General features: G+C 42.8%; 4 protein-coding genes and 1 long non-coding RNA gene across 8 annotated transcripts; 3 read left to right on the top strand and 2 right to left on the bottom strand.

Annotated features, from left to right (window-relative positions):
- The first annotated feature begins 2,824 nt into the window (after nt 1-2,824).
- sars1 (seryl-tRNA synthetase 1) lies at nt 2,825-10,212 on the top strand. Its single transcript, XM_082519199.1, has 11 exons — nt 2,825-3,034; nt 3,993-4,063; nt 4,184-4,264; nt 4,366-4,524; nt 5,460-5,603; nt 5,729-5,884; nt 6,209-6,430; nt 6,600-6,729; nt 8,131-8,288; nt 8,486-8,615; nt 9,315-10,212. Exons 1-11 carry the CDS (start codon nt 2,899-2,901, stop codon nt 9,479-9,481), a joined length of 1,554 nt encoding a protein of 517 aa, XP_082375325.1. The 5' UTR covers nt 2,825-2,898; the 3' UTR covers nt 9,482-10,212.
- Nucleotides 10,213-11,112: 900 nt separating this feature from the next.
- On the top strand, nt 11,113-13,913 carry LOC309697168 (PTB domain-containing engulfment adapter protein 1). The gene is made up of 7 exons (XM_082518861.1): nt 11,113-11,180; nt 11,281-11,356; nt 11,580-11,651; nt 12,626-12,724; nt 12,830-12,967; nt 13,107-13,211; nt 13,349-13,913. Exons 2-7 carry the CDS (start codon nt 11,312-11,314, stop codon nt 13,412-13,414), a joined length of 525 nt encoding a protein of 174 aa, XP_082374987.1. The 5' UTR covers nt 11,113-11,180; nt 11,281-11,311; the 3' UTR covers nt 13,415-13,913.
- Nucleotides 13,914-14,414: 501 nt separating this feature from the next.
- Nucleotides 14,415-25,768, top strand: LOC309697167 (transmembrane protein 106C-like). The gene is made up of 7 exons (XM_082518860.1): nt 14,415-14,629; nt 16,291-16,354; nt 16,486-16,645; nt 19,426-19,566; nt 20,924-20,973; nt 21,077-21,130; nt 23,842-25,768. Exons 1-7 carry the CDS (start codon nt 14,416-14,418, stop codon nt 24,005-24,007), a joined length of 849 nt encoding a protein of 282 aa, XP_082374986.1. The 5' UTR covers nt 14,415; the 3' UTR covers nt 24,008-25,768.
- A 1,283-nt stretch (nt 25,769-27,051) lies between these two features.
- tns2a (tensin 2a) lies at nt 27,052-90,593 on the bottom strand. 4 transcript variants are annotated; one of them, XM_082519666.1, is made up of 28 exons: nt 89,806-90,593; nt 71,071-71,176; nt 70,887-70,924; nt 51,079-51,117; nt 50,629-50,670; nt 49,150-49,199; nt 48,656-48,839; nt 48,307-48,357; nt 48,098-48,220; nt 45,915-45,979; nt 44,377-44,460; nt 42,638-42,750; nt 41,850-41,910; nt 41,417-41,492; nt 40,963-41,092; nt 38,696-38,761; nt 38,337-38,453; nt 36,588-38,159; nt 36,199-36,364; nt 34,313-35,433; nt 34,095-34,226; nt 33,895-33,990; nt 33,722-33,799; nt 33,535-33,612; nt 31,632-31,800; nt 31,478-31,546; nt 31,156-31,185; nt 27,052-30,845 (listed from the first exon to the last, which is right to left on the bottom strand). In XM_082519666.1, the coding sequence occupies exons 1-28, from the start codon at nt 89,929-89,931 to the stop codon at nt 30,707-30,709; spliced, it is 5,121 nt and encodes a 1,706-aa protein (XP_082375792.1). In that variant the 5' UTR covers nt 89,932-90,593; the 3' UTR covers nt 27,052-30,706. The 4 variants fall into 4 exon arrangements, with proteins under 4 accessions (XP_082375792.1, XP_082375795.1, XP_082375793.1 ...); XM_082519669.1 differs by lacking the exon at nt 89,806-90,593 and adding an exon at nt 81,160-81,313; XM_082519667.1 differs by lacking the exon at nt 31,156-31,185.
- Nucleotides 90,594-116,880: 26,287 nt separating this feature from the next.
- LOC309697619 lies at nt 116,881-118,777 on the bottom strand. Its single transcript, XR_014273868.1, has 3 exons — nt 118,469-118,777; nt 117,703-118,088; nt 116,881-117,614 (listed from the first exon to the last, which is right to left on the bottom strand). It is a non-coding gene; the product is annotated as an uncharacterized lncRNA (long non-coding RNA).
- Between the last annotated feature and the right edge of the window lie 3,119 nt (nt 118,778-121,896).

The raw sequence follows: 121,896 nt of genomic DNA, 5'->3' as shown, positions 1-121,896 counted from the left end.
TGTACCAGTGTACCTGCACATGTGATGTGACAATAAAAGTGATTTGATTTGATTTGTTTCTGTATGTATCAGCATCTATGATTAAACAAAGTTTTTCCTCCACGTGGTTAAGAAGAGTATTCTAGGATTCTCAAAATGCCTCCATAACACCAGTAGGTGTTTTTAAAAGGACAAATTATTTTATGGGAAGTTGAACTTCCTTTTACTGTTAATATATCAACAAATAACTAACAAAGAAAACTTGAAAAAGGGTCTATTGTAAATATTCACATTACACCCTCTGCTACGCTGGAAATTACTTTCTTTGTTGGGGTTTATGAAAGAAGTCTGTCCATGTTTGAGTGTATTCTTTTTGGCAAAAGAACAAGAATAAAAGAATCATCTATATTTAGCATTTCAATCTCCTTCATGCTTTCTGGTAGAGAGCCAGAGCCATCAATTATGGCCAGGGGTCCAGGTCCTGACCTTAGCCATCTAAGGTGGTACGCTTAGACGACAGCTCAGTGGCAAAAACAGCAATGAGGCTTGAGCCCGGTGGCCAGTAACCGCGTTGCTGACATGAAGATCGTCAATGTCGCCCCAGAAGACGCCTTCGATCGTGCCAAATGGAGACGGATTTTTCGCAAAGCTGACCCTGCCACATGGGACAAACGCCAGGAAGAAGGTCCAGGTCCTGAAGCAACAAGCAGCCCTGTTTGAAAAAGCAATCCCATTTACATTTACCAATAAAACAAAGGTGTATGTGTGTCTGTGTTGAAGATGTTAAGATGCTAACTTTTTCATTGAAAGTAACCAGGATGGACACACAACATGTCACACAAAATGGAGAAGGATGCTTGGGATAGACTGAGATAAAGGCAGAAGACGCACTGTGGCGACCCCTAAAGGGAGCAGCAGAAAGATAGCGACTCTCCTCAATGGTTAGTACATTTCCATCTTGATCCTTAATCACTCTACTCTCTTGCAAGTCCAGGCTCTGCTTGTCTTTCTGTAAAAGTCACCTCTCTTTTTTTTGTTGTAATCCTAGCCTCTCAGGACCCCTGTCCACTTTCTTCATCTCTCTGACTATCCTACTTCAGCCGTACATCTGCAGTCATCTAGTAGTTCTATCTCACCTCCTTTCTGAACTCTCTGCAACATCCTTCTTTCTTCAATGTTCACCATTTAATCTTTGACTGCCTTAACTTGTTTTCTCTTCTTAATGACTAAATTCATCCTACATACTACCACCTGATGCTGCCTTGTCACATTCTCCCCAGAGGAAAAATGTGACTTCGATTTTTGCCTAGCTTTCTTCTCAGGAGAGAAGGAAGCCAGGCAGCACATTCTCAGCTCACCTGTGTGCACAGAATAGTTCACCTGTGTGCACCTTCCTCCACTCTTATATGTATTTTTGTCCTTCTACACTTTACCTACGCAACACCTTCTCATCACCTCTGTTCCCTTCAGGTACATGTCCTCTGAAGTCTTCTCCAACCACCAGTCTCTCACCCCCGAGAACACACCATCTAATTCCAAATGTAGGATATATAAATGGTCAGTTATGATTATAATTACTGCTAATATAATTGCAATATACGGTATTTCCTATTTTTAACGGAACGTGTTTCAAAGAAGGGGTCGCTCAGGTGCTGCAGATTTTGAGAGCCATATTATCTGAGCTAAAGGAGTCCATCTCCAGGTTGTATATTACTCACATTTTAGGCTTTTGCTTCAGGGATCAAGTGTGAGTCACTGAGCTTAGGTTTCCAGATACTTTTCCAATTCTTTTGTACATCTGGACACACAGTAGGTGCTTACCAGTTGTGACAGCCCCTGTTCCCATGTTTTACACATACTGTTTTTATGGTGTCCCAACTGAGATGTTTATTCCCCATGAGGAAGAAGAAGCTGATGTTTTCTTATTTATGCTATTTTTCTGTGTGCCAATCTCAATTGGCTAATTAGTTAGTTAGTTAGTTTTTTTTTTTTGGTCACTCACTTCTTCTGCATTTGCAAATGCAAGAGTGACTCTTATGTAGAGCTGCACCACAGCAGTTTTACAGAGCTTTTTTGAATGGTTCTACCAGAAAAACTTAATGATCAGGGCCCAATTATTTTGATCAAATTTGAGATCACAGTCATTTATCACGATTATGCATTGAGTTAAATGCTCCCCGAGTTTGTCCTCGAATTCTAGAATACCCTGGTTTTTCAAAGCATTTTAACAATGCATCAGGATCTGCTTCCATCGACAAGGTCTTCACCTTCTGCTCTGCCAGACATTTAAACTGTGTTTTGAAGGTCTGTTTTTGAAGAGTATTTGAGAAACTTCATTCTGCTTGGTGCAGGGAACAGCTGTGATGGGAGGCAGATCGTCAGGCGATGAATTAGAAATTCCCTGATCTGGTTTTGCTTTGTGATCTACTGGTGGAGCATGCATTTTGATATTGTTCAACACCTCCAGGGATAAGCAGACTAACCAGGCAGCCCCCCACAGCACTTGAAATCTCACACAAGGTAGCCTCAAGTAGACATAAGAGGAAATGCAGTTTGTGGCACTTCATTGTTGAATAACATATTAGCCAGCAGAGATAATTTCTGTATAAATGTTTTTTAACAATTAATTTCATAAATTAAATGTATTTAAAAACTGACAATACACCCTAGTTAACATGAGCATTTGGGTCTATTGTATTTATCATGAACAAAATATTGATCTCATTCAAGTTAAAATACTTGTTTGCATTGGAGTAACAAAAGAACTCAATGGACGTCGGGGACTCCGTACAACTAGGATTACGTGGTTAGGGTTTTTTTTTGTTTTTTTTTACGTGAACAACAGAATCTGGCAACTCGGTGGGAGGCGGCGTCGGCAAGAGCTCTATCGGTTTCTTCTCTGACAGCCAGCGTGGAAAGATGGTGCTCGACTTGGACCTGTTTCGAACCGACAAAGGCGGCGACCCCGAAGTCGTCCGTGAGACTCAAAGAAAGAGGTTTAAAGATGTTACCCTGGTTGACAAGCTAGTGGCCGCAGACACAGAGTGGAGAAAATGTAAGTCACTCTGCAGCTAACGTCAACGCGGTGGCTAACGATGCTAATGTTAGCGTAGCCGTCAATGAATCTTATAATGGAGAAGAGTTCACGCCAGACTCCATTTAACAAAATGTCTTTTTTAAACTGTTACAGTTTAATTGTGGTTAACTGTTTGATCCGAAATGGGACCGAACAAGGTTTTTGACTTATTCAGGGTCCACCTGTTTATTCGGCTCATTGTAATACTAAATATAAAATCTTCAGAATAAATTTAGGGAATACTTTTGGTTGTTAGCTTCACTGTGTTGCTGCGAAAGCTAAAAGCTCACTGCACTGCAGTGGTCTGATCTCACTTATGAAAGTCAGTAATTTAAATGGTAAACGTGCTGGTTGGTGTGTTATATTTGCGCCGTATTGATTAGTGGATAGATGTTGTACACTGTTTCTTAAGCAATTCATTGAAGTTTGTCTGTCATTTTATTTAGTATAACCAGATGTGAATAGCACGCTAATCTTAGCGCAGCTAGCATAATTCAGCAAATCTAGAAAAGCCATTGTGGTTGTTATTTAATAAGTACCTAGTTATTTAAGACCAAATTTTCACAAGACGAGTCACTAGTTAACCTCCTGTTCCCATTATTCCGTTGACTTAGCTTAATGGGAAACGCTGGCTAACGCCGGGTTAGCTAAACGATGCCGGGTAGTCAATCTGATGCAATCCCAGCCAGCAACATGTCAAGTCAACGTCGCCCTGTAGTGTGACTACTGAGATAGTCAACATGATCCAGTTTTAATAATTTCTTCTGTACATTATTACAGGTATGAAAGTTGCCAAGATAGTGTTATGTTTATATTATTATTTTGGGCTGTTTAATACTTAGTTACTGTAAATCATGTCACCAGGTTATTAGACCAGCTGCTGTGGCACACACACAATCTCATAATGCACTGAGTCACTGATTTTACCCCCTGACAGGCCGCTTCACTGCAGACAACCTGAACAAAGCAAAGAACCTTTGCAGCAAAAGCATCGGGGAAAAAATGAAGGTATTTCAACATAACACTAAATGGGGACTGTTGAGCATTGTATTTGTTTTCCAGTCCCTTCAGAAATAAACAAGGTTTAGCATTGTCTGTCTTTAACCCTCTGCTTTGTTGCTCATGCAGAAGAAGGAACCAGTTGGAGAGGATGAGGCTGTTCCTGAAGAAGCGCAGAACCTGGAGTCTCTTACGGCTGAAGTTCTGTCGGTATGACTGACTGCACTCTTTTCTGTCTACACAGCATAACTGTTTGTAAGATGGCAAACAGATCTAACAAGCTTGTTTGCATTTTTTTTGTCCTGTGCCAGGCCCTGACAGTAACCCAGATTAAAAAGGTGCGTTTGTTGGTGGATGAAGCGATAGAGAAGATGGACAGTGAGAGAGTAAAGCTGGAGGCGGAACGTTTCGAGTACCTGAGAGAGATCGGCAACCTTTTGCACCCCTCTGTACCCATCAGCAATGATGAGGTGTGTGGTTTGGTTTGAGGGGGGGTTAATACTAGAGCCCAACATTGATCTTGAATGTCTGAAAAGAAGACCGCTAGACTTTTTTTTTTTTTGGTTTGGGCATCAATCGTACTACATGGTCAGTGCTAGAAGCAGCTTTTTCTTTGTAAATAACATCCACATGTCTGTAATGAATGTGGTTATTGATTTATCATCCATTAAATGGACACAGCCCACGCACAGATCAAAACACCATCATATCATGATGATTTTTCTGTCCTAATTTTCTGCCTTGTTCATTTACCACATCCATAGCAAGGGAAATAGAGCCACCATGAGGGGTCCTGTAAGCCAGCAGTGAGCTGGTGTTGTACACTGAAAAGTTGCAGGCAGGGGAAGAAAAGTATAATCATTTATTTAGCTAACCCTTCCTGTTATCAGCTGCACCTTCTAATGCTGATCACCCATAAAGTGAAAAGTAAAACTCGATGACACAAGACTGGATCACCAGCAAATAGCAGGGTGTCTCGCTGTCAAGTCCTGATAATTGATTTAATGTATTGTGCTGTGGGGAGTATTTGCTGGCTTAATCTGGGTCCACATCACCCAAAAGTGAAAGGTCACTCACCATTCGTGTGAAAGTTATTCATATGCTATAGTCTTCCCAGATAAACAGTGCTCTCCTCACAAACAACATAAAAACACTGATATAATTCCAATAGTTTTTCAGAGTTCCAGAGGTTTGTAGAGTGTGGCTTTCAGGCAATTCTGGCAGCATAATACAGCTTTAACACCTCATTAAAACCTTCAAATAAACTTTGAGCTTTTTGTGAATCTGAAAATAAAAACACATGTTTTCCTTATTAGTAATTCACAGAATCTGGTAGTATGATAAATGTCTTGTCAGTTCAAGATTTTCTGATCATACAATCAAATTGTTTATTGTTTGCTGTCAGGATGCAGACAATAAGGTGGAGCGTACCTGGGGTGACTGCACTGCCCAGAAGAAGTACTCCCATGTTGACCTGGTGGTCATGATCGATGGTTTTGATGGCGAGAGGGGAGCAGTTGTAGCTGGCAGCAGAGGTTATTTTCTCAAGGTATGTTTTCATATGAAGAAAAGTAAGTAGAGAAACAAAGTAACACATAGTAGCATGACCAGGTTTCCCTTTCCTCTTCCTTTCCTTTACTGACCAGCTGTTTATCTCCTCTCTGCTGTGTTCAGGGTCCCCTGGTGTTCCTGGAGCAGGCTCTGATCAATTTTGCCTTAAGGATCCTCTACAGCAAGAACTACACCATGCTGTACACACCTTTCTTCATGAGGAAGGAGGTCATGCAGGAAGTCGCCCAGCTCAGCCAGTTTGATGAAGAGCTTTACAAGGTATGGAGACTGTCTCTGAATTGGAGCATGCAGTATACTTGTTCCAAAGTGGTAAAAATATAAAACCTGTGCATTAGAGATGCAGCAGTTGCATTTTTGTAGATATTGTGTGAATAGTTCTCGTTATTAGATTTACAGTCCCAACCGTGTCAAACTGGTATCCTGATGATGATGACAGTGAGTTGAGTGGACTTGGGCAGCCTGCCTGCTCTGAATCCAGTAGAAGATAATTGGAGTGTGGCAGAAAAGAAGATTGGCAACCAACAAATATGTCTATACATGGATTTAGGTTCCCTCTTCAACCTCTCTACGTGTTTCTGTCAGGTCATCGGAAAGGGAAGTGAGAAATCAGATGACAGTTCCATAGATGAGAAATACCTCATCGCCACCTCAGAGCAGCCCATCGCTGCCTTCCTGAGGGAAGAATGGCTCAAACCAGAGGACCTGCCCATCCGCTACGCTGGCTTCTCCACCTGCTTCAGACAGGAAGTGGGTTCCCATGGCCGAGACACCCGTGGGATCTTCAGAGTGCACCAGTTTGAGAAGGTCAGTTTTGTTGAAATTGTGATATTTTTTTGTATAATTACATTTTTAAATTTATTTTTATTCAAAAACAATATGTCAGATTAACACTAATATAGTTTCAAAAACATTAATAACAAAAGTACTTTTTGCTTTTAATTTTAAACATTGTTTCTTCTACGTCTGCTTGTAGATTGAGCAGTTTGTCTATGCCTCACCGCATGACGGCAAATCATGGGAGATGTTCGATGAGATGATAGGAACAGCAGAAGAGTTCTACCAGTCACTAGGAATTCCTTATCGTATCGTCAACATTGTCTCTGGTAGGTCAAATACACGCACTCTCACTCCTCATACCACACTGAGCATTTTTAGTTGCTGGACACACACAGACAACACAATACAAGGAATAAATATTTAATTCAGGTCTTTTTATTTTTTAGGGATATTTTTTCTTCTCCATCATTTACTCAGATCTTATATTTTGTAGATGGTCTCACATTGTGAATATCACAGAATCACTGTATTGCAATACAGTAATATTATACCATGAGACTACAGCTAACCATACCACAATTGAAAGTGACAACTTTAAATATATTATAAATATTACATATCCAAGTGTTTTGGTAGGAAGGAAGAAACACAACTGTTGGGCCATCCTGTGTACTACATATTACTGATTTCTTATATCCACACACATTCAGTCTCACCCTAAAGTGAGACGGAATAAATATCAGACGTGAATGTGGCCCATTCTTGAAGGTACAGCATCAAGTCTGTTTGTGTTGGAAACTAAAAGAAATCCAATACAAACAGACAGTTTGTTTTGTTTTTTTAAATTGTGCATGAAGAAGAAAAGAAAGACACATGGACTGACCTTCACCAAACCAATCATCATGCATGTTTGTACATAAATACCATCCCTCAGTTGGACAGTCATTCATGACTTGAACTATCCACTTCAGTAATTACTTTCAGCACAGTGGACAGACATTGAAAAATGAATGATTGTTTTGCACATGTAGGCCTACAAAATCTAGAACGCATTACAAACAGGATAAATGTGTTCTTCATTTAGTCAATAATTAGATTTTTACACTATCTGAACTATCAGTCCAGTATAACTCTGTATAACATCCACTAGGGGTGAATTGTTTGAAGCAGCATGAACAGAGTTGAGTTAAACATGCACAGCAGACAGTTGAAGATGACACAACCAGGCTGCGTCTGGGTCACCTGCATTTGTATGTGGAAAAATGAAGACAGTATGAAAATGCTTCATGAATTTCTTTGTGGTTTATCTGATGGAACTGAAACATTACAAACTGAATTCCTTCTGTAGATAAATTAGATAAATGTAATATCCAGCACTACCTGCTAGGCATTCACCTAACTGTGCTTCAAACAAGCAGAAAGAGTTTTAGATGATTTCTTTATAACTCAACCATGACATAAACCAGGGCTGCCCAATCCCAGTCCTCGAGAGCTACTATCCTGCAGCTTTTAGATGCATCCCTACTCCAACACAGCTGAATCAAATGGTTTGATTACCTCTTCAGCATGCCATCGTGTTTGGCAAAGGCCTGATAACAAGCCATTCATTTGATTCGGGTGTGTGGGAACAAGGATGCATCTAAAAGCTGCAGGACGGTAGCTCTCGAGGACCGGGATTGGGCACCCCTGACATAAACTAACTGCTCTCTCCTTCATGTGTACTGTAGGTGCCCTGAACCATGCAGCCAGTAAGAAGCTGGATCTGGAGGCCTGGTTCCCCGGCTCAGGGGCCTTCAGAGAGCTGGTCTCCTGCTCAAACTGCACAGACTACCAGGCCAGGCGGCTGCGCATCCGTTACGGACAGACCAAAAAAATGATGGACAAGGTGAGTGCTCAGTTCCAACACAGCGTACAAGAACTAATGCAGTTTGTGTGTCTTGTCTGCTATTTCGTAAGGGATCAAAGATAAAGCGAATTACTGGGAAGCAGAAAAATCTTAACTTGCTTCCCCCTGCACATGCGTTTCACTTTTCTGTAGCCACACTCTAAATTCATATCTCTCGTTGTCTGTGTGTTTTGTAGGCGGAGTTTGTGCACATGTTGAATGCAACCATGTGCGCCACCACACGTGTAATGTGTGCCATCCTAGAGAACTACCAAACTGAAGAAGGAATCATTGTTCCAGAGAAGCTCAGGGAGTTCATGCCTCCTGGTAAGCTGTGCTGGCTTTCTTACCTGTTTACTGCACCTAGAGACTTTTGATGTTAATGTACACTATCATCTCAACTGCGTTTGTCTCCATATAATACTTAGCATTTGGAACAAATTTCAAATGCTTTGCAGCTTTCTTAGAGGAAAAAAAATTGACATTTTTGGAAGTGCTGTCCAGCTGAGAGGTACATGTTAACATCCATATCCGTCAATCGTATGTGTATCCAACACTTGAAGCTGATCACAGGGACTGACTGCTACCCTGCCTCTGTCCCAAGTTAAACTAAGATGACTCCTAACATCTCTACATATCATATTTGACACAGTGTCATGACAGTGATTGTTTATATTAGAGATGGTTAGTTTAAAGGCTCAAGGCTTCCCCCTGCTGGCCATTTAAAAAAAATTAAAGTTTAAGAAACGTGACCACAGACTTCACTTCTCATACCCAGAAGCTGCATCCATGCTTTATATATTTATTATTTATTATTATTATTTATATTATTTACTTTATATGTAGTCTGTGCACCATTAACATTCTTGTTCAGTGACTGTCAGCAAACAGCTTGCAGGAGCGTAGCTGTCACCCTCTGGTGCATTCTACCAGATGGTTGGAAAAACAAGGGAAAATATGTTTTTAAGACAAGAAATGTAAAATATTGGATATATTAAATGTTTTTGTTGTTTTTCCCATCTTCAGGTTTGACAGAGATCATTAAGTTTGTCAAGCCAGCTCCCATTGATCAGGAAATGTCCAAGAAATCAAAGAAACAGCAGGAAGGAGGGAAGAAGAAGAAGCAGGGAGGAGGCGGCGGAGACCAGAACCTGCCCGATGCCATAGAGAACATGTCCGTGAACGATTCGTAGACCCCGGCACACAGCAGCAGTGTCGCCTCACCAGCCTCACAGATGCACACTAATAGAACAGACTGTTGCTTGAATTGTAATGATCAGGGATTAGTTTGTCACGTCTCACAAACTAAACCTGAAATTGGCACTTAACGGTAATGTGAACGCTCGGCTCTGTTCCATCTGTGTCCGTCTGAGTGGGTGGTGTTATGTCATCTCATCATTCACATAAAGCTTGCCACAAAAAGGGATCCTTTAGTCAGCCATCCCCAGGTCACTTCACCCCTCTATCACTGTATGACATCACGAACACGAAGCCTAAAGCACAGCTGCCGACACCTCATGGAGCGTGTCGGCAGCTGTGCTGAGAGTCAGGCTTCTTTTCTGTCTATTTCTGTCATTGATTTGATACAAGCAGTCTTTTGGGAACAAGCAGTCTTTTGGGAATATGTTATAAAAAGTATGTTTGCAGGATGTTGGGCATTGTTGATAATGTGTTCAAAAACTGTCTGAACTCACCGTTTGTTGACTGTGAGAAGTGAATGGTTGGGTATTTTAACTGTCTGGTTTAGGCTTCTCTTTGCGTTGTCTGACCACAATCATCATTTTCATCCACTGTTTAACACGATGCTCTTCTCCACCTCGAGACGTTGATGTTTCCTGTATGTACTTGCTAAGACAAATATATATATAATTGCGCATTGATGAAGTGGCACGCACTGTAAACAATAAATACAGTTGAACTGGAAGTTCTTGTGTTTGTTTGTTTGTTTGTTTGTTTGTTTGTTTGTTTGTTTTTAAGTATATGCACAAAGCAGACTAGATCAGTGGTGATGGTAATGTGACTAACCACACAGCAAGCCAGGCTGTTTATTAACCAATTACATTCAAAATGCTTTAATAGGCACCCAGTTCACAAAGTAGAGAGATCTGGTTTAGGAAGGCAAATTAGATGGTAGCAGTTGTTTGCCTGTATATATGTGTGTCCAAGCAGCCGTGCCCCTAATGACTTCAAGCCTGACTGCATTAAAGTTATCAAAGCATCTGAATGTGGTGTAATGAGCTGTGACCGCAGTAAAGAAGGCTAAATCAAATCTCTAGTTAAGGTGTCAATATGAGATCACCAGTAACCATATGAAAACAAATTCTGAGCTTTTTCTAACACAAACTTCAGTATTCTATAATATTATGGCTGTAAATAGATATGTTAAAGATGCTCTCAGTGTCAAAAGGTTCAGGGTTTTCCTTTGACTTGTCACCGGTCTGGATTTTCTAATACTGCAGAGGTGTTAGGGTGTGTACTACCACATGCCACATCCCCAGTTTCACTCTCAACCAGCGGCACCTTTGTTACCTGTGTTTACTCGTTTACTGTCTGTTTCTACAGCAACTATTCAATTACATCCCAAAAATAAAATATCTTAAAGAAAAAGCTTAGCTAAGCAAAGAGAAGAGTTAGTCTACCTCTACTTTAGAACAGTCCACACATATGTATGTATTTATATTTATATTTAATTATTTTTGTCCTGATCTTCGTGTCACGAAAGAGCTTTTAAACACAATAAAACATCTTGCTTAGATGTCTGGCTGGCTGGTTATCAGATAGATGTGCAATAAGCAATAAGGAAGACAAATCAGTTATTCATTAACTCTGACAGACTTTACACTCCCTGCAGTTGGAAGCCAATTCACTCCGTTTGCGGTATATTTACAAAAGGTAAGAAGAAATCTCCAGCACTTCTTTTCTTTATATAGTTAATTAGATCATTTGTATAATATATATTTATTTAAACCTAATTTATGTCTGTCTTTGACAGATCCAGGCTTTAGTTTGGTACGAGTGTTGAGATGAATGACGTGGAAGACGACGTTGAGATCTCCTTTCCAGTAAAGGTAAATGCTGATCTTTAACAGCCACAGTTTTGTTGCAGAGTGTTGAAAAATATTCTCAGCTCTGAGATTACTTATTTTTTATTCAACTTTATTTGTATACTTGATAGGTAGCAACCAAATATATATATAAAAAAAACATACTGTGTAAAGTAAAATGCTAAGTAAAGTTCTTATTATTACTATTATTAAAAACAAAAACAACACTTGTTTCTGTAAACTGTAGTTTCTCGGTCGAGTAGAGGTGGTCCGCCCCGATGGAATACAGATCCTGGAAGAAGCCGCTCAGAACCTCAAGGTGAGCCACCGACATATTTAATACATTTACAATGTTATTTTTAGTCGTGCTGGTGTCATAGATCATGCATTCATGTAGTCAGCGACCATCGGCTCCACACTGACAACATGAAGTGTTGAAAAGAGCGCCCAACACCTCTGCCACGCCACATATGAGAAACTGTTATTGAAATCATTTACACTGCTCTGTGGATGTTTTACACAACTTTGAGATCATTTTTCACAACTTTGTAGTTGTTTTGTGTCTTTGTGGCTATTGTTGTCGCTTTTAAGTTGTTTAGTGCTTTGTTGTACGTTTTCATTGTTTGTAGTTGTTTTTCAGCACTTTGTATTTGTTTTGTGGCACTCTGTAGTCATTTTGCGTCTCTTTGTGGTTATTCTTCCGTGTGTGGTTGGTTTGTACCCCTTTGATGTCCCATTTTAGCCTTTTTATGGTTGCTGTGTATTTATTTGTAGTGCCCCATGCCTCTTTGTTGCTTTGCGTCTCTGTGATTATTTTGTGTGAGTGGTTGTCTTGTTCCTCTTTGTACTTGTTTTGCTCACTTTTATGATTTGTTCTCTGTGTTTGTGGTTGTTTTGTATCCCTATTTTGTTATGTCCTGTCTCTTTATACTCATATCAAGTCTCATAAACCCTTTTACTGCTCATAATAATAGAGCAGCGTCAATGTATCCAGTGCATTGACTCATGACCAAATATGTAAATACCACCTGCCTCTGCTCCACCTAATTGGGCAGCTGGTAAGTGCTAGCTTGCAGACATGCATATATTGGTTTAATTATGCTTGAGCTATTAGAGCCACCGCTTCAGCTCCTACAGGGCTGCTAACATGGCTGCAGACTCTCATTATTGTCTATAATGTACCCCTTTAAAATAGTCTTGTATTCTAGTAGGGAAAGGCCAACTTTGTGTGCATCTGCAGGATTATTTATACTGTTTAAATGAAACAATTTTGTGTGTTTTTGTCATTCCTAGACTTCAGATGAATTCTCCTCTGAGAAAGCTGCAAAGAAGAGCAAAGTCCATCTGTTCCTGTCTCTGAGTGGGATAGACATTTTGGAAAACAAAACCAAGGTGTGTGACAAAAGTGTCCTAATTACAAAACTGCTCATTCTCATTTTGTATTCAGCTTTCATGATGTTTTAAAATGTTAATTCTCATCATCTTCCCTTCCCTCAGTTCCTATTGTACTCGTGCAACCTCTCTACTATTTCCTTCTGTGCTGTCCATCCTTCTTCACCCAAAGTTTTTGGGTTTGTGGCCAAGCACCCTGCAGCGGACACGTACCACTGTTATCTGTTTCAGAGCGCAAAGTTTGTGAGTATTCCCAAGGCTGAAACTAAAGACCAACTTTGAAGTTTGATGTTGGTAGAGCAGAAGACTACAAATCCACAGCTGAATGACATATTCTGGCTTCTAGTGTCCCAGATGTGATTTTTTCTGAATTACTTTTTAGTCTCACGTGCTGGTCTCAGTTATTGGGGACGCCTTTCGGGTTTCAAAGAAGGAGGAGACACACAGAGTAGGACGAGACATAAAAGTGGAGGCGCTCCAACATAAGGTCAGTCCTGAGTTGTCATGGCTGTTTTTTTTTTCTATTTCTGTTAAAGAACTTACAGAGCTTATGAAATTAAATATTTCCAATATTCACGAAAGCTTTAAATGAGTCTCTCAGTCTTTTTAATACTTCTTTTTCAGAATAAAATGCTGCAAAGAGAGAATGATAAGCTGAAGAGGAGGCTTGCAGGAGAAACTGATGACTGATGATTGCATACAATGTTGCTGTTGTGGGTACATATAAGTACACAACGAGCGTGAGAGACTGCTTCCTATTAAATTTTACATGATGCTGAAATAAATGTCTGTAATTTTCTTTTCTTTTTTTTTCTTATTCAGCGTAGAATCCATTTTAGCTGCTTTACCCAAATCCTTTCTACTAGATGGCAGCAGCGAGTTGTCATTCTCACTATGTTGGCAAGTCTCTGGATGCGTTCAAGTGTTTTAAAAACATAATAAATATTGCACTTAATTGTTTCACTTACAGTTAAAAATAAAAAAACAAACAAACAAATGCTTTAACATCACTCAGAACACTGAGATGTTTGATGAAGTCTGTAATTTTAAAGAGCTGTCTTGTAAGAAATAAAAATGTGTTTCATTTAAACGGCCATTTGTAGTGTAGATGTTTCAAACTGTGCTGTGTGTCAATAATAGATTAAGTTCAATTTTCCAAAATAATTTATGGCTAAATGTCATAATGCTTGACTTGTAAAACACGACATAACTGAATTGAAAATTCGTTTCGTTACCATTGGTAGCAGTAGCATTTGTTATGCATTTGCTGTGTATTGGATCGGACACTTAGGTTACGTGAAGGCAACAATATGTAAACTTTATTGAGAAAGTAACAGGGAGCGGCGGGAGTCCGAGGCTGTTTTGTTGGAAGATGTGACTTTATGCTAACGACAGCTAGTTTTGTCTAAAGGGTATTTAAAGTTTACTCAGTCATGCTTACGGACGTCTCCCATAACTCACCACAGGTGCTAACCGAGAAATTGTGCGTTAGCAGATTAGCTAGCCGAGAGACGTCACTCTGAGGCACGGCGTAAACTTTGCGCGTTCAGCGACATTTGGTGTGTTTTCGTTTACCGAACACAATTATCTGTAAATCACCGAGTCTTCACTTTTCTGGGGGTGCTCCTTATTATCCACCTCCGAACGGGAGACTCTGGCTCTGCTGTCTTTACCACCCACAAACACCCGCCATGGGGACGCGGTGGTCTCGTAGCAGCAGCAGCCAGTCTCTCCTCCCGGAGGAGCAGAGGGTAACGCGGTACACTGAACGCAGAGACTCCGATAACGACTCTTTGGATGGACTAGTCCGGCGGGAGGACATAGCCCAGTTCCCGTACGTGGAGTTCACCGGCAGAGACAGCGTAACTTGTCCGACCTGCCAAGGCACTGGACGCATACCTTCAGGTGAGTAGAAAGAGTTGATAAATCAGTAAGCGTTAGTGTCGGACAGTCAGTCTGTGTTGATATGAGGACAGTTTCTGCTCATTTAACGCCAGAGATGAGGCGCAGAATTCCTAAAAGGTGTTTTCAAGTGTTTGGCACGGAAAAAAACACGGTCAACATTTTAAGTGTCGTAAAAGGCTTGTTGGTCTCTAATCTGTGACGTTTAAATGTCCTAAAGTTTGACCAAGAAGGACTGGATTGTGTATAATGTAGGTACAGTAAAGCAGAGCCATATAGAGAAAACAAATAATTTCTTTATTTTACTTTTAACCCCTTCATAAATCCTGTTGACTACAGTCTAGTTACTAATATAAGAAAATATATTAGACATAAAAGATGCAGATATCAGCCAGCATGGTCAGTGTTGGCTCATACTGACATTTAGCTAAAGTTGTGCTGGTAATTCTGAACGAGACACATTGAGTTTGTTTTGCAAGGTTTTGAAGCTCTGTGAACAAATGGAAAAATCAAGAAATTACTAGATTGTCCAGAAAACTGGTCTGCACTTATCCACTAAGAAAACACTTAAAGTAATGTTTTTAATGGAGTTTATGACCCACCGTGCATAACGCAGAACTTTGACCTCACATGAGGCCATGTGACACCAGCAATAAGAAACGTGGGCGCAAACACTAGTTTAGAAGATGCTGAAAATGTACATTCGTACAGATATGAAGGGGCACAGCTGTACAATTATGAGCCTGTCAGACATCAGAGAGGCCAGGGGGTGATGTCGGCATTTAAGTGCCATTTATTGAGTTTTTGTTTTCTCTCACCATCCCTGATCCTCCCGTATGGAAAAACTGCTCTAGAAGGTGAAAGTGAAAGAGCTGCATGTACAGAAACAACCGCATGAGTTGTTGTAATCACACATTCCTGACTTCTAAATTCCAAATCTGGAATATCTTCAGAAGCATAATCACCTTGTCCATCACAGAGGCAGGAGTCCCATTGTTTGCTTGGCTAATGTCTGAGGATGATGGTCTATGAGATGTACCTCATACATCTGGTACTTTTTTGTCCATAGTACTCCCAGAGCAGATTAATGTAAGTAATGACATATAGCTATGCATGGTTCCCTGTGCTCAACATAAAATAACTTGGTACTATGCTGTATGTTTTATACAATTTTGTGTCTCACCTAAGAAAATGTGTTAGAGTAATGATTAGATTCATGAAGAGCTGCACCAGTGAATCTGTTAAACAGAAGCTATTATTTTAAGTTGGGGGTTCGTTTGCTTAGCTGTAAAAGGCTGACGGGGTATTGTCATCACCCTGCCAAGTGGGCGGGCAGGCAGGATGTATGGACAAGTTTGTGAATGCAATAACGCACAAATGAGGGGAAGTAGGAGCTTCAAATTCAAATACCATTTGTGTTTCTACTAAGATGTCAGATGAGTTTGAATCTCAGTGACCTCAACATTAGGGTCAGAGTAAGTTTTCTGTATGTAAACAAGGTGACACAGGATCTTGAACTTGATACCACAGGTGTGTTACCTGGGAGGCGGAGGGGTAGCACTTTTAGCTGATGTCCTGTGTTTAATTTCTCCGTCTTTGTCGTGTTTCCAAAAAAACAGTTTTAATGGGAAATGCTAAACATCATTTTTCTTCTTGCTCTGCAGAACAAGTGAATGAACTGGTTGCACTGATCCCGTACAATGACCAAAGACTGCAACCCCAAAGAACGTGAGTAACTGCAGCACACTGATGTGTTCCTGTGTCTGTTCCCTCTGGACGTGTGGGTCTCTCACTCTGTCTGAGGTGATGTAGGAGGTGAGTGCATTGTCTGGAGAGAACCTTCCCTCTCTGTGTCGTAGGAAGCTCTACGTGGTCCTGTCAGTTGTGCTCTGCCTGCTGGCCTCTTCGCTTGTTGCCTTCTTCCTTTTCCCACGTCCAGTGGTTGTGGTGGACGGAGGGATCCGCTCGGTGACGGTGACGTTCGACCGCAACAACACAAAGGTCCTGATGAACATGACGGTAGGTTTCATATCACAGCTTCTAATAATCTACACAAACAGCATGACAAAGCATAACTCTCAGCCTCTGCAGGCTCAGGTCTCACTTCACTAAGAACTCCTCTGTGGGAGCAGCACCGATGTGTTTCCATACAAATGTGTCTGAAGTGACTAATGAGTGGAAGGACGGGTTTGCAAGCTAGCAACAATCTTCAGCTTCTGTAACGCTCTTCTTTATCACATGTGGTCAGTGGGTAAATACTTAGACAGTTTCATTATTTCAGTTCAACTTTGGGAAAGTACAGCCAGTTAAGCAACACAACGACCACAGTGAATTTGAAATGGTAATAGCGTGATTCAAGTGTTGAGTCTTGGCTTGAATTCAGCTGCTACAACTAAAACATCACATTAACACCTTAGGAGTCATTTTTTGTCTGTTTTCACTTGCTCAGCATTAACCAGACAAATGAGTCTGGCAGTTTCATGGCTAGAAGAGCCCTGCTTTCTTATTATTCCACAACAAGTTAATGTAAACAGTGGTCAGGAGATGAATCCGAGTGTTGAATTAGCATTTGTTTGCTGTTCAGAGCCTGATATCTCGCAGTCTGAAGTCCAAGGAGGTGTGGCAGGAAATGATGATGCTGATAGAAAACAGACTGTATCAGGAAGATGACAGATGTTCTTTTAAAAAGCAAACAAAACACAATGAAGTGGTGAAATGTATTATGTTACCCTGCCTGGTTGCTTTAGAGTCTGTGGAAATAGAGGAATTGTCTAACAAGCACTTGGTACTTTGATTGCATGTTGATCGGAGCCTTTCAGATTCACTGTGGTGCTGTACAGAGGCAAAGCTTGAATAAGTGTCCAAAAACATCTGGACATTTATCTTTTGTAAATATAGACACACAAACAAGATAAAAAAAAAAAAAACCTCCCCAAAAAACCCAAAACTGTAACAAAAAACATCAAACGTCACAGATGACAGCTAAACACATTTTAGTGCTTTCTCGTGTTGTTTTGTAAAGAAGGGAAAAGATTCCATTCTTTTTTTGACCTGGAGGAGCTCCACTTTATAAAACCAAATAAATATTTAGTGTGCAAAAATGACTTTGACAAGAAGGGTTTGATTTCATCTACTAAATGTGTATGCTCCCTTGTGCTGCCAAAACAGCCCTGAGCACTTGAGGCATGAACTCCATTTGACCCCTGAAGGTGTGCTGTGGTATCTGACACCAAGATGTTAGCATCAGACCCTCTAAGTCCTGTAAGCTGTAAGGTGGGGCCTCCTTGTTTATCCAGCACATCCCACAGGTGCTCTATTGGAATGAGATCTGGGGAATTTGGAGGCCCAGTCAACACCCCAGGTTCATCGCTGTGCTCCTGGAATGAGTCTTGTGGTGCATTATCCTGCTGAAAGAGGCCAAAGCCATCAGGGAACATGGTTTCCATGAGAGGAAGCACATGATGTGCAACAATGATTAGGTAGTTGGTATGTGTCAAAGTAACATCCACATGGATTCAGGACCAAAGGATTCCCAGCAGAACATGGCCCATGGCTGCCTCTCCTGGCTTGTCTTCTTCCCATAATGCATCCTTGTAGCAGGTGTTACCGAGTTTAAGCGATAGAAACGCAGTACCAACCGTTAGTGTGATTCATCAGACCAGCCTCCTTCTTCCATTGCTCCATGGTCCAGTTCTTATATTTGCATATGCATTGTTGTGCTTTTGCTGGTGGTTATGGGCAACCTGACTGCTCTGCAGCTGTTCAGCCTCATTCACAACAAACTGTGATGAACCTTATATTTTCACAACTTTTCTTTCAGAACAAACAGTAACTTATGTTTTTTTTTGTTTTTTGGGGGAAATTTAAGCTACAGTAGCTCATCTGTTGGGTCAGACCACAAAGACCAGCCATGGATCTGTGCCCATGATTCCTGGTTCTCTATTGTTTCCTCCCTTGAACCACTTTTGATAGATACTGACCGCTGCAGACTCAGAACAGCTCACAAGAGCTGCTTTTGTTTTGGGGATGCTCTGACCGGGTCATCTAGCGATCACAGCTTGATCCCTGTTAAACTCGCTCAAATCCTTACACTTGTCATTTTTCCTGCTTCTAACTCATCAACTTTGAGGACAAAATGTTCACTTGCTCCCTAATATATCACACCCACTAACAGGTGCCACGATGAAGAGATAATCAGTGCTATTCACTCCACCTGAGAGTGGTCATAATATTATACCTGATCAGTATACACATTTGCTTTCCTTGTTTTTGACAGAAGAGCAAATCCTGCGCTCTTGAATACATACGAGATCTTAGAATGAATGGTTGAGGTTAATTCAGAGTCGTACTTTGCTATGTGACTATCTTCATGTAAAAGTTGAGCGTGTGAATGACAAAATGTTGTCTCCCTCATCACGATAGTGGTTCTAAACCATCTGAGGATGTGAAACAATCGTCAGGTTTCATTTAAGCTGTGCACTGTGTAAGAGCTGCTTCACTAGTCTAGTTCAGATCTGCACTTTAGTGCACTGAAGCACTCTGCAGGCCACGCTTCCTTTATGAAACCGCAAAACGTGGCAACAGCGTTGACATTTTTTAGGATTTAGTTTAGAAAACATGTTGATGTTGCTGCTTTTGCCACTTTCTGCTTGTGTAGTAAATGGATGTTGATAATAATAATAGCTTCTGCCATCTGAGTGTCTTTTGATGAAACTTAACTAGAAGTGTCAAAAGCAGGCTGTGTTGTAGGTGCTGTCTTTTTATTCCTCTGTGTGTCTTTTGTTCTTTATTTTACTCAGAGCACGCTCAACTTCAGCAACCCCAACTTCTTCTCGGTGCATGTGCAGAGCATCAGCTCCCAGGTCCTCTACATGAAGTCGGTGATCGGGACTGAGCTGCTCCACAACGTCACCACAGTGCTGCCACTCAGCGCGTGTCAGGTACAGGATTTCAGCCACTCAAAGTACAATCAATCAAGATGCTTGTCTCCTTTGCTGTTTTACACAATTTTAATGTTTCCGCTCCATCGATGCCGATACATTATCACTACTGCTGTCAGTGTTCCTTTCCATATAAGCCATATCACTCTTATGGCTATTTTTAAGCAATTTGCAAGCTCCCCTATTAGTGTTGTTGGTTTTTTGTGTGGGTGTGTGGCAGCTGGTGCCAACAGCTGTGCTAATCTCCCCACAGCTGAAAATAGTAACCATAAACATGACAGAACTAATAATCAGTGGTTGTCAGGACCGCTCACTCTAACTTCATAGCAGGTAAGGTGAAGTTAACTAAGTTAGAGGGGGATACATACAAACGCCCCTGCACGCTTGTGTCAGGCTTACAAACAAGTGGCACACTGAATATCGACAGCAGATCAGAGCACAGCAGCCGCAGCATGATTCATTCATCACACTTCTGTGGTTGTGTACAGCTACAACAGGATGCTGGATGGCAGCTTATTTAAGCATTCAATCACACAAGCAGTTTGATAATTAGGACTGTTTTTTGGCCTTTGATTTACAGTGAGATCAATAAGAACATTTCTAACTCCACCCTTGGCTGTCTTCATGGCATCGTGGCCTGGGCCTGTTCACCGTATGTTGTTGTGTGTCAGCTCGAGTGGAGCGGCCGCAGCTGCACATATCCACCTCACGCTGAAGTGCTTCTCACAGTACACTTGTTAGTAGCCCAGAATTTTTCTTGTATCATTTCCCCACATGTGATCGAGAACAGGTCTGCCTCAGTAAACCAGGCGCTGTACCAAAGCAGTCAAACTCCTTGTGCTAAAGAACTGAATGATTAAAATCTGAAGAGATGACTGATACTATTCCTCTAACACACAGCCTGAGGATGGCTTCAACCAGCATTTGTCACACTGGATGTGCTGGTCACTGAATAAGCCATTTGGCACTGGCAGAGAAGATTTGGCCAGTTTTTCACACAGCCCACATACTCAGCTCTGCTGCTTCAGTACAGCGCTGTGGCTCAATGAAGCAGCAGATCTTTAGCTAAAAGTAAACGCCAGATAAAATCACCATTTCCTCTTTTTTTTTGAGTAATGTTTGTTGTTATCTACCCAGCATTTACAGGAAATCAGTGTTTTTGTTTTGTTTTCCCCTCTTGTTTTAACAACCTTCTGTCTGCAGATCACCTCAGCTGAAGCAGTAAACAAAGCTCAAAGAGTTGCTGTGGTTGCTTCATTCTGTAGTTTCACTGCTGATAATGGCCTGAATTGTCTTCCTGTGCTGCTCTTGAAATACTTCTGTTGTTGGTGTGACGTATTGTGTCAATCTTCTGCAGGTGAACTACACTGTCAGCGTGGAGATCGGCAGTAACGCTCCGTACGTCTAGTAAGTGTCTGCGCCTGAGCTTGTAGAGGAAATTAAGCTTCTTTGCAAACCTACACATGAATTCCAGTTCAGTAATCTGAGCCTTTGTGTTTTGTTTTTTCAGTACGTTATGCACCATGTCCAGCATCAAGGTTCACAACATTCTCGTACTCATGCAGTAAGTGTCCTTACCCCGACAGATATCTTTATCTTCATTTTACTTTGTTACTTCTGTCTTTTATCTTAACACTTGCAGCAGAAAAATCACTGTGATGTCTAATAGACTATGTGCACGTTAGCATATGCTACTTCCGGTGCGGAAACTCCTGTGGGGAGCTTTGTTTCCGGTGTCCTATTCGCGCCTTGTTTACAGTCCAAAACAAGTTAAGCAAATGAATGAATCAAGCGGCGATTTACATTTCTATAGATGTCTTTGGCATTTACCCAATATATCTGTAAATGATGTTCATCGACTTGTCTATATTTTTTCCCCGCGCCTCAGGGCAAAAGAGAAAAGGGATTCAACTGTTATATTTCTCAGCTGTCCCTTGTTTATCGCGGGTGTTATGTTCTAAAAATAACCAGCGATAGGTGAAATCAAGTAGCCAATTTTATTTTTTGACGGTGCAAAATGTTTCGTCGACATACAGCACTGCACTTCAGAGTCACACTGCTAGCGATCGATGCAGCGATTCTGTACTGTACAGGAGAGACGTCACGGAGGAGATCGACTGCAGCGATCAGGACGCAGGACACAATGTGACGTAAAAAAAAATAAGAAAAAAAAATAAGCATGCAAACTTGCACTAAAAAAATCTGCGAAACAGCGAGGTGAAAGGTGAACCGAGTTATAGCGAGGGACCACTGTAATTTTGAAGGTAAGTCACAACATACCCTTCGTAAATACTAATGTATAGAAACCGTTACCAGCAATCATTCATTTTTTGTGTGCCTTTTTTTCACGGTTTGTTAACATGCTGTGTAGGTGTGTACTTGAATAGCTGATATTGACATAACGGGGGAAACATCTGGTTTGACTATTCTTCACCTGTAGTTTGAATGCTGAACATTTTGCCTGTTTAAATCATAATAACTATACAGAGATGTGCTTCTGAATGTGGACGATGTGTCTTCTGCTGCAGTAATGCAGTTCTGCTTGTGTTGAGTGATGTAAACAACTGATCGATCTAAACTCTTTAAACGTCAAAATCGATCATTAGATTTTTTTATGACACAACAGTGGTGAGTGTTCCCACCTTCTCCTCTTTGTAACTTAACATGATCTTTCCGTTTTTGAGTTTTGGACATGATTTTGGAGTATATCCTCGCAGTAGCGATTGATCGCAAAGTGAAGCTACCGGAAATGTACACCCCTACATCTGGTCTCAAACCAGGAAGTTAGCATTTTCTCGTGCACAGGGTCTATATGGTCATATGAAGCAGCATGCGGGGGCAGCCAATCAGAATAAGTTGGTCTAAAAGGGGGAGGAGCTAAAATGGCTTGTTTCAGAGAGTGGATGATCTGATGAGCTGTGCCAAAGGCCCACATAAATAAGGACGTTTTAATGAATCAAGAGTGAAGGAGAAAGAGTGCATCATGGGAAGCCCCCAGCAGCCTAGGGAGGGTTCAGGGTCACCTGATCCATCAGGAACTATATATTTAGAGGATTCAGGATTTATACATCGGGGAAACCAAACAACCTCTGGCGAAGCAGATGGCACAACACAGAAGAGCTACCTCGTCAGGCCATGACTCTGCAGTCTATTTACACCTACAGGGCAGTGGACACTCTTTCAATGATGAGGATGTGCACATCCTGGACAGGGAGGAACGCTGGTTTGAGTGCGGAGTCAAGGAGGCCATTTACGTGAAAAGGGAAAGACCATCTCTAAATTGAGGAGGGGGCCTAAGGGTACATCTTTCACCATCTTACAATGCTGTGATTGCAGCCATTCCCCAACTCTCTGTGAATGGTACTCATGGCCACTGATCAGTGGTTATTGATCAATGGTCATGAGAATTTGCATAATTAAGATTAAGGAACTGACCTCCCAGCCCATTGTTCCTTCAGTGGGCTGGTTTCAGTCATTATGCAAATGTGCTGTTTATAAGAGTGGGGAAACCTGCAGTCAGCTGAGACTGAAGAAGTCACTTGGATGAGTGATCAAACGTTTCTCCCACTGAAAGTGCGACGTCCAGATGAATCAACTTTTGGAGATTTACTTACCTGGATGATTGAGCATGCATCAAGACGTTTTAAGCCTAGTCTTACAAGTACAGAGGGCGTCTGCCTCGTGAATCAAAAATGGGAGTTGGTTTCATAGAAGAGGGGCTTGAAAGAAATCACTGAGCTGAACCAGATTTACAGGATTTAAAATCAGGGACAGCACCTATTGCTGTCTGCATGCGCTAGCACATGTGATCAAACTTTTGTCGTGCCGTGCAGTTTGTCAGGGCGAGAACGGCGAGCATAATGGCCCCATAACAGTTATTAAGGGTCAGTTTGAAGCTTCCTGTCTTCAGCTCTCACTGGTTCTGTCTTGTAGCCAGTGGCTTCTGCACGAGTAGTGTAAACACAGCCTTAGATAAGAGATGCTGTTAACATATAAACCACATTGTCAGGGTGAGGTACTTTGGGGAAACTGGGTAACCCACTGCTTTTTCTTTCTTTTCCCAAACCCTTTAATTCTTGTTTTGCAGTCTAGAGAGAAGTCATTTGTGCAGGTGCAGTTTCGTGCTCTGTGGTTCTCGATATCACACTTACAGAGCTGTGAGAAATCATTACTGTGGCAACGTGCTTTTCTTCTGTGAGCAATTAACTGGTTGAGATGTGACAGCAACATGGTAAACAGCCTGATTCTTACATCTCTGTCCTCTCCTGTTTTCAGAACCTCAGTGAAAACCTCGTACATGGTGCGAACGTCCCAGAACAGCCTGGAGGCCTATCGCTACATCGACTGCGGCTCCAACACCACGTACCAGCAGCCGGAGAATTACAAGATCCACTCCTCTGGTGACACAACGGCCCTATCCCTCCGTCACTCACTTCCGTGAGGGGCGCAGATCTGGGACTACAAGGACTGTGTTAGTGTACACTGCAGGATGGACTAACAGCTCGGCAGCAGGGAAATGCTTAATATCGTCTCATTTTCTACACTTGCTAAAAAGAGCCGACATTGACCCGCTGTTATCTCGTGCTCATCCAGGATTTGGCTGTATCTCGGAAAACAAGGGCTCTGACAAGGGAATGTTGTTCTAGCCATCAACAGATAAAGGGTCTTTGATGGACTTGTGAAATGTGGAATTATGGCCTGTAATGTCAAGCTCAGCACTGTGTTTGTGAAATGTTCTTGCCTGACTTCCTGTCCAAGTCCAGAGAGCAGTTTTGCTGTTTCAGAGCAACACGAGTCTGAGTGGAGAACTGAATGAGTCACTAGCAGCGAGCACTCCTTGTGTTGTAAGCAGGACAAAGGTCACAGAAAGCTCTTTCTTTAAGGGAACATTCTCAGCCAGGATGCTATTCGTGTTAATTATGGCTGCAGAGCTCCCTCTCTGTGCTGCTGCTGCAATGTCATTAGAATTCAATCAAAATTCCTTAGTGTGGCTTGAATGACTGTTACACTGTGATCACTACTGACTGTTGTTGGGTTTTTTTGTTTATTTGTTTTTGGCAGCTTGAAACTGGTGTGGATTGTAGATATTTTTTAATGGTTCGATAAGTTATTGCTTGCTAAGTCTCATTTGAGCACATCTATAAGGAGAGAGGGATAACATCACATGTTTTCTTCCATTTAACTGCTTTTACTATTCACTTAGTAGAAATCTACTCACAGAATCCTTAATACAGATCCAGTTAAGCTACAAAAAGAAGTCCCACCACCATACCACATGAGTGCAATTTAAAAATGAAAAACAATGCCTTTAGATAGTGAGAGAGCTGATTATTTGCAGTGAGACATTATTTCCAGCTGAACCCACCAAGCTTTACACATGCAGATAAATCTCAGGCAGGCTCAGAGAAGACTGTTATAGAGGATTTAGAAAGTGGCCGTACCAATGCTAATAATTATAAAGGTAGTATATCCTGCTGTATACGGTTCCCTGTGATTCCCACCTCTTTGTGCAGAATAATATGCAGCGTCCCAACCAGAAGACGGCACGTCCTCTACAATCACAGCCAGGGTTGTGCAGGGAGTGACCGTCTGTGAGACCTGCAGTAATGTTCTGAGACGTCTGAGGGGCGTTTCATTCAAACATCTTCAACTGTAGTGCACACAGTAGATTTAAAAAGGCTGCAGGTATTTGGGCATCAACAAAATCTTCAGCCGCCTTAATATAAAACTGATGTTAGGATTCGAGTTACAGGTGTTCTTTAATGGGTTAATTGGTCAAACTTTGCAATAGAATCTTGCTGTGTGAAATTAGTGTTTTGTTGAAAATTGGTCTTAACAATTAGGATTTGCAGCTGCACTCAGCGTTTACCCTGCTTCTGCCAGACTGACTGTAATAGCGTCACATGCATTTCCTTCTGGTTCGCAGCTTTTCTAACTCCTTGTGTGATGGATTTCAGCACATTCTCACGCTGCCTGGAGGCTGACTGTAACTTTGCCTTTAGACCAGCTTCAGTGTGGAAGCAGTTTGATAGGAGATTGATTTTTACTTTAAAGGGACAAATGCTGTAAATTTCTGAAACATTTTTACCTATTTTGTTTGTGGGTTTTTTTTTTTTTTATTGCACCAATTAACCTTTTGGTTTAAGTTATCAAAAAAAAAAGAAAAGACATTAAAGGGATTTGTGAATTAATAAAATGAATAATGAATACCAATAATTGTTTTGTTCTTGCCCACCACTTACAGTGGACAGAGTACACCACGTATGAGCTACATTGCCCAACGTATTCACTCAACCATCCAAATCATTGAATTCAGGTGTTCCGGTCACTTTCTTGGGCAAAGGTATATAAAATCAAGCAGCAAGCATGCAGACTGCTTCTGCAAACACTTGTGCAGGAATGGGTCTCTCTCAGGAGCTCAGTGAATTCCAGCGTGGTACCGTGATGGGATGCCACCTGTGCAACAAGTCCAATTATGAAATTTACTCACTACTAAATATTCTACAGTCAGCTGTTAGTGGTATTATAATAAAGTGGAGGCAACTGGGAACAACAGCACCTCGGGCACAAAGTGGTAGGCCACGTAAAATGACAGCAGGGTCAGCTGATGCTGAGGCACATACTGGGCAGGGGCCACCTGCTTTCTGCAGACTCAATCACTACAGACCTCCAAATTTCATGTGGCCTTCAGAATAGCTCAGGAATAGTGTACAGATAGCTTCATGGAGTGGGTTTCCATGGCCAAGCAGCAAGGCAAAGCGTCGGATGCAGTGATGTAAAGCACTCCGCCACTGGACTCCAGAACAGTGGAATTGTTTTCTCTGAAGAGATGACTCACACTTCTCCGTCTGGCAATCTGATGGACTGGTCTGGGTTTGGTTGCCAGGGGAACAGTACTGGTCTGACTGCACCGTGCCGGGTGTAAAGTCTGGTGTTGTGGGGTTGTATTTTAGGAGCTGCGCTTGAGCCCCTTATTCCAGTGAAAGGAACTCTTATTGGTCAGCATACCAAGACATTTTGGACAATGCCACATGGGAACAGTTTGGGGAGTCCCCTGCCTGTTCCAACATGACTGCACACCAGTGCAGTGCAGTAAGCACAAAAAAACCCCAAAAAAACCCACAGATGAGTGAGTTGGTGTGGAGGAACGTGACTGGCCTGCACAGAGTCCTGACCTCAATCTGAGTGAATCCCTTTGGGATGAATTAGAGTGGAAACTGCAAACCACATCAACAGTGTCTGACTCACAAATGGACTTCTGGAAGAATGGTCAGAAATTCCTAAATGTTGTGGAAAGCCTTCCCAGAAGTGTTGAAGCCCAGATCTAAGCGCTGCCTGTTGGTCCCACAGATCAACACTGGGTGTCCAACGTGATTGGGCCCCTGAAATCCTGGAAATGTTGGGCCAATATCATATTACATCTGCTCATGGGAATAATCTTGAGTACAGCAGTCATGACTGAAATAACGAGTGACACAAGGAGAGTTCGGGTACCACATCACTTCAGTTTAATTCTATTCTTCATCTTCTTCCATATAAAAAGAGCGTAATAACCTTTCCAGACAAACATGTTTCTGTTTTATATCTTATACACTGTCCTATAGCTGCATGTGAAAATATATTACTACATAATAGATCAACAGACCACAATATATTATCGCTGTAATACAAGTAGTGTTTTTTTCCTCTACCAAACAAGGCAACACACTAAATAAATGCATAGTAAAAATAAAAGAAGCAATAAGTACAAAAATATAACTGATAAAAAGCTTATTAATACAGGAGTGCTTCATCTTTGGTTAAGTACATCTTTCTTTAGGTCACTGTCTTATGTGTGTGTGTCTTCTCTTTGTTACATATTTGTGTGAATAACTTTTATACTGCCTTTGGTCATGACATGAAGCAGTTGGAGGGGTGGGGGACAACCCCCCCCCCAAAAAAAACCTAAAAGTAAAAAACCCAGCAAGCATTTCACGGCAATGGTGTGCTTATATCCTATACGTCCTCCCACAACTAGCTTTTTCCCCTTTTCACATACAAGTCTTTAACAGTGGACGTAACAATACCTGCCCGCATATTTACCTGAACACTCTCAACGCACACACACACGCCTCTCCCTAACACATACACTTGTTAAAAGGTAAAAAACCTCACATTCCTTTTCCCTTTCATTAGTTATTCCTCTGTCTGCTTTACTAGAAGTGTATGAGTGGAAAACAAAATGAAAAACAAAAACCCACGATTGTCAATTTCTGATTACACTGATAAACGAGCTACTGAAGGCAGGCGTGACTGTAAATGTGCTGTACATACATGTGAACACCTGAACATCTCAAAGATACAGAGAGTAAATTACATCATCAGGGCTTTGGTCATGGTTTAACAAAGAAAAAAATACATGCTTTTGTATCAGTACAAAATATGAACACCAGTCATTTTTAAAGGAAATCATTATATTTGAATGGTGACCTTCCTTAAGCTTTTACAGCCTATACTGGTGCAAGCACGCATCGTCTTTGTAACTGCTACCACAAAGCCGTTTGCAGCACTTCAGCGCTGTCACTGGTTTACTGGAAACTGGCAGGACTGAGGTCATAAAAGCTCTGCTTAACCATTAAAACGGGCCTGGACCAACAAAGACATTCTGACAGGGTTCAGTGAGCCTGGATACCCACAGTCATGAAGCTCATTATCAGCCAGCTCAGCTAAATCTGGTTTCCCGTCTATTCATCATAGAGCAGGAAAGGAGAGGCCAATTACAAGCCAGTTATAAAATGGTTTGTATCCATGTGTATTTCTGCAATTATCAAGGCTAAATGGCAAAAAAAAGTCTTTAGATGGTATTCAACCATGGAGGACTTCATGGCAACATAAAGGAAACAGTGAGACCTCCCCTAACATAAAACAAATAATTTGATTAGTACAATGGAATAAGATGCTCTTATGAAAGCCTTGAGAACCTATTAATGCTCCTTAATGAAACCGAGGTACCATAGATTGTATTAAAAAAAAGAGGACTTGGACAATCCAGATGGACTTTAAACTTGTATTCTCTCTCATGGCCAGTAGGGGGCGAACATCAGATTCAAATATACAACTCTTAGAGAAACCGACCCTTCCTCTGCCTTGATTCAAGAGCTCAGTGAACGTTCAACAGAGTTTCTTTTGTCCTATCACCCCCAACTGGTCGCAGCAGACGGCTGCCCCTCTCTGAGCCTGGTTCTGCCGGAGGTTTCTTCCTGTTAAAAGTGAATTTTTCCTTCCCACTGTTGCCAAGTTGCTGCCTCACAGGGTTGGTTTGATTGTTGGGTTTCCTCTGAATTATTGTAGGCTCTTTACCATATAACGCGCCTTGAGGTGACTGCTGTTGTGATTTGGTACAGAATTGAAATTCCCTTACAGGTTTGTGATATCAGTTGGAAATTTTAGCTCTCCTGCAATAATTTTCATTTTGTAAATTACGGTACTATTTAGAGTGAAACAGGTGATAAAGCAGGGCATACTTTTCTGGGCTCAGTCTTATGACTGAGAAGTAATAAGCCTATGGACGTGGAGTATCCTCTGTCCTCTTATCCAAGTATTGTCTAAATGAGGCTTCACAACACTAGTCCTCTCACCTCAAGGTCCATATATGGGACACAAAAGACAAATGTGACCCAGGGCCTCTGGACTCTGGAGCTCTGTTTCGGCTGCTTCTGTGTAGGTCAAATAGGCCACTTGTAGCTACAAAAAACCTAAGACAGGTAAAAGTGAGCCGACTTTGTGATAGTGCAAACCTAAAGGTAGCTTGCTTCGTGATAGCAGCCCTTGGTAGATGCTTGTTTGCTTTGTTGGAAAGCCATTTCCTCTGAAGCCTCCTCAAACTTGGAGTTGTGACACTGTACATCATGGCTTGTAAAAGAAACAAATAAACAACCAGAAGGGATCTCACACTGATTTTAAGTTGGCTTTAAACACTCAACAACATTCCTCATCACAAAGGCACAGAGTCATAAATAGGGATGGGTATCGTAACCCGGTTCTTGTTGAGAACCGGTTCCCACTGTTTCAATTCCTTGGAATCGTTTGCCATTTTTGCAAACGATTCCTTTATCGATTCCAGTCATCCCGAAGGACGTCACCACGTTGCGGAGCGTCATTTAGCTGGCAGGAAACACGGCGGCTCAAACGCTCAAAAGTTTGATTATACTTTACAAGAACGGATGACAACAGGGCAACTTGCAATACTTGCAAAGTAGATATTTCATTTAAGGGAGGAAACACTACGAATATGCAAAAGCATTTGCTCACAAAACACGCGATGACCTTAAATGAATGTCGTGTTTTTAATTCCACTCCGGACTCGTGAATCTCAACCCAGCAGCAGCGGTAACGTTTGCACGTCCTCTCCCGTTAATGCGGCAGGTAAATAATCAACTAACAGTGCATATTATGTTAGCGCGATCTGCCTTATTACAAAACCTGCCATTACTGTGCGTTTAGTGACCATGATGAGACAGACAGACAGAGTCTGGCTCAGATGCTGGCAGTTCTCGCTGCAGTCTACCGGTAGCGTCTCCTTTCAGGCCAGGATAGTCACTGCTCGGTGACATTCGTCTAAGTTTGTGGTAAAAGGCTTGAACCCATTTGCCACAGCAGATGCCCCGATTTTCGGTAAGTGAATGTGTTTAATTGTAGGCAGGGACATTACTGGATATTCTTGTGTAATTGCTACAGAATAATTTATGTTACACTTTGTTATTGCTACAGAAGAATATTTATTTTATTATTTTACATTTACATTTTTTTTCCTGGGGACCCTGTGACACCCCATTGAAGAGCTGTAGGCTGTGGATCTCTTAAGATCTCACTGTTGGGTTTGTAAGGCCACGTTACTCCTAAATTTCTACCTTGTTCAAAGAGAAGATATAAAACAAAGTTCTAAGCTAATCGACCTTAGTGTTCTCCTTTTTTAAAAAGAATCGATAAGAGAATTGATAAAGAATCGAATCGTTAAACAGAATCGAAAATGGAATCGGAGTCGTGAAAATCTTATCAATACCCATCCCTAGTCATAAATGAACAGTAACGGCCTTGGCAGGGTGACTGTATATGTTGCCCATGCCTCTTTCTCAGAGTGTTTTCCTCTCTTTGTCTCCCTCTATCGGCGCTGAGACAGCATGACCTTGTTGATGAAGTTGACGATGGCAGAAGCAGGTTGGTCGGGGTCCAACTCAGCAAATAAGTGGCAGACGTTCTCTGCCGTGCTGCCGGGCTTCTTAGCGACAAAACCAAACACCCTGAGATGGGAAGGGTGGAGAAAAAAAGAGAGGATGTGAAAAAAGGAAGAGACAACAAAAAGAGAAGCAAAGGCAATCACACAAAGACTCTTGAGTTTGTCCAGTCTGTGACAGCCTACTGCGTAAAACTACCATGAAACAATTAGTGTAACGTATGGCGTGATCATGTAGGACTTATAATTTACTAATTAAATCATCAAAAGTTTTCAGGATAAATTTTGCCAAGATGCACACACAGTTTGATGCCATGCAGCGGCATACACACGTCTATACTTCCTGTCAGCCTTTAAAACACAAACAGAGCACTTACTTAACAGTTGTGTTGTCTGAGTTAGTCCACCTAAATCCAAGAGACAGACAAAGAGAGAGAGACAGAAGACTCAGGCGTGCACATTCACACAGGCAGAGCTGCCAAACAAGCTGATGCATCCGCAGCCTCGGCCGCAGTCCGCATGCTCGCGTCTCTCGTGGACGCTCACGCACATCCATTAGCCCCACACGGGTACAGACTCACGCGAGGACTCAAGGCAACGAATGCAATGAATGATCATGATGCAGTGATCTGTTCATTAGCGACAGTACTAACTAAGGCTACAAGACACAAAGATGTCTTTTTCTTCTGAGTTTCCCACCTCCTGTCCTTTGGATCGATGCTGCTGAAGGTCACACTGTTCACTGCGTAATGTCTCCTGAAGAAAACTCTGGAAGAAGACAGACGTGTAAAGAAGTGCCAAAATTAATGTAAATAGTTTTCTAAAAATAAGAATCCAGGGGGGAATCTCTTACCTGCGCTGGTTGTCGGTCAGCGTGATACCCTGTGATGTCACTTTGAACTGGACGACTGTGGCAGCAGGACGCGGGCTACGACCCAATGTGGCATCTGTTGCCTTGGCAATGGCCTGGGGGCCCGTCAGGGACTCTGTTTCCACAGAGTTCAGATAGAGGACGTTACAGGCTGAGGGAAGAAGGACAGAGAGGTCAGCGTGTTGACCACAGACTGTATACGAACAATGGACGTATAGAAGACATCGTGACATCACTGGTTTATGGAAATGCATTTTGAAACCTGTCCCTTAGCTTCACAGCCATCACCGCCTGCTCGTTTCTGGAGTAAAGTCGGGCATTTTAACATGGCAGACTTTTGGAAGCACACTCAAGTGTCCATTCAAGGAACAGCAATTAAATCCAGGAATAATATGATTGTAAAACATACATGATTATAGCCAATATGCTAATGAGAAAACGAAGGTTTTGTTGTGAATCAGTTCCAAAGATGAGGCGCAGCACAGTTAAAGGCTCTGACACCCGTGGTCTTAAATCTGAAGCGAGGAGCAGTGAGAAGAGCAGCTGAAGCTGAGCAGAAGGAGTGTAAGGATGAAGGAGGTCTGAAAGGTATGGCAGTGCCAAGTCACTGAGACATTTGAAAACGAGAAGCAAAATCTTCTTTTGGATCCATTGAGGAATGGGGACCCAACGCTGGATGAAAATGGGTGGTAATGTCACTTTTATTGCCACTGAATTTGAACCATCATCCTAGTGGTGATGCCCTGTAGGCAGGAGGTGAGGATAGTAAGGGGAAAACAAGTTCTGGGTTTTATAGACCAATACAGTTGTGTGTCATCTGCATAAAAATGAAACTGTAAACCAAAGTGATGTAAGATATTTCTGAGAGGATGAGTTATAAATAGCAGGGGTCCCAGCACTGATCCCTGTGTGACTCAGGCTGATGGAGAGTGAACAGTCTAGCCTTGAACAAACTGTAAACCACTGAAGGGCTGCGTCACTAAATCCAGTGTTAGCCAGTCGTTCTAACAGAAGACGACACGATGTGGTGTCAAAAGCATCTCTGAGGTAAAGGAGGATGCTGAGAAGGCCAGCATCAGATATGAGGAGGTCGTTTAAGAGCTGTTTCAGTACTCAGCTCAGAGGCTGTTATTAACTAAGCAGGGCTGGAGTTGAGATGTTACAGTGGGTTCGAGAAGAATTCAGCTGAAAATGGATGTTGGAAATATTACTGGAGAATAAATTCTGGAATACTGCACGCTGTGTCATGGAGGCGAGATGAGAAGTAGTTTCTGTGGGCTTGAATAGCTTGTGTACAGTTTGAGTAATATGATGATTCGGCAGCATGCAGAGCATTCTTATTGAGGAACAATGATCAAGGCGAATTTTCTTCGACAGCCGTTAGTTACTGGTCGACTGTTTGGCACTTCCTCTTTGGCTTCCTCTTTTTTTAAACCGGACAGAAGTGCTTGCATTTTCTCTGGTGCATCTATTCCTTGCATGTTACATCATTTCTCAGCCAGGCTTTATGTCCAGTATTGCATCAGTTTCCTATTATTTGACCTGTGCAAAGGTTTTAGAAACTGAAAACTAAAAAATGTGACGTTATAGGAAAGAAAAAAAGTACCAATTTGGTACTTATTTTGTAATGGTAAATGGCCTGCATTTGTATAGCGCTTTTCTAGTCCCTAAGGACCCCAAAGCGCTTCACACTACATTCAGTCATTCACCCATTCACACACACACATTCACACACTGGCGATGGCAAGCTACATTGTAGCCACAGCTGCCCTGGGGCGCACTGAAAAATAAGATTTAAACTTTAAGAGTCTTCCTTTGCACTTAACTGTTCATACATGAATACATAACACAGTGTGTTTCAGGAATAGAGAAAGAGAGAACTTACCGGCTCCCTGCTTCAGCAGGTCAGCAGCTGTGCTGATGTTACTGACTGGTTGAACCTCCTGCACCTCTCCTATGAGATCTGACAACAGACAGATAAACCATGAATTATATCTGATAGATTACAAAATACCTTGAAACACATGATTTATTTATTTGAAGGCCTGTGTGGCCTTCAAATATTCCATTACCCTTCTCAAGGATTTTAAGAGCACAGGGCAAAGAGATGGGTGTGATGGAGTGCTGGTAAACGAGTGCAGACAGACTCCCTGTGAAAAAACAGAGGAAATCATTAATAGATCTGAGACAGCAAGGTGCACAGGAATGCCCATTTCTAACTGGAAATAGATGGAATGAAACGTACCAAAGTAGGGCTCGTTCTGACAGCCTTTAATCTTCACTCCTCGAGGACTAGTTTCAATCAGAAAATGTCTCACCAGCTGCTCCAGAGGGTCGCTCACTGTAAAACCAGATTCATAAAAAGTTATAAAGGAACAAAAACAGAGCAGAGGGACAAATCTGTCAAAATGAGACATCTATGTGATGGAGGCAATCATTTTTCACCTTTGTTGCTGTGGTTGCTGACATTGGGAGGAGGTGTAACCACCTTCAGAGCCAGCCCATAGGCTCCCTGGAACGAGTTACTATCCCTGATTAGGAAAGTGCCAGGCTCCCTCTCCTTCAGTGCTGCGATTGCTGTGCCCAAGCACAGTGATAATTTAGGAAATTTACTTATGTAGGCTTTTGAAGAAAAAGAAACAAGTATGAACTAAAGAGCTTACCTTGCTCTCTAGAGATGCTGGGCTTATACCAAAACTTGGAACTATCCTGGACAAACTTCACACTGACCCTGTTTGCAGTTTCTGCCTCTACTTGGTCATTTTGGTCAGCAGGGGGTGCAATTTCCCCCACCGTGGGAGAAAACGTGACGTGGTGCTGATGCTGAGGAGCAGTGGAGGCAGGCACGTGACCCACAGCTGGCTTTACCCCATTGCTAGGTGAACCCGAATGTCCGGGCAAATGCCGCTTCTCTGGCAAGGGGGGTTGAGGGTGAGGAAGAGGGATGGAGATTGTGGTGTAGCTCGAATAGGATTGTGGGGTGTGAGGAGAGTAGCAGGGCCTCTTGTTGGTGTCCACAGCTGCACTGTGCTCCGTGCTGGCTTGGTAGTTGTGATGTGGGGGCCCGTGCGTGTGGTTTAGGTGGTTGTGGGGGTCGGACCCACTCAGCATCAACCTTCTACCCAAGGTGGCGAATCCGGGAACTGGTGCATCAGACACAGGGGAGCCGTCCATGCTGCTGGGCCCAGGCTGTGGGGATGATGGTGCAGGAGAAGATGTTGGGTTGGTGGTGCTGGTGTGTTTAGGAACCTCTGCGTGAGACTCCCTGGTCGGAGAGGATCCATTAACCAGTGCTACAGATGGTCCCACAGAGCTGGTAGCTTGGGTGTGGCTCTGAGGCTGTGACATTTCAGATGGTGGACCACCAGCTCCTGCAGGAGAAAAGGTCTGCAGTGGGCCAGTGGGATGAGGGTGTGCATCTGATATAGGCGAGGTATGGACAGGGGAAGAAGGTGTCTGGCAGTGTGCTTGGTTTGTGGTGGTTGGTGTCACAGAATCACGAGCTGAGGACATATCTGAGCTACAGTGCTGCTGTTGAGGAGCAGCTGGCGACAGGTTTGTTGGTGCAGGGCACTGATTGGTGGATTCTGTTTGTTTCGGTGAGGCTGTGTGTGACTGTGCTTCTTTGGTGTGTGGCTCCAGGCGCTCTGTGCTGCTTCTTTGCCTGTCTGGTGATTCCTGGATGACGTTAGTGTGACAGTGGGCCTCGTGAGTCTGGGGAGCCTCGTAGTCACTGATGATGTCTGTGGTTCGAATATCATACTCTCTCCTTCCTGGACTGGGGCTAAAATGGACACATGTGAGTATTATTATTATTAAAGACTAGCAATTTCTTCACTGTAATATCAGAGTGAACTCTCATATATTAAAAACACCTGAGCGATATACTGTATATGTAAATTAATCAAGAACAAATACAAACCCAAAGCCCCCAACATGGGCACCCTGCGTGAAATGCTTGAACAGAAGAAAATCCCCTTTTCTTTCAACAACAGTCTGTAAATTAGAGTTGGGCAGATCGATACACTGGTATTGGTAATAAATTGATACTAGGGCGTCAGGGTGATTACTTTGTTTCCATCCAGTTCAGTATGTAGGACACTGAAATGTGTTTTTTCTTTTTGGAGCATGACAAAGTAAACCTCAAACATCCACTATGAGAACTATCTGAACCTTTGTGTGTTGACTGTCACGTTTACTGTTATTTTTACCCCACATTTAACCTCCTAGGACCTGGTGTCCCCATATGTGAACATCACATCACCAGGATATTAACGAGTGATCCCAAAAACAAGCTGCATGTTAGCTGGCACCCCCGCTCCTTCATGGCGTCTGACCGCTCTGTTCTGTGCTGTGTCTTCATCATACTTTCCCCATGAGCCATGCCACCAAATATAAATTCCAATAGAAAGAAATAAGCTTTTGACTATGGTGTTCTAATTAGACTAACATTATTTATGATTCACTGTCATAGCTACATATTTATTTCCACTACGGTTGTGAGAAACAGCTCATCCGACACTACCAAGGTTGGGTAGCAGTGGAATACCTTTCCTGTGTGCGTAGAGGACTGCTGGTGTGAACGGGAGTGGGCGATCCAGACATGTCGGATGGTGTGGAACACGCGGCATGGCCGTTTCTGTGCACCCTCTTAAAAGAACCATGGGTAATGTGATCCCTCCAGCCCACGCTTTCACCAGAACTACGGAGGCCATCTGACAGAGGATGGAAACAATGAAGCATTTTTACTAAAAATGACCTCAGTAAACAGCATCAGCTGTTACTTAGTTAATATGTTCCCAGCTGATTCTTATGCAAGTTCCCTGTAAAAACCCAGTCTGTGCTTAAGGCATGTATCAAGTTAAAACCAAATTTTCAGTGCATGCTGTTCCTCATTATTCCTACATTACTGAGTGTTTTTTTTTTAATGTGACTCACCAGTGTGTGAGTCAGAGCTGTATGACTGCTGTGAGTCTGGATGGTGATGATGGTGGTTGTGGTTATGCTCTGCTGGTCCGCTGCTATGGCCGCAGTGGCCCATCACAGCGGAAGCAGGAGGCAGCGGGGATGTGGACTCGGACTGGTAGCCTGAAGCGTAGCCCCTGCTCTCAGATGGCGAGGGTTGGTAAGGTGAGCAGGGGCACACCTGACGTGGTGTCTGGTAACCGCTGCTGCTGCTGCTGTACTTCATGTCCAGGTGGGAATGAGCGTGGGACCTCGATGCCTCTGGATAAGCTGGGTGACCTGATGGCAAGGGGTCAAAGGTAAAGGCTAGAAGATCTTGGCCCTGTGGGCCATAGGAGGCTACGGTGGCTCTCCTGTGCCAATATTCAGCCTGTCTGTCCCTCTCCCACTGCAGCTCCGCCTCCCTGTCTCGCTCCCAGTGAAGGGACAGTTCTCTGCCTCGTCTCAGCCCTGGGTCCCTCTCCCAGTGGAGCTCTGACCCCCTGGGTAACTCCTCCCTCGTTCTCCTAAGCCCCACCTCCCTCTGATGAAGCTCCGCCTCTCTGTCCCAATGGAAGTTGTCGCCACGCTCCATCCTGAGGGTGTGATAGGCCACCGAGTCCTCTCTCCTCATGCTGCAGTCTCTGCAGGGACAGCCAGAGGGCGGCAGACCATCCATTAGCATGATGTCATGGTAAGTAGGGCTGGTGGCTGGTTTCTGGTGCTGGTGGGGATGGTGGTGGCTGTGAGGTGGAGGAGGGTGGTGATAGGGTGTGTACTCATCTTCCCGATAGCAAAGGCGACCTGGGGCAGACATAGGGTGGTGATGGGGGTGGTTGTGAGCATGAGGGGTAAGGTCTGCTGATGGGTAAGGACAGGTATGACGCGATGACGGAGCCTCTGAGCAGGAGCGGTGCAGGTAGTGTGGCGAGCCACTCTGACGGTCCCACACCAGATCTGGAGGTGGGAGGGACTGGTGGGAGTGGGGGCTATAGTGTTGGCACAGATCCATGTGTGATGGTGGAGCAGCGGGGTTGGGGCTAGCTGAAGGAGGAGCCCCGTGATGGCCGTTGGTCCCTGGAGCCCGATCGAGGCAGTAGCCATTAGGCATGAGAAGGGTGCGGTCGCATCCTGGCTCTGCACAGCGTTGCGACCGGTAACCATCCCGGCAGGAACAAGACCGACTGAGCCTCAGCGTGCCCGTTCTCTCAGACTGAATAGAATCTCCATCATCCAAAATGGCGGTCTCTCGCTCTCCATCTCGGCTTCCCTCGATGCCGCCGAGAAGACGTTCGAGCTCCTCCCTTTCCTGTCTGGTGGGCGGCGGCGGACGATTGGACTCCTCCTGATGGTCTGGATGGATAGAAGACTGGTTCAAATGGAGGGAATGTGCTGAAAGGCCGGAGTCAGAGCCTTGGGTGATGCGGTGATCGGGCCTGTCTTCTGCAGCTACTCCCCCTGCGATGCTGCCGTTGGCTGAGGTGAGAGAACCAGAGCCTGGACCTCGCCGCTTCTTTATCTGAGCGTAGAGGCTACCATCCAGAGGACCTCTGGTGTGGGCAATATCTACGACGCAATGATAGATAAACTTAGTTTTTAATCTCACAATAAACATCAGCTACTGTTGGAGCTTTAGTAGACTTAAGTATACTTGAACTCTGTCTTAATAATGGCTAGCACCATGAGTGCTGCTGTTAAAGGCTTCTACCGCTCCACCATGACGACTATGAAGACATCGGTTACCTTCCAGGCTATCCTGGTATCGCTGGTTAAAATTTTCATAGGAATCCCAGCGAACCACGGGGTCAGCGGTGTTGTAGTCCACTGTGACAGCCGGATCATTCTTGTGGTATTCACGGCCTGAGAAGACATATATTACCGTGTAGTTCTGTTCCTCAAAATATAATCAAAACATTTTTTTCCTTTTTGTAGGAGCCTATCCCAGCACAGGGCTAACAAACAAACAACCATTCATACTCACAGTCACACCTACGGGCAATTTAGAATCACCAGTTAACTTAACCCCACCAACTGTATGTCTTTGGACTGTGGGTGGCTTGATTATTTATTATTATCCCTCCCAGAAGAAACTGTGAACTAACCTTTGATCCGCTCTGGTCCGGAGGAGAAGACAAACTCCACTGTGGCATCAGATGGGAAACGCTCATCTGGGGAGAAGGAAAAAGGATATTCCCCGCGATCAGGATAAATATTTTTGTTCCTAGCTTAAGAAATATACCCACAGTCTACAAATATACATGATGCATTGAGTTTTTCCTTTCCAGTCACCTTTCTCACTCACTATGTATTAATAGACCTCTCTGCATTGAATCATATCTGTTATTAACCTCTGTCTCTCCTCCACAGCATGTCTTTTATCCTGTCTTCCTTCTCTCACCCCAACCGGTCGCAGCAGATGGCCCCGCCCCTCCCTGAGCCTGGTTCTGCTGGAGGTTTCTTCCTGTTAAAAGGGAGTTTTTCCTTCCCACTGTCGCCAAAGTGCTTGCTCATAGGGGGTCACATGATTGTTGGGTTTTTCTCTGTCTCTATGAAGCGCCTTGAGGTGACTTTTGTTGTGATTTGGCGCTATATAAATAAAGTTGAATTGAATTGAAATATCGGCGTAATCTCCACATGAGATCCAGATTCATGAAAGCATACTGGTGCTTTTGAGACATGTAGAGTATATCTGAAGGAAACAAACTGCTGCTTCAGGATATCAAACACACTAATGCGTTTCACAGATGTGTTTGGAGTTGTATTTACCCACAGTCATGTGTTCATGTGTAACGGATCGACTGCCACAGAGCTTTAAGAACATGCTTCCACACATATTCTGTCATTTCAGGAAAAAAAAACGATGCGGAAATGAAGTAATGAGCATATTCAGTATGGGCTTAGGCAGCAGATAAGCACTTATTAGATATGATTCAATCTCTCTGTGGGATATTTGGCGATGTACGGTATTAGCACAGCTCACGCTCACTACCCTCTCCTCCAGCGAGCTGCTATTATATCCTCAATGTGGATTAAGCTACTACTATTGTGGGATTTATTTAACCATGACATTAAGAAGCCAAACCGCTGTGAATATATTCCCACAATGCCAATTCAAAGAGCTGCTATTATGTCAGTTAGTTGTAAGTGGTGATTATCCAACCACCACTAACAAGTCGTGCCAGAGTGACAATTTCAAAGTATCCACAGAAGCAAAATCGGGCATGTAGGGAGCTTTATCATTTGTTTCTGAATGTTTAAAGTGAGATTATTTTTATACTAAGCTAATTCCAAAAAGCTGGGATGCTGAAATCTCATAAACTCATAAAACATAGCATAAAACACACCTGGAGGAACTCTTAGCAACTAATTAGTTTAACTGGCAACATGACAGTAACATGAATGGGTATAACAAGAGCTTCTTAGAGAGGCAGTTTCTCAAAAGTAAAGCTCGAAGTGGTTCAACAATCTGAAAAGCACAAACTATGGGACTTTTTTAGAATAACGTTTCTCAACATAAAACTGAAATCCGTGTAAATGTCATCATCTACAGTACATAACATCATCAAAATGCACAGAAATGTCTGTGTGCAAGCGAAAAGGCTGGATGTACATATTGGATAACAGTGATTTTTGGGCTCTCAGCTGACACTGCATATTACTGGCTCTTTTGCTATTATCAATATAATATAATACCTGCAAATTTTCTACTTATCACTTCAGTTTCTCAAACTTTGACCCATCAGGCGGTGCTCTACACAGTGTGCACAGGCACCTGCAAGCTTAGAAGCTACCAAACACAAAACGCCAAAGAAATGTGTTCCTGATCAAATTCAGTCAAGTGAAGCCAAGCAGAACTGACTGTACAGAAATCTGTGGATCCATTTGTCACGATTTCTATTTAACATCTTCATTCTTGAATCAATAATTTTAAAATATGCCACCTAAATTTTAATAATGTGGACTGTAAAGTCGCTGAACTGAAAAACAGGCATGCAGCTACAGCAAAATGTCTTTCTTTGAGCACAAAGCAAAGAAAAGTAAGCTTCATTTTCATGTGCAGCTAGTTTTGTGGCAGAATAGGCTGCATAGTCCAGATAAACAACATCTTTTATTTTCTTTTTTCTAAAATGAAAATTCCTGAATTGTCATTTTGCTTTAATTAGCTTAAATTTTAGAGTGCATGCACTTTTACTGAACTGCACATACTACACGTAGCTGTCTTAATCAAGGTTTTGAAACAGGTTCCTCTGAGTTGTTATGGTAACCTTCTTAGAACTATAATCAGAGTGCTGTATTTAAATGCTAATCATTAATAATCATTAAATTAACACCGCCAACGAATTTCCCAGAGTGGTCCAGAGTGACGCACCAGTACACGCTTCGTCCAGCTCCCCTTTGCCAAACCACAGCTGGGATCCGTGGATGGTGCAGGTGTGGAACTGCAGCCTGAACACGGTGTCTCTGTCAGCACTTTGAGCTCGCCTGTGGTAGCACTTGACCTGCAGAGGGTAGCAGAGAGTGAGGAAAAAGAGCTGCAGAATAAAGTGCATGTGGGATAATGATAGCTTGGCGCAGTAAATAAAGGGATTTGTGTTCCACATGAGTGACACCTACAACTTTGGAAATGGCGGAGCACACAAAACAAATTATGACTCCGTGTTAACAAAGGGAAAAGAAACTTTTCCAGACCAAAATGTATATTTTAGAGATTTTACCACAGTTGTTTCATGTTTGTTGAACATAAATTAAGTCATTTAGTCATAATCCCACCCCCACCCATAACTGGGGGCTTCTGGTTGTCATTTCCTTCCCATATGACTCACCATGATGTCACCCTTTAGCAGCAGTGCTGGTTCAATGGTCACACACAGTCTTCTGCCTCCAGTGCCTTGAAGATCACTGTGGACAATAAAGGGTACACAAACGAGCCTGTTACGTATCCACGGAAAGCATGGGGGTGTACATGGGGGTGTAAGGAGTGTGAAAGATCGATTGTTTACACTTGTTTTATACTACCACAATCTGTGACCATGTTCTCTCAACACTTTTAAACCTGGAAAAAGCCTTGAGGTAAAAATGAAAACATGATAGGAGGCGGAGTAAAGGAGAAGAAACGCATCCCTTTACTCCCGTCTCTTTAATTACGCTGTGATGATGCTGAAACTTCAGCGCATGAAAGAAAACATCCCAGAGCAAACAAATACATTCAGCTTATCCGGGCTATCAGTTGGCCTCACGACAGAAAGATAGACTCACTATATGCCTGAAGTGTAGACCAACTGCATGGACTGGTAGATTTTCAAGAAAGGGTAGTAACCTGGAAAGAGGAGAGAGAGATTTTAGACATGGCAGGCACTATCAGCACGAAGACAGGAATGCGCTGACTCCTTGTGGACTCGATCATCAGATTAACGTGTGTGGGTAGAGGCTGTATGTGACCGTGCATGTCATCTGCATTCAATAACACTGTCCCAGCACCTAGCCAAGAAAAACATGGCGCCGCATGTGCATTTTATCTGCGTAAGGAAGCAGAGTGAGGACGGACTGGAGATAATCAGACAGGAGATTAGATACCTCAAGTCTGTTTACACTTTTCTCACTTGTATTTTAGCAAGTGAGAAAAGCGCAGCTGAGGCGGGGTACACCCTGAGGGGTGAACTGCAGTTCCTCCAATGGCCACTTGAGGCCATCCCCAATGCCTGACTTCGACCATAAAATGAACACAACTACAGCAACGATTCGGATCTCTTCAGCTAAACAAATATACTTTTAGTACTTTATAATAATCCAGTTGGATTTTGTTTTGGCTTTGATGTTAGGCTTTGCTGAACTGGACCTCTCGACTACGTTTGCTCAGTTGACACCTTTTCAAGCGCATGCCTTTTTTTTATCTAAATAGACAGTAATGCTCAAACTGTTAAAACTGAAGCTTCAAAATGCAGAATCAAAATTCCACACTGAGTATGAGAGAGAGATTTGGGGTTAAGAACAGGCAGAAATAAAATTTTTATTCAGTGATTTGGCCAAAAGGTCAGGAAACACACCTCCTTCCCCCTGGAAGTTGGGGAGCGACGGGATGAGTACTTGATGAAGGAAGAGAGGGCTGCTGTTCATCTTGATCGCCCCAGACAGAAGGCCTCCAAAATAATATATATACCTGGAATATAAAGAGGGATTATGAGAAGTTCTTATCATGGAAAATTACATTTACCACCTCTGAGGACAAATGATAAATGTAAAACAGCCGCTGAGCCATGCTGCTGTCAGACAGCCCCCAACAGCGGAGAGCCAGGTACGAAAGCAGCAAGGAATATCTAACGCCGGCTGTGTGGACTCCACGTTTCCATTTCCCATCTGTCTTCTTGTCTCCAACACAGCTGGAAGTGATTCGATATTCCTGAATCAGTTGTCATTTCCTTGAGCTCTGTGTTGGCCTTTAATCGTTGTAAGACGCGAGTTTCTTTTAAAAGTATCTATGTGTGAAGCTGCACACTCAGCAGGCAAAGAGCTCAACTCAGCAGTTCTCCAAAAGAAGCGGGCAACCAGGTGACAAATATGAAAGGAAACTAATTCAATAAGAATTTTGCAGACAAAATAAAATTATTATGGTACTGTGCTGACCTCAAATTGAATCTGTTTATATAATTGAAGGTAAAAATGACTGGGAGTGATACATTTTTCATTTTCTGAAGTAAGACAGCACAACATCAGAAAACCACCTTAAATCCAGTTACAGCATGTACATGGACAGTTTGTTGATTAGAAGTATGAAATGTTCCCTCTGTTTAAAGTGGATTGCACCCTACACAACTTCTGGCTCTAGTTTCTTTTTGTAAGCATACAGAAATACATGTTATATACACATAAAGATAAGTCAGAAAATGCTAAACTCTTTCCTGAAGTATTAACATTTTATTAAAGGGGACATATATGTAGAGTTTTGGTAGAGTAGCTCTAAATGATTCACACTTCTATATCTTATGCTGGTTGGACCTTCCTGAAACCCATGGATTCTCCCTCTCAGTGAAATATCCCCTTTTAGCTCCTGTATTTTTAAAAAACACCCGCCTTCAAATTCCACTTTCTTCTAAACGTAAGCTTCCTGAAGAGCTGCACCTGGTGCTTGGTAGTCGGGTGCTCTGTGCATGCTGCAGATAACCGTGTAAAAGTGTCAGCTCATCGCATCAGTAGAAGCCAGTATTCAGGGCAATCTGAACCCTGAGATCTTTGCTCATAGGGATTCATTTTATACAGGATTATTTGAGTATTTGGGGATGGAATTATTATTAATATCCAATACTGTAAAATTAGATATTTGGCAGAAAATAAGGAAAAACAAATGAGGTCCCCTTTAAAGTGTCTGGGGTAAGCGTACTTACTATTCCATGTCAAAGGGAAAGGATTATATTCCATCTAAGGAGCCAAATTCACTTTTTTATTCAATTTACAAGCTCCATCTTTCTTTCATTTCACCTTTTAAAATCATTTTCATACTAGGAAAAGCTAACAAGATTGACAATAGCTGTGTTGTTCTATTTAAATGCCCAAAACTCTGACAGGGAGCCAGAAGCTGAGGCAGCTAAATGATATGGAGCTCTGATTCATTATATTATTTGTTGAGCTATAAATCCAATCCAGAATCCTAAAATAAATTTCTTTCCCCTAGAGGATGGAAGGATGATGCATTTAATAACTTTAGTATGACGTGGGAAACCCACACTCACCACTTCTCCCCACCCCCACACCCACTCATTTTCCACTCAGATCATCCCGTGGCCTCTACCTGTTTTGGGACGGCTGGAGAGACGAGGACACCTTATCTTCACAGAACTTCCTCATGGCAAGAGTACTGAGAGCCTGGTCCGCCCTGTAGATGAATGCACAAATACAAACACACACACACACACACACACACACACACACACACACACACACACACACACACACACACACACACACACACACACACACACACACACACTTACTTTTAGCCAACAATTTCCATCATGGGACTTGCACCAGACTCTCTAGATGCCAGAAAGTACATGGAGAGGATACAGCTGGCATTGGCCACAGGATAAACCAGTTTCCACTGTTCCTGTGCAAAATCCGGAGGGCTTCATTTATCAAATGACTTATCATCCAAGTCTGAATGGAAATCTTTGTCCTGCACGTACATAAACCTGCACACATCAGCCTCACTGCTGGAATATGTTTAAAAGCATTTTAGGTTATGCATGTTTGAGTAGCTGAATTTAAGCCGAACATGTTTTTGCTAGTTGCTTCAAACTTCAAGTGCTGACGCATCGATGCTCCGATAATATTGCTTGTTGGGTACAAGCCTCCACTGCATGTGCTGCAGTCTATTATACCTGAGCCCAAACAAAGAACGATACGGCAAAGTATTGCGATATTTTATGTTGCAATTTTATATCGATAGAGATACCAAATATTGACATTTAATTGAATACATTAAAATATTCTTAGTATAATATGAATCAGAGGGCACCAAAACCCTCAGATAATGTTAGTCGAGCAAACGTGGACTGACTGCAGTTGCTCAGAGACATTACGAGCACAACTCGAGGGGACTCGACTTTAACCGGCTGTCGGCTGGTTGTATTCTGTTATATTCTTAGAAAACGTGAAGGATGAAGAGCACAAATGTGATAATTACATGTGGCTTTCTGTCCATGTAAACAACATGATATATGTGATTTTTAACCATTTATCACAGTTAATTGCTGTATCATCACAAACAGACTGCATGTAATAGCCAGCTTGTTCCCATTCAATTGCAGACTGATAACAGACCAGTAGCAGACAGACTCCGACTTATGGCAAGATTTATGGCATGTTTTAGGTTTTATAATTTACAGTTGAATAAAGGTTATAAATAGCAATACTGCAAAACTTGCAATAATGTTAAACATTGCAATAATATCAAATCATGAGGGACGTGTGGTGGTAATCTGTCACAATCACAATACTGGATCACCCCAGTCTGGGCCACAACATCCTAAAGGTAAAACTAAACAACCAAAACAAAGCAAGTGTTTCATGCAGCGGAGCATATCAGTCATTGCAGCCCCTGCACATGATCTCTTTCCCCCCAAATGGAAGCCAGGACAGCACTCTTGATTGGAACATCTGGGAGCACAACAACACTGACCACTTTTAGACTGTTTTAACTGTGTTTGTTTGCTTTTGGGAACTGAACGTAAACAGGTTATTGCCCCAGACAGTCTTTAACACATTAAATGTGCAGATACTCTGATTGATTGCTCTGATTGTCTCTGACATTAACAAACACATACTCACCCTGCAGAGATCTTGCTGTAGTGCATGTAGGCTGCGATAATGACGCCAGTTTTACCTTTGTTACCCTGTAAGAGGGAGAGGACAAAGAAATGATGACGATGTGCTGATCTCACCCTCAGGTGTTATGGACAGCTCATTTTCACGCTTTATAAGACCAGATGGTTTTAACAGATTTTTCATAGAAAAAAAAAAAGGAGCAAAGCAGAAGAGCAGGACACATGGGAGTGTCATGGCGAGATGTGAAAAAGGCTGCTTGACTTCAAATTAAAAAGCTCCCTGTGGTGTTTTTTTCACACTGGTTGCTCTTTACTTCCTGACACATTCCAAAGACATTCCAGCTCCGAATTCCTGAAGTGACCCTTCCAGATCCCAGTAGGGAGGCTGCACCTCCACACGCTGAGCACAAATTAAAGCTTGTTTTGCACAGCAGATCTCTCAGCGGAGGACGTTTCATTGACAACAACTTGTTTATTCACGTCCCTGGCGTGATCTGCAGCTGGCAAAGGATTGCTTGTAGCTGGAATGTTCTGGAAAGTTGGCAGACCACAGAAGTAGTCTGGTTTTAGGATTTCAATTCTCCTGACCAAAACCAATAAATAAAACATCTAGACGAGGTCTGGGAGCTCAGACACCACCAGCATTAGCTGGTGACTGTTCAGTAATGGTCCAAGCGTTCAAATCACCACCTCTCTTCTGATTGGACGATGGAAAAGAGTCTCTAAATGATGTGCAAAGGCGTGGAAGTTAAATGTCAGGATGACAGAGTTTGATCTTAATTGCATGGTTAATTTTTTTTACCATGGGTGGAAGGAGCTTATTGAATTATATGGTGCACTCTGCAATTTTGGTTCTAGTCAAGTTGTGTGAACAGCAGTATCTAATAAAGTGTTCTTTACGGAGCAATTATGTCTGATTAAACATGCACAAGCAAGCAAGAGAAATACTAGACTGTAACGTCACATGCCCAAAGGTCAGCTAGCCATTTGTTTCTATAATATTGCTGCTCACAGTTTCACAGGCTTGTTTCAGGCATCTGGTAGTGTTGGGATCCGATACTGCTAAGTATAATTTGGATATGCTTCACTTCACTATTTCATCTTTATACTACTTCACACTTCTAGAATGGTACGCTACAGTAGAAAACGTTTTCCTTTTATTCATTAAATTAATTTGCTGAATCCTAATACTAGCTGCTGGTTGAGATTTTAGAATTCACAAATGCTGCTGATTTATAAATGTGGTGCACATGGATGGTAAGACCCAAGGTTTCTCCTGGAACATAACCCAAAGCATCACACTGCCTCCACCAGCTTGCTTTCTTCCCATAATGCATCCTGGTGCCTTGTGATCACCAGGTAAGTGACACACCTGAGCATCCACGCTGATGTCAAAGAAATGTGATTCATCAGACCAGCCCACCTACTTCCATTGCTCCAATGGAAGAAGGTGGGCTGGTCTGATGAATGGGCTGGACTTCTACTCCACATGCTGTAATGATACATAAGTTCTGATGGCCAAGTGGCGGAGGGCTTTCGCTTTGGTGGCCTCAGAATCTCATCTCTGATTTTTGCAGATGATGTGGTTCTGTTGGCTTCATCGGGTGAGGGCCTCCAGCTCGCACTGGAACGGTTCGCAGCCGAGTGTGAAGCAGCGGGAATGAGGATCAGCACCTCCAAATCTGAGGCCATGGTTCTCAGCCGGAAAAGGGTGGAGTGCCCACTCCGGGTCGGGGATGAGTTCCTGCCCCAAGTGGAGGAGTTCAAGTATCTCGGGGTCTTGTTCGCGAGTGATGGGAGAAGGGAGCCGGGGATCGACAGACGGATTGGGGCTGCAGCTGCAGTAATGCGGACGCTGCACCGGTCCGTCGTGGTGAAGAGGGAGCTGAGTGTAAAAGCGAAGCTCTCAATTTACCGGTCGATCTACGTCCCTACCCTCACCTATGGCCACGAGCTGTGGGTAGTGACCGAAAGAACGAGATCGCGGATACAAGCGGCAGAAATGAGCTTCCTCCGAAGGGTGGCTGGCCTCTCCCTTAGAGATAGGGTGAGAAGTTCGGCCATCCGGGAGGGGCTCAGAGTAGAGCAGCTGCTGCTCCACATCGAACATTGCATGTGCCTGTTTTAAAGCCTGGGAAATGGTGTGATGTCCGTCTGAGAAACCTCAGAGGGCCCCTAAAGTCTGACCTTGCAGTGTAAGACCACCACGTGCTGGGGGTCAGAGTTCAACCAGTTCTCCATGGCCTTGCATATGGCACAGATCTTATCCAGCGGTGGGGCGTGGAGGTCGGGCCAGCCAAAGTCGTGGACCTGATGGTGGGTGGAGACGGGAGAAGCAGATTAAATGAACGTTTCTGAAGTGAATTCTTAACATGAAGAATTACAGGAAGTCCTACCTTTGGGTTCAGTCGGGTGATATCGTGGCGCCTTTCAGAAAGATTCAGGAGCTGAAAACAGAAAGGTTTGTTTTTTTTATATCATCACTACACTGCATCACAGTAACAAGCTGTCATCACTATTATTTTATTATGGGCGTGACAGAAAAAAAACAAACAGACTGCTTATTTGTGGGTTTCTATTTTGTCGCTTCCTGTGGCTATATGCCAAAGTGTATTGTGCAACAATGCTTCAAATGCTTCAAATGTATTTAGCTGAATGCTCCCAGGAGTAAACAATGTCTTGCAAAGGCTTCTGTACTTACGGTATAACTCAGCTGATGAGTGTATTGCATTTCTCTTCACTCACCAGAAACTTTTCCTGGTGTTTGGACTTGAGCATGGCAGCCACCTCCTTCAGGTTCAGCCGGTATCTCTGCTCTTCCAGCTTCGGAGGGAAGAAGACGGAGATGATCCTCTCGGTGATGTAGGTGAGGTCAAAGTCGTAGTTTCGTTCCATCACTCGCTCCATCACACGGTCCACGCTGAAACTCCTGGAGGAACCGAAAAGAGACAGCAGGGGTCAGTGGGTTGTTTGTGGTAGCTTAGCACAGACCCTGAGACGCACTCTGAAGAAGCTCCTAACTGGATGAATGGAGAGAAACCATCACGTAAGAGAGAAACTGGGTAGTGCTTCACAAGCAGGTCACGCAATAAAAACATTTGTCTAAGGAACAGGTATAAGATGGTGCAAGTTTCAGAGCAAGCAGAGCGTTGTGCCAGTGTAGAGACATTATTTACATTTGTATTTAATGATTTCTGTAGAAACTTCCCCAACGTGGAAAATGAATGAAATGGTGTTACCTTGGCAGGGTGTTTCTCTGTTTGGTGTAGGTTAAAGATTTGGTGGATCCCTGTAGAAAAAACAAATATGCAATAAGACACAGTCAAAGCTCATCTATACCTCATTACCACTTTAACAATGATGTACTTTGGGCCCTTTTTGATAATGATAACAAATGAGCAAGTTACTTATCTGTCCACATTGGATATGGACTACCCTCAAGTCCCTGAAGTTTGCCTTTCAGGCCTCCTTTGAAAGCTTGTTCATCTCTTCTCTCACAGTAAACTGGACACTCTCTAGTCAATCTTGTACACAGTAAGTTAAGTAAATTATAATAAATTAAGATGTCAAATCATGTCATCGCATTGACCTGTGCATTGTTTTAATGTTCCACTGGAGATATAATTTACACTGAGATAAAACGGCAGAGAGCAAAGGTATGGCATTAAAGTTGTGGAACCACGATCCTCCTTCAAGATTTCAGCCTAAAGGCAGGGCGATCGTGGCTCAAGAGTTGGGAGTTCGCCTTGTAATCTGAAGGTTGCCGGTTCGAGCCCCGGCTTGGACAGTCTCGGTCGTTGTGTCCTTGGGCAAGACACTTCACCCGTTGCCTACTGGTGGTGGTCAGAGGGCCCGGTGGCGCCAGTGTCTGGCAGCCTCGCCTCTGTCAGTGCGCCCCAGGGTGGCTGTGGCTACAATGTAGCTGCCATCACCAGTGTGTGAATGTGTGTGTGGATGACTGGATATGTAAAGTGCTTTGGGGTCCTTAGGGATTAGTAAAGCGCTATATAAATACAGGCCATTTAAAGCGAACAGCTCCAGAACATAGACTGTACATGAAAGACGGTCACAACCACAGTGATTTCAGCCATTGGTTAGTGAGAGGTTTTGTTGCTGTGAACCTTTTGTTCTATTGTTGACCAATAATGTTACAAAATAAACATAACATAATAAACATAATGTTTTATACATTACATATAATATGTTGCCACGGGTTTCTCTAGAACCAGACTTCTTCTTGAGACCAAAGCCCCTTGATCGCTCTTTAGGTTTAAGGCACTTACCATGTTTTATTTACAGTCTATGGGATGAATTTAAAAAAATCTAATCTGCAGATTATTATTAACCCTTTCTTGTTCTGAGGCACTTTGATCCTTTGTTTGCACATTTACAAAGCTAAAATATGTCACGATGAAGAAGTAGGTTAAATCTGCCCAACACACTAGTTCTTTAAGGGATAAAATCACTTTGAGCTCAATTACATACTTCATGGCCTTTAGTAAAGTATCTGCCATCGCTCTCTCTTCGATTTGTTTAGTATGTGATAAATCAAAATGAGTGAAGCCACAAACTTTTTATTCCTTGACAGGTTTGGACATTGCCCAGACAGACAGCTTGATACTGGCGGCGTGTAGGAAAAAGGGGGAAGATACAGAGCGAAAAAGCATGAGGGTTATGAGGAGGACGAGGAGAGAGCATGGAGGTCAAAGTATGCTCACCAGGTGTTGGATGTGTCGAGAAGGAGCCGTCCCTCTACGCTGCTGGATGTGAGGAAGGAGCGGTGATAGGATGAAGGTGAAGTGAACGAAAGCGAGAAGAAGAGGGGCAAAGGGAGGAGGTTGAAAGGAGGTGAGAGTGGGGAGAAAGGGGAGAGAAGAGGAGGCAATACAGAGGAAGGAAAGGAGAGTTAATTAAACAAACAGACTCCCTAATAGGTAAACATTACTACTTCCTACATCAACTCTTTTTTTTTTTTCCTCTTGTGGACTGAAATCCCACAGAGCTCGAGGAATGAGCACTAACTGGGCTGAGGGCTCAGCTTCCCAAAAGGAATTCAGCAAGAGGAAACCATACAGTGGTTTTGGGGAGCCATGCCTCCTAACTATGGACAGACAGGGTGGGAAAAGTTTCTTTTGAGGAAAAGAAATGAGGAAATGGAGGGGACTTACCAGATCATTGGAGGGAGCTGGGGTGCATGCAAAGGTCACCTAGAACACACAAATGCAGACACATCTGAATACATGAATGACACACATGCCCACACACACACACACACACACGCACACACACACAAAGAGGATAAAAAAGCAACAAAACCAAACATCCTTTTCGCTTGAGGACAGAGTGATGAGGTCGGACGTGGGAAGCAATTGCTTCCTAAAACAAGATGATAGGGAGGAAAATCCACAAATAAAACTGAGAAGCCGTTAAGTAGAAGCTGGAAGGTTTACGATGATACAGTCCACTCATACACAGCATCTGTATTTAATATGAAGATTAAGCTGCGACATGATTAGTCCCATGACTGCAAGGCTATGTTCATCAAGCTCTACACTTACATTTCCATTTTGGTTTTTGCAAATTACAAACAAAGACATAATGAAGGTTTGTGAAAAGTATTAAAATTGTACTCGAGAAGATGTAACGTGCATCACACTCAAGATCCACACAATTAAAATCCTATTTAACATTCTCACAGTCAGTTATATACTGATCAAACACAACATTATGGCCGCTGACGGACGACATGACTAACACTGATTATCTCTTCATCATGGCACCTGTTAGTGGGTGGGATATAACAGGGAGCAAGTAAGCACTTTGTCCTCAATGTTGATGTCTTAGAAGCAGGAAAAACAGACAAATGTAAGGATCTGAGCAGTGGTCACTGACTGCAGTGTTTAGTGTCTATCACAAGTGGTCCAACGAAGGAACATTGGTAAACCAATAACAGGGTGATGGGTGGCCAAGGCTCACTGATGCATATGGGGAGTGAAGGTTGGTGCACGTGGTCCAATTTGAGCTACTGTAGCTCAAATTGCTGAAAGAAATAACAAATAAAATGCTGGTTCTGATAAAAAGGCATCAGATTATACAGTGTATCACAGTTTGTTGCGTATGTGGCTGCATAGCTGTAGACCAGTCCATGCTACAACCTGTCCACCACTAAAGGACCATCAATGGGCATGTGGGCATTCGAACTAATGCAAAGGAAGAAGGTTGCCTGTGTGATGATCTGGTCTGCCACAAAGCAGAAATAGCTTGAGGAGCACACCAATGAGTCTGAGGTGTTGAGTCCATGCCTCGATTGGTTTAGGGCTGTTTTGGCAGCATAAAGGGGACAAACACAACATTAGGCCATGTTATGTTTGATTGGTATATGGTGTCTTCTTGCCAAGATCTCACTCAACAAGGCCTTTAGAAAAAGAAAAAAAAAACAAAAGGAAAAAGGTTGTACATGGTTTTGGGATCGTTTTGCTGACTCACAGACTGGGCAGCAGGTATATATCCAAAGGTTTGGCACAACTTCACCTACTTCCAAGGGACACGGAGAAAGATAAAGAGCTGGTGGAAAGAAGAGTTTGTGTTAAAAATAAAACAGTAGACTCCAGAAAAAAATCAAATAAACCAATCACCCATTAACGCATAAATAGGCTGAACAATCAGCATTCAAGGGGATGATGCTTGCTGGCTGGTTAAACCAAAGGGTCTGGACTGACTCATTACAGATTTAAAGATGTTTAAAGAATCCTCACGAAACGGCAACTTATGAAAAAAGGTAAAACATTAGGGTTCGGGTTGTTAGAGCTTCACATGATTGCCCAACAACAACTGTGATATAACCTACATAGCCTACAAGGTAATTTTGAATTTGGGTCTTGCATAAATTACCAATACACTTAAAATCATCTAAAGACCCTATAAGTGGCAAGATTATTTATGTAAAAAGCTTTATTAATAAAATATATATATATTGTGTCCTCTCAAAGGCTACGTTCACACTGCAGGTCTTAATGCTCAATTCTGATTTTTTGATCAAATCTGATTTTTTTGTCTGCTCGTTCACACTACAAATAAAATGCGACAGCAAACACGCTCTAGTGTGAACACTCAAAGCGGCCCGCATGCGCAAAAGAAGTTTAGACCCAGAGCAAACAATATTGTTTGACTGATGGCCCTTAATATAAAGACTTCGGACTTTACTTTTCCCAGTTTTTGCTTTAAGTTATTTTGTTATTTACATAATAATGTAAATTACCTAATAATTATCCTTATTGCTGTTTTAGAGGAGCGGTGCTTCAAAGGATAGTTGCAGATTCCTGTCAGAATCTGCAGATTATACAGTATAAATAAAATGTTCACGTTTCTCCAACATTATCTTCCCAACAGTTTCACTGACATCTACGCTGGACGCCCAGGAAGCATTCGCGATGTCTTATCGGGCGCTTCTCCAGAGCTGATAATTGCCGTCTGTCTTGTGTCAGTGACTTAAAAGACGGATTTAATGCGACATGACCGTTCAAACAGCAGTCGCTTTCTAAAACATCGGATATGTATCGGATTCAGTACCACATACGAAAGTGACCCAGATCGGATTTGAAAATATCGGATTTGTGCCGTTCACACTGTCATACCATGATCGGATATGGGTCGCATAGGGTCAAAAAAAATCGGATTTGATGCGCTTTCGCCTGCAGTGTGAACGTAGCCATAAAAGGAAATAAACAATACAGAAGTTCTATTTAAAGGAATGATTGCAAGACATTTTAATGAAAAACACTGTAGCTCATCTTTATTCTTTATAGGTATTAAAGCTGTTAAGCCCAGTCAAAGAGATATCAGTTTTATCAGGAACAAGAGAGAGCTATTGTGGATATTCCATTTAAAGAGTTTATTTCCAACAGGTATGAATGAGGATCTATTTATTAATAAGTTTACTCATTTTTGTTTTTATGTCTCTAAACATGTTTTTGACATTGATTTTATATATTTATAGTTTGTTAATTGTGAGGTGAGTTGGACTGGATGGACTGGTTCTTATATAGCACTTTTCTACTCTTCTGAGCACTCAAAGCGCTTTACACAACTTGTGCATTCACCCATTCACACAAGCACTTTTTCTTTGTGCTTTCTAACTAGCATTCACACTCCGATGGATGCATCGGAGAGCAATTTGTATCTTGCCCAAGGATATTTGGCATACAGACTAGGTGAAGCCAGGAATCGAACCACCAACCTTCCGATCAGTAGATGACCTGCTAAGGTGATCAAATTCTTGCTTTTCACTAGTAACATTTTTTACGACTGGATGTTAACTAGTGAGCAAGCAGCTTAGTACATTATTTAATGGCTATAACTAAACAAACAAACAAACAAACAGAAAAGCTAGACTGAAAAACTAAAGCATGCTAAAGAGGTACGAGCGAGAGCCTGCTGACAGACTACATCACATTTTGGTATAGGGATAAATCTACCAACAGAGCCTTCCTGCTATTATAAGAACATCTCCCTCCAAGGTCCCTGTGTGAGTCCACTTTATTATCAAGGATCATCCAGCACATAATCTCTTCTCCTTATTACCACCAGGCAGGGTGGAACAGCAACGGTTGTTATTGCCGAGCCATCATGCTCCTCAGCCGACGTTGTGGTCAATTACTTATGAGAAATAAAACTGAAACTCAGCTGTGCCTCAGAAAGGTTTCATTATGATGAGAAGGTGTCTCTGACCATCGTGATGAGGCAAAACTGTTTTGCAATCTTAGAGAAGAAATAATGTCAACAGGACTTTGGATCCTTAATCAACAACAAACCAACTCGGTATTCTTGTGAAAGAACATGTAACTGCCCAAAAGTCCCACATTTTAATCAGGTGTTTAAATGTATTAACCACGACTGGGAGAACTGCCCGTCCTATTTTAAGATCACTGATATCACGCAGGATGCAAAGACAAAACCAATGCACATGATAAACACAGCACAAGATCGAGATGTCCTTGAGTTCCGAGTAATTACAAGAACAACTCGTTTTTGAGAGTGTGTTTACAAAATGTGAAGCATGTGCAAACGCGAAGCCAGATATCCTGGCTACACAGCTGGAGGAGCACTGAGACAGAAACGCACACACACTTGGAATGACACATCCGATTCCCATGTCTGTTATGGGCCTACAGGTCAATGAACTGTGACCAAAGGAAGCAGGGGCTGAACAGCAGCCCTAATGAAGGGGGCTGAGGGCCACAGTCAAGCTTACGTAACGTACGACAACACGTGTGCACGCACACACATACGCAAAAGGCAATGTTCCACCGAAAGAGCCCTTTTTGGACTGTTTATTTGGACACAGGAAAAGGGCAAGGGCTTGTGTATATCTCATTGTGCACAAAGGGGAAGTTACACAGGCCCTGAACCCAGGGGGCGTGTCACCACAGTGACTATGTGCTGTGGAGTTTGTGTTAGGCGTTCTTTCTTTAGAATAAAGTGCAGTCTCTTAGTGTTGCCTGTGTGTGACACAGACATCAGCAGGAAGGCAGAGGAGCAGACAATGAGCTAAATTGAGGGACAACGTTGTTTGATAAGTTGCAGGAAACTGGTTCAGGTTTAACATCGGCTATCAAATGACTAACTGGACAATGTTCCTGTATGACTCACTCTAAGAATTAATGTTTCTTTTCCATGTCCACAGGGGACTGAATCTCAGATCTTTTCCTGTGTACTTTTTTAAAGCTGAGTCTGAACCCACTGCATCAAAAGGCAGAGTTTGGGCTGGGCCAGGATCTAATTTCTCTTAATTCCCTCTGGCTGGTGAAGGTCAGTTTCATTTTAAAAGAGTCTTTTTTCCCGTTTTTTTCTCCCCCAACTAGAGCAAGTGAAGCAGCACATTTTCTACTGTGTGGTCCATTCTGCTATTCTTAAATAACACAAAACAGTCTTCTTACAGCCCCAGTCAAATATATCTTTGGCTCTCACATGGAAGAGAAATGATTCTTTTCACATGTTATCAAATTCTCTTTTCGGGACATATTCTAAAGCGTTTAAGATAGACACTGCCTGCATTCATTTCTACATCCCTTCCTTTGGGTGTGGGTTTGAACTCAGAGTCAACGTTCAGGGCTCAAAATTTAGGCTACTATGAAAAAAAAAAAACAAGCGCCATATCTGAAAATCTTAAAAATCTAGTTCATACGTCGGCCATTTTTTTTAGATACAGGGCTGAACAAGAAGATCTGAGATCTGTCCTCTCACACAACTCTTCCATAAATTTCTTCCTGTTGATGGATATGGATGTTAGTATTTGTTTTTAGATGAATGGATGTAAACAGTAAAAATAATCTGTTAATATATTCTATCCATTCCTCCTCTTTTGCTTCTCGTGGGGGAGCTGGAGCCTATCTCAGCAGCCAGGTACACCTTGGACAGTATATTACAGGGCTAACACAACCATTCACACCTATGGGCAATTTCGAATCACCAGTTAACCTAACCCCACTAACTGCATGTCTTTGGACTGTGGGAGGAAGCCAGAGCACCTGAGAGAACCCCTACAGACACGGAGAGAAGATCCAAACAGACAGATTCTGGTTGAATGGTGATTCAAACCCAGGACCTGTGAGGCAACAGTGCCAATCACTGCACCACCGTGCCCTATTACAAATTACTTTATTTTTTTGAATAAGTGCAGGGCTTGCAAAATCGCTAGCCCGACGTCCCAGGGCTAGTGATATTTCCAGTCGGGCTACCAAAATCTATCTCAGCCCTGCCCGTCGGGCTATCATAGGAAGTAAAAATATATGACAATGCCTTTGCTTTCTTTCAAATGTAGCTGAGTAATTAGCTGAGTCCTCATCAAAGAACAGTGCTCTTTAATGAATGCAGCACATAACTTTACATCGTAGAGGTAACAGGGAGACATATCGAGTTATCAGATAGCCGTCTTAACTATATTCTAACTCTACAATTTCCCGACTGCACTTTCCTCTTATTTCACGACACCACCCTCTAGTGGTGCAATATGGTATAGTCAGACAGGACACAACATCACTCACTAGCTTACTCTTCAAACGTGGCACGTGAAATCTCCCGCAGCAAGCTTAAACGTGCTAGAGGTTGACTGCGCAGAGAATTTAAAAAAAAAATCTCTGGCATGTGTAAAGACAGATGGATTTACGCAGGTATTTTAGTTCTGCTGAGCCAAAAAAGACAGGTCAGGATGAAGAAGAGACAGGCAAAGAAAGGCCTACCACAAAGCGGAAAAGTTATGATAAATCAGATTACGAGGCAAAAAGAAAGCACAGTTTTTTGGATTCATGGACAAAAGAATTTCTGTGGCTGGAATATGACAAGGTAAATAACATGATGTTCTGCCGGGTGTGTCGTGAGTTTCCCTCTATTGCTGAGTCGACAAGCGCCTTTGTTACTGGGACCAGTAATTTTAGGAAAGACCCCATCAGAACTCATGAGAAATCTCTGCATCACAAGAAATGCATTGGTGCTCAGTCTGCAGCATCTGTCCCAGAACAAACACCAATTGCAAAAACCATACTAAAAATAAACCAAGCACAACAAGAAGTCCTGAAAAAGCTGTTCAGAACTGCATACTATGTGGCAAAGAGTGAACTACCACTGGCAAAATTTAGCAGTCTTTGCAAACTTCAGAAAGCAAATGGCCTAGATCTTGGTTCCACTTACCTCAATGACCATGCTTGCAGAGAGTTTATTGGAGCAATAGCACAAACTTCAAGAGACCAGATTGAAAAGGAAATTCAAGAAAGCAGGTTCTTATCCATTCTTGCAGATGGCAGTACTGACACTGGTATAATAGAACAGGAGTTGGTTCACGTCAGGTATGTGAGGGATAATGGTGACATAGCCACATACATGATCAAATGTCAGCCAGTCAAGAGTGCAAATGCTGCAGGTATTTTAGAGGCTATTGATGAAGCAGTGAACACCATGGGTATCAGAGAGGACACATGGAAAAAGAAAGTAGTGTGTGCAAATTTTGATGGTGCTGCAGTGATGATGGGTGAGAAAACAGGAGTAGCTGGGAGACTGAAACAGAGGATACCCCACATCATAACAATCCACTGTGTGGCACACAAACTAGAGCTAGCCGTGCTGGATAGCGTGAAAGGCTGTGAGTACCTGGTGAAATTTGAAGATACACTGAAAACCATCTTTAAGATGTACTACTATTCCCCAAAGAAGCGAAGAGAGCTGACAGAAATAAGTGAACTGCTAAATGAGAGGCTGGAACATTTCAGTGGGCTGAAGAGCACACGGTGGCTTCCAAGCCGGCTGAGATGTCTAAAGGCTGTGGAAAAAAATTACACTCCCACTGTTGTTCATATGGAGAACATGGCAGAAGGAAGTGATGTCAAAGCCGAGGATGCAGCCAAGGCTAAGGGGGTGGTGCAGGAGATGAAGACTGAGAAATTTGTTCGCTTCCTGCATTTCATGTTGGACTACAGTACCATCTTATCCAAGTGCTCTACTGATTTTCAGCATGATAACCTAAACATCACACGAACAAATCAGTTAGTTGAGAGCACAACATCACGCTTACTCAGCCTAAAAACAAAACCAGGAGAATATCAGAAAACCTTGGACACAAAGTTCACAGCGAACCAGGATGGTAGCATTTGCTACTGTGGAACTCAGCTAACAAAAAGTCAGCGACCTGCTAGAAGAGGTGAGGGAACAGACAAAGACACCTTTGGTGCAGAGATCCAGAAGATTATTGACAACACAGTCAAGTACATGGACAACAGATTTAAAAATCTCCATGAAAAGCCTCTCTCTTGTTTCAAGGTTTTTGACCCTTCCACTCTTCCCTACCCCAGAGAAGAACTAGCAAATTATGGGGATGAAGAGGTGGATTATCTTGTCACACATTTTGCCTGTTTGCTAGATGCAGAAGAGAAAGAGAAAATTCCACAAGAATGGATGGATCTAAAAGTGTGGCTTGCAGAACGCCGGGGTCGCAAAGTAGATTGCTTGTACAGAGATCTCCTCTCTGAGAATCCAGAACATCTCTCTCATATCTTGTTGCTGCTGAAATTAATGCTGACACTTAGTCCATCGACAGCCATCTGTGAGAGAGGATTTTCTTGCATGAACCGAGTGAAGACAACACATCGTACCTCTCTACACCCTGAAACACTGAATGACTGCATGCAACTCTCCATTAATGGGGAAACAGTTGAATCTTTTTGCCCTGACAAGTCGATTCGTTTCTGGATGTTTTCTGGAAAAGGTTCAAGACACCTGGATCATAAAGCCCCGACAAGAACAAAGAGCAGTGAAATGGAGGGCAATGCACAGGAAGAGAAAGCTGATGAAGGAGATGCTATGCCCTCAACGTCGAGTGGCATTTTCTCATCCGAGACTTCAGTGGAAATTTCAGATTCAGGATCTGACACAGACTAATTCATGTTCTACACAGTTCTAACAAGTTCACAGAAAATTCTGTTTAATTAGAACCAGATATTTGAGTTGATTGTAATGTTTACACAGTTGTTGTAATTTGTGTTTTAACAATTTTTTGATTGATGTTTTGTTTCCTTTACAATATTATACAATAAAAATAATCTTTTTTTATTCGGGCTACTCAAATTTATTTCGGACTACCAAAAACTAAAGAGTGCCTGCCCGAAGGGCTACCAGGGATTTTAAAATTTTGCGAGCCCTGAAGTGACTCACATTCTTTATGTGATGAGTCATCTTAAGCATGAGGCCTGACCAAACTGTACTGTCCACACATTTGCTCAGTTTTTTGTACATTTCAGACACTGTCCATAATTCAGTCTCATACTGCAGAAGTTGACAGTCGGTAGGAGGGAACAAGATGGCATTACTGTTACCATAGCAAGTGTCCGTAAGCTGTTTAGGTCTGACGCTGGAAATTTGGGGGAATTCTGCAAAAATTATGATCTATAACATGAAAGACCATGAAAGGATCTTTAATATGGTCAAGCCAGTATTATACAGTACAAATGTTGTGCATCTATTCACGTTATGTAATAAAATGCAGTACAGTAGTTCCATCTCTTCTCATTAGATCATCATTCAAATATCAAATTATACTTTAATCGCTTGAACGTGACGTCCAACGAGTGATGCCACAGGTTTAAAGAAAGATATAAAATTGGTGCTGTTACTGGAACAAAAAAATGAATAAAAATAAAATAAATTTAGTAGTTCAACAAGAAAATCAAAGCCTTATGGGATCATCCAATGCTTCCAGTTTGCAGTCCTGGAAGTGATCCACACTGTTTCAGATTTCCATTTGTTATGACTACAGTTGCTCGATTTTCAACCCGCACCCTTTAGTGCTTTTGTTTCTCAAAGCAGGCTGTACCTCGTTTTGGCGCTTGCGCACTGGTTATCGACTTTTCAAAACCATTTTCTCAGTTTTTAGCCCTCTGCATCCCTCTCTCCCACAGTGCCCAGTGAAGGGGCCTGCTGAGGGTGGCCGCTAAGCCAGAACAAACACACCACACCGCACCAGATTCCATCTCCCCAGGCCAACACTTACGCACAAACTTCCTGCTAACAGACCTCCACCCATCACTTCGTTTCTCTTTTCATCCTTCTTGCATCGCTTTTCTCCTACCTTGTTACCTTCTTATCTGCTCATTTATCTCCTCTTCCTTCTTTTCCTTTCTCAGCTTGCTCCCTTTATTTTCCACGCTTATTCACTTCCCTCTTTACGGTTTTGTTTTTCTTCTGCTTCCCTTTTCTTTTGGTCCATATCTGTTTTCCTCTCCAGCTTTTTAACTTCTTCCTTTCTCTTTCCTCTGTTTTTCTCAGTTCTACTCGATCAACTTTCTCCTAATCGCAGACTTTCTTCCCTTGGATATCCTCTCACAATCCTGGTGTTTCCTTCCTTTTCTTCTCTAATCTGTTTCTGACAAAACCATTCCTGTTTGTCTTCCTCTCACATCTCCAACTTCTGTGCCTCCCCCTACTTTTATTGGAATCTTTTTATTCCCTGCACCCTGCTTCTGAACTTCTGACTTTCTTACATCTTTACAGTCCTTGTCTTTGTGTGTTTGAAGCAAAGGAAAGTCATAACGAGTGACAAATGTTATTAAAATGACAAAAATCAATATGCCTACTCTGTCTTACTAATATACTTGCTCTCTGTACTCCATCATGTACACACACTCAGTGAAACGCTGCCTGTCGTTTTGCCTCTGCTGCCTCTTTTCAAATGTGTCCTGCTGACAATGTCCAGAAACCTCTGACCTCCATAACCCTCTCCACCATCTCCTTCTGCTAGCTCTCCATCTTCTTCTTGCCTGTAGTGGCCCTGGCTCCTAAACCTCCCAACTTGCCCTTTGATCCATCAAAACCAGAAAAAACATAGTAAATGAATAAAGCACAGGTCTCTCCTCTCAATGCATTGCTTAAGAGCTGTGGGCTGTGACAGGAGTAACTACAGAGTGAGCTATTAGCCTTGGTATGTCATTACTGTAAGAAACAGCGTCAGACACAGTCTGTGCGTGAATAGCTACGAGCTAAAGTACTTTTTTGCCGCTTGTAATATTTCCTTGCATATAAATAACCAGCAGTGCCTTTAAGAAGCACACACAAGCAACAAGGCCATACAGCAGCACTCACTGCTCATTCTGATACATCAAATGAAGCAACGTAAGTTTTACTTTAAATATTTTTCATCTGATTGACATTTAGCTGAGTACTTGGTGACTGTTTTTCTCTAACCAATCCAAACCCAGAACACCGGGGTTTTAGTATTCTCCCAGCAAATGATGCTATCAGTCTGAGGCATTGATAAGCATTGATATCTAAGGCTAGCTGGGAACATTTGGGCTTTCTTTCCTTGGGGTATCCTCATGAGTGCTTCTGTGACTACACGTAGCCCTTCCAGCTCACAGCAGATCTGACAGGAGGAGCACTGTTGCTGCCAGCTGCAGGGGGAGTTGGAGTATGTCCCACTACAAAATAAGATGGGGAGGCAGCTCAGTTACATTAATGACCACTACAACAACACCCTTGCCATCAAGCCTAATGGCAGCAAAGAAGATCTTAAAATACCATGGTGTTCCCTCAGGTAGTGTTGAACGGGAAAACATCAAATCAATGGATTAATGCAAGTGAGATCAGTGTGCAGATGAGGAAACTGTGGACAAAGTTCCCCAAGCATATAAACCCACAGTGACACTAAACCATGACTCAAGGGAAGCAGTGGAGACCTCAAATGATCGCAGATGTTAAGGTGTGGGAGCCATACCAATTACATTCTTTGTCTGTAGGGTTTTTGCAACAGACACCCAACAATAGATGTGTCTGTTGTCCTTATGACAAACCAACAAAAACTACGTCTATGAGCAAAGCAAACTGTACCAACCAATCCGGACCCCAATCAAGCCACGTCCAGCTACATATGAACGCTGTTCACATGCACCATTTCCTTTGATGTTAAGCCTTAGGCCTAACAGGCTCCTCATTCCTTCAGCTCCCTTAGGAGAGCCAATCAGAGGACACTGATGAAAGCAGCAAAGATTCAGCTGTCGAACAAAATGCTGGCTGTGACCTTGTGTGCTTTAGTGATCACCATCATCACCTACATCAGTGAGCGAGCCTGAGAAGAATGCAGGGGGCCTTATAAAGTGATGTATTACACTCATATGATCGCAGAGGGGAAACTTTTTCAAGCTGTAAGAGAAATGCTGATGAAACATTGAAGCACTTACAGAAACGAGGAAGCAGGACGGATACAGCAGCAAGCTTGAACTGTCTGTGCTCATTTGCTCAATCTGACATTTTGTAATAATAATTTATTTAGATTTTTTTTAAACAAAGGCTCCCTTTAATGCACTTAAGGGGGTAATTACACAATCCTTCACTGATATACAAATACGGATATATAAAGTTCACCAAATTAAAGCACATCATTGCACACCAGTTGTTTTTACTATAGCTCAACAAAAAGGTCAGTTTTTCAGGGCTTATTCTGTTATTGTGCGCAAATAGAAATAATTTACGCTTTCTAAAGAAACTTATATGTTTAAAGATGCTATGTTGAAAATCCCTTGCTCTGTTAAAGGAGCGCTTAGTAGTGGTAGAATAGTTATGTTAAGCTATATAGTTTATGTTTTGCATATTTCCACAACCATATCCTTAATCACATACTGTGTATGCTACTGTTGTATATAGTGTATTATCTTACTTATTTTTTATTTGTTTGTATTTTATTTGTATTTTCCTTCTGCTATCTGTACCTAAGCTGGGGGGTAATAACTTTGTCCTCATCTGTAACTAATGTAAAACTGACACATAAGACTGGGTTTTGTTTTAAGACCGTTTTGGCAGTCAGAAACACAGATGGTCACTCTTTAGCACAAACCTGCCTGACTTATGCTATGGCACTTTTGATAGTTACCTGGCTTAGCTGTATAACTGCCCTTTAAATGCAACCCACATGTCCAATGCCTCTTAATCATCACAAGATGGTCTTCATGAGAAAACCAGAAACCTGACCTAACTCATGAGGGCTTCAAGACCATAGCTAAGCAAAAACAACACCTATAGGTGAAAGACTTACATCCAGCAGATTTAGGAGTGCAATATTGTGCTCGTCTTTATACGAGGCCATCTAACAAAGCATTTGTGTTTTCCTTCCCCCCTCCTCACTCTTTGTCTCTTGTTCCCACACTTTATTTTGACCCCAAAAGGAAAGAAAGAGGTCTCTGTCTATCACGGTTACATTTTCGGTCCAAGCAGCTGAGAGGGCGGCTGAAGATCTCATAGGTCACATGGGTCCCTGTGGTGGAGCTTTTATGACCAAGTGGGATGCAAATCCCTGTTATGGATTTTGAGGTTCTGACTACACAGACTAAAGTTAAGCAGATGGAAAACACAAACAGGAATGCTGCTTGTACAGAGGGTTGCTAGGTACATGCTCAAGGTTAAAGCGCACACACACACACGCGTGTGCACACACACGCTGTGCACACACACGCTGTGCACACACACAGCATTCTCATCCACCCATCTTTAACTTCCACCCAACCCAAACAAGCGCGGAGAGCTTGAAGCTGGATAAAAATAAACATGGGTAAATAAACAACACAGGAAGGCCGGGGTCATGATGTGATTGGGAGAGATCAACAATGGAAAAACCTCTTGTGAGCCAACCGATGTGGGGCATCATTACAGATCTTCATTCCACGTCTATGCTCTGCGGCTGGGCGCCGTCTCTCATTCATCTTGTCGATAAGCAGGCACTTGCACAATTCCCAAAAGCACAGTGTCTCCTCCTCTTTCTATATTTGCAGTCTTCGCATTGTTTACCATATGCACAAAAATGCATTTGCATTCTTCAGATGGGCAATGTCAACCACCGTTTTAGGACCCATCTCCTCCTGCACTACACCACAATTCACAAAATAGACGCCACTGTGGTCACAGTCTTCCATCTCTTCCTTTGACTTTTGTTTTTTTTAGGTTTTTTTCAGTTATTTCTTTGAGGTCTGGGGAGGTGAACTGACTGGGTACAACAGCCAAAAGAGGCAAGACAGGAAAACCCAATTAAACACAGGCACACATATGACAGACCCTGCCGGAAAGTATTCAACTTGCTATAAAGATGGTTTGTCTCTAAGAACGATTTACTCTTTTATACCAAATGTACAAAAGTCCATTTTTCTTTCCTAATTTAGTTTTAAGTGTTGATATTATTCAGACATGTTAAAATATAATGTGGACAAATGTTTCTTTTTGCACAAACAGTAGTAGAAACATGAAAAACGCATGCAGCCATTATACAACTAACCTTTTGTCAGCCAAGTGAGTTGTCCTATAGCAGCCACCGTAGCTAGGATTATGCACTTTGATTGGGAGGGGTAAGAAAACAGAACTCACCTGATTCAATCTGCAATCTAATGACATCTAACAGTGAAAATTTTATTGTAACTTTCAAATTAACAGGTGTGCAGATACAGGCAGTCGACGCCAACAGTGTGCTCAGCCTCATCTGTGCTCAGGGCTGGACTGGGATGGCTCCTTTAACCATGAGCAACTGCTAGTAGCTAAAATGTAGTTTTTAAATTGTCACATACTATAGATGTTTTTTTCCGCAAACATGAAATTGCCGATATTTTTTGTGCCAGCCCAGCCCTGCCTGTGCTAATTCATGGACCCATTTCTTTATAAGTGAAAAAATACAAGCACACACACACACACACACACACACACACACACACACACACACACACACACACTTTGGGATTTTTAAATAATTAGAAACATTGTGTATTAGACAGGCATATTTAAACAGATTTCAGATTTTATAATCAAAACAGATGTGAGCTGATGATGGTGGTAGAAATTAAAAAATATATATATATTTTTCATCTTCCTATTAATTGAAAATGATTGAAATGGTTGAAAAATGGCAAAGTTAAGGCTGTAAACTGTGAAGTCGAGAATTCACAGTCATGGTCTATCTTATGTACAGTTAATAATTATTCTCTATAATAGTCTTGGGTCTTGCCCTCACTATAAGAAGGCTCCTTGAATGATGTATGAAATACCAGATACAAATGAAGTGAAGTGAAATATGCAAAAGTTCTGAGAACAAACCCATCGGCCAATTAGAACAGCTTATGTCCTAGCTAAGACACACACGCACACACATGTACGCATACACACACACAGAGTGGACTGGCTTAGTCCCAACTTGGCTAAGTAAGCTGTCATGCTTATGGTTTTAACTCTCATCAACAATGCTCACTCGCTCCTTCTCTCGCTTAGTCTGTACTGGACACAGACACACACACACACACACACACACACACACACACACACACACACACACACACACACACGAACTGAAAACATGCCAACTTATCTCAGCAATTACCAGAGCTGTCTGTGATAAAGTTCGTTGAGTCAGAAGAGACGGTCATGGTCCCAGTAATGTTAAAATGATGCAGTTGGATCCTGTTATCCTGAATGACTCATGCTGACTACACGAGTATTTAGTGAAATACTGGAACTGCAGGGGGGGAACCAGAGGCCCGGGCTAGACGCCACAAGAATGACTTGCTGCTGATGTCACTGAGGCCCCCCAAAAACAACCTACTGAAACAATTAAAAGGTTTCTTACAGTAAACTGCTGCGATGGATATTTCTTATTTAAGCCTCCCTATTACAGGAGACTGCTTAAAAGCATGCTGCAGCTGGCATGCTCTAATAGCAACGAGTGACATATTCCTATAGTGACGGGAAGTCTGTAGAGTAACAGGGATGTCGGGGTCAGCTGCATGTTGGGAAAACAGGGAATCTGGTCGACTTTTTGTTTCTGACATTGCTCTAAAATTCCATCCACTCATCGCTTCTGTTAGCCTGCAACTGCTTGATGTTTTTGAGAGTGTCACGTTAGTTAATGCAAAGTTAAAAAAGGAAAGAAAGTGGCAACACAGTCTTTTGAATCCTTCAGGAAATTTGTCACAGTAGAGGAAGTGCGCAGGAGACACTTCAAAGGGTTCTTTTCCTGAAAGTACTTCTATGTTTTGAATTTCCTTATTAGAAAAAAAGAGCACAACAGCAACCACAACTGTCTTGATGAAAGGCTCAGAGAAACATCAGGCGGGTTATGTTGCTCTTCTCCCCCATCCCTGCGTCCTCCCCCACTTCCACTCTATCTGTACTTGATTGTACAGCCTCTTCTTGTAAAGAGAACAGCAGGCAATGCAAACGGCACACAGCTTAGCCTCATGTAAAATATATTTTGACATGTTCAGTGGATGAGAGCTGTGACAAGGACGAGAGACAATAAGCAATCCCAATATGTGGGGGGCGGGGCCAGAGAGTGTAATTACTGTGATATGCAGCCCCACTTTACCAGCATAAGCATACACCATCTGCAGGACGACTTACCCCTAAAACAATGAAATTCCATTCTGAAATGTTTTCCTTTACTCACTGAACTGCAGTCGCAGACAGTCAGTGGTGGAATAATACTTAAAACAGGGAAAGTGAATAACGCTTATCTTGTTCTGCTGAGAAATCTTGCTTCATGTGGATGAAGCAGTACAACAATACACGCATGAAACTGTGAAATGTGCAATTTAATTTATATTTAATTTGGAATATTAGGCTGGCAACATGTCCAGAGTGTACCCTGCCTCTTTTCCCATGACAGCAGGGATAAGCTCCAGCACCCCCATAACCATTAACTGGATAAGCTGAAGAAAAAGTATTTATGGATGGATAGATGAATGGATGGTTGGCAACACCAGTTAGGAAAAAATGTTATCAGATTTGACCTCTTATGACCTTATACGAAGGGTTTAAACAAAGTTAAAACTTTTAGATTGCCTTTGGTTTCAGATGTCAATTCAAAGCACTGCTTACAGTAAGAAACCATCAGCAATCTACAGGAGCTCTTTTCAGTCAGCTGTTTTGTCTGATACAGCACATCTGGCAGTCAGCCACACATCCATTGATCCTGCCTGACTGATCACTGGTGGGCGTGACTCGGTTTGGGAACCAAGTAGTTAGCCACCAGCCCGTAGTTTGACCAGCGGAAATGCCTCTTCTTGCCTAATTAGACCAGACGGGCCGATCAAATCGTCACGGGCTGCATTTCACTAATTTTAATCCTTCCTACTCCCACTGTTCCTCTCTCGCCCCCCTCTCTCTTCTCTCCCCGCCATCTCCTTGCCCACCACCCCCTACAAATTCCCTTCGGACTAAATTTTCCACTTGGGATCAAAGATAAGGGAGACTATTCTCTGAGAGAGAACATGGTGAAGTAAAACTGTTTATGGCCTTCTGCTCGTCTCTGTGAGAGTCTGTTCTTTTTAATAGAGACAGAGACGAGGCAGCTGGAGGCTGCTGACCTCATGGGCAAAGAGCAGGGAGCAGAATAACTGAAATTAAAAACATGCAGAGTACAATCACTACCAGTCAATCTTTATGAGATGTAGGTTTATGATTTCTTTTTTTCCCACCGTCACAGAGCTGAATTCTACTCTGACAACATACTGAATGGTGTGGTAAACAGGATGCCTTACAGATGACAGACCTCCAGAAGTGCTTAGGCGTGTGTGTATGCAGGAATATCACACACATACAAACACAGACACACACAAACGGGAGGAGAGGAGAGCTGGGCGATTCAAAGACAATGTAATTGTTAACAAAATCAACGTGAATGGCATGCAAAGTAACTGCTCTAACACAGGTAACTACACCTGTTTACCACAAACCAGGTGACACGCATTAGCTTGTTCATTTTTATTCAATTTGCTGTGTCACTGTCTTTACTTCAAATATCTGAATTCACATTAGGAAAGACCAATGCCAATCCTTCATCCCTCCTCAAGTCTCTGCGTTATACATAAGGTTAGATAACAGCTAATATGTACAGAGAAGCCAGTCCTCCACACCCTCCCTTATCCGACCTCTCCCTTCCTGGGCAGCAGCGATGGATATCACAGTTTAACTCCCAGTCAACAACCACACATCAAACAGTTATAGTAAGGCTGTTTAAGAACATCCCGATCTTTGTTTTTTTGTAATAAATCTTAAAAATATAAAATATCTGTGGAATAATCAACTTTTTTCCTAATAAATTGGAAAACACTAGAACATTTCTCACCATTTAAAATATGTACTGCTAAATGAGGAGCATAAGTAGCCAAACTGCTGATTTGTACAAATTGACACAAACATTGTAATTATTTTATTCTCCCAAGTCTTTATTTACATTTTTCCCAAAATAATTGTCGCTCGTGTCCAGAGCAAAGGGTTAGGGTTTAAGTTCAGGGCTAGAACTGTGGTTAAAAAAATCACATGACAAGATAAACAAGAACACTGACACAGCCTTTTATGGCTATACAAACACATAGCGCTCTAGCTAGCACCTAGCCTAGCTTAAAAACAGATTAAATCTCTGATTATGTCTAAAGGTGAAGTTAACTGTATCTCTTAATTAACCAGTGAACACATTGTACTGTATTTTGTTTGTCTAAAGTCATTAAAAAGTAAAGTTATATTTCAAGTTGTGGTTTTACATCTAAACACAATCATGCTAGCTGTGCTGCTATAATGCTATGTTGCATTACTTTTAAGTTAAAATAAGAAACCAGCTGCGTTACTGAAAACTCATCTAATCCTTGAAGTTTCTCTTTCACAACAACGCATACAGACAGACAGTTCCTACAATGGAAGAAAACAAATACTATTTTCAGTCAGCCACAACATCAAAACCATCTTCCTATATTCTGTAGGTTCTCAGCTCTGACTGTGAAAGCATAGACACAGATAAGGCCTGTTCCTTCACCTCTGACAGTTTGGAGGGGTAGTTCCACTGGTATAGGAGACTACTGTAGTCAGTGATGTGGTGCAGCAATATTTTAGGTGGATAGTATGTAACAAAGGTTGTTTCCCAGCAGAGCATTCCATTGTAAAGACATTTTTATTGTTCTTTGTTTCACCTGTCGGTGGTTTTAATGTTGTGGCTTACTGGTCTATGTCCACTCTAGAGTCATAACCAACCTATAACTCTGTGCGACCAACACCACAAGCTGTCCTTAAAAAGCTGATTTTACTTTTTTATTGCGTGTGCTGTTTCAAAGCCATCCTTTCATCTCTGAACTCATCCCCAAGGCTCTCCGCAGATAAAAGACAAGAGGACAGAGGGATGCTAGAGGAATGATGCTCGTCTTTGCCACATGCCTTCACCCCTTAGCTTTATGTCAGTCAGCTGCTGCCTGCCAAGGTTCCCTGCCTCAGCCTTCTGCGCCTTTCACATTCTCTCCCTCAGCATCACTCTGTCCATTCATTATGCCATACTTCCATCAATGACTCTTTCACAGAGCCAGCAGTGTGGTGTTCGAAGGAAGGCTCGCAGCTTACATTGAGGAATGCAAATGAACAGGCTTCTTTTTAGAACGGCTCCTGAGATGTCTGCTTTTATAGAGATACTGTCATGTACCTATACCTTTATTTGAGGTAAAAGTTAATCATAAAGTAACATTACCTTTCACTGTTATGCTTTATAAACTTGTGATATTTATTTAGCACGTCGTTAAAAAAACAACAACAAAAAAAGAAGTCTATTTCATGTTATTATCACTCCCATGATCCTCTTCAGCTCAGAATGTGACAGCATTATGTTTGGACAACCCCAAAGAGTTTCCTTAATGTCATTTATCATTTCAGTGCCTGGGAACTGGCTTAATGAGTACATGCAAATGCATTTAATTTAGTGACCTTAATAGGAGTCAAGTTTACAGCAATTAATATCTGTATCCATCTAAGTTAGACCTCTCCCCAATCCTTGCTCTGGCCATTCAGAATATGTAATTTTTGTTCTTATGAAATTGTTCTTCTAAAAAAACAAAGACAATAATCATTCAAATGACACGTCAAAAACTATTCACATTTAAAAAAGACTAAAAGTCATTTTTATCTTTCTCCAAAACACAGTGTTGGGTAGACTTGGGGTTAAGAAGGGATGCTAATAGTAATTATTCTCACAAAAAATTCATGTGTTGTTTGTTTAGCCATAAGTCCAAAGCCCCAAAACTCCTCAGAAAACTGAACAAATATTTGGGATTTTTCTTTGAAAAGCTGCTGAAGTAGCCTTCACCTCAGTGTTAACCCCGTCTTTGCAATCAGGGGACAGGAATCTTGTTTTTCCACAAAACATCAGGGTTAGGATGAGGACAGTTGCCAAAGTATTTGCTGTCAATCAAGCCCTAAAAACTGGGCTCTCTGACACAACCAGCTGCCACTAATTCTACAATTGGATGCCATGAAATGTGAATAACACACATCATGGAAAACTGGCATTTATCCTTGTTGTGTGCAGTTTTTTGTGAAACATTAAGTAACATAAAAATTTCCTCTGTATTGTAATTTTTGTGTTTAGCGATACAGAATTTATTTTTCTCCATCTAAGTCAAGCCTGAAACTATTTCCTTTGGCGGTCGATCCTTACCTTTGCCTCGCACTTCCTGTGGGTGGCTGTTTTGCATACTGAGAAAAACACGTCAAGTGGGAGGGGGAAAAGAAAACAAAGGTTAGGATTAGTGACCTTACAGTTGTGTCCAATTTCTTTCTTTGGTTTTATTTTTAATAACAACAAAATTAGTGGGAGAAAGTCAACACAGGAGCACTCTCACCTCTGCAGAAGGAGCCCACGTTATCGACGCTCTGCCGACACACACTGCACTGCCGCTTCTTCTTGAAAGTCTTCTCCTTGAAGACGTGGGGCTCTCCTTTGCCTGCCTGCTCACAAACACACACAGAACAAAGGTTTACACTGTATTACATGCCTAATACTGGACTAGACATGCTACTGTTAGAAACACTTAAGAGTCCTTGTTTAACCTTCATCCAAGAGTTTCGACTTGGCAGACGTTCAATGTTTTCAGTCAGTCATCCTTACACCAACTATAGCAGGGGTGTCGAACTCCAGGCCACGAGGGCCGGGGTCCTGCAGGTTCTAGACATCCCCCTGGGTCAACACACCTGATTCAAATGATTAGGTCGTTACCAGGCCTCTGGAGAACTTCAAGACATGTTGAGGAGCTGTGTTGGATCAAGGACACATCTAAAACCTACAGGACACCGACCCTCGAGGTCTGGAGTTCGACAGCGTCCAGTGTAAATTAATTAATTAGAGACAAATAAAAGATCAAATAAAAGTTGGGTGAGTAAGTTGGTTATAACAGTAGCAGAAGCTTAAAGTTTTAACATGCAGACTTGTGTATGAATGAAGGTGCTGCTTTTACTCCCTTTGCCTCTCAAACTTCTGTTCTGGTTGTGTAACTGTCTTCCAGTAATAATCCATGAGATTCCCGCCCATAACCAACTCTAATCCTTAGTGTGTGTGTGAAGATTTGTGAAAAGAGAGGGGAAAAAGCAAACGTATCGAACTAGACAGCTAATTAAAGTGAAAGTACAAGAAAATCCCATCTTTTCTTTCTTACATTTCCAAGTGTACATGTATGTGTGTTTGATTTCATGCGTGTGTGCCAGTGTGGGTACATTAATGTGTGTCGTGTTGTCATTTCCACCCACGGAGTCTTTGTTTCTCAACATGGGATCAAATCTGCATATGACTCTGTGGAGGTTTGCAATACGAATCCATGGGCCAAGTGTGAGGATTGCTGCATAATGGGTCTTATCTGACATCAAATACGAGTCCCTCCCCCCCCACACATACACCGAACACGCACCAGTGCTGTCGTCACCCAGAGTAAACAGCTATATTTAAGAAAGCAATCGTGCTGCTAACGTGTCCATAACGTGTCCATAGCCTTGGATAATTAAAGTGATACAGAGACAAAAAGGGTTTTGTTGCCTCTGCTTGTGCTTTTACTCCTTGGCAACAAAGAAAGGGAGCTGTTTGCACACTTCTTCCATTATCCTGCTTCCCTGGCTCTGTTCTAGGGACCGGACAGTGTTTGGACAGCTGCCTCGCCTGGCATCACCCTCGTGCCTGCTGTGTGCAGCGGCTGCTGGCCTGCTGCTGTACAAGTGTACTGCGACCGCAGCACCTTGGATGGTGGAGGAGGATAGGGTGGGTGGCTCAGGGGCTGGTGTATGTTATATAATAACACATGGCTGGAAAAGCTCATCTTGCCAGTACTTGTGGGTGACGTATCATTTTAAATGCTGGGACTTTTTATTTTATTTGACTCATATGGTCTATTCTTGTTGGTGCTTTTATCACATTAGCAGACCAAAATCCACTCAGATTTCATTACAGTTTAGCATCATCTTATCTAGTCCTGTTTTGACGTATCTTCTGACGCAATACAATGTTGAATACAACAAACGCTCCTTTGCCTTTCCTCGTGACCAGTCTTGCTGCCTTTATGTAATGCACGTTCTATTTCTATTGCTTCGCAGTGACATTCAAGCCCACTGACAAAGCAAGTTAGTTAAACTCCTCCTGGACTTTAGCATGCATCTATAAAAGTATGCAATAGACCTTTAAAATATACATTATTGTACACAAGGGGGCCTACACTGAAATTTAAAAAAACAACTAGTTACTGTCAGCTGAACCACAGCGGTGATGTGGGCTGAGAAATAAACACACTGAGGAAAGGCTGGCAGCACAATATGGTGATTCTATATGCAGAATAACCTCTGTGTAACAAGAACAAGGGCAATGAATGGATACCAAATGTTTGAAGTGTGCCATTTGCTTGGTTTTAAGATTGATTAACTGATTAACTCACAGAGGTTCCAATGTCCTTCTTCAAACTTGGAAGCAGTTGTTGACCAAGCAATCTCATCCCAAGGATCATTTAGTAGAACAAACTCATGCTTTAAGCCAACACGGATGAAAAGTCTTTCAAGCACTATGTAAAACATGACCATCTGCAAACTCATTACCCATGTGATCACAAGCTTCAGTCATGGTACCAAGTTGACTTGAAGTGAGGTGGTTTTGCACGCTGTAATTATTATGACTCGTCTGTTTGCTGTTAAAAGCAGCAAATAACTGCTGTTTCATTAGAGCCCACAATAGATGGCACCATATGCCTCCAACAGAAGAGACAAAGATAATAAATAGTAATCGAAAAGTTAAATATGTGTAATATCTTACTGTAAAAATGATGTTCTTTTACAGTTGCACACAGCAGCTGCTACTTTTGTTTATTAGCCAACTTTCCTTAAATCAACACTACAAGGATGCAGAGGTGGGCGATTCAATTCAAATATCAATCTAATCAATATCAAAGCCAGTAATGATATCATACTTTCTATCCGGTCCAGGATGTAACCCACTGAATTGTGTGAAATTAATTATGTTTTAGAAATGAAACATTATGCATCAGACATACTCTAAAAATCAGCTGTCACACGTCTGTTTTATCGATGTCCTATAGCAGCGGTCCCCAAACTTTTTTTGCACCACGGACCGGTTTATGTCCAACAATGTTTTCACGGACCGGCCTTTAAGGTGTTTTTTCTAATAAATTCAACAAAATAAAACCAGTACCGGTACCCAAAAATAGAAGATTTATTCATAACACAAGGGAAAAGACCCAGGAAAACCGAGTTAACAATAAAATAGATTAAAAAAAAGAAAAGAAAGATAAAACATAACAACAAAAACCCTGAAAACCATGAATTTCACACCTGAGCCGGGTACCAAACGACTCACACACCGGTATCGGTACGTGGCCCGGAGGTTGGGGACCGCTGTCCTACAGAACATTCAAACAACAGAATATCACCCAAAGTGCTTTAGAGACAGGCATGTTTACATTCCAGGTCTCCATAAAACCCCAAATAACTAAAAGCTGAAAGGTCTGTTTTTTTTTCAATAACTAATTATCATGGAAACAGATTTAGTGGTCATTAAAATGTGTTCAGAATTTCCAATAGTGATTCATCTCATAAATCGTGACACACTGCTCCCTTTCCTACATAAGCTGGTTAAAAGTATGACACAAATGACACAAAGCAGCATACAGGTACGCCGATGCTAGCTGGCTAACATGCTAACTTGAGTTGATGCTTCTGGAACACAAGGCTAATATTGCTCCATAACACTCAGTAACCTGTTGATAATTTTTGGTATTTTAAAGAATGTTTTAATCTCAAATTAATAATCCCACATAATGAAATTTGGTAAAGGTACAGTCAGTCATTTTTTGAGGCTTATTTAATAGAAAAGAAAAATGTTATATTTGCTTTCTTAAATAAACATTGAATATATAGAGTATATAGGAAAATACTAGCTAATGTAGCTGTTAAGCTAAATGTTTTATACTGTGTTAGCAAGCTCAGTTTAGCCCCTTTATCTTTCCTTACCCAAAAAATGAGTTTAAAATCACTTAAGAAGATGGTTTGTATGTTAAACAATATGTTGAGGCAGTTTCAGGATATGACAGATACTGCTTTACCTGACTCCTCAGAGATACAGTGTATCTTGCTAATAACATTAGTGTTCTGCTCTATGTAGCGCCTTAATTATTGTGACAACTGTGTTTAGCTACTATTTAACAAAACAAAAAACAAAAAAACTTGTCTAACCGAGCTTAGTACGTCTATTTTGACAGTCACAATCTAAAACAATATTACAGATTAAATTTGCTTTTACCTACATAATATCAGCATTTTCCTAAGCTCTGAAGTTTTTCTTTATTTTCGATGGCTCTTCCAAGTTGGGAACTTATATCTCCCATTATTCAACAACAAATGACTGCATCGTAGGAAAGAGCTAAGCATTAGCCAAAAGCATTAATGTCCATCTGTTGTTAGCATCTCTTTTTCATGTATTTGTAAGACATGCCGCTGCACTGATGGAAAGCTGTGTGCAAACTGAGTTCAAAACTCAAATCTCCTGAAACATTCCCGTCAGCTCAACTTGGGAGTCCAGCAGAGGAAACCACAGTGAAGGAGGTTTACAACTTTGTGTAGGATTACAACAGAAAACAGCTGGTAGAGTCTGAGTGCATGAGCACTAAAAACAACCTGCGATGCAGAGCCTGGTCCCCAGGATAGCAATTACTGTCACTGCTGCACTGGATAAAAAACATCTTCCTCTGGTAAAGCATGTGTTATCCACCATTTAGTACTCAGAGCCCCTAAAGAAACAACTTGTTAGAGAAAAGTCAGTAATAATAATAATAATAATAATAATAATAATAATAATACCACCAAATCGATTGACTCCGTCTCACTATAGATGCTCATTTTAATCATCACAGTTACTGATGGACAAACCCTTATAAGAATAGGCTACATGTGGCCATTCAAGCTCCAGTCCTAACCAGCTGAGGCCTGTCTACATTTCCAAAGCACTAACAGAAGTTGCAAACATCTACCTGAGACCTCAAGAGGAAAAACTTTGCTCACACATACACACTCACGTGCAGACGTGTATCCCTGCAGACAGCTGGAGAAAACAGACACACGTCCGCTCTCCTCTTCCCGTCCCCGTGTGCTGCAGGAAAGACCCCACCTCCCCCTCTGCAACATCTGCTACGCACAAGTGGGTCCTTTTTCTAATATTTTTAGCCTTTTGGCAGAATAAGGAACGGGGAGTTTAATGTTGTCAAAGAGATGCTTTCTAACCAGAGCTCCCTCCCCTTTCTCACTGCACCTCCTGTCCACCACCACAGAACAGTAGCTGGATTGAACGAGGGAGGGGTTGAACACACAAACAAGACATGAACACAGGCCTACAAATGTAAAAACAAATGCGCACATAGAGCAAGCCATTTGCAGCCACACACACACACCCACACATCTCTGGAAACTCTCTTGCCCCTACCCTTTCGTTTCTTACTAAAAATAGTCTTGATATTTGGACAATGATGGGCATTGTGTGGGAGTGGTTCATTCCTGACAGCAGGACTGGTGACTGTGACCTCGGCATCAGATGCAGATGGCCTCAGTAAGAGGACAGATTGAACATGCCCCAGAGGGGGAAAAGTCTTCCTAGTGCTTTTAGATGAAATGGGATTTTTGTCTTTACATCTTTAAATCATTATTAAAGCCTTTTTGCTGCACATGACATCTGCACTAGAAAAAGGAGCAGGTGTTTCAGAGTATAATCTGGAAAGTACCCGCAGATACGCCTGGGTTTTCAGTATTACTTGTACATCAGTGATTTTAATCTGATAGACTTAGATTGGTTCCTGGACTGTATTCACCAACCCCAACAACACATTCATTGATTTAAACTGCTTTTCTAATGAGCTACAAAAATGAATGTTCATCATTAATTTTGCCATACTTGCAAATCAATTAATAACTGGGACTATATAAAAAGACTGTAAAAGAAAGCCAACTATAGCATCACCAGATAATTTGGTGTTGTTATAGTGACTTAGAGCAGGGGAGTTAACAGGTTTAGAAAATCTACGACCTAGAGAAACAAAAAACAAAAAGTAGAGGCAACCATTTTTAATATTTAGTGTTGTTTTTGAAGGAGGAGTGTAAGTTTAAAATTTAATTTGGTGATTTACAGTCGACTCAAATGGAAGGGTCTATAAACAAGGAATTCAGGCTTGATGCTCAATACTAATAAAAACAGTTCTCAGCATCTAGAGTCTATCTGGAAACTCAAATAAGTTCATTTTTCAACTTAGAATTATACACACAATACCCCATAATGACAAAGTGAATATTCTTACTTGAAAATCACAGCCTTTGCCATGACACTCATAGTTGAACTTAGGTACATCCTATTTTTACTGATCATCTTTCACATATTTTCTACAACTTGGTTGGAGTCAATCTGTCAAATTTGGTTAATTGGACATGATTTTGAAAGGCAGAGTGGCCTTCATCATGCATAAATGGAAGAAGTTTGGTCTCTTCCGAGAACTGGCCATGCTGCCAATTTTTGAGTGATCGAGATAGAACGCAAGGTGACCAAGAACCAGATGCTTCCTCCACAGGACAACCATTTCTGCTGCACTCCACCAATCGGGCCTGTATGGTAGAGAGGCCAGACAGACACCACTCCTCAGTAAAAGGCACACGACAGCCTACCGGGAGTTTGCCCAAAGCCACCTGAAGGACTCTCAGACCATGAGAACCAAAATTCTCTGGTCTGATGAATCAAAGGTTGAACTCTTTGGCCTCAATGCCAAGCATTATGTCTGCAGGAAACCAGGGACTATTCATCATCTGACCAATACCGTCCCTACAGTGAAGCGTGGTGGTCGCAGCATCATGCTGTGAGGATGGTTTTCAGCAGCAGGACCTGGGAGACTAGTCAAAGTTGAGGGAAAGATGAATGCAGCAATGCACAAAGACATCATTGATAGCAACCTGCTCCAGAGTGCTCCGTTCCTTGGTCTGGGGCAAAGGTTCATCTTCCAATAGGACGACTACCCTAAGGACGCAGTCAAGAAACAAAGGAAATGCTTTGTGAATGTCCCAGAGCCCAGACTTGAATATGACTGAACATCTCTGGAGAGATCTGAAAATGACTGCTCATCCAGCCTGGTGGATCTTCAGAGATTCTGCAAGGAAGAATTGTAGAAACTGCCCCAAAATATTGGGATCAAGCTTGTAGCATCTTACTCAAAAATAATGAGCCTGTAATAACTGCCAAAGGTGCTTCAACAAAGTACTGAGCAAACACTATGATTACTTATGTGCATGTTGTTTTTGTTTTCATTTTTAATACATTTTCAAGAATTTCAAGCAAATGCATATTTTTTTTTTTTTTGGGGGGGGGGGGGGGGGGGGTTTGAGGTGAAAAACAAATATAATCCATTTTGTAATAAGACTATAACAAGACAAAATGTGAAACAAGTAAAGTTTTCTGGATGGACTGTACCTCTCTTTATGGTCTATCAGATTATGAGTTTACCTTACAAAACACAATAACCCAAATTTGTTCAATTGTGGGCATCTAGTATTTACATTATGTTCATTTTATGCACCAGATCACACGGCTTAATGGTCGGTTTGTGACTAACTGTAAACCTAAATCCAACCCTCTACTGAGAACATCTCATGGGTATCTGAGTTCCTGCTTCTTATTTGTTGGCATCAAAGCCTGCATGTGTTATAAGCGCGTGTGTGCATGCATGTGTCCGAAGGGTGGGACAGGCAGTGGAGGGAACAGAGTGACTCCCTGTTCCAGAGGTGATGTCAACATGCTGCCATGATACACTTCCGTTCTCTTGTGGAACTCCTGCTGCAAGCGTACACACAAACACAGAAAGGTCTTATTGCAGCAAAACCACCAACACCCTTTGTTGCATTTGCTAAATAAAAATGTTACCCTTGTACTGCGATGTGGCCTCAGCCAGTGCACGACATTAAGGGATGTAAAGTATGCTGCCGTAGTTCCAGATCTGACACTTGTTTAAGAATCCCTGTTGCAACATCTGCTAGAGTATAAAGGAGTCACTTAGATTCATCCTGTGTTTACGGTGAAGAATTTTCCAGGTGTGAGTGACTAGCTGTTACTGCGGCTTTATATCCAGGGGAACGTGAACCAGCTTCTGTTTCAACCTCTTGACTTGGCAGTGGCCAGGAGGTGCCGCAAGCACACAGAATGTGTCGTTCCTGGGCCTTCAAGCTTCTCAGTTACACCCAGTAATTATAAATATAGTATAGCTGCTGTACACTGAAAACAACCACAGCACTGTACTGCTGGTCACTGAACATCTCCACTAGAGCAGCCGGCTTACATGCTTACACCGAGACAGTTATTTGAACAAGCTACTCAAGTTTTTCCAGAATGCTGGAACGTTTTTTTTAAAATCACCAGCTTCCTCTCTGATCTGATCGAAATGCAGCCCGACTTCCACTTATCTGCACCGAATATAGTTCACACAGGAGAAAAGTGACCAAAGGAAAGGTCGCACAATGTTATCTTGTTATTAATGCGTGGCTGTTTCCCTCATGTTGCAAAGGAAGATAGGAACTCTGACAAGCAGGAATCACGATGTGGAGCCAAAGCTAATTGTATGAACAATCATCAATCACCTGTGTGCACACTATACCTTGCTTTTGAGTTTGCACGATGAAGCCTGTGTGACAGATTTTTGTTCACAGCATCCCTGCAAACACACATGCATAGGCTCCGCATTGGCTCATTGCCACGAGACTGAAAGCGGCAAATTATATTCGCCTGAGTGATTTAAGCCTACTCCAGTGTGAATACAAGAAATGAGTTTTTATTAAAATAAAGACGGTATATTCCACTGGATAGAAATCATTGTAAAACAGTCATTTTGTGAGTCATGAATGAAGAAAAACAAGCAAAAGGAAAGTCAGACTGAAGGTCCCAGTTGCATTTCCAGCTGTTGTTCTTGGCCAATTTATGTTGACACAGCTGGGAATACACTGGGAATTCATTTTTAATAAAATCTATGTGCTTTCCTCAAATTCTTTTAACTAGTTCACGTTTAGAAAGTAAACCTTCAAATACTTTAAATACTGATTTCATTTAACTTCAAAACTCAACGGCGCACATGGTTGAACAGGACAGTATAACTCTGCAGCTGTAAAACGACAATCAAAATTGCATGTCCACACTGGGACATGCATTGGTGTATGGAGCGCACATCAAGCAGGGAGCAGACACTGAAAAACACAGGCTGAAGAAAAGTTCAAGCTAGTTTTTTAACCAAAATGACAACAACAACACTTAAACCAATTTTTGTTGTTTGTTTTGTTGTTTTTTTGGAATTGTGTTGTTTCCGGTTTGTCCTGTTTACCCAAGAAAGTTGGGAAAGTATGGGACAGCTTTTCAAATGAAACGAAAATGTACATTGCTTTTAAAAAAGCATCACGTATACTCAAGATCAGGTATTCCCCGGCTATTTATGTGTGCAGACTCTTAGATATTGCTAACCCTTAAGACTTCTACAGTGCTGACGGTGCCATTTCTTTGGAGCTGCTGTAGTAGTACAGTTCCCATTCTCAGAGGTGGACACCGGACCAGCAAGGGTGGCAGTCTTGCCGCAACAATACCAGTTGCACTGTAAGGGACTGTACAGTGTAAGGAAATCACTGCTGTAAGGAAAGACAGCTTTATGTTCTACAGATTGTGGATGGAACTGGAAACTACTGGGCCCTCTGACCAACACCAGTAGGCAACGTGTGAAGTGTCTTGCCCAAGGACACAGCCGGGGCTCGAACTGGCAACCTTCCGATTACAAGACGAACTCCCAACCCTTGAGCCACGGGCCCCGAATAATTCCTGGCTGGCGCTGACGCAGAAGCGGTGGGGCTATGTGGGGTGGGGGGGGGGACTAAATGCGTCACATGACCCTATTCAAGACCATTTTATGTCCGTTTAATGAAGTGCGACACATCAAGAAACTTCCCTGAGAAAAGCACAAAGTCCCCGAAATCACTGAAACTTCAATGTTGACTCAATAGCTAAAAACATTAGCGAACATGTGACTGTCAGAGAGCACGCGCAGATAGGTATGTCAAAGGTGTATTGAAACTCTTAATGAATCCCACAAACTTATTAGTTACCGACTTCCTAAAAAAAAAAACACATAAATAAAAATAAAACAGTCTACAGACGAAAGTTAACGTAATTTTACATCTAAGCCAGTCAAATTGTCAAAAGTGCGCAACTGCTCAGCCAACACATGTGCATGAAAACCCAGCATCATACACCCACCCAAAACTCCTCCGCGCACACTTACACTGCAGATACTGACTATTAAATCATCAGGAGATCGATGAGCCAAGACAGACTAGATCAGACCCTCGAAACTTTCTTACCAGGGCTTTAGTAGACCTTCTCCTCTTACCTTGCTCATTTTCCCGCTAATCATATCCGCAGGCTTAAAGGCTGCCCCTCATTCTCAGGAAGGCCATCAATAACATGGCCTGGGACTATGAGATAACTTGTTTTCTTTACTCCGGTCCACCCTCTCCAGAGCTGGAACTGCGGGGTGGAGCTGCAAAGCGGGGGAAAGCGTGTGTGGAGTACTATTACTGGAATTTGTAACCCCCGCTGATTGGTCGGTTTCTGGAGGGGAGCGTAAAGATCCTAACTCCCGATTGGCTGAATTAAGCATATTAATATTTCCATTAGAAGCTCTGGAGTGATTGAGGTGTTTAATCCAGACCGCAAATTACAATTCAAGCTGTTTATTTGATCAAATAGTGCATATTTACTGATTATTAAGGCATTAATACGTTTGATTAATAACAAGCATGTAAACAAGCAGAACATGAATGGAGACAAAAATGAATATCATCTACACACAGTTTACATCAGTACGGTTGTAAATGTGTGCAGTTGAAAGGGTTTAAATCTAATCGAGTATTTCTGACACATACGCGAGTGTTGCAGCAGTATTTTTGCAAGCCTTGGCTCTTTGTATTTTTAGCTCTTCCAGCTTAATAACTGTCACATTTCCTGCACTTTACTTGGACCTAAAGTTGTGGTTGTGCTGTCAACCTTTTCATATCCTGAGGGTTATTTTAGCAATAAATACACAGATCAGCATTTCGCCAGTTTGACCTTTCTTTGCAATGTAAACACGCGGATATGCATTGTGCAAAAACGTTCTTATCAATCTTTTTTTCTTTCTAAAAACAAATCCAACCCAGCCTACTGTTTAAAAGTTTCTTTCTTGACTTGAAATGTGTCTGTGGTCAGCACCCCTGTGCCCCACACTAAACCTCCCTGCGCACCAGTATCGACTCAGCTGCTAAACAGTAACTCGTGTGTTAGTAGCGGCACCTAGTGGCCAAACAAAAGAAATACAGCAGGTGAGCCAGCTTCTTTTCCAGGTATTTTATGAACATAACGTGTTTGCAGCTGAGAAAACGCAGGGTGTCTTTTGTTTCAGTATTTGAGCTTCTTATTCAAGCTTTCTTTCTCTTTGTGTGTTTTCTTTTTGTTGTTTTTGGCTTGTTTTTTGTATTAAACCTCAAAAGGAGACCGAAGTCTGGTTTTGTGTGGTTCTAAATCTATTTAAAACAGGAAAACAACCAACTTTCTGGATTACACCCCATACATGCCCATATATTCTTATATGTGGATTCCTCTGCCCTAAACTGTAATCCATAATATTCTCCTGCCTGAGACTGCAAATCCAAACAGCATCATGTCTGCCCGCTGCCTCAGTCCTGTAGTCGCTTCCATATATGTTAGAATGACATTCAGGTATTAAGGCTGTGCAGTATATCCCTACCAATCAGTGCAGAATCCAACTGTGAGTCATGACATGTGCTACAACCCCTCCAGTCACCCACCTACCTACACAATCACCAACTAAACAGCACGTGCAGTAGTGCGGCCAATTCTATTAGCTCATATTCCAAGAATTTCATAATAGAAAGTGAGGATTGATTTTTTTTAGTGGGGGTTCTTGCAAAGTTTAAATATTTGATAGATTTTCAGCTCCCTCTCTTTGGAGGGAGGTGAGGAGGGAAAGAGGAGGAGATGGAATAAGAAGTGAAGAACAAAACAGTGAGGTGAAAAAAGGTAGACTAACAAAATGTCGAGGGATCATGAGAGACAGGAAACTGGTGCTTGGGATTGGAATGAGGGGTCGGGCAAAGTGGGGGGGGAGGGTCATGTTGGGGGAAAAGATGGAGAGGAGAAAAGAGGGGGATGAAACAGAAGAGGTGAATTCTAACATTTCTGGCAAACACTCAAACAAATCAGCAAGCTTTTAATGCAAGGTGCTGCACGCGTTCGTTTGACCTGCAAAAGGACAGAATTTTAGAGGCTTGATCATACTCGGAGGCAAACGAGACAAACGGGGGAGCCCAGGCAAGAGGAAATGAAGGGAGGAGGAGGCTAGAAAATGGGGGCTGTGTGGCAAGACGATGGATTGTGTAAGACAGTGCTAAGCCAAGGCCTGATAAGGTGCAGCTGTTGAAGGAGCTAAAGAGCGAGACACAGAGATCCCGAAGACTCGAAAGAGCACGTGTTTGCATTTATTGCGTTGATGAATTCAATAAAATCCTATCTGTCAGCCAGAGCTGCTTAGACATTTGTGGAACTTACCCGAGAGTCGGGCATCAACATTTTTGTGTGGAAGCTAAGAAAATATTTTGTGCATACTTTGCTGGGAGGTGTTTCTTTAAAGGGTGGTGTTGGGATTTGTTGGGGACTTACTGAGGGAGGAAATGGTTTATGTCTTTCCCATTTTCCCTCCATCAGCTTTCATCTGCATGACCACTATGCACAAACACGCACGCACACATACACACAAAAAGGCATTCCTCAAAGCCTGCGCAGAGTTTGGGACAGATCATTGTTTGCAAGCCACAGCAATCTAGTCTACGACAGCCACCCCCTGAGCCCGGACTTTACACAGGAACTTACCTTTTTCCTTAAAGGCAGGAGTGTGACAATTCTATTTCTCCTCTATTCTTTTCCAGTCTATTCTGGGTTTGGGGGGTGTCTATATTTAACCCCAACCAGTCATTGTTCCTTCCCCTGTTGGGTGTGTGTTTGTAGTGAATGCCTGTGGCTCACAGCCTCTGTATTGGTCATGGCCAATCTAAACTTTGTTGCTCATGAGAAATTATAGGGAAGCTACACAAATACATATAAAAGTGTTGTTGCAATGCCAGGTTTATATATACAGTACTTCAACAGCCAACAACACACACAAGAATAAAAATAGTGTGATTGCATTTTTTTCTCAGAAGTTGACCCCCCTCCCCCCAGTCTGGCTGAAAAAAACAAATTAAATTACTCACTCTCAACTGCGAGGGTTATATCTGATTGTTTTTACAATCTTCCAAAATAGGCAGTTTCATATTTGCACCATTGCCCCTCTGTAATTGCACAATATGAACTTCATTTGATACACTTCATTTGACCTTGTGGGTTGAGTTGCACCATTTCAAAAAGCTACTTTTTGTTACATGTCAGATGGAGTACTTCTGTCAAGAATCCAAAAGAGGACCCAAATGCATACAGAGAAACTGAATGAAAAAATGGTTTATTTAATAAAAAAGGTGAAACCAAGATACCGCAATAAAATGTGCGCAGGAAACAATAGCTCAAACAGGGAGTCCAACAAAGACACTGGGACTGACAAAATAAACTACAAGAACTGAACATAGGACTGACTGGGAAATCAGTCACAGATGAATAAAACTTGTTCTTAAGAACAATTGTACATCTAGTAATGAAACTATTACTTAACAAGAGCACTCAGAGAGCACGACTCCTTCTGAATCTCCTTCCTTATAACTTCGACCTTGGCCCATCATCCCAAGCTGTTATTGGTATCTACCATCACATAAAATGTGAACATGATATATCTTGAGACCTGTTGATGTCAGACTGCTAACAAATACACAAACAAGCAGAATGGATTACATACTCTGTCCCATCAGGGGGAGAAAAAGCCGTCAACCAAGCTGTTTTAGCTAATTAGCCTACAGGCCAGTCTTCAATCTTCCTTTTATTTCAAATATTGTGAAAGTCTAGTTTTAAAATAGCTAACTGATCATATGCAGGTAAATAATCTAACAGTGGACTGCGCTGCAGTGGTTTGAATCATATCTATTTAATAGACTCCATTTGTTAAATCCAAGGTTAATTGTGGAGTTCCACAGGGTTTAGTGCTAGGAACAATTCTATATACATTAAACATGTTTCCCCTAAGAACTATCATTAGAAGGAATCGCATGAAATTTTAGTGCTATGCAGATGATACTCAGCTTAATCTATCCATGAAGCCAGATGACACAATGGCTTCTTATCATTTACTCCGTTATAAATGCAGAATTAAATTTAAACTCCTTTACCTCACATATAAGGTCTTGAATGATCAGACCTAATCTTAAAGACCTCATAGTACCATATTACCCCAACAGAGCCCTTTGCTCTCAGACTGCTGGCTTACTCGTGGTTCTTAGGATATTTAACTGCAGAATGGAGGCAGACTTCAGCCTTTAGGCCACTTCTTTGTGGAACCAGCACAGTGGTGTGGTGGTTAGGACTGTTGCCTCACAACAAGAAAGTCCTGGGTTTTAATCCAGGGTCTTTTTGTGTGGAGTTTGCATATTCTCCCTATGTCTGTGTGGGTTCTCTCTAGGTACTCTGGTTTCCTCCCACAGTCCAAAGACATGCAGTTAGTGGTTAAGTTAAATGGTGATTCTAAATTAGCTGTAGGTATGAATTGCTGTCTGTCTCTCTGTGTTAGCCTTGTGACAGACTGGCAACCTGTCCAGGCTGCCCCCACCTTTGTGCTATTGCAGCTGGGATAGGCTTCAGAATTCCCAGAATCCTGAATAGGATAAGCGGGAGAAAATGGATGGATCTCACTGAGTGCTTGGTCATGGGGGCGTTGTCTGATTATTGAGGTTTTCTCTCTGTTATTATAGGGTATTTACCTTTTGGCTGTTGGACATGGACATAATGTGTAGACTCTCAGCTTTCATTTGAGGGTATCCACATCTAAATTGGATGAAGGGTTTTGGGGTTTCAGCTCCTTAACATGTTCCACCCTCTTTTTAAGGGGACCAAAGGTAATTGGACATTGGACTCAAAGGCTATTTCATGGGCAGGTGTGGGCAGCTCCTTTGTTATGTCATTATGAATTAAGCAGATAAAAGGCCTGGAGTTGATTTTACGTGTGGTGGTTGCATTTGGAAGATATTGCTGTGAATATACAACATGCGGTAAAAGGAGCTCTCCTTGCAGGTGAAGCGAACCATCCTTAAGCTGCAAAAACAGAAAAAACCCATTCGAGAAACTGCTACAATATCAGGAGTGTTAAAATATACAGTTTGGTACATCCTGAGAAAGCACTGGTGAACTTCAGCAATGGAAAAAGACCTGGACACCCACGGAAGATAACAGTGGGGATGATCGCAGAATCATTTCCATTTTGAAGAGAAACTCTTTCACAACAGCCAGAAGCAGCCAAATGAATTCTGAGGTGTTCAGAGAGATACTGTCTGCTCAAATCCAGCTTAATACACTCAGATTGATTGGGGGGCGTTTCCTAATACAGATAGACAATGACCCAAAGCACACAGCCAATGCAACCAAGGAATTCATTAAAGCAGAGCAGTGGAATATTCATGAATGGCCAAGTCAGTCGCCTGATCTTAACCCAATTGAGCTACATTTCACTTGGTGAACACTAAACAGCAGAGCGTTAAAAAGGAGGAAACAAGGGATCTGGTGATGTCCATGAGTTCAAGAAATAAGGCTGTCATTGCAAATAAAGGGTTTTCAACCAAGTGTTAGAAATGAAGATTTTATTTTCAGTTATTTAATTTGTCCAATTACTTTTGAGCCCCTGAAATGAAAGGATTGTGTTAATGCAATTGTTTTGTTCAACCCACTGAATTAAAGCTGAAAGTCTGCAACTCAACTCTATCTGAGTTGTTTCAATTAACATTGATTGTGGTAATGTACAGAACAGCAATTTGAAAAAAAAAGTGTCTGTCCAAATATTTATGGACCTAACTGTAAATAACACCGAATTATATGAAAAATCATTCCTACATTCTGAAGGTTGTGTCATTTATGTCATATAAGTGGAACCTGAACAACATGTTCCTCAGCTTTGTTTTGACCTAATATGAAATTGTTGTGTTTAGGAAGGTAAATACTGCACCGGGGAAGACAGGACCCTGTGAACACGGATACGTCACTGTCATTACAGTTACTTCCTGAGTATTTGTGTCTGCTTGGTTTCACTCAGAACCTAAAATGATATTTGGCTACATCAGTGGGAAACTTGGCCTGCTGGTGTAGCTAGGGGAAAAGTCAGAGGACCACCAAGTCATTAGGAATCACTCTCCAGGAACCATGAACATTGACAACAGAATTCCCTTGAATCCCTGCAAAAGGTACTGAAATGAAGGGTAGGAATCATAGACTAACTAAAGAAACAATACTGATGATATTGTCCTCAATAAAAGAGGTTTCACAATAAAGCAACTTTATGTTGTATCACATTAACTGAAGAATTAAAAAATACTACTAAATTGCCAGTATATGTAAAATATATGTGATAACGATGCCTGTGCATTAGCTATTGTATTGCAAGAGGAAGTAACATGATATGTCATCTAAATGCACTGTTCAACACCAAACTGAAATATTTCACTGTGGACCAAAGTAGCTGACAGACTGTTGGTTTGTAGTCATGCTGCTAACGTGGCTCAAAGAAACCCTGCTTTTCCCCTTCTTTGTCAAAGGAAGCTGACACAGAGTACATGTCATATTAGATTTAACTCCCAACTGATTTCATTAATGACTCTCAGACTCTGTCCCTTGGCTGTGCCTGTGGGTAAATTAAACACATCTTTATCAAGACACCTGCCAAGATAATAAGACATTTAACTTTCAGCACCAGTATGCTCTAGCATGCAATCACAACACACTATGAGACAACTCAGAAAGGTAATTTTATTATATGGAAATCATGCTGCTCAGGATCATCACACAACAACAGTGCTTGCTGCTTTGCTTTTTTTCTAAAGAGAACCACATGTACTGCTGACTCTCGCTGCCAGGAGTTGTTTAGTTCAACAAATCATCTTTAGAATGTTGTTTATTGACGCTGAGCTACTCTCAAGATCTGCAACTGTCCAATAATCGCTGGACGAGGAGGTCAATTTGGCTCTGTCGAGTATTTTTGGAGCATTCTGAGCACAAGTGAATGAGAATCTGAGAACTACATGTGGACCATAATATTTTTTGTTGCTAAGTGTTTCCAGTAAGTACTTGGCATGGGTTTGCTTAGGAATGTATATGCGTGATTCTTGCCAGAGTATAAAGGCATTAAAACCTCATTTATATTCGTCAGGCTCTCACACATAGTTGCATCTGGACTGCAGTACCCGTCACATGGATGCTAGTTCAAATCTGAAAGTCCCCAAGAAGTGAAAAACAAGTTTATATATAAAAAAAAAAATAGACCATAAAAATAGATAAGGCAACTACATCCTCCTACTCCTTGGATAATTGGGATCTAGCTTGTTCCCACACCCATGCAGTGGGGTCAGTCACAGCAGGATGACGTAATCCAGAGGGCTCCACATTCCCACGCTGCTCAGCATGTGATATGGAGCCACTGGGACCAAAAGCTTGTACACACATGCACAGATGCAAAACAAAAGGGGATGGATGCATGCAACCCAGCAGACTTGGGCACTGTAAACAAGTGTTTGAATCTGCACGAGCCCCAGCATGATATGAACTAGTGATCAGAGATCAAGCTTCTCTGTGGCCCTTTAAGATCCCCCCCCTACAGCCAGCTAGCCTGCCTCTGTTTACATGATGGTAACTCCCAAGCAGTGGAGGCTATCACAAAAGTGCTATTGTAGCTGCACAGCTTGAAGATGCCAGTGTCATCCTCATCATCTTTTAAGACAAGTCACACACACACACACACACACACACACACACACACACACACACACACACACACACACACACACACACACACACATACAGAGCCTCCTTGTAGGGAACCAATATAAACAGCCACTTTTCCTATCTTTGGATCAGCACGTGTCTGTGACTCAATCAACAAACATTTCACTGTGGTGCAACACTAACGTTGCAGTTCACATTGACCTTTGACCCCTCTGCTTGCCAGTGGGTTTTAAAAGTATAACAAGTGAAGAGCCCTTGTGCTGTTCTGAGAGGGAACTGCAGTAGGATGCTAAAATTATTAAATTGGCATACTAATAATAATAATGATGATTTTATGCTGTTTTGTTGTTTCTGTGATCAGAAAAACATGTTATGTGTGTGTAAAAAAGGTAAAGAGGCCATGGTTCTATGTGTCTGCACTAAAGCTACATGCTAACTGGTGCATGGTGAAATGACAGTATGCTGCTGTTTAGCAGGTGTAATGTGAACCTGTCACTATAGGCAGTTTAATATTTTCTCATTAGCACAAGTTCAGCATATAGCTGAGGTAGGCTGCTATATTATTAGCTACAGTAGGCAGGTTTTTGCTCATGAATGCCCTCCTATTGAAAAGTAAGGGGCTAATCAAAATGATTACAGAACCTGTTTAGTATGATCCTAATATTAGTGACAGAAGAAAGGGCCTGTCGTTTTTCAGGGATGTTAGGATTCATCCTTAAAAGAATAAGATAAATATTTAACATTTGATATATTTTAGTCTGGGTCAAAATGGAAACCGTGATTTAGCAACATTTGTTGGGATACTTTAGTGGATAAGTAGAAACCTAACCTAATTTTAAGTTAGAAATGTAATGGACGTTAAGATTCATCCTCAGATGGCCATGGATATTTGTATCAAATAAATATTGAAGTAATAAGACATTTTAGTCTAGACCATGGTGGGAATAAGAAACAGACTAGAACCAAGCTACCGTAGTCAGAAATCTCTGCATTGTGACACCTGACGTCTTGTATATGATCTAGGAAGGGCATGCTCACAGAGATTTATGTACAGTTTCATGAACATCACCACACTGACCTTTGTAAGTCTCATCCTGCCACTCTCACTCCTCTCCAGGCTCCTTTTCAGAGATGAGTTTCTGACCACTGGCACCGGTTGCACCTCTTCCTCCCCGCACCAGTCTGAACTCAGGACGCAACCCATATAGGTGGACAGGGTCCTGGACTTGGGGTTGTTTTTCACCTCCTCTCACTCTCTCTTCCTTCTGTCCTTCCTCCACCTCCTCCACTTTCTCTCCGTGTCCTCGTCCCCTCGTCCTCTAAACAGGCTCCAGGCTCCCTGGGTTCCTGGGCAGCTGTTTTTGTCAGCTGGAGAGGAGGAGACGGAGGCCCTTCCCCTTTTCCTGGCTCTTGATCAGCCCTGCTCCGGGGACAGAGGGAAGGATACACTCTGCCCCTCTCTGCTCACTTTAAAAACACCTCTCTCTCCAACTCTGTCCTGCTGCTTGTGGACTCCCCATTTTTCCTGCCTCCGCCCCCTCTCACTGCTCCTCTTTGTTTCCCACACGCAGTTGCAACCACTCAACTTTCTTGAGCACACCTAGGCCTCCAATTTTTCACCCTATTTCTTTGTGCCACTCAATCACACTCTTCACATCCCTCTGCTCTGTGCTCTCACTCTTGATCACTGTTCAGATATGAAGACTCAATGTTTCATCTTCCCATCTTGTGAAGCTCCTCTGTTTTTTCCTTATGCCTCTTCTTTCCTCTTGTTTTTTCCCTCTTGTTGTTTTGCAGTCCTCCCATCCCAAGAACACGTCTCTCCCTTCCTTCTTACTCCCATTCCTCCTTCTTCTACCTCTTCTGCCAGTGTTGCCTCACTCTTACATATACAATTACCTCTCTGTTCTTACCCCCACCCATCTCTCCTTCTTAGCTCCCCTCTGTTTCCTGCTCCCAGATACAGACAGACTCTCCTTAGCCCGTGCAGCACATTGTTGGTATTGTCCAGAAAACAAGTAAGAAAAACCCTCTCAACAGTGAGGGCAGCTGTCAGGATGCTGCTGTGCAATGTAGTGATTCAGAGTGCTCTTAGCTTTTGTTAGACTGAGCCTTTCCTTGTTTATGATGCAGGACCCTGTCTGTTGAAACTGTGAGGCAACATTGCTTTTCCCACATAATGCAAACCAACTAAATGAAGGGATGTCAGATATATTATGCCATCATCTTACTCATATTACTAGAAAAATCTTTGCATCTTTGCCTGTTTTTCTTCACCTACCTTAACAACCATGCTGAGCTTGACATCACTGAGATCGTTGCTGTCTGTGGTTTCCCCCTACAGTGACTACCTGCTCCCCTCTGTATAGGGGGAAGGGGACCAATACACACACACACGTTTTCTACTTTTGTGAGAACATTTATTGACATGAGTATATTCTCACGGCTAAGGCCTTACCTTTACCCTACCCTGAGCCTTAATTATAACTTTACAAGCACGTTTGCACTCTCCAACACGCCTTCAAAGTGTGAAAAATGTGACCTGGCCAGAAGGTTTGAACTTTATAGTATTTAGCCAATCAGATTGTCTAAACTTAAAACTGCCTCTCACAAAAGCAGGTGGATGTGCTTTTTACTAAATTATATTTATCTTGGCTTTTGTGTCCTGTAGTCTCCCAAGAAAGCTGCGGCTCACAATCTTCTTTTGCACGTATACACACACACACACACACACACACACACACACACACACACACACACACACACACGCACGCACGCACGCACACACGCACACACACACACACACACACACACACACACACACACACACACACACACATGCATTCAGTGTATCCGTGTGGCGTCCTTTCCTGAAAACAGTGACTTAATGATTCCCTGTAGGTGATGAGTTTAACGAACATCTTATAACTGTAGTAACAAAAACAGTCATGTGTTGCACTCTCCCCATTTACTGCATAAGTTATGGATAAAGAAGAAAACTCCAAGCACAATGTGCTCCTGTGCCTTTTTAATGTGGCTGGTGTGTGAAAGATCTTAGGATTCCTCGTGTTTCTTTTTTCCTCGCAGTCTCTTTGCTGTTGTTTATTTCTTCTCCCTTTTTGGCTGCTGCGCAAGGCTTGGAAGAGTGAGACAGTGCCCCTTAAAAGGCAAATTCTTGATGCTCCTCCAAAAGCCCCTTCGCTCCTCCCAATTTTGTAATGACTCTTTTACACCCCCTCCTCCCACCCCCCATTCCTCTCATTTTGTTTTCTTCTTTCTTTCATTGTCTCCCTTGCCTCTCTCTTCACACTAAAACTACTAGTGAGCCATTTTTTTTTAGTTGGAGGTACTTTGGCTGAGAAACCTACCAGGTGTCCTTCTTTTCCTCCCTTCCTGTACCCTACGATTGATCCATCCCTCCCCCAAGCCTTGTGCATTAGTCCCCCTTCCAGTTGACCCCAACCCTTTCTTACTCTATCCCCTCCTCTTTATGTATGTCTTTCAAGGCAATGTTTCAGACATGAGCTCAGGCTGTAGACAGTGTTTACAACAAGCCCCCTCCTGGTTTTACATGCCGTGAAATTAACTCCTTCTAATCAAGTGAGGTCCGGCTAGTTTTGCATCTGGAAAATATGGGGAAGGACACAGTAGTTTTCAGAGTGAGCCATTATTTACGGCTAATTTAAAAGCCCCCACACCCCCACCACAAAAATAATCATCTGATTACAGAAAATATGGTACTAAAAGAAGCCGAAAGCCCGGGCTTTCTGGCAAAAACATGGCCGCCATCCACTGCAGAATACTTGGCACTTGTAAGTGTACTTGGCGGGAATCACTCTCAGTCTGGATCAGTGATTAAGATAAATGACAGATTTCTGGATGGAGGTTTGTTAAGGAGGGGACAGACAGAGTGATAGGATGACTGAGCTCGCTACTATCTTCAAGAAGAGTCGAGAAACAACAACAACAACAATCTTTATTTATAGAGCACATTAAAAGCCAGGGGCATGCCAAAGTGCTTTACATAAAACAATAAAACAATAAAATGATTTACACTAAAACATCGGAGTCATATAAGTGTGGGATTATGTTCACAGATAAAAACCACTAATAGGAATAATCTATAGCACACAGCTATAGCAAAGTAGAACTGTACCATCATACACAGTGATAGAGAACATAGACAACGCAACAATAAAATAATAAAAATAATTAGCACTATAACGTCAGAGTCATATAAGTGTGAGATTATGTCCACAGGTAAAGACCACTAATAAGAATAAACTATAGCACACAGCTATAGCAGAGTAAAGCTGTACCATCAAACACAGTGATAGAAAACATTGACAGCGCAGGACAACGCAAAACAACCAGACACATTAATAGAATAACTCACTAGAAGCGAGGCGAGAATTTAACTAGTAGAAAAAGCAAGTTCAAACAAATATGTTTTAAGCCGTGATTTAAAAGATTGAATAGAATCAGACGCCCGGATGCCAATCGGGAGATTGTTCCACAGCTCAGGTGCAGCTAGAGCAAACGCTCGATCACCTCTAGACTTCAAGCGAGATCTGGGCTGAACCAACAATGACTGTGAGGAAGATCTTAAGGCCCTCGTAGGAAGATATGAATTTAAGAGTTCCTTAAGATAACTTGGCCCTGTGTTATTAGTAATTTTAAAAGTAAACAACAGAATTTTAAATTGAATACGAAATTTCACAGGCAACCAGTGCAAATCAGCAAGGACGGGAGTGATGTGAGCAAACTTCTTAGTTTTAGTTAGAATGCGTGCAGCAGCATTCTGGACTGTCTGTAATCTATGTAAAAGGGTAGAGTGGAGACCATAATAAAGTGAATTACAGTAATCTAGTCTTGACGTTACAAAGGCATGGATAAGCTTTTCCAGGTCATTGTGCGGGATGTAGTGTTTGGCCTTGGAAATAAGGCGAAGTTGGTAGAAACTAGATCTGACGACAGCAGATACTTGTTTATCAAGTTTAAATGAGCTGTCGAGTAGCACACCCAAATTCCTAACAGTGTCAGGGAAAGAACTAGTGAGAAAACCAAAAGCATCATGAAGTTTGGCACGAAGAGCGTCACTGCCAAAGATCATAATTTCAGTTTTCTTATCGTTAAGGATAAGAAAATTTGCCAGAAGCCATTGCTTGACCTCACACATGCACTCTCGAAAGTTACTCACGGACATAGCTAGATCATCATTCAGCTCAAAATAGATCTGGATGTCATCGGCATAATAGTGAAAGGCAATGTGGTATTTCTCAAAAATGACACTTAAAGGAAGCATATACAGTGAGAACAGGGTAGGGCCTAACACAGATCCCTGGGGGACACCACAGCAAACAGGTACAGCGGAGGAGGAGGAGGTGGCCAAGTGAACCGAAGAGAGCCGATCGGAGAGGTAAGATTTAAACCAATCCAAGGCAGCGCCCTTGATGCCTACAGTGTGCTCTAGTCTCGCCAATAGTATGTTATGGTCAACCATGTCAAATGCCGATGAAAGATCCAATAGCACTAGGACAGAGGGGCGTCCATTGTCAGCCATTAGTAAAAGGTCATTAAAAACTCGGAGCAGTGCTGATTCAGTGCTGTGGTGTTGTTTAAAGGCTGATTGATATTTATCATTAATGTTATTCTCATCTAGGTAGGTCTGAAGTTGAAGCAGAACCACCTTCTCAAGAATTTTAGCCACGAAGGGAAGTTTGGAAATCGGCCTATAATTGGCATAATCATTTTGATCGAGATTACTTTTTTTAAGAACAGGTTGGATTATAGCATGTTTAAGAGCTGATGGTACATAGCCGGACAGCAAGGAGGAGTTCAATATGGACAATAGACAAGGTCCAATTGCACTAAAACAATCCTTGACTATACGGGATGGAAGAGCATCATGTACAAGATTAGTATTGTTCAGTTTCTCAATTAGATGCTTCAGAGTAGAGAGAGAAACAGGTTCAAATTGACAAAAAGTAGTAGAACAATCAGGGGTGGGCATATGGTCGGTCACCAAAGGAAGGGTAGATTTAAGAGATGCGACTTTATCCAAAAAATAACTTGAAAATTTTTCACAAAGGCCCGGGGAGCACGGCAGAGGCATAGAGGGGCAGGGGTTGACCACAGAGTTGAAAATTTTGAATAAAATTCGAGGGTTGTTTCCATTGGTGGTGATAATTTTAGATAGGAAAGCTGCTTTAGCCGCTCTGGCAGCTGATTGAAACTTCGAGCGGCTAATGCATAAAATGTCATATGATGACTGGAGATTATCTTTCCTCCACCTCCTCTCATCCCGTCGACACATACGTCGTAAGGCGCGAACAGAATCATTTAACCAACATTGTGAGTAGGTTCTGGGGCGTTTCATTTTGATCGGTGCTACAATGTCAAGGATAGAGGAACATGTAGTTAATAGAGTATTGGCGAAATTCTCAAGCGTATGTGGGGTAAGACAATCTGACGTAGTAAATGAAAAGTTCACAAAAGAATTAGAAAATTTCAACAGAGTATCAGCATTCACAGTACGCGTAGGGCAAAGAGGAGCCTCAAAGCGTGATCCGGTGTTGCCAAGGTCAAGATCGAAAATAACCGGAGAATGGTCGGAAAGTCCAGTGTTTCTAATTTCCTTAATACATATATCCACATCGTATGAAAAAACCAAATCAAGGGTGTGGCCCTTAACATGGGTAGGCTCATTCACCCACTGGGTAAGATTAAAAGAAGCAGTTAGTGCTAGAAAATCGTTAGCCAATTGGTCATCCATACAACAGACATGAATGTTAAAATCACCAGAAATAATAACAGAACCATATTTAAAAAGAATGGATCCCAAGAAGTCAGCAAATTCAGAAAGGCATGATCAACCGACTCCACAGAGAGGCAGCAGGAAAAAGAAGGGATTGTAATGTGAGGAAACAAAAGCTGAAGTAACAAAGGAGTACAGAAATAGCCACAGTTGTGATGATGTCACGTATTATACTACCCGAAGGCTTCATAGACATCACGGTGTTTACTGAAACGTTAAAGTTGATGACATTCGTCATCTCCAGTAGTTTGTTTTTCTGGAAGTTGTGAAATAGAAGTGTGTGCACACGATCATTCTCTTGTGCTAAATGATTCTCTCTCGCCCTCTCCCTGGCCTCTTCAAGAATCTGTTTTTGTGGGTCAGTCTTGGACTGTTCCACAGCTACACTGTGTGTGTATGATAAATGTACACAGCAATAACATGTTAGTCAGGCCACAGGCTAACCAAGGACATCTGTGCCAAGGGTGTGTGCACTGGTTAAGCTTTGAGATCCCATCCAGACATCCACACCACACCACTGAAATCAAAGGAAGACTATTGCAATGTCACTTACAGGCACTTGGGCCCAATTCAGATCACCTCCACTTTGTGTTTGGACAAAGTGTAGTCCATATTTGTAGTTTTTTTTTTTTTTGGTCCACAACCGGACTTGACTGGTTTCCTCAGGGTATTTCTGCCTCAGCTCAGCCGCAAGTCCATCTTACATGGGAAAATCTCAGGTGTGTTATAGCAGTACGGCCACATCTAACCTGTTACCCAGGTTAAGCCAAGCTCATGACTTCTGGGCCACATCTGGCCCACAAAGCACTTGCCAGTAACTGGCATGCAAGTCCCAGAAGCAGCCCAGATAAAACCTGAATTCATCTGGGCTGCAAAGTGAATGTTTTGGGTCTTTTCCTAGCACTGATACACTTTTTAATAGGTTTGTTTATCAATTTATTTGTTTTTTTTACAACCACTTGGCAAAAGTGTTTATTAGATAACTCTGGCCCAATATCACTGGCTAACCAAAATTGCAGGGTAGCATCCTTTTAGTTTTCACATCAGCATCAAAACCCATTACAAGTCCAAAGCCAGCAATAAAACTACCCTTTGAACATCTGCTGTGTGTGTTATGGTCAATCAATAAATTATCTGTAGCTGTGAACAGTTTCTCTCTGACCGATCCAAGTTTATAGTAAAGAGCTCTGTGTAACCTGATTGAATATTGGTTAAGGAAAGAGGTGTAGCGATAGATTAGCCCTGTATAAATTCCAGTCCCTTTGCTGTTACAAAGAAATGTTAATGTCCACTGCCAAAACTAACCTACACCCCCTTAAAAAGAGTTTCTCCTTATTCTTCTTATTTGCTGAAAACACAGCGCCCTGCTGTTTTAGAACAATTACTGAGCATTAAAAGATTATGCACTTGCAGAAAAATGAAAAATGGCTCCCATCTTTTATAAGAACCATTAGTAGGCAGGTGAGAAGTATTAAGAGATGTAGGGAATTGTTTGTTTTAGCTTTTTCTTGGATTTGCTGACAATATGAAAACTGTACAGTGCTGCCAGTCTTATCCTTTAAATCACACTTAATTCTCACCAAATGTTTTTGGTAAAACTAAAGAGGGTTTAAATAGGTTTAGGACAAAAAGTTAGACAATCAGCACAAGACAGAATAATGGGTTCAAGCTAGGCAGGATGAACGTTTCACACCTTGGCTGCCCTCTGTGGCATTGTGCCAACTTAACACCACAGGCTCATGAACAGGAACGAAATGAAAAAGAAGCCTACAGAAAGCCTACAGAGCCTACGTACAGAGAAACTGTGCAAAACTGAAAACTTTAGCTTAGGCGAGCTTTGCATTTTAACGTTTGCTCATGTTGCAAGGTCAGAAAGATTTGCCTTGATCTCTGTAATTGACGTCAAATTTTACAATGAGCGCACAACAAATACAAAAGCCGGAAAGAGAGTGTCTGAGTTTGAAAGACGCCTAGCTTAGTCATCATGGAAAAGATGGAGAGGAAACAAAAAGGAAAGCCAGGATGGACAAGTGACATGTTCATAGTTTGTGGCTGGTCCTGCAGACAGAAAATCATTCCAGTGCTGCATTCTCTTGTCTGGGCAGCATAAATCATTGGGCTTAAAGACAACAGGAGCGCCTCTAAAAACTGGCCTCTTGTATAAACATTAAATGCTTCAAACTGCAGCTCTCAGGAGGGTCACTGGCTAAAAAATGTGTATATATATATATATATATATATATATATATATATATATATGTATAACACCCAGCACGCCCCTGCGGGCGGTTTATCCTTCAAGCTCGGGTCCTCTACCAGAGGCCTGGGAGCTTGAGGGTCCTGCGCAGTATCTTAGCTGTTCCCAGGACTGCGCTCTTCTGGACAGAGATCTCCGATGTTATTCCCGGGATCTGCTGGAGCCACTCGCCTAGCTTGGGAGTCACCGCACCTAGTGCTCCGATTACCACGGGGACCACCGTCACCTTCACCCTCCACATCCTCTCGAGCTCTTCTCTGAGCCCTTGGTATTTCTCCAGCTTCTCGTGTTCCTTCTTCCTGATATTGCTGTCATTCGGAACCGCTACATCGATCACTACGGCTGTCTTCTTCTGTTTGTCTACCACCACTATGTCCGGTTGGTTAGCCACCACCATTTTGTCCGTCTGTATCTGGAAGTCCCACAGGATCTTAGCTCGGTCATTCTCCACCACCCTTGGGGGCATCTCCCATTTTGACCTCGGGACTTCCAGGTTGTACTCGGCACAGATGTTCCTGTACACTATGACGGCCACTTGGTTATGGCGTTCCATGTATGCCTTGCCTGCTAGCATCTTGCACCCTGCTGTTATGTGCTGGATTGTCTCTGGGGCATCTTTACACAGCCTGCACCTGGGGTCTTGCCTGGTGTGATAGACCCCAGCCTCTATGGATCTTGTGCTCAGAGCTTGTTCTTGTGCTGCCATGATTAGTGCCTCTGTGCTGTCTTTCAGTCCAGCTTTGTCCAGCCACTGGTAGGATTTCTGGATATCAGCCACCTCCTCTATCTGCCGGTGGTACATACCGTGCAGGGGCCTGTCCTTCCATGATGGTTCCTCGTCTCCCTCCTCTTTCTTGGGTTTCTGCTGCCTGAGGTATTCACTGAGCACTCGGTCAGTTGGGGCCATCTTCCCAATGTATTCTTGGATGTTCCTTGTCTCATCCTGGACTGTGGTGCTGACACTCACCAGTCCCCGGCCCCCTTCCTTCCGCTTAGCGTACAGCCTCAGGGTGCTGGACTTGGGGTGAAACCCTCCATGCATGGTAAGGAGCTTTCTTGTCTTTATGTCAGTGGCTTCTATCTCCTCCTTTGGCCAGCCTATTACCCCAGCAGGGTACCTGATCACGGGCAGGGCGTACGTGCTGATGGCCCGGATCTTGTTCTTACCATTCAGCTGACTCCTCAGGACTTGCCTGACCCTCTGCAGGTACTTGGCGGTTGCAGCTTTTCTAGCGGCCTCTTCATGGTTCCCATTCGCCTGCGGGATCCCCAAGTACTTGTAACTGTCCTCTATGTCTGCAATGTTGCCTTCTGGTAGTTCAATCCCCTCAGTTCTGACTACCTTCCCTCTCTTTGATACCATCCGACTACACTTCTCCAGTCCGAACGACATTCCAATGTCATTGCTGTATAGCCTGGTAGTGTGGATCAGTGAATCGATGTCTCGTTCACTCTTGGCATACAGCTTGATGTCATCCATGTACAGGAGGTGGCTGACAACTGCTCCGTTCCGTAGTCGGTATCCGTAGCCAGCCTTGTTAATGATCTCACTGAGGGGGTTCAGGCCTATGCAGAACAGAAGTGGGGACAGAGCATCTCCTTGGTAGATCCCGCACTTGATGGTGACTTGTGCTATGGGCTTGGAGTTGGCCTCTAGTGTTGTACGCCACATCCCCATTGAGTTCCTGATGAAGGCTCTTAGGGTCCCATTGATCTTGTACAATTCTAGGCATTCCAGTATCCAGCTGTGGGGCATTGAGTCATAGGCCTTCTTGTAATCAATCCAGGCAGTGTACAGGTTGGTCAGTCTGGTCTTGCAGTCTCGGCTGATTGTTCTGTCTACCAGTAGCTGGTATATATATATATATATATATATATATATATATATATATATATATATATATATATATATATATATATATATATACCCAACATCCACAATGACGGCGAAACAACTAGTAGCTCAGTGTTCCAACATTCGAAAGAAGGGACTGCTCTCACAGCTAGAGATTGACGAGGTACAACACAAATGCTACGGCAAGGAGGAGTCAGGATGCCAGGTCAGGGGGGAGATATCATCACCCCCACCCGAGATTGGGTACATGAAGGACCGTTGAGTGCGAGAGGAACTGACCTGAAAAATAGGATCATGGCCAAGCTTGAAACCTGGATCCCCCGTAGCCGGTTACCAAGATTACGTGAAGTACCCACAGAAGGTCTGCTAGATGATGTTAATGCAGCACTACGGACAATACCTACAACCACGATTACCGACACTAACAAGCTGATCTACAATACGGCAGCAGTGATCAGTGAGATGCTTGGCTACAAGTTGAACAGCCACAAGGGGCAGTACCCTCCATGGAGAAGGAGGCTAGAGGACAAGATCAAAGTAGCACGGAGGGAGGTTAGCCAACTAACGGAGTTGCAGAAAGGTGCGACAAAGAAGGTGCATAAGAAATACAGCAAGCTGTCCATACCTGAGGCCTTGGAAACTGCCAAGCAAAGACTCACAGCCTTGGCCAGCCGCTTGAGGAGGTACACCAGAGAGATAGAAGGCAGGAGAATAAACCAGCTGTTCTCCACAGAACCAGCAAAGGTGTACTCTCAGTGGCAAGGGAACAATAAGAGAACAGCACCACCAAGGCTGGAGACGGAGCAATACTGGAAGGGCATATGGGAGAAGGACGCAACCCATAACGGCAATGCTCAGTGGCTAGTGGATCTGAGGGCAGACCACAGCGACCTCCCTGAACAGGGTCCAGTAACCATCCCAGTGGCAGATATCCAAGAAAGGGTCTCCAGTATGAAGAGTTGGACAGCACCAGGGCCCGACATGGTTCACGCCTACTGGCTAAAGAAGCTGACTGCACTCCACGAGCGCCTGGCAGCACAAATGAACCAGCTGCTAGTTAACGAGAGACACCCGGAATGGCTAACCGAAGGTCGGACGGTCCTGATCCCCAAGGACCACAAGAAGGGACCGGTCCCCTCCAACTACCGACCAATAACCTGCCTCAGTACTACATGGAAGCTCCTGTCAGGCATCATATCGGCTAAGATGAACAGGCACATGGGTCAATACATGAGCAGGACACAGAAAGGAATTGGCAAGAATACCAGAGGCGCAAAACACCAGCTACTGGTAGACAGAACAGTCAGCCGAGACTACAAGACCAGACTGACCAACCTGTGCACTGCCTGGATTGATTACAAGAAGGCCTATGACTCAATGCCCCACAGCTGGATACTGGAATCCCTAGAATTGTACAAGATCAATGGGACCCTAAGAGCCTTCATCAGGAACTCAATGGGGATGTGGCGTACAACACAAGAGGAGGCGGTCCCCCTGGCGTAACCAACTCCAAGCCCATAGCACAAGTCACCATCAAGTGCGGGATCTACCAAGGAGATGCTCTGTCCCCACTGCTGTTCTGCATAGGCCTGAACCCCCTCAGTGAGATCATTAACAAGGCTGGCTACGGATACCGACTACGGAACGGAGCAGTTGTCAGCCACCTCCTGTACATGGATGACATCAAGCTGTATGCCAAGAGTGAACGAGACATCGATTCACTGATCCACACTACCAGGCTATACAGCAATGACATTGGAATGTCGTTCGGACTGGAGAAGTGTAGTCGGATGGTATCAAAGAGAGGGAAGGTAGTCAGAACTGAGGGGATTGAACTACCAGAAGGCAACATTGCAGACATAGAGGACAGTTACAAGTACTTGGGGATCCCGCAGGCGAATGGGAACCATGAAGAGGCCGCTAGAAAAGCTGCAACCGCCAAGTACCTGCAGAGGGTCAGGCAAGTCCTGAGGAGTCAGCTGAATGGTAAGAACAAGATCCGGGCCATCAGCACGTACGCCCTGCCCGTGATCAGGTACCCTGCTGGGGTAATAGGCTGGCCAAAGGAGGAGATAGAAGCCACTGACATAAAGACAAGAAAGCTCCTTACCATGCATGGAGGGTTTCACCCCAAGTCCAGCACCCTGAGGCTGTACGCTAAGCGGAAGGAAGGGGGCCGGGGACTGGTGAGTGTCAGCACCACAGTCCAGGATGAGACAAGGAACATCCAAGAATACATTGGGAAGATGGCCCCAACTGACCGAGTGCTCAGTGAATACCTCAGGCAGCAGAAACCCAAGAAAGAGGAGGGAGACGAGGAACCATCATGGAAGGACAGGCCCCTGCACGGTATGTACCACCGGCAGATAGAGGAGGTGGCTGATATCCAGAAATCCTACCAGTGGCTGGACAAAGCTGGACTGAAAGACAGCACAGAGGCACTAATCATGGCAGCACAAGAACAAGCTCTGAGCACAAGATCCATAGAGGCTGGGGTCTATCACACCAGGCAAGACCCCAGGTGCAGGCTGTGTAAAGATGCCCCAGAGACAATCCAGCACATAACAGCAGGGTGCAAGATGCTAGCAGGCAAGGCATACATGGAACGCCATAACCAAGTGGCCGTCATAGTGTACAGGAACATCTGTGCCGAGTACAACCTGGAAGTCCCGAGGTCAAAATGGGAGATGCCCCCAAGGGTGGTGGAGAATGACCGAGCTAAGATCCTGTGGGACTTCCAGATACAGACGGACAAAATGGTGGTGGCTAACCAACCGGACATAGTGGTGGTAGACAAACAGAAGAAGACAGCCGTAGTGATCGATGTAGCGGTTCCGAATGACAGCAATATCAGGAAGAAGGAACACGAGAAGCTGGAGAAATACCAAGGGCTCAGAGAAGAGCTCGAGAGGATGTGGAGGGTGAAGGTGACGGTGGTCCCCGTGGTAATCAGAGCACTAGGTGCGGTGACTCCCAAGCTAGGCGAGTGGCTCCAGCAGATCCCGGGAATAACATCGGAGATCTCTGTCCAGAAGAGCGCAGTCCTGGGAACAGCTAAGATACTGTGCAGGACCCTCAAGCTCCCAGGCCTCTGGTAGAGGACCCGAGCTTGAAGGATAAACCGCCCGCAGGGGCGTGCTGGGTGTTTTTTTTTTTTTTATATATATAGTTATTAACACATTTTATATACATATACATATATTACACAGCTACAGTGACATCACTGTTGGTTACTGAAGTCTGGATTTGAAGTCTCGAGATGAGTACTTTGTCACCATCTTGGCTGCAAAAAACTGGATGTGACAGGGCGGGGTGGATTGAATTGTGAAGCTACACAGTCATTGGCTAAAGACTTGTGAATGAGAAGTTTTAATCCAGTGTGCATGCAGTTTCATAGCATAGGTATGCCTTCATTTGAAACATAGTGTGACCAAGATTTACAAAATATACCCATTTTTCCCCCAGTATGGCTTGAAATGACTGACCCAGCCCATAAAGAGGAAAGCTGTTTACAGAGGTGAGACAGAAAGCCATTTTGTGATAGAGCCCATACTCACACCACCACCACACATTTAGACTGTGTTTGTCGCAGTCCTCAGTTTTTCTAGTTTTCTAGAAAACTAGAAAAACTGCTATGACATTACTCAGTTAAGAATGAATCAGGCCGGGGTGGGTCTTTTTCTTTTTTCTTCCAAGAATGGGCCTTTTTCTCAATCCCAGAATATGAGTTTCAAGTATGAGTTCACAAAACCGCTGAATCTTTTGTGGTAATAAGCCCCACCACACACAAATACACACATTCAACCGCACAGTGGTGTGATCTCATCAGCAGTCGCACAGCCTCTTTTCTGGCAACATGCACATGCAGGCAGGTTGGGGAGGAGGTCGGATATCAACGCACTTTAAAAGAAAGACGTACAGCCGAGTAGGCTGGAGCCACAGTTTATCAGGTGTTCAAGTATTTCTGCTTTTTTGGCTAAAACAATACATCCATCATTGTCTTCCGCTTATTTAGGGTCATGGAGTTTATCGTCAGGTTCCTCAAAAACATAGCCTGTTAGCTCAGGACTCTCCCTCATTCATCTTCAACTTGGAAACACAAAAGAAGACAGAAGTTTAATCATGGTTATATTAACGTCAATTCAGCAGCTATAGTAAAAACTAGGAAATTTTAGGAATAATTATTTAATTAAAAGTGATAGAGGATCAAATATATGAAACCAATATTGGTTTCCATTTTTCCCCCTTCACATGAATAAAGAGATTTCCAGCCACAAAAAAGCCCAAATGCTCAAGATTTCCTGGATGATGAGCCTCGAGCATCCCACTAATGTGCTCAGATTAAATCCAACTATGATGGTAGGTCATCAAAACAAAAAATCCTAACTTCAAAGCATATCTCGAACACATACCAAAAGTTCCACAGCTCCCCAACTATCCCCTCAAATTCCTCAGATGTAGCTGAGAAATATGTCCCTGTAATACAGGGACATAAATCAAAGCCTAAATCTGAGGGGAAATGAATGCTGATTAACTCTTCTTCTTTTAATAATAAAAAAATTAAATAAAAAAGAAGTTACAATGGCATTTCTATTTTGGGAGATGAGAGCCTGGGATGTGTTAACGCTGTGCCTCCAGGGGTTTGGCCACAACATGGGAAACAGAAAGGAAACTAGGAAAACGTGGGGATGGTTGTCCCAGTGAAAACAAAGAGTACTGTGGCAGACAAATTGCCCGGGAATTTAAAAGTCTGCCGTCTAACTGTGCAGGATCCCATACCCCCCAAACCATCTTCTTGACTTGTATGATGCGGTTCAACAAGCACTGAATATCTTGGTATCATGCAAAAGTCCCAGCTGGCTGTGGTTTCCCTCATTTTTGAAGGTTTCAATAGGCTTTCACAAGATGACTGGCGTATGTGGTCACCCTTTTCCTTCAGAGGACGAGTAAGTAATAAATTCCTTACATCCATTTTGGTTAACCCACGTCACTCCAAAACAGCTTCATGTTGAGGTGATTAAGATGAATTTTGTAAATTCCCATGTGTGATGTGCTTTTCCCATTGGTATTGATTGGGGAACACTGAATGTGCAACTCGGTGTAGGGCGAAATAACTAAATGCACCGGGGCCAACATGTTATTTTTTTTTAATCATGCTAATAATTGTTTATAAAACATCTTTGAACTGGGATTTTCAAAAAAAAAAGAAAAAAGGACTAATTACAATGTGAGGTTTTCTTCCTGTTAAAGGTTTTTCCTTCCCACTGTCGCCAACTGCTTGCTCATAGAGGGCTGTGTAATTGTTAGGGTGTTCTCTGTGATATTGTAGGGTCTTTATCTTATAATATAAAGTACCTTGAGGCAACTGATGCTGTGATTTGGCGCTATATAAATAAAAGTGAATTGAACTGAACTGAAATGTAGTTTATCCTTTGCAGTTGTTTTGTAAGAAAGTCTCTTGCTCCCTCTTGTGGTTGACATGCAGTTTGTGGGGATAGGTTATTTGATTAATCTAAATTGCCCATAGGCGTGAATATGGGAGTGAATGTGAGCATAAATGGTTGTCTGTCTCTGTGTGTTAGCCCTGCGTCAGACTGGCGACCTGTCCAGGGTGTACCCTGCCTCTCGCCCTATGACAGCTGGGATAGGCTCCAGTGGAAGCGATGGATGTATGGATGGATGAAAGTTTGTCCTTTGCAGCTGTTTTGTAAGAAAGTATCTTGCTCCGTCTTGTGGTTGAACTCAGACATTGCAAATTTTCGTTCATATTTAATAGTCATAGTTTTTTCTTTGTTAGTTATTCTCAGGGTTTTCCTTTCCTCCTATGTTCCCTGTGCGTAGTCTCTGTTTCTGTTCGGTCTCCCATGTTTCATCAATTTTTGTCTTTGTGTTTACTTTGGTCTGTCAGGTTTGTGTCTGAGTCTCCATCTCAGTGTTTAGGCTTCCTGTTTTATTTTAATAGTCTCTCGTCTCTGCATAATGGGTTAGGAGCTGAATTAGTCTGCAATGCAAACAACATCAGAAACAAATGATCCAGTCTTGTACTTGGCTTGATCCATGCATGGTTCTGCAGAAGCACCAGCAGGCTGTCTCAGCTCAATGAAAGAAAAAAGAAAAAGGTTCATGATATTTTATAGGTCCCTTACAAGAAATACTAGAAACCATAATTGTAATATTTGTGACCAAAGCAAACATTTTATATATTTGTTTATATGGTTGATGGCGTGTTGTGCTGTTTCATTATGAAATATTGAAGTTAAGTGGTACGCCTGACCATAAGGCGTAATGTGGAAGGGGATTTTATTCTCCAGTGTTGCATCTCTTCTTACCACATAGTAAACCAGGAGCTAATGCCACCCATGGTTTTGTTTTGTTTTTTGGTTCAAATACTAAACTCATGGGTGTGGACAAGCCATGAAGGCTGTTGTAACACACAGATTCTAGGTCTGACCAACAGTCCCAGAAAAAAAATGACAACCAATAAAAATTCTACAATATAATTTATTACTCACATTACTAAGATCAGTGGGAAACAATCCCAGCTACATTTGTCACATAAAAGTTGAGGAATAAAACAGTCCAGCATTCCACTTGCAAAGGGATAAAACACACAGTTCAAGAACAGGGCCAGCTGTGCCACAAATCACAAGTCCACACGCTGACAACTTCAACAGGGAGCAGCAGTTATCCTCCCAGACCCACCGCGCTGTACAGAATAGGCCAACAATCACCCCAGCCTTAGCAAGCCAACTCTGCCACAGCACGTGGGAGAGCTGTACCAGTATTACACTGGTATTTCCAGTGTGTAATATCAGTAAACGATTATGGGTAGAGTTCGGTATTCCATTCTGCTTGACAGAAGTGACCCAGAAGTCTCTGTTCCAATTCTCCAAATACTGTTATAATGCTGTGTTTACTGCCCCTTTACAATAAAATACACTAAGACTATCCTTTTTGAAAGGAAAGGAGAAAATGCCATCCCATAATTCGTAGTGACCATCCATAAAAAAAACCAGTATAATAAACTGCTGCAGATTATGTTAATGCTAATTATAACAGCATTTTCCATTTGATGCCATAAATCACTGATATATTTCAAATTCTTAACATTGTGGAGGTATGTAATAACGACAGGAGAGGTCTCTGTGTCTCACTCCAACTTTATTAACTGACTCTCAGAACTTCACATATAGTGAGCGCCAAAATCTCCACCCCAACACTTCCCTTCAACTTGGGTGTGAGTGGAGCCACCTGGTGGTCCGCCACACATACCCCCCCCCGAACACACAGTTAGGTCTCTATTCAGTCCAGGACCCTGGGTCTAAGCAAACGACCCGAACGACTGAACCTGGGAGGGAGAGAACAGGCAGAGGAAGGTCCATCCTGTGAACGAGGCTGGTGAAGGCGAGCAGGAAAGGCAGGAGGAGGCTCAAACGCCGGTGGTCCGGGGGTAGTCCTGGGGGGAAAACCAGAGTCTGTCAACCCCATCGAAGGAGGGCGGCCACGGCGAGGGGCCTGGGCCGGCACTACATTACTGTCCGGAAGAACATGTGCAAGTTTAAGTCTGTCAACACACACAGTCTCCCTTCGACCCCCAAAATCCAAAACAAAATGTTTCTGGCCCGGTTCAATAACCCTGAATGGGCCGTCATACAACGGCCGCAGCGGTGTCCTGTGGGCATCGTGCCTGACAAAAACAAACTTAGCAGTCTCTAAAGTCTTTGGAACAAAGGTGTCAGGCACGCAATGGTGCACCGGACCAGGAACCCGAAGCGAGTGCAACAGCGGATTGAGAGATAGCACCGATGGATCGAAGCAGGGAGGAGGATTTTCGGGCAAGAATTCTCCAGGCACGCGGAGGGGCTGACCAAACACTAGCTCAGCTGGGGAAGCGCCGAGATCCTCCTTAACCGCAGAGCGCAGCCCAAGCAAAACCCACGGGAGGAGGTCAACCCAATTGCCATCCTTTAAGGAGGCGCGAAAAGCAGCCTTAAGCGACCGTATGTTGTATGCGGTTGTGCGGTGGACTTTAGCCCCCAGTCCATCAGCCATGGCCGACCAAAGCTCGGAAATGAACTGGGGGCCTCTGTCTGACGTAATGTCCGCGGGTGGGCCGAAACGCGAGACCCAGCTTGACAAAAACGCCTTGGCCACCACTGCTGCGGTAGTGGACACCAGGGGGACCGCCTCCGGCCACCTGGTGGTCCGGTCAACAACAGTCAAACCGTGCGTAAAACCGTGTGACTGCGGCAGAGGACCCACCAGATCGACATGCACATGATCGAAACGTTTGCCGGGTATGAAGAACGGCTCCAGGGGCGCCTTGGTGTGTTTATGAACCTTCGCACGCTGGCAGGGGATGCACGCCGACGCCCATTCCTTAACAGATTTGCGAAGGCCTGGCCAAACAAATTTAGAGCTGACCAGTTTAACAGAGGCCCGGACCCCTGGATGAGAGAGAGCATGTACCGAGTCAAAAACTTGACGACGCCAGGAAGCGGGAACCACTGGGCGAGGGCGGCCGGTGGAAACGTCACAGACGAGGAGGGGACCACCGTCCTGCACGGGTCTGTCCTCTAGTATGAGGCCCGTCTGGGGCGAGGATGTCCGGGTTATCGCTCTGATCGGCAGCCATGGCGGAGTAGTCTATGCCGAGAAAGACGGGAGAAACCAGCGCACGGGACAAACAGTCAGCCACATGATTGGATTTACCAGCCACGTGCCGAATGCCCGTGGTAAACTCAGAAATGGCTGCCAACTGGCGCTGCTGGCGTGCACTCCATGGATCAGAAACCTTGGACATGGCAAACGTCAAGGGCTTGTGGTCCATGTATGCGGTAAAGTGACGACCCTCGAGAAAAAAACGGAAATGACGAGTCGCCAGGTGGAGCGCCAGTAGCTCCCTGTCAAAAACGCTGTAATTGCGTTCGCTGTCACGTAGCGTACGGCTGAAAAAGGCGAGCGGTTGCCAGACACCCGAGATCCGCTGTTCCAGCACCGCACCCACCGCTATGTCCGACGCATCGGTGGTCAACGCAATCGGTGCTGAGGGGGATGGGTGGACCAGAAGGGCAGCATTAGCTAACGCTGACTTAGCATCAGAAAACGCTTGGATGCTTTCCGGAAACCAGTCAACGGAGTCATTAGCTTTCTTACCTTTTAACGCCCCATAAAGGGGCTTCAGCAGATGTGCCGCTCTGGGGAGAAAACGGTTGTAAAAATTCACCATCCCCAAAAATTCCTGCAGTGCCTTAACATTCGTGGGACGTGGAAATTCCGAAACAGCTCGGACTTTGTCAGGCAACGGAACCGCGCCCTCGGCGGAAATACGGTGCCCAAGAAAATCGAGAACGGGCAACCCAAACTGGCATTTAGACGGATTAATAATCAGTCCATGCTCCGCCAAACGCTGAAAAACCTGCCGCAGATGGAACATGTGCTGCTCCTTCGAGCTGCTGGCCACCAGTATATCATCAAGATATACAAAAACAAAGGGCAGCCCCCGCGCAAGACCGAGTCCATCAACCGCTGGAAGGTTTGGGCGGCCCCTTTCAGGCCAAACGGCATGCGCAGAAACTCGAAAAGGCCGAAAGGTGTAATTACGGCGGTTTTGGGGACATCCTCCGCGCGCACGGGAACCTGGTGATATCCCCGTAACAAATCGATCTTCGAAAAAACCGAGGTCCCCGCAAGATGGGCGGAAAAATCTTGGATGTGGGGAATGGGATAGTGATCGTTCTCTGTGACATTATTAAGACGGCGGAAATCCCCACAAGGTCGCCACCGACCATCAGATTTAGGCACCATGCGTAACGGAGAAGCCCAGGCACTGTTCGAACGCTGCACGATGCCCAGACGCTCCATGGTGGCAAATTCTTCCCGAGCGACAGCCAGTTTGGCAGGGTCGAGGCGGCGCGCGCACACCGGAGGCCCTACTGTAGTTATGTAATGCTCCACCCCATGCTTCGTCACCGTGCTCGAGAAAGTGGGGACAGAGAGTGAGGGAAACTCAGAAAGCAAACACTGAAAAACGTCACCCGAATCTACTGAGTTAGCATGCACCACGGGCTGAGCACCCCGAGTCAAACAGGGTAATGAGGAAAATGACACAGCATCAATTAAACGTCTGTTAGCAACATCAACCAGCAGTCCGTGAGCACAAAGAAAATCAGCGCCTATTATAGGCACAGAGCTAGCAGCAACAACAAAGTTCCACTGAAAGTCACGGTCGTGAAAGCAAACAGTCACCAACCTTTCACCGAAGGTTTTGATGGGAGAGCCATTAGCCGCTGTTAGCAATGGCCCGCAGCCCTCAGCTAGCCTGTCCGAGCCAGCCGGGGGAAGAAGGCTCTTCTGTGAGCCGGAGTCCACCAGGAAACGCCTCCCCGAGCGTGAGTCCTCTAAGAAAACCAGCCTTTCCTTGTTGCCAGCGGTCGCGGCTGCTACAGAGCGCTGACATGCCCGTTTCCCTGGGTCTGGAAACTGCAAGGCGGGAGACAGCGCCGTGCCTTTGCTCCAAAACGCTGGTGATCAAAACAAAGCCCCTTTCCGCGGTGCCGCCGTGCAGCGTGCAGCCACCGTGGACGAGTCGGAGGGCCCCTGGAGCATCGGTGAGGTGGCGGGGGAACACGCTGGTGAGTCCTGAACAATCGCCTGGACGCCGAAAGTCCTGGTAGCCAGGAGGATGCGATCCGCCTCTTCCGCAAGGGAGCGGTAATCCTTCGTGGCCAATAGCGGGGAGTTGGCAAGGCCAGCGCGCACTGGAGCCGGCAGCTGTCGGAGAAAGAGGTGGGTGAAGAGAAATCCTCCATCATCCGCGCCCAGCAAGGACAGCATGCTCTCGAAGAGCTCGAGAGCGGTGCCGTCGCCCAGGCCCGCGAGGGAAAGGAGTTTCTCAGCTCGCTCAGCATCAGAGAGGGAGTAACGCCGCAGCAGCAGCGCCTTGAGGGTGGTGTACTTGCCTTGGGCTGGGGGGTCCCGGAGGAGAGTCATCACGCGGCGGGTTGACAGCGGGTCAAGTGAGGCCACCACATGGTGGTATTTAGTATCGTCGGCTGAAACTCCACGAAGAGCAAACTGAGCTTCTACGTGCACGAACCATGAAGGAGGATCGTGAAGCCAAAAATCCGGCAATTTAAGCGCCACAGCAAACGCAGCCATCGGCGGAGGTGAAAGTCCGGCGGCAGCCGATGCTTCCAGGCTGGAGCTGGCTTCGTCGTCGAGCCTTAGCATGTTTGCTAAAGGGGTCACCAATGTGGAGGTATGTAATAACGACAGGAGAGGTCTCTGTGTCTCACTCCAACTTTATTAACTGACTCTCAGAACTTCACATATAGTGAGCGCCAAAATCTCCACCCCAACACTTCCCTTCAACTTGGGTGTGAGTGGAGCCACCTGGTGGTCCGCCACAACATCAGCCTGTTAAACGCACAGCTGAACTGTGAACACCACACTGCTGTGATAAAAACTACTACCTGTTGAGTTCTTATCCACCCAAAGTGCTGATTACATACTCGTTCTGATAACATTGCCACCTCCTAAAATAAACAACTATCACAGCCACAACAGTCATAAGACATGATTTTTTGGTGTTTTGTTGCACTAAATTACATGCCACAGACTTTGTAATTCACATTTGCGTGACTCATTTAAGGAAAACTCTTACAAATACAAGCTGCAAAAATTCTCCTGTCTACAATTTTCAGTCACATACTGACATTGTGCCTGTTTAGTAATGGGGCTGCATAGCCATAGACCAATCAGGGTGTCCATGTTGACCCATGTCGACCACTGAAAGCGTGACCAATGGGCACGTGAGCATCAAAACTGAACCAGAGAGCAATGGAAAAAGTGATGATGTGATGAATCATGTATTCTTGATCCCCAAAAGTTGATTCTGTGGGAGAAACATTTCAACACTCATCTAAGTGACTTCTTCAGTCTCAGCTGACTGCAGGTTTCCCCAGTCTTGTAAACAGTACATTTGCATAATGACTGAAACCAGCCCAGTGAAGGAACAATGGGCTGGGAGGTCAGTTCGCTGATCATTAATATGCAAATTCTCATGACCATTGATCAACAACCACTAATCAAAGCCTGCCGATCAATGGCCATGAGTACCATTCACAGAGAGTTGGGGAATGGTTGCAATGACAGCATTGTAAGATGGTGAAAGATGTACCCTTAGGCCCCCTCCTCAATTTAGAGATGGTCTTTCCCTTTTCACGTAAATGGCCTCCTTGACTCCGCACTCAAACATCCTCATCATTGAAAGAGTGTCCACTGGCCTGTAGGTGTAAATAGACTGCAGAGTCCTGGCCTGACGAGGTAGCTCTTCTGTGTTGTGCCATCTGCTTTGCCAGAGGTTCAAATCAAATCAAATCAAATCAAATCAAATCACTTTTATTGTCACATCACATGTGCAGGCACACTGGCACAGCACATGCGAGTGAAATTCTTGTGTGTGAGCCCCACAAGCAACAGAGATGTGCAAACACAACAACACAAACGAGCAAAATACAAGAATGGCCAACCTGAAACTAATAAATATATGTACAATATATAATAGTGTATGCATTTCTGGATGTGTATACTAAATATTTTCCTACGTGTGTGTGTGTGTGTGTGTGTGTATACACACTTTTACAAATTAAATAGTTAAAAAAAAATAATAATAATAATAATAAAATATATAAAATATACAGAGTTGAATATGTGCAAAACAAGTGGCATTTATATACAGTGTGGAGTGCATAATGTTGAAGTTCCAGTAGTGAAGCTGAGGTGTCTATGACGTGTTCAGCAGTCTGATGGCCTGATGGAAAAAGCTGTCTCTCAGTCTGCTGGTACGGGACCGGATGCTGCAGAACCTCCTTCCTGATGGAAGCAGTCTGAACAGTTTATGGCTGGGGTGACTGGAGTCCTTGATGATCCTCCCCGCTTTCCTCAGGCAGCGCTTCCTGTAGATGTCTTGGAGGGAGGGAAGCTCACCTCCAATTATCCGTTCAGAGCACCGCACTACTCGCTGGAGAGCTTTGCAGTTGTAGGCGGTGCTGTTGCCATACCAGGTGGTGATGCATCCAGTGAGGATGCTCTCAATGGCACAGTGATAGAAGGTCCTGAGGATGCGGGGGCTCATGCCGAATCTTTTCAGTCTCCTGAGAAAGAAGAGGCGCTGCTGCGCCTTCTTCACTGTTTTGTTTGTGTGTACTGACCACGTAAGATCCTCAGCCAGATGTACTCCAAGGAACCGGAAGCTGCTCACTCTCTCCACAGCAGCGCCGTTGATGGTGATGGGGGTGTGTACTTCTCTGCACCTCCGGAAGTCCACTATCAACTCCTTTGTCTTTGCGACGTTGAGGGTGAGATGGTTGTCTTGACACCAGTGGGTCAGGGCGCTGACCTCCTCCCTGTAAGCCGTCTCATCACCGTTGGTGATAAGACCCACCACTGTAGTGTCGTCCGCAAACTTCACAATGATGTTGGAGCTGTTAGTGGCCGTGCAGTCGTAGGTGTAGAGTGAGTACAGGAGAGGGCTCAGTACACACCCCTGTGGAGCACCAGTGTTCAGTGTGATGGGGGATGAGGTGATGCTGCCCAGTCTGACCGCCTGGCGTCTGTCAGACAGGAAGCTAAGGATCCAGCTGCAGAGGAAGCTGCTCAGTCCTAGATCCTGCAGTTTCCTGTCCAGCTTCGAGGGAACGATGGTATTGAATGCTGAGCTGTAATCTACAAACAGCATCCTCACATACGTGTCTCTCTTCTCCAGGTGTGACAGGGCAGTGTGTAGTGTCAGGGCTATGGCATCATCAGTGGACCTGTTGTGGCGGTATGCAAACTGTAGAGGGTCCAGTGAGTCGGGTAGTGCAGAGCAGATGAAGTCCCTGACCAGCTTCTCGAAGCATTTGCTTACGATGGGGGTCAGGGCTACAGGTCACCAGTCGTTCAATGAGGAGATGGTGGAGGATTTGGGTACAGGGACGATGGTGGCCATTTTGAAGCAGGCTGGGACTACAGACAGAGAGAGGGAAAGGTTGAAGATGTGCGTGAACACTCCAGCCAGCTGAGCCGCGCATGACCTGAGGACGCGGCCGGGAATCCCGTCCGGACCAGTAGCTTTGCGTGCGTTCACCTTCCTGAAGCACTTCCGCACATCCTCCTCAGACACAGTGTGCGCACTGACGTCATCCGCGGTGCGCACACTCACCCCGATGTATAAATCCTGGCAATCCTCCTGGCACTTAACGGCGTACACTATGTTACTCTGTTTGTGTCGGGGGACCCGATCCTTGGAGTGGACCAATTTTTGGCGCAGCGTGTTTTGGGGTTTAAAAGCCAGAGAGACGCGGTGTTTAGAAAAAATGCGTTTCAACTGTTCTGATACTCCTGACCAATGTTCCCTCTAATTTTTCATGTGTCTGAGCGAAAACACAAACTCCCTGAGCGATCCCTTGGACCACTGTGAGCAACAGCAGACATGTGCACTGTAGTCACGCCTGCAAAATACAGTATATAAAGACCAATGCTGGGCAATTAATTATATAGTTACTTCTTCAAAAAAGTTACAGAGTTTTGCATACAACAAAGTTTTTTGCAGCTGTTTACCTAAAATGCTGCCAAGGTTTTTTTTAAACAAACATTTCAAACTATTTACAGAACAATCAGCTGTTCTGCATCAAATTTGATGCCACACAAATTATTTGTGCCACTAAAAAAAAAAAAAATTTCTGTCCACTATGAGATAAAGGAGAACAACAGCCTGATACCTGCAGGCCTGACAACAGGAGATGTATCACTCCTGTAACACCTGTAACATTTAGTTCTGACACACAAAACAAAACTATTGACTACACTACACACTAACTACACAATATTTGCGCTAAACGTCCCAAATCACTCACATCTCAAAACCGCCATCACTTCTAAAACTTCCTCCCGTTTCTTAACAACTAAATACCATGTTTTGATTGATTGACATGGTACATTTTTCGACCAATAGGAAAGGGTGGGTGTTTTGGTTTTGTCTTTGCTCACAGCGCGTAGGAGCGTTTTCCTTATAAAACACCGTTTTTACCGTTTTCGGAAGGAAGAAGAAAACCAAACATTGTACACTTCTTTCTTTTTTTATCACAACTCTGGTTTTATGTGACCTATCAACACAATTTAAAAACTGGTATAAAGTCCACGCGTTTTCCGTCTGTCCTGCTCACATCTCCAATGGTTGTACACGTTGTCATTAACGTGGCTTCACTCCACATCAGCCACGCCACTTTGCTAGCTAAAACACCGGTGTCGGCACATGAGGACGCTGTCATAGCCTGTCAACGACGTTGATTAGCTGCGTATATACGAATGTGAATCGCATCATTGGCTGGACTATGGGATAAGGTGGCATCGTTGTAATCCCATATGGGAGCAGCCAGTCACTTACTGACTAACATTGCAAAGCAGAATTGTTAACATATTTACTTTAATTTAAATTCAGGTTAGAATTTTTTTGTGTGCGCAAGCCGGCTCCTTATCGCAAGCCGTGGGTTTTTTTTTCTTTTCTTTCTCTCACCCTCTCTCTCGCACTTTTTTTCTGCTTCACTCCGCATGCCAGCCTTGTGCTGGGCAGAGGGGGGAGGGGTGGTAGTTACACTGGCAGTAGCACAGGAACAGAGCAGGAGGGAGAGGGAGAGAAAGAGAGCCAGGAACAACAATATCACATTAGAAAGGTATAGTAATCATCCACAACTATTTTCAGTTGCGGATGATAAAGGATTCAGAAAGTTTATTCATGCGGGCCCATATGACAGAGAATATGCATGTTCTTTTTGTTTTCATATTGTAATTTATATTTAATTGTGTTGTGGTTTGCAGTGTTTTGTGTTGTTTCACATTAAATTTGTTTAAAAGGAAAAAGCTGAAAATTTAAATAGTTAAAAGTTGAACTTTGACTAGTTGGTTTTTGTATTATATGATTTATTTATTACATTTTATGTGGAGTGAATAAATAAAAGTACAGTTACGGTGGCCCATAGAGACAAAACACGTACAAACTCCAAAACACGTACAAACTCTAAAACACGTACAAAACACAACAGAAGTTCTCCAGGATGCTAGGGCGCAGTATTGAGCTTTTGTTACCTAGTGGCTACACAAGCCAGCAAGTACCAACGACCGGATTTGGTGTGTGGTAGTAACAGGTAAATGAACTTTTTAAAAAAAATTATTTAAATATATGAGTGCTTGTGTATAAATACACAAACAATACACATATGCTTTCATGCTTTCAATTGTGTAATTTAAGTGATCTAGGTAGCTCTGTTTTGGAAATTCAGTTAACGCTAGAAATGTGTTTTGGAGTTTGTACGTGCTTTGTCTCTGGGGCCACCACATATATTTATATATAAACATATATAAATAAAACCACTTTTTTTACATTAGTAATTCCTTTTGTGCATAATTTTATATTATTGTTAATAATAAATTAATTAAAGCAACAAAACAACCTGAAGAGCCGGTTCGGAGCCGAAAGAGCCGGGTCTCTAAAAAGAACCGGAAATCCCATCACTGTCACTGACTCACACTACAAAGCAGCACAGAATCAATTGTTATGTATTTATTTTAATTTCGATCAAGGTTAGATTTTTTTTTTTTTGCGCAGTGCAGGTTTTCTGTGCGCGGAGACCGTGCACACTGCTGACAACTTAGAGGCGGGGGGGGGGGGGGGGGGGCAATCGTACAAGTGCTGCTTAGGTGGATTCACCTCTGCACCATTTAGTTATGAGCTGTTGCATCTGTGGATGCCAAAGAGAAAACTTTCCACTGGATACTGAGCTGACTATACCTGTCTTCTGCGTGTAGCACAAGCGTTTACTAGTGTAAGTCTGTAGAATTTCAATTTACAAAGTCAGTTACCAAAACTGTTAATACTTCCATGAACCATTGAGCAAGGCATATTACTTGATAGATGCTATTAGGAATGCTTTCAAAAGGCATCAACAGCACAGATATAGTAGAAATCTCTTTTTTACGGTGGCCCCTAGAGACAAAGCACGTACAAACTCCAAAACACTTGCAAACTCCAAAACACATGCAAACTCCAAAACACTTGCAAACTAAAGAACACATGCAAACTCCAAAACACGTGCAAACTCCAAAACACGTAGGGGAGAGTGAGGTAAGATGAGCCACTTTTTACTCATGTTGCCCTGGATGTGAGAAAAAAATGACACAGAAATAGAATGATAACATATTCCTTTATTTCAGGATGTCTCCTTTCAAATGTAATGATCAGAATCTATGTCTGATGACGCTGCCCAAAATAATGACCTATTAAAAAAAAATGCTCCTTTGGCTCAACTTGCCCCAGATTAGGGGTAAATTGAACCTAGTCAGTGGGTAAACTGAGCCATCTTGGGGCAAACTGACCATGTAGTTTTTAAAATGTAAAACTGATCATATTGTGAAAACAAACCATTTTAACAGTTGTAAACCTGTGAGAACAAACCTGGAAACTGGTGGTTTCTAAACAAACCACCAGTTCAAAACCATTTATTCAAAAGAACTATTCAATATTCCAATGATCAAGGTTGCAGGGGAATATGAACTGTTGCTCCCTCCTTGCAGTTCCTCCAGCCTGTTGAGGTTGAGGTAGCTTCTTCAGCACATCCTTGCGTGGGAAAGATGCCTCATCATTTTCCTTGAACACAAACGTGGGTTTCTTACTGCTAGTGATCCCTCGGATTCTTCTGAGAAATCTGGCACTCACTTCGTTGTCTGCAAACCTGTCAACCAGGCCAATGTAATGGTGGCTCCTGGATTCTGTTACCTGTCGATCACTTTAGCCAGATTGTCAAAGAACTCCCCAACTGTAGTCTTATTGAAGGCTGTAGCTCTTCCCAAAGATGTTGCCTCAGGCATACGACAAGAGAGATGGTGGCGTGCCTAAAAAATTCTTGAACCATTCTTTACCTAAAAAATGTAATGGTAAAGTAGTAAACTACACAAAATACATTAGTCTGTGCCAACCTACTGAAATGTTGTTGCTTGCACTTCCTACCGGCTAAACCTTTCTCTGTCCAGTTGCTGGGAGTAGGAATGTTGTTTCTGCCTGCCAATTCTAATGCCAGTTCACGGCATTTCTTTGGGGAAATGCCATGGAACTGCTCTGCAAGCTTCTTGATATGCTCTGCTAGCTCCTTCTCCACCTCCTCAGAGAAGACTCTCTTTGCTGAAGCTGTTCCACTATAGCCAACCGATTTGACCTCCTGTGTGTCCCTCTTTTTAATATATCTCCTGAGGGTTGACCTGTCAATTTGTCTTTCTTTAGCCACTGATCTTATGGACTTTCCTCCCTTGACTTCACTCGCTGCCCTTTCAATCTCCTCCAGGGGTGTTGAGCCCCAGCTGGTCTTCCGTCTGTAGGTCCTTGGCATGATATCTTTTCTATAATAGTTAACATATGACAAATACAACAAAAGGGTTCAGTATACTGAACTAAAATACTATTTAATAAGTCAGAGCCTTAAATAAATTTCAGTGCCTTATGGTGGGGTAGGTTGAACCATTGGATCAATTTACCCCATAGCCTTTGGCTCACTTTGCCCCATAGCCACCACTTTGAAAAAAACGGGCTAGCTTAGCAATTTAGGCTAATCTTTAGAAAACTTCTTCAGATGATATTATATTTTAGAAACCCACCAACATGTATAATATATCATTTTAGACACAGATACATTTGTTTTAATATTACAGTCAATTTACCTGATATACAGAAATTTTACTTTGACAAGCAGAAAACATTTTTTTGTGTAATACAGACTTACCCCTTCTCCAATGTGCTCCTCTTTAATATAGCAGGATGGAAATGATGAGTGCTTCCTGGATTTATGGTCACATAACAAAACATGTACACAGTTACCTAGATACAAGGGGTGGTTCAACTTACCCACTGGCTCATCTTACCTCACTCTCCCCTACAAACTCCAAAACACTTGCAAAATCCAAAACACTTGCAAACTAAAAAACACATGCAAATTCCAAAACACGTACAAATTCCAAAACACTTGCAAAATCCAAAACACTTGCAAACTCAAAAACACATGCAAATTCCAAAACACGTACAAATTCCAAAACACTTGCAAAATCCAAAACACTTGCAAACTAAAAAACACATGCAAATTCCAAAACACGTACAAATTCCAAAACACTTGCAAAATCCAAAACACTTGCAAACTCAAAAACACATGCAAATTCCAAAACACGTACAAATTCCAAAACACTTGCAAAATCCAAAACACTTGCAAACTAAAAAACACATGCAAATTCCAAAACACGTACAAATTCCAAAACACTTGCAAAATCCAAAACACGTACAAATTCCAAAACACGTACAAATTCCAAAACACGTACAAATTCCAAAACACTTGCAAACTCGAAAACACATGCAAATTCCAAAACACAACGGAAGTGCTCCAGGACGCTAGGGGCAGTGTTGAAATCGATTTGCAAAATAAACGGCAAGTTTGTCTGTATGGGACGGTCTAGTCTCCGTCGCGCTTCCCAGGTTGCCTAGCAACCATGATACTAACCGCTGGAAACGTGTCATACAACTTGGTTTGACAGAAATGAGGGAGAGCATATTTTGTTCATTTGTTTGTTTGTTTCTACAAGAGCTTTGTGTGATTTGATAAGTATCTGAGGCTGAGACCACAGGACAGTAAAACATGATTTTTGGGCTTCATTTCTGTACTGAACAATTATTTCAAGATTAGTTAGTAAATAAGAATTAGCTGATGTTGTTCATGAGACTAAAGTCATATCACTTTGGTAATGTAAATATAATATGGCCAATATTAAAGTTATTATATTAATCATTATTAGCTATTACAGCAGTGAACATGAACTCTGTGTCAAATACTGAGCTTCAGTACAGATTCAAGTTGCAGTTATTTATATGTCTTATCACCTTAAATCTTCACTCAAAGACAAGTATCTTTGACAGTGCATATATAGGTGTATCATATATAAGAGACAAATGTTGTTCCTTCAGTATGCTGGCATTACTAAATTTGGCTCATTGCTTACATATATTTATAAAAAGAAAATGTACAAGCTGTGATAACTGTTTCTGATAAAATGAAGAGTAGACTGATATATGAAATATTCCTTTATTGGGTGAGAAAATCAGACCATGTCATAACTGCTTTCAGTCATACAGAATAAATATCAGAGCCTTAAACAGGCTGGCTTCTGCTAAATGGGTCAAACTGGGCAGAAAGTCTACAAACACATAACATCCTTATAGAATATGATGTAACACTATAGATCAACTTACCTCAGAATATATAAAGCATATAAACAATTACAGCAATATGATGCAACAAACACAGCAGTGCTACTGATCCAAAATACTCAAAGCTTCATAGAACTGGAACAAACATTTATTTTTAGGTCCATTCTGCTGCTGATACATACTTTAGGTTTCTGAATATTAAACTTGTTGCTGCCTTTCATAGTGTGTAACTTGAAGGCCCTGAGTACTTTCTCCCACACTGAAAACACTGGAATGATAAAATTATTTGAACATTACCTAATAAGACTGATTCAGGACAGACAATTAGTTATTTTAAACTTTTCTAGCAGTCCTTCACAAACAGGGAACAGTCTGTCTATTCTCTCCATCTGTCAGCTGCTGCTGGCTCTTCCTCCTCCTCTTCCTCACACACTGCTGAGTTTGTCCTGGTGGATCATCAGGGGTGCAAAGCCTCACAGATGATGTGCAGCAGTGTGTCCCTCAGTCTGTCCTCACTCTGGACACTTGCAGTTGTCACACATGGAAATCAAATGTGTGATAAGCTGCAGGATTCAAACACAAGTGTAACTTATAAACACATGTTCATACCTTTATTACACAATCAGAGAGAAAGAAACAGAGAGCGAGTGCAGGACAGACAGACAGGTGAAAGTCTCAGGTGTATACACTGCTACAAAACAGCACAAAAGAAGGAGGATTTAGTGTTTGTGTTATTACGAAACAAGAGGAGTTCCCAGATGGTACAGTGAACACATGTGACTCCTGCGATTAAAGCATCTTTCTTTCAGCTTAACGAGTGAACCGTCAGCTCGTTCAAACACACGTTAAAGTCCGTTTGGCTCGACGCCACCGAACAGAGGCAGCAATATAACATAGCTAACATTAACAGTGCAGTGAATCCTCCTTGTGCTGTGATATTCAGGACTGCAAACCGAGCAGCATCACTGACTTTCAGCTTGTTGTGTTTGTGGATATATGACTGACTTTAATTATCCACAAAATCATCACAATCTCTGTAAGATTAAGGTCGACTATATATATATATATTTTTAAGTAAAGGCTTTAAAACCAAGTTAATTCTGAAAGTACAGACATCACTAATGTCACATAACTTTCCCGACATGTGGCCAACAATAATGGTTTAATGTTCTTCATTAAAAAAATATTTGCGCATAAATAAGTGACATAATATTCAGTACTTACTTCTGAAAGTTTACTCTTCCTCCGCTCCGCTTCCACCGTTTTTTTTCGGCAAAATTATCCACACCACCACCGCACTATGAAGTCTGGGATATGTTGGGCCATGAAGGCTACACCGACCCATCCTTAAAATTCAGGGAAATTATGGACGCATTTGAGGGCCGCATTTCGAGCAGCCTTTGACTTGGGAAAGCCTTCTCTTGTCGCTGTGACGTAATCGGCCTTAAAATGCGGCCTTTAAGGCTGCAAACCCCAAATCCGGTCATTGGTACTTCCTGGCTTGTGTAGTTACTAGGTAACAAAAGCTCAACACTGCCCCTAGCATCCTGGAGCACTTCCGTTGTATTTTGGAATTTGCATGTGTTTTTGAGTTTGCAAGTGTTTTGGATTTTGCAAGTGTTTTGGATTTTGCAAGTGTTTTTTAGTTTGTACGTGTTTTGGATTTTGCATGTGTTTTTGAGTTTGCAAGTGTTTTTGAGTTTGCATGTGTTTTGGAGTTTGCATGTGTTTTGGAGTTTGCATGTGTTTTTTAGTTTGCAAGTGTTTTGGATTTTGCAAGTATTTTGGAGTTTGTACGTGTTTTGGAGTTTGCATGTGTTTTTGAGTTTGCAAGTGTTTTTGAGTTTGCATGTGTTTTGGAGTTTGCATGTGTTTTGGAGTTTGCATGTGTTTTTTAGTTTGCAAGTGTTTTGGATTTTGCAAGTGTTTTGGAGTTTGTACGTGTTTTGGAGTTTGCAT

Source organism: Aulonocara stuartgranti (assembly GCF_965226115.1).
Source record: "Aulonocara stuartgranti genome assembly, chromosome: 20".
NCBI lineage: Eukaryota > Metazoa > Chordata > Actinopteri > Cichliformes > Cichlidae > Aulonocara > Aulonocara stuartgranti.
Note: the sequence above shows the minus strand (reverse complement) of the source record. Positions and strands in the feature narration are given on the sequence as shown.

Excerpts from the sequence above, each read along its gene's own strand:
- LOC309697167 (XM_082518860.1), top strand. The coding sequence starts at position 14,416 with ATGGGGACGCGGTGGTCTCGTAGCAGCAGCAGCCAGTCTCTCCTCCCG. Across the intron at positions 16,355-16,485 it reads AGACTGCAACCCCAAAGAAC|GAAGCTCTACGTGGTCCTGT; the intron begins GTGAGTAACTGC and ends TCTGTGTCGTAG. Across the intron at positions 19,567-20,923 it reads TGCCACTCAGCGCGTGTCAG|GTGAACTACACTGTCAGCGT; the intron begins GTACAGGATTTC and ends AATCTTCTGCAG.
- sars1 (XM_082519199.1), top strand. The coding sequence starts at position 2,899 with ATGGTGCTCGACTTGGACCTGTTTCGAACCGACAAAGGCGGCGACCCC. Across the intron at positions 3,035-3,992 it reads AGACACAGAGTGGAGAAAAT|GCCGCTTCACTGCAGACAAC; the intron begins GTAAGTCACTCT and ends ACCCCCTGACAG. Across the intron at positions 4,265-4,365 it reads TTACGGCTGAAGTTCTGTCG|GCCCTGACAGTAACCCAGAT; the intron begins GTATGACTGACT and ends GTCCTGTGCCAG.
- tns2a (XM_082519666.1), bottom strand. The coding sequence starts at position 89,931 with ATGGGTTGCGTCCTGAGTTCAGACTGGTGCGGGGAGGAAGAGGTGCAA. Across the intron at positions 71,177-89,805 it reads GCAGGATGAGACTTACAAAG|GCAGGCAAAGGAGAGCCCCA; the intron begins GTCAGTGTGGTG and ends GTTTGTGAGCAG. Across the intron at positions 42,751-44,376 it reads CTCCAGCCGTCCCAAAACAG|GTATATATATTATTTTGGAG; the intron begins GTAGAGGCCACG and ends TTTATATTCCAG.
- LOC309697168 (XM_082518861.1), top strand. The coding sequence starts at position 11,312 with ATGAATGACGTGGAAGACGACGTTGAGATCTCCTTTCCAGTAAAG. Across the intron at positions 11,357-11,579 it reads AGATCTCCTTTCCAGTAAAG|TTTCTCGGTCGAGTAGAGGT; the intron begins GTAAATGCTGAT and ends TGTAAACTGTAG. Across the intron at positions 11,652-12,625 it reads AAGCCGCTCAGAACCTCAAG|ACTTCAGATGAATTCTCCTC; the intron begins GTGAGCCACCGA and ends TGTCATTCCTAG.